Source organism: Balaenoptera musculus, chromosome 21, assembly GCF_009873245.2.
Source record: "Balaenoptera musculus isolate JJ_BM4_2016_0621 chromosome 21, mBalMus1.pri.v3, whole genome shotgun sequence".
Taxonomy (NCBI): Eukaryota; Metazoa; Chordata; class Mammalia; order Artiodactyla; family Balaenopteridae; genus Balaenoptera; species Balaenoptera musculus.
The window spans coordinates 1,411,669-1,555,847 of record NC_045805.1 but is presented as its reverse complement, the minus strand read 5'-3'; positions in this window follow the sequence as shown (position 1 = coordinate 1,555,847).

Below are 144,179 nucleotides of genomic sequence, written 5' to 3'. Positions count from 1 at the left end.
AGCTCTAGTAGTTTTCTGGTGGCATCTTTAGGATTCTCTATGTATAGTATTATGTCATCTGCAAACATGACAATTTTACTTCTTCTTTTCCAATTTGTATTCCTTTTATTTCTTTATCTTCTCTGATTGCCATGGCTAGGACTTCCAAAACTATGTTGAATAACTGTGGCTAGATTGGACATCCTTGTCTTGTTCCTCATCTTAGAGGAAATGCTTTCAGTTTTTCACCATTGGGAATGATGTTGGCTGTGGATTTGTCATATATGGCCTTTATTATGTTGAGGTAGGTTCCCTCTGTGCCCACTTTCTGGAGAGGTTTTATCATAAACGGCTGTTGAATTTTGTCAAAAACTTTTTCTGCATCTATCGAGATGATCATAGGGTTTTCATTCTTCAATTTGTTAATATGGTGTATCACATTGATTGATTTGTGTATACTGAAGAATCCTTGCATCCTTGGGATAAATCCCACTTGATCATGGTGTATGATCCTTTTACTGTGTTGTTGGATTTTGTTTGCTAGTATTTTGTTGAGGATTTTTGCATCTTTATTCATCAGTGATATTGGTCTGTAATTTTCTTTGTTTGTGATATCTTTGTCTGGTTTTGGTATCAGGGTGATGGTAGCCTCATAGAATGAGTTTGGCAGTGTTCCTTCCTCTGCAATTTTTTGGAACAGTTTGAGAAGGATGGTTGTTAGCTCTTCTCTAAATGTTTGATAGAATTCACCTGTGAAGCCATCTGGTCCTTGACTTTTGTTTGTTGGAAGATTTTTAATTACAGTTTCATTTTCATTACTTGTGATTGGTCTGTTCATATTTTCTATTTCTTCCTGGGTCAGTCTTAGAAGGTTATACCTTTCTAAGAATTTGTCCATTTCTTCCCAGTTGTCTATTTTATCAGCATAGAGTTGCTTGTAGTAGCCTCTTATGATGCTTTGTATTTCTGTGGTGTCCATAATCACGTCTCCTTTTTCATTTTTAATTCTATTGATTTGCGTCCTCTTCCTCTTTTTCTTGATGAGTCTGGCTAAAAGTTTATCATTTTTTTTTATCTTCTAAAATAACCAGCTTTTAGTTTTATTGATCTTTGCTATTGTTTTCTTTGTTTCTATTTCATTTATTTCTGCTCTGATCTTTATGATTTCTTTCCTTCTACCTACTTTGGGTTTTGTTTGTTCTTCTTTCTCTAGTTCCTTTAGGTATAAGGTTAGATTGTTTATTTGAGATTTTTCTTGTTTCTTGAGGTAGGATTGTATTGCTATAAACTTCCCTCTTAGAACTGCTTTTGCAGCATCCCATGGGTTTTGGATTGTCGTGTTTTTGTTGTCATTTTCCTCTAGGTATTTTTTGATTTCGTCTTTGATTTCTTCAGTGATCTCTTGGTTATTTAGTAACATATTGTTTAGCCTCCATGTGTTTGTGTTTTTTACGGTTTTTTCCCTGTAATTTATTGCTAATCTCATAGTGTTGTAGTTGGAAAAGATGCTTGATATGATTTCAGTTTTCTTAAATTTACTGAGCTTGATTTGTGACCCAAGATGTGATCTATCCTGGAGAATGTTCCATGTGCACTTGAGAAGAAAGTGTAATCTGCTGTTTTCGGATGGAATGTCCTGTAAATATCAATGAAATCTATCTGGTCTATTGTGTCATTTAAAGCTTGTGTTTCCTAATTAATTTTCTGTCTGGATGATCTGTCCATTGGTGTAAGTGAGATGTTACAGTCCCCCACTATTATTGTGTTACTGTCGATTTCCTCTTTTATAGCTGTTAGCATTTGCCTTATGTATTGAGGTGCTCCTATGTTGGGTGCATATATATTTATAATAGTTATATCTTCTACTTGGACTGATCCCTAGATCATTATGTAGTGTCCTTCCTTGTCTCTTGTAACATTCTTTATTTTAAAGTCTGTTTTATCTGATATGAGGATTGCTACTCCAGCTTTCTTTTGATTTCCATTTGCATGGAATATCTTTTTCCATCCCCTCACTTTCAGTCTGTATGTGTCCCTAGGTCTGAAGTGGGTCTCCTGTAGACAGCGTATATATGGGTCATGCTCCTCTATCCATTCAGTGAGCCTGTGTCTTTTGGTTGGAGCATTTAATCCATTTACATTTAAGGTAATTATTGATATGTATGTTCCTATTACCATTTTCATAATTGTTTTGAGTTTGCTATTATAGGTTATTTCCTTCTCTTGTGTTTCCCAGTTAGAGAAGTTCCTTTAGCATTTGTTGTAGAGCTGGTTTGGTGTGCTGAATTCTCTTAGCTTTTGCTTGTCTATAAAGCTTTTGATTTCTCCTTCAAATCTGAATGAGATCCTTGCAGGGTAGAGTAATGTTGGCTGTAGGTTTTTCCCTTTCATCACTTTAAATATATCTTGCCACTCCCTTCTGGCTTGTAGAGTTTTCTGCTGAGAAATCAGCTATTAACCTTATGGGAGTTCCCTTGTATGTTGTGTGTCGTTTTTCCCTTGTTGCTTTTAATAATTTTTCTTTGTCTTTAATTTTTGTCAGTTTGATTACTGTGTGTCTAGGCGTGTTTCTCCTTGGGTTTATCTTTCCTGGGACTCTCTGCACTTCCTGGACTTGGGTGGCTATTTCCTTTCCCATGTTAGGGAAGTTTTCGACTATAATCTCTTCAGATATTTTCTCGGGTCCTTTCTCTCTCTCTTCTCCTTCTGGGACCCCTATAATGCAAATGTTGTTGCATTTAATGTTGTCCCAGAAGTCTCTTAGGCTGTCAGCGTTTCTTTTCATTCTCTTTTCTTTATTCTGTTCCACGGCAGTGAAATCCATCATTCTGTCTTCCAGGTCACTTATCCGTTCTTCTGCATCAGTTATGCTGCTATTGATTCCTTCTAGTGCAGTTTTCATTTCAGTTATTGTATTGTCATCTTTGTTTGTTTGTTCTTTAACTCTTCTAGGTCTTTGTTAAACATTTCTTGCATCTTCTCAATCTTTGCCTCCATTCTTTTTCCGAGGTCCTGGATCATCTTCACTATCATTATTCTGAATTGTTTTTCTGAAAGGTTGCCTGTCTCCACTTCATTTAGTTGCTTTTCTGAGGTTTTATCTTGTTCCTTCATCTGGTACATAGCCCTCTGCCTTTTCATTTTGTCTGTCTTTCTGTGAATGTGGTTTTCATTCCACAGGCTGCAGAATTGTAGTTCTTCTTGCTTCTGCTGTCTGCCCTCTGGTGGATGAAGCTATCTACGAGGCTTGTGCAGGTTTCCTGATGGGAGGGACTGGTAGTGGGTAGAGCTGGGTGTTGCTCTGGTGGGTAGAGCTCAGTAAAACTTCAATCCACTTGTCTGCTGGTGGATGGGGCTGAGTTCCCTCCCTGTTGGTTGTTTGACCTCAGGCGACCCAGCACTGCAGCCTACTCTTTGGGGCTTTTTGGTGGGGCTAATGGCAGACTCTGGGAGGGCTCTCGCCAAGGAGTACTTCCCAGAACTTCAGCTGCCAGTGTCCTTGTCCCTTGGTGAGCCACAGCCACCCCCGCCTCTGCAGGAGACCCTCCAACAGTAGCGGGTAGGTCTGGTTCAGTCCCCCCTGGGGTCACTGCTCCTTCCCCCGGGTCCCGATGCGCACACTATTCCGTGTGCCCTCCAAGAGTGTAGTCTCTGTTTCCCCAGTCCTGTCGAAGTCCTGCAATCAAATCACGCTAGCCTTCAAAGTCTGATTCTCTAGGAATTCCTCCTCCCATCGCCAGACCCCCAGGTTGGGAAGCCTGACGTGGGGCTCAGAACCTTCATCCAGTGGTTGGACTTCTGTGGTATAAATGTTCTCCAGTTTGTGAGTCAGCTACCCAGAGGTTATGGGATTTGATTTCATTGTGATTGCACCCCTCATACTGTCTCGTTGTGGCTTCTCCTTTATCTTTGGATGTGGGGTATTTTTTTTTCGTGAGTTCCAGTGTCTCCCTGTCAATGACTGTTCAGCAGTTAGTTGTGGTTCTGGTGCTCTCCCAAGAGGGAGTGAGCGCATGTCCTTCTACTCTGCCATCTTGAACCAATCTCCAACACTTTATATTTCTAACCCCAGTTTTTCCTTAAAATTCTGTCAATTTTGCACATGAGGAAGTTGACATATAATGAGGTTAAGGAATGCGTCATTTAGAACCAGGATTCACATTCCTGTGATTTGCTATGTTTAATATACAAGGACACTTTAAAATTAAATGTAAATAAAATTGATTCCAAGACACAATTCTCTAAATTCAATTTCAGGTGGATTTGGATTTCAAAACGAATTTTAGGGAAACAAGTATAAATAGATGTGAATATTTGTCATTCTCTGTAGGGTCATAAATTTATCTTCTCTGAAGAGTTACAAAGATAAATTAGTAATACATTATATACTAATGTACATTGTTATAAAAACAATAAATAGCTCAAATATAGACAAAGACAGATGAGAAGAGTTAACGTGGTGGCATGGATTATGTTTTACTGTATTTTGTATCCCATATGAAAAGTTCATGAAAACAGATGACAGAGTTCTGATTCAAATAAGTACATTGTCAAGTGATGGATAGTCAATTCACAAAAATATTAAATACGGTTAGTAAAATAAGCATTCCTAATAATAAATTAAATGTAAATTTAAAAATCTGCGTTGACATTTCTAATTTATACAATGAATAAATTCTAAAATTAAAAAATATATATAGTCAAGATTGAGGTCATATGATATACTCCTTTCCATTGACATTATTTTTATCAGTCATTTAGTTCATTTAATATTATTTTATCATTAGCTATTTAGTTCAGTTGTTTAGCAACCAATCCTTGAAGTAAAATGGGCTTAAGTGAGGTAGATGTTTCTTCTTTTTATGTAATGTAAGTTCTAGGACAGGGATTCAAGGGAGGGTGTGGCAACTCCATGGTTATTAGGGATCTAGGCTCCTTCTACTTTTTGTTTCGTTAGCCTAGTACTTGGAGTCTATCCTCAATGTTACCTCCTTTTCTAAAATGGCTGCTGGAGCTCTAGCTAACACCTCTACATTCCAGGCATCAGGAAAGATGATTATAGGAAAGACAAAAGGGCAATCTGCCAGCTAGGTCGTCATCCTTTAAGCAACTTCCCTGGAAAATCTTGTACAGTACTCACTGGCCAGGATTTAATTTCACATTAGCTACACATAGCTTGCTTGGTAAATTAAGAGAGGTTATCTTCAAGGTGGGTTCATGACACACCAGCTAACATCCAAATTATGATCCTTAAAATGAGGGAGAATACATAGTTGGTGGCAAATACCAATCAGACACAAATATTTTAACAAGTATTATTTGTTAAATAGTTTAACAAATAGTATTGAGCTTCTCTTTGGTGTGCCAAGCAATGTGCTATGTCCTGGAGTCCGTGAATAAAAAAGCATGGTCCCTCACCTCAAATAATTTGGACACTAGCTGGGAGAGAGATGCTTAAACATGCATGGTTTATAGAGACAATACAAAAATATTTATCAATAGCTACTAAAATATTTACATATTTTGACCTATTAATTCTCTTCCAAGAAGGACTCATAAGGAACTAATTCAAAAGGGAAAATGCATAAGCAGGTTTATTGCCACATTGTTTATGAGAACAAAATACTGCCTTTAACTTAAACAGGCAGACTCCAAGTAAATTTTGGCAAATCTACTTAAACAATGTACAACCTCTAAAAATATTTAAAACCTTTATAGCATATCCACAGATTAAAAAAATATTTTCAGGAATATATGGCAGACATAAGGCTAATATATGATCATTCTATCCTTAACTGAGAAAGAAGATATTGTTTGTATGTTTTTATATAATCATCCAAAAATTGTGTATATATGATTAAGAACTGGAAAACATTATGAAAAGGGAAGGCAGTTATATCTGTTTCAGTGGAAGTGCTTTGAGTGAGTGCTTTATTTTTTTATTTTTTTAACATCTTTATTGAAGTATAATTGCCTTACAATGATGTGTTAGCTTCTGCTTTATAACAAAGTGAATCAGTTATACATATACAATATGTTCCCATATCTCTTCCCTCTTGCATCTCCCTCCCTCCCACCCTCCCCATCCCACCCCTCCAGGTGGTCACAAAGCACCGAGCTGATCTCCCTGTGCTATGCGGCTGCTTCCCACTAGCTATCTATTTTACATTTGGTAGTGTATATATGTCCATGACACTCTCTCACCCTGTCACATCTCACCCCACCCCCTCCCCATATCCTCAAGTCCATTCTCTAGTAGGTCTGTGTCTTTATTCCCGTCTTGCCACTGAGTGCTTTATTTTATTTACACTTCTGTTACTTCTGGTCTAATACTGATTTGTGTTTTGTAACTCAACATGAAAATTTCTAAAGATTGAAGTTGAATGCAAAAATGGGAATGCCGTCTCCTAGACTCTCCTTCAGTTTCCCTGTCTCCCCCCCTTTTACCTTCTTCATTTTTATATAGTTTGTTACGCATGTGATGTGCATGATTTCATGTCTTTATAGCCAGAGAATCCTCCTGTTTGAGGCTTCTGCTTTTTCCTTTATGATATTGTCCAGGTACCTTACTAATAATCGTGTATGTATTAACTGATTCTGTATACCTAGGTTCTACTTTCCTGTTTGGGGCCCTAACTGCCCTGTCCACTTGGCAAAGCCCTTTTCATCCTTCAAGGCCAATGTGGCTTTGGCTTTCACATACCCACTCCTCTCCCTCCATGCCCAAGCAGAAGGCATTCCTCCACGTGGTTCTATACTTTCCTCTCTTGTAAAGCTCTTACGTAACACACTTCAGTCGTTTATTACCAGCTGGTGTATTACCACTGAGAGCAGAAACCGTGTCTTTTTCCTTCTGTACCCCAGCACCTAGCAGACCCTGACATTAGGAACTCAGTATGTGTTTATGAAGCTCTTTATGAACTTCCTTTGATCCAAAGTGATCTGAATTTTCCAGTCACTACAGACAGAAAACTGGTTATAATTTGGGATATTGTGAAAAGAGCCAAGTAGTGGGAGGGAAAAAAAATAATTATCATTTTCCTTATTTTTTCCTAAAAAACATCATCTCATATTTTCCCATATTAATAAATAACAACTTTGTGTTCAACATTAGCTGAAGACATGATTATTTTTAAAGGAATTTATTTAATAAAAGTCGGTACTACCAAGGTTGTTTATTACCTATAGCATTACTAAATATATTTAGACATTTATGTGTATAAATTAGGACTTCGGATGAGAGATTCAGAAGAATTTTAAACCTTTTTATAGGTAATTAATGCACATGTATTGCTTTTAAATAATGCTGTATTGAACAAATTTTATTCTTTTAAATATGTTTCTATCCACAAGCTATCTAACTCAATTATATTATAGCATAGGTTATGTTTTAAATAACAATTTAGACACTCTAACTATTGAGCCATATATTCTTAATATCTGGTAAACACCCTTCCAAGAAATGTTTGGTAAAAAAGGATGAAAAATAAAAACTTTAAGAGGTTAGTCAATAACTATCTGTCCCTAAACCTATGCCCCCCTTTCTTCACCTTACTTTATCAGCTTTTGGCAAAAAAACATAAGTTTATTGCTCACTGTACAACCTGTTTGTTCCTTAAACATTTGATATTTATATCAACTTAAAAGATTCGGGAGGTAATTTGCCAGCAATTAATTCTCTTCCTCTAAGTTGTTAGGTGCTTCTTCACTAATTGGCTCCTCAAAATACTCAGAATTGATGCAGTAAGAAAGTAAGAGAAAAGTGTTCTTCCCAGAGAAATTAGCTGTAGACCAGAGCAACGGAAAGTTAGTAGCAAGTTGGCCTGATTCTTGTCATCACTTTTATTCCATAATTTCAGATAAGAAATTGCCTTTTCAGAAAAGTTTCCCATCTGTGCTTAGAAGAACAATGAGGAATGATGATAAACTTTCAAGATGCCTCCGTATTGTTAAAGGTATTTGGCCTCTCCTATTTAACTGAGGCAGAAAGCAATTTTCTAAGATGCTTTAATTCGTTATTTACATTCACTTGGGCTGTTGGGATTGCTTTGCGTTTTTCTCAAAGTTCTAATCTTATTTAATATTCACGTCTTCAGAATTTTGGAGGAATAAATATATTCAGAGAAAACTTCGTTCCCATATTGACTGGTGTATGCTCTCCGTAATAGGTTAATACAACCCAATCTGAGTGTTAGGAAAACAGTTTGAAGTTTGTATTTTATATTGAAAATAGAAACATTTTAAAGGTAGACACCACTCAAATGTGAGTATGGCAAAGAAGTATTTGTGTGACAGCAGAAAGAGCATTATCTTTACCTTTTAAGGCTGGTTTGAAATCATTTCCAAGTTATTACAAGGTTTATTTCTGTTTTCAGAGGTTTTTTTTTTTGGAATAAGCATGTGTATTACTTTTTTTAAACTGTCACTATTCTGGGACTTGAATATAACCCAGGAAAACTTCCCTCCATTGTAAATATTCCTCAGAAGGAATATATTAAGAAATCTGTGTGCAGGACTGTTTATTGCCTCTCAAAAAAGAAGAGTTCCAAAGAGATGCAAACAGACCACCAGTGGTTAGGCACCGATCTGCTTATATTCTCCACGTGGTGCACAGCTCTCGATGGTTTTTAAATGCATCCTTTTCCATCACTTCCGTGTTTTACCCCTTTGAATTATTTCATACCGGTCTCTACTCTGAAGAATCCCGTTCCCTCGCGCATCTGCCTCACCATGAGTTGGCTTCCTGGAAATCCTCCCCTAGGTAGCCTATTACCAGGCAGGGGAGGCAGGTCTCAAATCAGAGCCTTCTTGAATCCCCTCTGCAATTCCTAACCTGATACTCTTAGTTTTACAGGATTATGAATATAATTTTAATTTCCAGAACTTCCTTCTTCTTCTTGCAAGAAAACTTCTCAGTTATTTCCTTCAATCATAACATTATATAATAAGCAGGAATCAATTAGAATTGTTTTCATTTCATGATTAAAAAGAAGAGGTATATGCATATGTGTGTGAGAGAACTTTTCAAGCTTCAAGTGACAAAGTAATGATAGGTTCCAGGAAAGAATTCAGGGATGTGTTCGGAGACATACCTCAAACTCTTGTCTCCTTTAATAAGCATTTTTTTGACATTACTTAAAATTCCGTAAGAATCTGGACCTCCCTTTCAGGTCCTCCTCTGTATCTTCAGAGTACTACACCTCTCACATGTGGCCAGCAGCCCGAGCTCCTACAATTAGAGTCATTTTCTGGTGGAAACAGAAGACCTGCCACCAAATCCACTAACTTCCCTGAACCTCGTCTGGTCTCCTTCCCCCAGACCTTTCAGCCAAGAGAAAACGAGTCACTGCATCTTGTACTCTGAATGTCATTCCTTGTAGCCTCATCAGGAACCGTAAGTGTGGTGCCCAGATCCTCTAGGTTTTGTGTCTTCACTGCTTCTTTGATTCCTTCCCATCAGCCTTCGGACATTCTGAAAGTTAATTTTTAATCTAGAGTTGTGCATAAATAGCTCACTTCATTGCGGCAGCGATTCTGTGAATTAAGCAATGCAGATTTTACATATAATGAAAATGATTCACAGTGATTTGCCAGACTGCATAATTACTGAATGACAATTAACAGTAGAACGCTGATCTTCCCAGCCCTTCTCCAATATTATTTACAAATCATTTTCTAGTGCTTTACTGTTGTTCATCAAATACTGTTATAAACCGTGTCTCATGTGAGGTGAAGTAGAAATAAAAAATTATTATGTTGGGACAAATTCACTGTTGAGACCAGTTCTATGATAGACCATTGTTCACTGGTGCCCGGATTCTCTACAGAAGGTGCTGGAGAATGGAAAGTGACATGTAAAATGGCATTTCACTCAACTTACAAATAGTAAGAACCTTCTCAGGAACACTTACGGAATGGAAGCACGAAATAATATTCTCACCTCTTGTTCTGCCTTTTTATCTTTGATATATTTTCAGGAGCAAATAAAAGTCAAACAGCCCTCTGTTTCCCTTACTTCTGGTGACTGCATTGCATTTGACTTTTTCAAATGTGAGGCTTCTTATATATAATTGAAAAATGTACTATCTGGAAGTATAATGTTCATTACTCATTGGGTTGTCTTTTAAAATTGTACCACCCCCTCTTTAAATTGTCTTCTTCTCATTCTTTGATCTCACCAGTTAAAATTCTTCCTCTTGTCTGTTCCATGAAGTGCGATTTTCCTATCCCTTTGCTCTTGGAGTCTACCTCATCTCTCCTATTGCAAGCTCGGTCGCCATCTTCTTGACTGGTCCTTTAAGCTTAGCTTGTTTTAAGTGGGGCTACAACTTCTTTTAAATGCAATCTTTAGCTGTTCTCTATTTCCCCTCTTCTGTTAATTCCTCATTCAGTCATATCTTTAACTCTTAAGGTAACCTTATGGGTGAAAATGGATTACGAAAACGTTGGGAAATTGCTGAATAAAATGGTTAGAGATGTTCTGTACAAACTCATAAAATACTGTACGTGGTACAGACATTTGAAGCCAGGTGGTCTGGATTTCTCATGTTTAGATGAACAAAGATCCAGAGAGCCTGAAGGATTTATCCAAGGCTACCCAGAGCAGGACTAGTACTAAGCATTCAGGTATTGCACCTCCTAGTTTGATACTGTTTCCCGCAGCCCAGGTATCCTAGGGGTACAGTCACTAAAATAATGACTGAATTAATGGTAGCACTGATGCCAAGGAAAGCCTAGGGCTTATAGGGAATAGAAAGTATTTGCTCACAAAAAGCAAGTCATGTGGATGATTGAATTCTGCCTCTTTATTGGAGTCCAAGTAGAGTGAGTCTGTATCTATAATTTTGAATGTTGGGATTCAAATGCTTTAACAACTTTGACTCGTTTCCCATGTGAAACACCAGGTCAGGACTGGAGGCATTTGGCCTCACAGTGGTTTAATAACCCTGATTGCCACAGAGGTGTGATTTCAGCTGTTCTAAGCAAGATTCTCCTAGTGGCCACTTACACCTCCAGTGGTCCCATGGCAGTGCTAATGGCAGGTGAACAGAGGGGCTGTTTTCTAAAGGCTGAGGGGGACATAACGTCGGACTCAGCGAGGAAGTCATTTCTGTGTTCATATGTGCTCTTGATCAGTGCATCAAAACAGAGAAAAGTTCATGTAGAACGAATTTCTGATCTTTGTGAAAACATGGCATTCACCTTCTGGCCGGCTAGGTTGAACTCTAACCTTAGAAGCTACAGTATGAATGCAGCTAGAAAAAAAAAAAATGGAGAGAAAAAACTTGCCTTTCTCAGTCATGGATTACAAAGGATTCTGGGCAGTTTATTCAGTTCTGTCAAAATGATCACTGAATCACTAGCTTGCTCAGGCCTTCCGTGGAGACCTGAGGTTTCATCACCCATTCATTCTCTTCCTCTCATCTGTGCTTTTAGAAAGTAGAGCTCATCTGTTGGTTTTTTTTTTTCTTTTTTTCAGCTTAGCACTTCAAAAGCCTAACGTGAATAAGGGACAAGGAGTTGTCCCTAATTATTTAACCCCACAGAGATAGTTAATATAGTTGTTTTGCCCAATAACACTTAGACTTGATTGTAGTGAAAAACTGTTTTTGGCAGATAATTGCAATTTTAAAGATAATACATTTTAACATTTATAATAATGGAACAGAAGTGTTGTTTTCCCTCTTCAGAATGGCTCAAATGTGAACAGAATTGATAATATGCAGGGTGTTTATAAAGTCCTCAAATCACGTTAAACCTAATAGCTTTGAATGAAGTGAAGACTTGATAAAAGAAGTCTGAAAGCATAACATAGAACCCTGTTTCATTGAGTTTTGAAATCTTTACAGTAATCCTATTCAGGGTTTGTGATTTCAGGATGGTATCGTTTCTGATCATTCTTTGGTAAACCTGTTGTAGAAATATGTGAGGATGTTTATTATAGTGCTAATTATAGTAAACTAATGTATATTATGTAATTTAAAGTAGGTATATGTCAATTTAAAAACCATGTAGATACAAAATTCAATACTATGGATTGCAGTTATGCAAAAACAATATGTTAATGACAGTAAACTGGAGCAACTAGCACTTCATGCTTATTTAACCCATTTAATCTTCACAGCAACTCTATAGATGCTGTTATTTCCCCCATTATACAGATAAGAAAAAAGAACCATATGGTGGTTACCCAGTTAGCTAGATGAGGACCTGGGCTTAAGACAAGGCAGCTTGGGACTTCCCTGGTGGTCCAGTGGTTGAGAATCCACCTTCCAGTGCAGGGGGTGTGGGTTCGATCCCTGGTCGGGGAACTAAGATCCTACATGCCATGGGGCAACTCAGCCTGCGTGCCACGACTGAAGAGCCTGTGGGCCACAACGAAAGATCCCGCGGGCTGCAACTAAGACCTGGCACAGCCATAAATAAATAAATACATACATCCCTACATACTAAAAAAAGACAGGCAGCTTGGCTCCAGAGGCCATGCCCTTTGTCACTATGTACGTGGAAAACAATGGAATAACACACAGAAGATTTAGTATATGTTAGCCTGGTGGGAATATAGTTTCACTTTGACTGTATTGTAAATTATTTATTGTAGTTATAGGCTATTTGAAAAATAAAGCATCCATTAGTTAGTATCTGCTATAGACCGAAGGTTTGTGTCTGCCCGACCCCAATTGCATATGCTGAAACCTAACCCTCATTGTGATGGTATAAGGAGGTGGGTCCTTTGAGAGGTGATTGGGTCATGAAGGTGGAGCCCTCATGAATGGGATTAGTGACCTTATAAAAGAGACCCCATACCTCGTCCCTTCCACCATATGAGGACACAGTGAGAAGACAGCTGTCTGCAAACCAAGAAACAGGCTCTTACCAGACACCAAATGTGCTGGTGCCTAGATCTTGGATTTCTCAACCTCCAGAGCTGTGAGAAATAAATGTGTGTTGTTTCAGAGTGTTTGTTAGAGAAGCTAGGGGAGAAAAGGCGGGATGTGGTGTTAGCTAGAGATAAGAAATTGCAGGAAGCAGCTCCCCTCATTCTCCAGGCTGGCGAAGTAGAAAGAGAAAGTGGCATTGCTCAGAGCCCATGAGCCCACACTCCGCACTGACATCGCTGGTGGGGCCATTGCCGCTACTGTTGCTTTTGCTGGAATTGTGACCGCTGCTGCTGATCACGAGCATGGATCCTACTCCCTGCATGAGTTCCTGAAGCTGGGATGGGTGGTGCTGCAACTGCTACTTCTAGAGCAGCTTTGAAAATAGAGAACCACTAGTGAAGAATATGTCCTTGTAACGCTGCAGAATTTCTTCGCCTCTGAATTATAATTTTCCAATAGTGTTGTTTTTAGTGAAATACTGAGTTATTATGATGAGTTGGAAAATCAAATTGCAGGCCATCCCTCTAAATATTGTATCAATAGTTATATTGAGCCTGATATTTGGATGACATTATGTTTAACTGGTAAATCATACATTTTCATATAATGCTTACTATTTTCTTTAACGGATTATCCATCCAATATTATTTAAACTGCATTTATGCCATATAGTTTGTATTATAAATTTTTATCATTTTTGTCAACCAGTGGATTTTTGTTCAAATCTAAGGACTGACAGTCAAAAAGAGGGATCAGCAAACTTTTCTGTAGAGAGCAAGATGGTAAATATTCTTGGCTTCGCCACCAGCCATACTCCATTTTGCATAACCACTCACCTCTACGGCTTAGTGCAAATGCAGCCGTAGAAAACGTGTTAACAAGTGAGTATAATGGTGTTCCAGCAAAGCTTTATTTCCAAAGTGTGAGGCAGGCTGGATGTGGCCCATGGGCCACAGTATGTTGACCCTGGTCTAGCAGAAATATCTTAATAGCAGTCCTTATGATTTCCACCATATCTGATGAATCCACATATACTATAGAAAGGCTAACAGGATTCTATAGTAAATATTCCTTAATTTGGGGATAAATTAATTGATTATGCACATTGTCATAAAACCAAGATTAAGAAGAAGAGTCACTAGACGACGGCACCGTGATGAGTAATTTGCGAACCTTATTTTAACTTGTCTTTCCAATGAGCCATGAAATAGATATTATCAGCTCTGTATCGCAGATGAAACTCTGGAGAAGTGATACAAGCTTCTCTAAGTTCACTCAGGGAGTAAATGATAGCATTCAAACCTATGTTTATCTGATTCCATATATATTATTGCTACAATGTGTCTTAAGATACATTCATCTCTATAACATTTCCTGCCTTATGTTCTATAATCACCAGAATTTTGAGATTGAAATCAAAACATGATACTATGCCCATACTCATATGCGTATGTATGTACACACACAGAATCAATTAGAAGATATTTGGGTCAGCTCCATAAGAAAAACTATCTGTCTCTTTTAACCAATACTTACTAGAGGAGGCTCTCTGTGAAACACTGAGAGTTCTAATTATCCTAAGAATTCATGGAGAGAGAAAAGCTTTAGGTATAAGGCAGGGCCCTGCCCTGCTTGCTTGGTATTCTGACAAACTGCAAGTCCTTGCCAGACCTCAGTCCCTAGAAGCCTGGACCCTTTCCCTGGTCACCACCCACTGACTAGTGTTTGATTCAAACCCCATCACCTTTCCCCACAATTCAGAATCGTTTGACTATATGAACCACTACTGCCCTGAAATGCCTGTAGGTTTCCCTTACCTTGCAAATTCGATTTGACCTTCATGTGTCCTTGGGGAATGAATTTTCCATGAATTACCCTAGCTCCACGAATCTCCTTCTGATTCACTCCCTCCCCTCTTCCCCTTCAACCACATGAAGGGCAGAGAAACCCTCACGGGGTCTCTTCCAGTCCGCCTTTGCTTATCTGCGTCCCTATTTTTGCCTCCCTCTATAATCTCCTCTCTTAGCTCAGGACCACGGACGCCTCTCTGCTTCCTTGGAATAGCCTTGAATGTCCCTGATATAAATTTGGCAAAAATCTGTCAAGAACACTGACGCTTAGTCCTGATCACAGGGTATACGTTGTTCTAGGTTCATGATTTATGTTAACTCATTTAGTTAATCCTCACATCAGCCGTATGAAACAGATACCAGGGGTCTGACAGTACTCAAGCAGCTCATGTGTGTCTTCTGAGGGTACAGCAGGTGTGTTAGTGGTGTCTTTCCATGGTGTAGATTCAAAAAGTCCACGCTCTATTCAATAACCTGGCCTGATGGTCCCCACAGCACCTAGCCAATGAGCCCACTACCCTGTGATCCAGACCTTGTCCACACAAGCTACCTTAGCAGGGGGTGGTCTTGTTTTGTGTTGTTTCCTGTATGGTTGGTAATCAAATGTGAGCGATTCCCAGACTCCTGATGGTGCGCTATATGAAGGCCATGGAGTCCCAAATCCCCAAAGATGCTTCCTGGCCTCATGGCTAACTGATTGACTTTTAGAGCACAGAAAAAGATGGAAAGGCAGCCCCATACCTACATTCCCACAGCTTTGCCCTGGATAACAAGAAAGCAATTGCCCAAGGCACACCTTTATGTTTTACTTCCTTTCCTAGATTGTGATATGGAATACAAACCCATGTGTACAAGTCTCAAGAGTCCAAATTATTTCCTTTTGGTCTGGGATTTGGGTTGGCCTGCTGGTAGATTCTCGAGATGTCAAAGATCACCAAGAAATCCTTTATCTAAATTTCTGAGTACGCCAATCTCTGAAGGGCATTTAGAAATGTGAATTAAGAGGCCTTTAAGCTAGAACTGGTAAGACAAAAATTGAAGTATTAGAGTAGTGATTTCATTAGACACTGAAATCTAGGTTATTAAGTTGGGGCAGCAGGTTTACAGTATTTCGGAAGCAGTACTGGGCAGTCCTGTATACCTAGTGTTACTGCTTCTGGCTAAATGTTACGTACCTGCCGTGATACCCTGAGTGGGAGAGCCACAAGCCACATGTCTTTAAAGTTCACAGAGGGGTCGATCTCATGTAGATGAACTGGTCAGTAGAGTCATGTTGGGACCTTAGTATCCAGGCCATTTAGCTGGAGCAGAGCACAGACCAAACCTACAATCCTGCAATCAGGAAGCTGGCCTCTTGAGTGCAGAACCCTCCACCATCCCATAGGACCGCTCTAGTCTTGTGGGGCTAACAGGCAAGAGAGTAATTGCAAAATGCGGGAGGAGGCCCAGGACTCTGACCCGTGTATCTGCACGTACAGTGTGCGTGGAGTCGAGTGGAGGAGCTGCCTGGTGCAGTGATCACGTCTCATCATGCTTTGGAACACTGATTCTAACCATTTCTTAACAGACGTTAAGAGAGTTCCTATTCAAGACCCTGTGACACAGGTTCCTCTGGCCCCTCCCGTACCCACAGGCTCACCTTGAAGGCTGTTACCTGTTCCATTGGTTCTTATATTGTCTGCTGCTTATATGGTGCCCACAAATGCATAAATGGATAGACAAACGGAAGACTGCCTTAAAAACTTGCTGTGGGAATTTTGAGTATAGATTAGTGCTGTTTAACCTTTCCAGCGCCCAGACAATACCTATGAGACTCGTGAACAACTGTTGCTCTATTAAACTAGTAGACTAGTGTGGTTATTATGTTCATGACCCTGTCTACAAAGATCAATATTTGATGCTCCCGAGTAAACACCAACATGTAGCCACAGTTTGAGAAATAAAAGGGTCTTTCAGCATTCCAGTTTCTATCTTCTCTTCACGTGGAATCCAGTAGATTTGAGCAAGTGAGTAACATGATAGAATAGTTCAACTACATGTAACATGAAAGACAAGCAAAAGTTCCATGAGCGGCGACTTGTTATTCCTTGATTTACAGTACTGGCATTTTTTACACTTTTCCTTCCTGCATTTCGGAAAAAAGAATGGCTATTTCAGTCAAGGAAACATTCCAGAGACTGCAATGGCATGTGATTTTGGCTCTGCATATTTTGCCTGGACTACAGCCAACTATTTGCATTTGAAACAGATGTATTGGTTTTGGCTCTTCATAATATCTTATCATAGGAAGTACGTGGGGCTACACCCTACTTCTGTTTGTAGACATCTTGGGGAGGTCCAGCCTGGTGAAATGCGCTGACCTTCTCTGAGGGAGAAGAATCCTATGTATCGAGCACGAGTTTGAGGATTGGCATTCTATCAGTTTGGGTCTTGCAGGAAACAGATGGCAGAATGGACTTACGTGTACTAAAGACTGATTGAGGAAAATGTCTGCGAAGAATAACGGAGAGGGAAGGCAGGAGCGAGCAGGGAGGGCCTTCAGACACCTACAAAGGGGAAGAAGAGTTGTGGGCAGGAGGAGTGGGTGAAAGGGGCCCCGGCCACAGTGTAGCTCTGAGTCGGTCCCAGCCGAGCTGATAGAGGGCCTTCAGATACCTACAAAGGGGAAGAAGCGTTGTGGGCAGGAGGAGTGGGTGAAAGGGGCCCCGGCCACGGTGTAGCTCTGAGTCAGTCCCAGCCGAGCTGATAGAGAGCTTCAGGGCGGAGGGCCCTTCTCTGAAGCATCCCCCGCTGGGTAGGAAGAACCAGGCTATCGTGTTCCGCTCGGGCTGGTGGTCAGGCTTCAGGTGTGAGCGGCCCCGGGAGAGCATGGCCTGAGTGTCGGCGCCGTGTGAATCCCCTGGCTGCAGCAGCTGGAAACTTTCAGCTACGCTGCATCCTGCGGTGGGATCTCTCTCGAATGGAGGTCTGAGCGGTGCTCCCTCGTGGCTGCCATGGGCGGGTGATATTTTTAAAAGCTCCTGTGGAGAGTGTCTTCCATCAAAACTTGTAAAATAGAAATTTTCTCAAACGTGGAAAGTAGTTCAAAGCCCAGGTGCCCGAGACTAATGATAAACCACCACGCAACTCCAGACATAAAAATTGAAATAGAGAGACAATTAGTCCGAGGCTAAATGGTAAGTTATTTAAGAAGAGAAACCGTCTTTGCATTTCCAGTGCTTCACAGAGCTTTTAGTAGGTTATAGTTGCTTCATACTTTTTTGTTGAAATGAAAGATAATAGTAATTTCTACTCCATTCTGGAGGGAGTCAAACTGTTAAGAAAAAGTAACTTATTGCTATAGTAATGAAACAGTTCATCTTTGCTTGACCAACTACCATCCCCACTCCCAGCATACGTACACACCTTGACAAAGACCACGCATGTAGATGACAAGCGGTTCTGTGTCAGCAGTATGACTGAAGCACATAATTTGAGAACTTTAACGCAAAATAAGCTGTAGACTATGTTGTAATTGTTTCTATGATAGCTACTTCCTCATCCTTGACTCATAGCAGAGCCTGTCATAATGGTTACTTGTTCTAATCAAACTTGTTCCAAACCCAGACATTAAAAAAAAAAAAGGGGGCCGAGGAGGGGGGTAAATAAAATCAAGTGAGATAATTGTTTATAATCCACTGGATGTTGGAACTATGACTCAGATATCCAAGTCAATTCTAATTCTGCTTGATTCTCCCTGAATCCTTTTTCAAAGAAACGATTTTCACATAATTTAACCTAGAGGGCTGCTCTTACATTTTACTGCAATATCAGAAAATGAGATCCCTCTTTGTTCTGATTGAAGAACACACGTGTCTAGAGGAAAGCTTCTGGGGAAGTCTTCTGAAACGGGTTGAGATGTGTGGTGTATCAGCAAGGACTTCTGAATAGATTACAGTCTTCCTTTAAATAGATATCTGGATATTATGTTTATTTGATTTTTTCCAAGCAGAAAAATAAGTTTGTTGTGGTTTGAACATGTTTGGATTCTGTAAAATGAAAGAGAAACTCACAACACTTTATTCTCTAAAAAAATTTTTTTAGTTAAAAACAATTTTTCGTAACACTTTAAATGTTTAGTTCCATGTCACAAAGACAAAGCTTAAATAAAATGACGGACAAGGAATAACCCAAACACTAAGAAAGAAAATTTTTAACTAATTTATGTTCTATTATTGGAATATTTCAACCGTTGCCAATAATTGACTTTGAATGATGTGACAATATTTATTTTTTTGGTGTGTTAAGAAAATCTCCTTGCCTATCTTGAATATTTACCTTGGTCCAATTCACCAAGTGATTTTATTTAAAACTCAATTAAAATAACAAAATTTCATTGTATAGTTAAAACCAATTTTATTTATGACACATTTATGGAACACTTTACTTGAGATAGTGCTGAAGTTGCTTAAGTCAGTGTTTCTTTTTTTACTGGGGTAGAGTTGCTCTGCAATGTTGTGTTAGTTTCTGCTGTACAACGAAGCGAGTCAGCTATGTGTATTCTTTCTGGTTTAATGTACTGTTTTCACATTAGGCTAACATGAAACCAACAGACACCTTCCCTCTTTACAAAGCTAGCTTTGGGTCCCTGGGTCTACCCACCTGGGTCCTTGAGTCGATTGGGCTCCCTCTCCAGGCCCTTCATCTTCCCATTTTTGAATACGTTTAAAAACAGAATCAGAAACAAAATCTTCCCACTAGATTCCATCATCCTCTGTATCAACCAGATGACTGTTCTTCCCTTTACTAAGAAATACCAAACCAATGAGTATAATTTCCTCACTGTCTGCATTTTGTAAAACATTTTTTCTTTAACCCCTTGCAGTGAAATGTTTTCCTCTTTAAGCGGTAAGCTGCTAATCCGTAGTTTCCGCCACCTTTTTCTTGGTCTCATTCTCATCGCCTGCTTTTCAGTGTCTCACACGCTCGATGCTCCTTCTCCGCAAACTGCCTGTGACTTCAGGGACCCCGTGCAGATGACCCACCGCTTTTTCGGCCTCCTCTTGTACCCTCGCTCCCAGGCCCCGTTCCTCTCTCTTTGAGTATGTTCTTCCCTTAACGTCACCTTGCGTTCAGAGTAACTAAAACTCGTGCTACCCAATGTGTCCATTGACCTGAATGTGTTATTTCTGTTCGTGGTAACAACGTACTGTGAAATACTCAGGCTTAAATCAAGGGTTGTCCCACTGCCCTGACCCGCAATCCTCACTTGGGAAGGGGGATGAGTCCTACAAACAAAGCAGGCTTTAAAAAAGTTACACACACACACACACGCACACACACACACACCACACACACATACACACACCACACATACACACACATACACACACACCACACACACATACACACACCACACATACACACACACCACATACACACACGCATACACACACACACATACACACACACACCACACACACATACACACACACCACACACACATACACACACGCGCATACACACACACCACACACACACATACACACACACACCACACACATACACACACGCATACACACACACACACACATACACACACTCACACCTCACACACATACACACATACACATACACACACACCACACACACACATACACACATACACATACACATACACACACATACACATACACACCACACACCACACACACACATACACACGCACACACACGCATGCACGTACACGCACACGCACGCACACACACACACACACACGCACACACACACAGACACACATCTTCAAGCCCGATTCATTGGGTAACGACAGATTGTTCAACATCACTCCCCTGCTCATACCTACCATCAAAGATTGTATTTCAGACCGTAGAGGGCAATTAATAAGGCCAGTGTAAGTACTCTGTTATAAAGACGTGGACCACGGAATGCATGATCCTCAGAGATTCTTCCCCAGAGATTTCATGTGACACTCTCAGCCTTTTTAAAAATAATACTTTTTATCTTTGACACTTGAAACTGGTTATTCACTCCCATTCTGCTTTTCTGAAAGCATTTAAAATGCTTTCCTCGTTTTTGCTTATCAATAAAAGACTTGGGAACTCTTTGCTACTGCATTTGTTTGTAATAGTAATGACCCATCAATTCAGTACCAGACACAGTACCAAATTCTTACAATGGTGTTGGTGCTATGAACACACCTTAGGGGGAAGAAAGAGAATGGGCAGTGTGGTGCCTAAAAAGGCAAACACAAATTAAACTTCTTTAATTTGTGTGGCAATAGATACATAATGATTTGCAGCAAACAGGGATCTCATTCGGCTTTGTTCACATTTTAATAGTGTACCCCGCTTTACGGTCTGAGTAATTAAGGCTTACAGCATTCCAGAAACCGTAAATCCTGCTGAGATGTTTTAAGTTTAGAACAAACTCTTGATGTACTATCAAAATATTAAAAATAGAAAAAGGACACTTCTCTGGTTCTTAACAAGCTGTTTTGCTTTTACCTTTGAAACACAATTGAATATGGCCCACTCCAACTGTTCACCCTCGTTGTTAATTGGAAGTTCCTTTTGAAATTCATTGCCTTCAATTACATTTTTTAAAAGAATTTTAATTGCATGGCTGTAAAGAATAAAGATGCCCTAGGCTCCGTTTGTTTATCATGGAGGGGCCGAAAAAAATGAGAACAGAGCTTCCCAGCTCATGCAGGGGTTGCAGAGACAGGGAGATGACTTTTAATTCGACAAGTTCAGAGAGATTTCTTAGTTTGACGCGCTCTGCAGGGGGTCTTTGAGCGCCTGGCAATGCTTCAGCGTTCTGAGCTTTGAAAGTCTTTCCCTGCAGCAGAAATTGTATCAAAAGCCAATGATAATATTCCCTGCAAGGTAAAGCACCCTATTGAAGATTTCGAGAGCTGTTTATTTATTCATCACAGTTTTTCTTTTAGGACATATCAGGCATCTAGGTAATAATTCACATAGATGATAGAAAATGCAAAAAAAAAAAAAATCCTCCTCATTAATCTTTCACCTTTTCCTTCTTCTTCTTCTCTGTAGACCACATGTAGATATAAAATGTTCTTTCTGCTTGTCCCAAACATATATATCTTTATCCCGAATCTCAGTCTCTTCCCCTCTCTTTCCATTTTTTTAAACAAAATTGTCATTTCAGCCTCCTTCTACCACCAGCTGAGCATATAAAATGTTTATGGCCATTTCCTCCTGCTAAATCCTCAAAGTGATTAATTAATTTTATAGAAGTAGATTCAGTTTCTAAGGCTTTTTTTGACTCTTGGTATTTTACATATGTTTCAGAAAGCTGTTTTCAAAGCAAATGTTAACAATCGTGTTGCTCTCTTGAAGGATATACATATTTTAATATTTTGTATTATATTTTGTATACATGGTAGGAAAAAAATGTTTCTCTCCCTTTCGCTGTTTCTAGGACAGAGCTGGGAATAAGGGGCTGTGACAGCCTTTCTCTCTTGTAACGTCAGTGTCTGCTCTCGGTTTGGCAGAATCAGTGAAGACAAAAAAAAGCCCCCTTGTTTTTTTGGGGGTTTTTTTTGTTTTTTTTCTTCCATCTTCTATGGCATTAAAAGTGACCTTGCTTTGCAAATATCGGTGTTACCACAGGGAAAGCAGTTGCCATGTAAGAAAAAGTTTAAAAAATAATTTTTAAACTATGGGGACTTAAGAACAGTGCTATGCTTACAATTGCAGGGTTTTTTTGTTTGTTTTGTTTGTTTTTAATGGAATCAATGAAGGAAAACTATGCATGCAAAGGAAACGGAAAAAATTCAGTATCTCATCATATTTGGGCTTATTTAAGTACATTTCACTTTACACACATAAACCAGGTTAAAGAGTGTATTTAAATATCCAAAGTGTGAGAGGAAATCACCAGGCCAAGTAACCACTTCACTAACAAAATATCCATAGAGTAGCATCAGCAAATACTCAGTTCATCCATTAATATTAAATGAACTTCCACAGAGTGTGAAGCAAGGCACACGGCGCTTTACAAACACAAACTTAACCTTAGGATTTCAAACTGTAGGGTTGGTCCTTGATTATTTCTACACACGGAGAAGAGGATAATCATTCATTATCAGTTTGCGAGCCCGGGGGGGCGCTGGTGGTGGGATGGTTTGTATTTTATAGAAAGGTTCATGTACGTTAAACCAAATAATGCGATCTTAACTATTTACGCCTGGCACAGGAAGTTCTGGGGAACTTGCTTTGGCCACCACTGTCACCATAAAACTATCATTGCCACCACAGCCCAGGGCACCACGGGGACACCGTCCAATTCTTTTCTTTTGGCTGATAGTAGGTTTCAGTCTCTCAACCCATCCTAGGGTTGGAGAGCTAGTCACTTGAGTGTCTCCATGCACAAAATGAGCATGGTCACACTTTCAAACTGACTAGTTATAATGTGAATAAACTCTATTGGTAAACTTAAAAGTAAAATAAATTTGATACATAGTTTATGGTTTACCATACCTTTATTTCATAGTTATTTCTCAGGGAAATAACTGCAAAGATTTATTATGAATTGTGCATTTTTAAGCAATCTCTATTTAAAATTCAGTCACCTACAGAGGTGGGCAAGAAGACATTCAGGTGCATTATGGAAGGAGGAGTAATCTCAAACATGAGTCTGTGAAAAGCACATGTTTACCTCTGATGTTTAAGAAAAGCTTACTGCCTTTTCTTCCGTAATAAGAATTTCCTGGATTGCCATGGGTTTTCCACTCACAACAGTGGTCCCATAAAATGATACATAGGGAAATTCATGTTTGATTCTGTCAAATTATTCATCCTCCCGCACTGCTGATAGAAAATACTGTCTGTAGTTATGTGTATAGTGCACTCAGATCCCAGTTTATGTGATTCGTTCATTTATATTTGAATTTCTTTAAAGCTATATGATGGCAAGCAGATCATTCACGTGACCAGCAGATGACTGGATTAAAATAGTTAAATTGAAAAATATTTCAAATCATTAAGAAATCGTACATCAAAGTTCTGAGCTCAGTGGATATTTATATTAATTTTTTAATTTTGTTTTTATCATATGCATGTAAAACATGTTTGGTCCTTGTTAGATATGGAAAAAAAATTCCTAAGTGATTATATTGAAAGCATACTTTTTCTCTTCATAATAATGTCAAGTGGTGACTTGAGCACTGAAATCAGTACATTTTTTGTTGGTGAGGAACAGATTTTATTTAAAATTTGATTGATCTGATTTGATATTTTGTATTTGAAGTTTCTCGTAATTTAATAGGCTAATATACTTAATGCGTGATCAATCTAGACCTTCCCAAGGCATCTACACTAGTGGTATTATTTTGAATCAGATAACCTGTTTGGGAACATGCAAGTAGTCTATATGCCAATATAGTAAAATAGCATAATATATGTGAACAACCCTAGCATTGCAAATAAAGTAAATCTGCTTAATTTCCATAGCTGAGGGAAGAATCAACTTGCAATTACCTAGGTTGTTTGAAAGTCAACATTTTGGGGAGAACTATTTTGTTTCATGTAACAAAATGGAAAACTCAATGTATAATGGGATAAAACACAGCCACTGGACATCTTGGATGTATCTGGTCTGTATTTGTATCTGCATTATAGACTACAAGTACGAGTTAGCAGTGATTTGTATGATGGGACCAGAATGCCAAGGAAGGCTTTTCCTAGGTTGGCTGTTCTCTGTTCGCACAAGAAGACCTATCCTTGTTTCGTCAGTGTTTTCTACCTCCTTACCCTAGGGAGGTACTTGCTACGTCACTTGGGGGACCATTCTGATTGCAGAATCTAGAGGAAAAGGGGAACTACTCAGGGAGTTGAATTTCTTAAGGTATTGAGGAGGATATTGCAGGAGCAAATGGGATGGGAGAGAAAGAGGGGTTTTCAGAAGTATTCCTGCGACTTAGCCGTCTTCATTACTTTGTTGAGAAAGGGCAGGTGAAGCGCTTCGGAATCACATTTGATTATTGTATTGTGTTTCTTTGCAAATGGACCATATGGTGACCATTTGTAAAGGTCACATTTTGCATTTGCATTATGAGTCATCATGTAGAGGCATTGCTTGAGCAGTTGTTTCAGATCAAGTGAATCCGAGGACCAGAACTGCATTCCTGGCCAGACAGTAGCGTAATTCAACCTCAACCTGGCTTTTTAATCTTGGCAGAAGCCAAAAACACCATCTACTGCTCTTTAACTGTTGAGGCAATTTGCGTCTCTCCAGGCGCTGAGATGGCGCTGCTCACCAAAATAATTGAGCCCCATGTGGTAGGTAGAAATTTAAGATGAAAGGTAAAGATACACCTCTTTTTTTTTTTTTAATTGACAATAGGAGAAGAGGGTTACAAATGATGTCTCTGGCAAAGCCAGAAGAGAAACCAACAGAGGGCCACCCTAGGAAAGCAGGAAGGAATATGATGGGAGAGGGGATCAGGGTAGTCTTCGAGTTACAGAAAAAGAAGTAGGAGGGTTGATTTGGATAGAATCACAGATTTGTGCAGAATGCAAGCAAGTGCAGTCTGGTAATCATAAAAAAATGAAGCTCCCAGTTAAAATGCTGTAGAATCCTCTAGAAGAGAGGGTGGAGTTTAAGTAGTATGGCATTTGAGAATTTAATTCTTACCAATAAGTAACTTATACTTTACCAGCCTCCACTACCCACATGTCCCCACAGATGACGCTACAGTCACCTTCCATTTTAATGAGGGGCCTCAAACTTCAGGGGCTGAGGAGGGCAGTGTGTGCGGTGCCGCGTCTGAGATTCCAAAGACAGCACGTTTCGTAGATAAATACTGTCAGACTCATTAGTTATTGCTAAGCCTGTAGAAGAAAACGATGGGAGTGCAAACACTTAAAACTTCCCTCAGGACTAATGGAAGTCTAAGAACCTTCTTGAGGTTTTCTGCTGTATGTATAAAGCTCTTTAGAAAAAGGACTATTTACCTTTGTCTTTAAATACGTATCATCGGTAAGAAAAGTGGTTATAGAGAGGAAAACCAGGAAATATTTCTGGGATGAATGAAAGCAGAAAATAAGTCATTGACTATAGTCATTTCTTCCCCACACTTGATCAATCCATTTTTCTCATTTCTTAAGTATTTTCCTCTTTTACCTTTTCTCATCGTTCCTTTGTCTGTCTTCACAAACTTGGTCCTTTTACTTTCTCTGCATTTTGATTTCTCTTTCTCTACCCTCCCACTCTTTTTTTTTTTTTTTTTTTTTTCCAAAAAAATGTAGAGTAGGAAATAGAAGGTTCCCAAGAGAGAAAGAAAGGTAGGCAGTGCCAGGTCAAGAGTGGTGCTTCATGTAACAGGGAGATAATTCTTTAACTAGATTGAATGAACCATGAATCTGACCAATATGGAAATCCTTGGGTTCTTAAAATTCAGCATCTCATGTGGGGATATTGATGTATAATTGAAAGCCCAGAAAATGGAAGCTTCATTTTCCTGGCCAGAAATATAGTAGAAAAAAAATGTGAAATGAATATATATATATACAGACAGGAAAAAGAGACCATGGCATTTACCTGCAACTCACATTCCAGAAATTAACTTGGAAATAAAACTTTTTGTGTATTACACATCCATGCATTGGGCAATGGCTTTTAAATTCTAAAAATGATTATGAAAATAAATTTCAACTTGTTTTGGAGGCTGCATTTTTTTTTCCATGAACAGTTTGTTAGAAATGGTGTTCAAGTCCATAGGCTAGTCTATGAGTTTATACCAAGTATAGTGGAACCAGAATACTAACCCTTATATATAACATTATTTCTCATTGAAGTCAATAAACTGATGTTTAAATGGTAACTTTACCATTTCCCAGAGGCTTGGCCTCAATTTCCTCCACTGCAAGACTGAGATAATGATTCAAACTTCATAGATTTGTTGTGAGGGAAAGCACTGAGTACAGTGCCTAGATACTGTATACTATGGGAGCTAGTATATTCTACCCCAAGTGAGCTCAAGGTGGCATTTCCAATGGGCCCTTAAGCCTTTAGATGCGGCTACAAACCAAAATGGATCACCATTTGGGGTTAGAATCACGTTCAGTATTTTCACCATAAGCTTCTGTGGCTGTAAACATCTTTGCCGCAAACATTTTTGCCACGTAACTAATTGGCTGTAAGGCAATTTTGCTGTAAATGATAAAATAATAAAAAGTAAAAGAGGGACATTTAAAAGGACATAGCAAAACATGAAAAGTAAATAGCGAAATTAAAAAGTCTTTTATTGTGAAATACAAAATGTTTGAATACATTTAAAATGTATATAGATTCATGGCAATACTTTGCAGACCTCAGATTTTATTTTGTGAGTTGTTTCTAAGAACTTGTCTTCCAAGTCTTTTCTTCATAGTATCATACATTGTTTTTGCTTGTTGATTTGTCTCCTCGTTTAGCATTGCACTTTTTCTTTTTCACTAAAATGTGTTCCTTCTTTAAGAGAGGTATCAGTTTCCAAATACTAGGATGCATGTTTGTAACTGAGCTTTGCCTTGTGTTGTGAAAGCTTCTGCACTGTTGTTTCTTGGCGCGTTGTCACACGTCTATTGATGGACGTTCAGACGTTTTATGGGAAGTGTGGGTTCAACTCTGTACCTTCGAGGCCTTCGGTATCTTTTTCCTCCAATGTAGTGTGCTTCAAAATAAGAAACCAACTCGTGGGGCAAATCATTATCATTTGTCAGCTTGAGAAAGCCAAGCTGTCAACCAGTTATTTTATCTTTTACGGCAAAATCGCCTTACAGCCAATTAGTTAGGCAGCAAAAATATTTGCGGTGAAAGCGCTCATGGCAAAGATATTTATGGCAAAGAAGCTTTTGGTTAAAATATCTAGAACCAGTTAGAATAACTGCATACTTGCTGTGTGTTAACTGGCAAGATTACTCATCAGGATAACGGTGGAAAAGGATTACGGACCAACATGATGCTTACTTTCTGTGTCCAGGGAAATTATACTTGGGCTGCTGGCTCTGTGGAGGGATGGCCAGGACCTCCTGCTGCCACTCATCTATATAGATATCTCTGGCCTGATGGCAGTCTTTTGGTATAAATTTTGAAAATATGTATATATCTTATGCATATTTCCATGGGTTAGGAGCTGATGTAAAGACATAAGGGAGCAGTTACCAGACTGGCCTTTGTTAAATGTAGTTATTGAAGAATTAGAGGTTAAAATCAGTTGCCCAACTCATAAGGAAGGCAGTTTTCTGTTTATAAACAAAAATTCTGAAGGGGCAATTCTATTGTCCCTTCCCTTTTCCCCAAATAGTTGTTAATACAGATATTTCCTTTGTAAAATTAACGACTATTACTATTTAGTAAGTTACAACATAATTTACATTTTACTGTATTCCATCTCATGTTCCTTTAATTTTCAAATTTATGTTATTTCAATTTCATGTTTGACTTTGACTTTACTTCAATTTTTATATTCCATATTGATCTGAATTCAGGAAAGCATCTGAGTACAGTTAGTCTGTACTGAATTCCACTGTGCCGATTCCTGAATTGCTGCGTCGACTTTCTAGTCAGTTTTTCCCCCAGTACGTATGAAAATGGTTGTTTTGTTTCTGTTTTCATTGTTACAATAAAAGCGACATGCTTGTACTTTCAAAACTCTCTCTTTATCTAACATTTCATTGTCTGATGTCCCAAGAAGAGCAGCTTGCATTCTGAACGCCCATGATTACCTACAATTTCTCATGGCATTCAGAGCAGAAATTTTTACTCTATCTCATTTTTGATAAATAATTATAAAAATGCTTTTTCAAGAGAAAGGTAGCTTTTAGAATACCTGAACATGTGGGGAAAAAATGTCATTATAAAGCTTCATAACTATGTGGTCATCTCAGAAGCAAAATAGAGGAAAAAACATCAAGTCAAGTTCAACCTTTCAAATCATGAGAAGTAGTTCCTCTGTCATCCAGACAGTACGTGATGGGTTCTTGTGCCTGATTACCAAAGGGAATCTAAAATGAGTTTTATGCAAATTTTTCTACAGTGAAACATTTTGTAAGTCATTATACTAAAAGGAACTTTTTCAAAACACTTGCAAAATAAAATCAGCTGATAATTCAGCAATATCTAAAGAATGTATGATACAGTTAAACTTTCTCATGAATTACCAAGAACTCTACTTAGACACTCTTATATCATTTCTGATGTGGAGGTAGATATTTCCCCTTGATTTTCCTTCCTCAATTGCCATTTCCCTGCTTAAAAGTGATTTTTAAGGCTATTTTTGGTCTGTTTCCTACTGCTACTGAGGCATTTAAGTTACAGAGCTTGATTTTTATTTTAGTATCATGAGAAATGGTTTCAACTCGGGGAAGCCCAAACTTCAAATACCTATGGAAGTAAGATTAATGTAGTTTGAATTTTGCAGGAAAATAACTTCAAAGATGACATTTTTTGTTGGAGGTACTGAAATATCTACAGTAATACTTTTAGCAAGGGTTAGTCTAGAGCACTGCTCAGAGCAAAGAAATCTAACATATCCTATAACTGTCTAAAGGCAAGCCAGAGATGGATTTATGGGCCATGCTTAGCACTGTCACCTTGAAGTGAAGCACTTTGAAAGGCTGAATGAAGATGAACAGTCAATCTCTTTGGGAGAAAGTCATTCTATTTATTTTTTTATTAGTTTCAAGAGTGATACCATATTGTGTCATGGGTTGAACACTGTCCAGTGAGAATATCTACTATGCTTTGCAAAGCATCCTTCATTCACTTCCATCCTCCGCTGGGAAAGTGCTCGAGAAGAGAAGAGGCAAGGGGAATGTGGCATCTCTGGTCTCTTTTGGAAGCTTCAGAAGGTTCCAACCAACTGAGAGTGTTCTTCCTGCTCCCCCCTTCCCGCCCCCCCCCCCCCCCCCACTGGTTCCTCTTGTCTTCCCTTGGTGTTTCCTGTCACTCTCTAAAAGTTAAAGTGACTGGTGGATAAGTAGGTTGTAGTTTAAGTAACTGAAGTGAGACACCTAGTATCATTAGCCTTTAAAGGCACATCATATTGTGTTGGAACCTAGTAAAAGTTAGACCATCAAAAAATAACATGAAGCCTAGAAGATTTTGACATGTCCTTAAAATTAAAGTGGCATAATCTCTTAGAACTAGTCCTAGAGATCTGATGCACTGTAGAGTGAACATGGGCAACAATATTCTATTATCGTCATCTGACTTGCTAAGAGAGTAGACCTTAATTATTCCAACCACAAAAAAAGAAATGATGATGATGTGGTACGATAGAGGTGCTGACTATCCCTGCAATGAAAATCATATTACAATATATAAATGCATCAACTCAACACGTTTCATGCCTTAAATTTACACACTGGTGTATTTCAAATATATTTAGATTTTAAAAAGTGTAAAATGGCATAATCACTGCTTAATTACAATGCGTTATGTGTACATCTTGCATAATTGTCATTCTTGTGAGGGACAGGGTAGGAAATTCCTATTGAAGTAAATTTTATTCAACAAGCTGTGTTTCAAAGCTTGATTTACTATAATACCTATGATAATAATGTTTATTAGCAAGGCATGATCTAAATACACAATAAACGAGTTATTGTATAGTTATAATGTTGATATAATGATTGGTGCTATGGAAAATAACAAAGTACCCGACTCTTTCCGGAAACAATTTATGATCCAGATAGGGAAGCTAATGCATATTATATAATCTCAAATGTCTAATGACAATATAACATGGCACACAGGGCCACCTTCATGGGTACACCACCTATGCAGTCTCACGGGGCCATGCACCTAGAAGGGTCCCATGCTTGGTTTATTGTTCTGTTGTTGCTGTCTTGAAACTTTTTGAGAAATTTGAGTTAGAGTTCCCCCATTTTCTTTTTGTACTAAGTCCTGCAATTATGTAGTCAGTCCTAATGGTAAAGCACAATGAATGACTGATGAAGTGTTGATTGAATAATACGTAGACTTGCTATTGCATTTTGAGGATAAGAAGATGGCCAAGGCTGGAGTTATGGGAAATGATTTCTCAGTGAATTTGGAGCTTAAGATGTGGAGAGTTTGGCTAGGTAGAGGGAAGGGAGGAGGGTATTTCAGGTGGGGAGAATTGTGTAAGCAAGTTCCAGGGACAGGAAGGAGAAAAGGTTGTTTGGAATTGGATTGCCTGGATTAAAGGTTTTCGTACAGCGATTTTGAGAGACGAGGTTCAATCAGGTTTGTAGAGACCTTTAACTACTAAGGTGAAAACTATATGTTTTCTACTCCACAATTATGGCAGAGCATGGATATTGCTTCAAAAGATGAACTCCGTAGCAGAATTAAAGCTTAAGTTTTAATAATCATCAAAGAAGTGGAAAGGAAGTGGCAGATGCAAAAGGTGCGTTCAAGAAAGATGTATCAAATGTGGCCCCACCCTGGTTACAGGGGCAGTAATGAAACTCCCGACCTAAGTAAGGAAATCATAGCGGAGGGGAGAAAGTGGCAGATTTAAGGACTGATAATCATTGTATATAATTTGAGGCTGAAATATTATATATGATAGCCCACACCTGAGCGGTCATGTGGCTTCTAGAAATGTCTAAACTAATACCATTTATTTACTTTGATGCTCTACATTTATTGAACACATTCTGCTGGACAAGTGCTTTAAATACAAAAACATTTCTGCTCTGTGAAACTGAACCACAGAAAGTTTTTAATAGGCTAGGTCCCTGATCTCTTCACAAAATATCGTAATATTTAAATATCTTTTAAAACAGTTTCGGAGGAAAATCATTTGAATATGTGTCTGACATGCACACTGACAACAACCAAAGACATTCTGAATTCCTGTTTTTGTGTGAAGGTGATTACATTCCATGCCCCACACAGTTGCGAGGGGTTTTGATTTCAGTCACCTTTTTCTCACTGTTTTCCTATGCATACATATGCTAAAATGAAATATTTATTGTACAACAAAAGTAAACCACCAGTGCAATGCAAATGTAAGGCAAAGCTCAACTTTTCTTTTTCTTTCTTTCTTTCTTTCTTTCTTTGTTTTTTCCTGAAAAGAAAGGATTTCAGGCTAGGTAAATTTATGCATCAGTGCCTTTTTTCCGTTTCCTCTTGATAACGTCTGATTGACACCCCTACAGCATTACTTTTAAAGAAACCAAAATGAATCCCACAGCCTCATATGGTTGGGCCTTAAACTGTCTGTGCGTTGTGTCCACTGAGGCCTGACTGATGCCACCAGCCACGGCATGAAATGTTTTCTATCACCTAGAAGACCCATACTGCTGTGTTTTTAACTTGCATAATTAGATATTGTGAAGGAAAAGCAGAAGTCAAGCTAGCTCTAAATGCATTTTCTAGCTCTCTCTTTTGGCATTTTTGTACAGAGATTATCCTATTGAAAATGGGTTATGCCTGACTGTTTTCTTCTTTACTTGAGGCCACATATTGTGATTCTGTATCGATTAGTAAGCAACCCTCAATTATTCAAGTTGTGATTTATCTAAAACATTTCATTCTTCTTCATTGTTCTATTCACTTATGCCCACTTGACTGCCTTTCAAAGGATGGATAGAAATGGAGAGACAAGTAACACTCAAGTCAACTTTACCATGTTAAAGAAAAAATCACTATTTCTGTTCAAAGGCATGTATAGGTGAAACAGATAGGAGCTACTAGTTATCATGAGGCCCTAAATCTATGTAGATTCAAGTGATTGATGCTTTCTCTTCCTTCTTGGAGCACTGAAGAGTGATTTATATAAATACACATATTATATACTTTTTTTTAATGTTATTATATTATAAATTAATAAGTTACCACATGAATTTTAAGTATTTGGTAACACATAAATGGATGCCCATACCTTCAAGATGGCAGAGGAGTAAGACGTGGAGATCACCTTCCTCCCCAAAAATACATCAGAAATACATCTACATGTGGAACAACTCCTACCGAACACCTACTGAACGCTGGCAGAAGACCTAAGACTTCCGAAAAGGCAAGAAAATCCCCACATACCTGGCCATGTGGCTGACAGGGTCTTGGTGCTCCGGCCTGGTGTCAGACCTGAGCCTCTGAGGTGGGAGAGCCGAGTTCAGGACATTGGACCACCAGAGACATCCCAGCCCAACGTAATATCAATCAGCGAGACATCTCCTAGAGATCTCCATCTCAACACTAAGACCCAGCTCCACCCAACGACCAGCAAGCTACAGTGCTGGACACCCCAGGCCAAACAACTAGCAAGACAGGAACACAACCCCACCCATTAGCAGAGAGGCTGCCTAAAATCATACTAAGTTCACAGACACCCCAAAACACACCACCGGACGCAGCCCTGCCCACCAGAAAGATGAGATCCAGCTCCACCCACCAGAACACAGGCACCAGCCCCCTCCACCAGGAAGCCTACACAACCCACTGAACCAACCTTACCCACTGGGGGCAGACACCAAATACAACAGGAACTACAAACCTGCAGCCTGCGTAAAGGAGACCCCAAACACAGTAAGTTAAGCAAAATGAGAAGACAGAGAAATGTGCAGCACATGAAGGAGCAAGGTAAGAACCCACCAGACCAAACAAATTAAGAGGAAATAGGCAGTCTACCTGAAAAAGAATTCAGAGTAATGATAGTAAAGATGATCCAAAATCTTGGAAATAGAATGGAGAAAATACAAGAAACGTTTAACAAGGACCTAGCAGAACTAAAGAGCAAACAAACAATGATGAACAGCACAATAAATGAAATTTAAAATTCTGTAGAAGGAATCAATAGCAGAATAACTGAGGCCGAAGAACAGATAAATGACCTGGAATATAAAATAGTGGAAATAACTACCGCAGAGCAGAATAAAGAAGAAAGAACGAAAAGAATTGAGGACAGTCTCAGAGACCTCTGGGACAACATTAAACGCACCAACATTCGAATTATAGGGGTCCCAGAAGAAGAAGAGAAAAGGAAAGGGACTGAGAAAATATTTGAAAGATTAGAATTGAAAACTTCCCTAACATAGGAAAGGAAATAGTCAATCAAGTCCAGGAAGCGCAGAGAGTGCCAAACAGGATAAATCAAAGGAGAAACACACCAAGACACATATTAATCAAACTATCAAAAATTAAAAGAAAGAAAAAAATATTAAAAGCAGCAAGGGAAAAGCAACAAATAACATACAAGGGAACCCCCATAAGGTTAACAGCTGATCTTTCAGCAGAAACTCTGCAAGCCATAAGGGAGTGGCAGGACATATTTAAAGTGATGAAAGGGAAAAACCTACAACCAAAATTACTCTACCCAGCAAGGATCTCATTCAGATTTGATGGAGAAGTTAAAATCTTTACAGACAAGCAAAAGTTGAGAGAATTCAGCACCACCAAACCAGGTTTACAACAAATGCTAAAGGAACTTCTCTAGGCAGGAAACACAAGAGAAGGGAAAGACTGACAAAAACAAACCCAAATCAATTAAGAAAATGGTAATAGGAGCACACATATTGATAATTACCTTAAATGTAAATGGATTAAATGCTCCCACCAAAAGACATAGACTGGCTGAATGGATACAAAAACAAGACCCATATATATGCTGTCTACAAGAGACCCACTTCAGACCTAGGGACACATACAGACTGAAAGTGAGGGGATGGAAAAAGATATTCCGTGCAAATGGAAATCAAAAGAAAGCTGGAGTAGCAATTCTCATATCAGACAAAATAGATTTAAAATAAAGACTATTACAGGAGAGAAAGAAGGACACTACATAATGATCAAGGGATCAATCCAAGAAGAAGATATAACAATTGTAAATATTTGTGCACCCAACATAGGGACACCTCAATACATAAGGCAAATGCTAGCAACCATGAAAGGGGAAATCGACAGTAACACAATCATAGTAGGGGACTTTAACACCCCACTTTCACCAATGGACAGATCATCCAAAATGAAAATAAATAAGGAAACCAAGCTTTAAATGACACATTAAACAAGATGGACTTAACTGATTTTCATAGGACATTCCATCCAAAAAAAACAGAATACACTTTCTTCTCAAGTGCTCATGGAACATTCTCCAGGATAGATCATATCTTGGGTCACAAATCAAGCCTTGGTAAATTTAAGAAACTTGAAATCGTATCAAGTATCTTTTCCAACCACAACGCTATGAGACTAGATAGCAATTACAGGAAAAAAAAAACTGTAAAAAGTACAAACACATGGAGGCTAAACAATACAGTACTAAATAACCAAGAGATCACTGAAGAAATCAAAGAGGAAATCAAAACATACCTAGAAACAAATGACAATGAAAACATGAAGACCCAAAGCCTATGGGATGCAGCAAAAGCAGTTCTAAGAGGGAAGTATATGGCAGTACAATCCTACCTCAAGAAACAAGAAAAATCTCAAATAAATAACCTAACCTTACACCTAAAGCACTTAGAGAAAGAAGAACAAAACCCCCAAAGTTAGCAGAAGGAAAGAAATCATAACGATCAGATCAGAAATAAATGAAAAAGAAATGAAGGAAACAAGAGCAAAGATCTATAAAGCTAAAAGCTGGTTCTTTGAGAAGATAAACAAAATTGATAAACCGTTAGCCAGACTCATTAAGAAAAAAATGGAGAGTCAATAGATCAATAGAATTAGAAATGAAAACGAAGTAACAACTGACACTGCAGAAGTACAGAGGATCATGAGAGTTTACTACAAGCAACTATAGGCCAATAAAATGGACAACCTGGAAGAATTGGACAAATTCTTAGAAGAGCATAACCTTCCAGTACTGAAGCAGGAAGAAAGAGAAAATATAAACAGATCAATCACAAGCACTGAAATTGAAACTGTGATTTAAAATCTTCCAACAAACCAAAGCCCAGGACCAGATGACTTCACAGGTGATTTTTATCAAACATTTAGAGAAGAGCTAACACCCATCCTTCTCAAACTCTTCCAAAATACAGCAGAGGGAGGAACACTCCCAAACTCATTCTACGAGACCACCATCACCCTGATACCCAAACCAGACAAAGATGTCACAAAGAAAGAGAACTACAGGCCAATATCACTGATGAACATAGATGCAAAAATACTCAACAAAATACTAGCAAACAGAATCCAACAGCACATTAAAAGGATCATACACCATGATCAAGTGGGGTTTACCCCAGGAATGCAAGGATTCTTCAATATACGCAAATCAATCAATGTGATACACCATATTAACAAACTGAAGGATAAAAACCATATGATCATCTCAATACATGTAGAAAAAGCTTTTGACAAAATTCAGCACCCATTTATGATAAAAACCCTCTAGAAAGTAGGCATAGAGGGAACTTACCTCAACGTAATAAGGCCATATATGACAAACCCACAGCCAACATCATTCTCAATGGTGAAAAACTAAAACCATTCCCTCTAAGATCAGGAACAAGACAAGGTTGCCCACTCTCACCACTATTATTCAACATAGTTCTGGTAGTTTTAGCCACAGCAATCAGAGAAGTAAAAGAAATACAAGGAATCCAAACTGGAAAAGAAGAAGTAAAGCTGTCACTCTTTGCAGTTGACATGATACTCTACATAGAGAATCCTAAAGATGCTACCAGAAAACTACTAGGGCTAATCAATGAATTTGGTAAAGTAGTAGGATACAATATTAATGCACGAAATCTCTTGCATTCCTATACACTAATGACGAAAAATCTAAAAGAGAAATTAAGGAAACACTCCCATTTACCATTGCAACAAAAAGAATAAAATACCTAGGAATAAACCTACCTAAGGAGACAAAAGACCTGTAAGCAGAAAACTATAAGACACTGATGAAATAAATTAAAGATGATATAAACAGGTGGAGAGACATACCATGTTCTTGGATTGGAAGAATCAACATTGTGAAAATGATTGTACTACCCAAAAGAATCTACAGATTCAGTGCAATCCCTCTCAAACTACCAGTGTCATTTTTCACAGAACTAGAACAAAAAATGTCACAATTTGTGTGGAAACACAAAAGACCCTGAATAGCCAAAGCAGTCTTGAGAAAGAAAAACGGAGCCGGAGGAATCAGGCTCCCTGACTTCAGAATATACTACAAAGCTACAGTAACCAAGACACTATGGTACTGGCACCAAAACAGAAATATAGATCAATGGAACAGGATAGAAAGCCCAGAGATAAACCCATGCAAATATGGTCACCTTATCTTTGATAAAGGAGGCAAGGATATACAGTGGAGAAAAGACAGTCTCTTCAATAAGTGGTTCTGGGAAAACTGGACAGCTACATGTAAAAGAATGAAATTAGAACACTCCCTAACACCACACAAAAATAAACTTAAAATGGATTAAAGACCTAAATGTAAGGCCAGACACTATAAAACTCTTAAAGGAAAACATAGGCAGAACACTCTATGACATAAATCACAACAAGATCCTTTTTGACCGACCTGCTAGAGAAATGGAAATGAAAACAAAAATAAACAAATGGGACCTAATGAAACTTCAAAGCTCTTGCACCGCAAAGGAAACCATAAACAAGACGAAAAGACAGCCCTTAGAATGGGAGAAAATATTTGCAAATGAAGCAACTGACAAAGGATTAATCTCCAAAATTTACAAGCAGCTCATGCAGCTCAATATCAAAAACACAAACAACCCAATCCAAAAATGGGCAGAAGACCTAAATAGACATTTCTCCAAAGAAGATATACAGATTGCCAACAAACACATGAAAGAATGCTCAACATCATTAATCATTAGAGAAATGCAAATCAAAACTACAATGAGATATCATCTCACACCGGTCAGAATGGCCATCATCAGAAAATCTGCAAACAATAAATGCTGGAGAGGGTGTGGAGAAAAGGGAACCCTCTTACACTGTTGGTGGGAATGTAAATTGATACAGCCACTATGGAGAACAGTATGGAGGTTCCTTAAAAAACTAAAAATAGAATTACCTTACGACCCAGCAGTCCCACTACTGGGCATATACCCTGAGAAAACCATAATTCCAAAAGACACATGCACCCCAATGTTCATTGCAGCTCTATTTACAATAGCCAGATCATGGAAGCAATCTAAATGTCCATCGACAGATGAATGGATAAAGAAGATATGAGACATATAGACAATGGAATATTACTCAGCCGTAAAAAGAAATGAAATTGAGTTATTTGTAGTGAGGTGGATGGATGTAGATCCACCTTACTTACAGAGTGAAGTAAGTCAGAAAGAAAAAAACAAATACCATAGGCTAACACATATATATAGAATCTAAAAAAAAAAAAAAAAAAATTGTTCTGAAGAACCTAGGGGCAGGACAGGCATTAAGATGCTGACGTAGAGAATGGACTTGAGGACACGGGGAGGGGGAAGGGTAAACTGGGATGAAGTGAGAGAGTGGCATGGACATATATACACTACCAAATGTAAAATAGATAGCTGGTGGGAAGCAGCCGCATAGCACAGGGAGATCAGCTTGGTGCTTTGTGACCACCTAGAGGGGTGGGATAGGGAGGGTGGGAGGGAGATGCAAGAGGGAGGGGATATGGGGATATATGTATGCGTATAGCTGATTCACTTTGTTATACAGCAGAAACTAACACAACATTGTAAAGCAATTATACTGCAATAAAGATGTTAAAAAAAAAATGCATTCCCAAATCCCAAAACTCTACAAAGAAAAGATGATACTTAAGGATGGGTCTTCTTTGCAATGCATGTGAATATAATTTTGAGCTGTTGTATTTTTAGATGGCATGGATTAAAGTTTATTGAGACTCATTGAGACTAAGCATTCTGGTTTTCCTTGAGCCAACTTTGATTGAAGAAAAATGTCATATTGTAGGTGTTAGAGGGATGCATAACCATAGAAAAATGAGAAATACTTGTCCTAGCAAGGAGAGTGTATCAAGCTAAAAATGGGAGAAATGTGTGTATAGACAACCTACTAAGTTTGTCTAAAATTAAAGGACTTTGTAACTTGTTGGAAATAAATGATTTTAGGGCGATGTCCTTGAAATCCTGCCAAAGTGGTACATCTCTGGGGTGGCATGTGAAATGACAAGGACCAAAGGCAGTGATGATGGATTGTCTACTGAGATATGGCAAATCTTAGCCTAACACGGTGAAGATGATGCAAATGATGAACACCTTTCAGGTTCAAGTTTAAGTACCTAGACTCAGGTGAGAAATGCAGAGAGTTGTAGACTTTGCTACTTTTACTTTGCATTACAAAGAAGAATGACTAAAGTAAATATATTGCAGACGATGAAGAAAACGAGACAGCTAAGTGGAAATCAGGAGCTGAGGTCGGAAAGTATTTTGAGAAACAGGAGATGGTTGAATGTGACAAATTCTGCAAAGAGGGTGAGGAAAGGTGAGGGTGGAAATTGGACTGGCCCTTGGGCTTAGTTGTAATGAGGTCATCAGAGACCTCGCTGAAGGTCAGTTTCTCCCCAGTGACAAGGGCACAAGCTGGACTTGATGAACTTGAAAAGGGAGTTTCGTGAGAAGAATCGGGGGCAGCATAAGAAAACATAGTTTAGGAACCACTGTGTGAGAAGGAATTAAGATCACGAATCGACTGGTCACATAATTTTACAGTGCTTGTGAAAAGTTAACAAGGCTTTTAGATTATGCTAAAAAAAATCACTGGACTTGAAATTACTTCATTTGTACTAGAGTTATACCTGATACAGAATTTCCATTGCTTTTTAAAAAAAATTCCTTACTTGTCTGCTGGCTAAGAGCACACAACTGCCTCTAGGTACATCAAAGCAGAGAGAAATTAGAGAGAGAGTGAGAGAACAAAGAAGAGAGAAAGAAAAAGAGGGAGACTGATAAGTAAACGGATGTGCACGTGTGCACCCACAGATGCACCTGACCACACACGTGCGCGCGCACACACACACATACACACACTCACTCATACCAGTAGGAAGAAAGGCAGAGCATAACAGAACCACTGAGTTGGCTTTTCTGTAAACTGTTTATATTCCTGACTATTTTCTAATTAAAAGTCCTAAGTTTGGGATATGGGGATTTGCTAGCTAGTCAGCAGAAACATGTTTAATCTTGCTCACATTCTAATGTATACCGTACGATACCATATTCGATCAAAGCAAGCATTTATCGTCGCATTAAAAATTAATGATGAATAGAGAGTAATAATTCAGCATTGAGAGAGTTAATGATTAATAAAAGACTACATGCTTTTAAAATGTGTCAGCGAGTGTTAAATCTAAAAATCCAACTTTTAAATCATTCATCTGTGCAGACACTAGTATAGGTAAACTTGTTTTCCGACTGGGGTAAGAGACGAGTGTGGAACATTCCATACTGTGTGAGGGCAGAGTTACATCAGGAGGCGATTACGGTCATGCCGGCACCAGGCATTGGTAAGTGTGAAATTATCAGCCACTGAACATTGGAGGAATACATTTTTGCATCAAAGGTGCCCTTTACTCCTCAACCAGAGAACCAAACTGCTGATTCAAATGAGCAGACCACTTAAAATTAAGTGATTCTTCATCTGAAAACTCCATATACTGTATTTAACTACCTATTTCTAGGGATTTGCCCTTTTTTTAGTAGAACTCGATTTTAATATCCTAGAGAAATTTTAGTGCTAAAGGTTTACATTAAACGAAAAACAACTCCAGGATGTCTATGTTATTTGGAAACTATGTTTAATGCAAATTTACAAAAAGGATATATGTCACTGTGGGTCACTCCTGAATTTTCTTTTTGGGCTTCCTCTGTTGGGTATGCAGTCTCAGCTAAATGTTTTGAAGAAGGAGGAATCAAATAAATTGCCCTATTTTGGGTCTTTCTCATCTGTATACAGTTGTACAGCTCTAGTAGACCTGAAAATTGCCCAGAGACAAACTTTAAAAAAATAGAGTGCTTTTGAGGCAGAAAATTGCTTTTCTGCAGTATGGTCTAAAGGACAGGCAGTGACAAGAGGACAAGGAGTTGTCACCATGCAGTGATGTCGTAAAGCACATCCTCCATAACAAAGAGGATAGTTTGTTTTTATGTTGTTCCTTATTAGACCACAGAAGGATTTGGTGCAATAACATTTATGGTTTTGATTTAAACCCTGGAAAGCACATGCACAATTAGATTTTTGAAAGTCCATCCTTAACTCACATGTGGTGCTTAGTTTCTATGGAAAACAAATAGCTTAATATACTAGATCATTCACTATTTCCCAATTTCTTCCATAGCCTTAAATATTTGGGCTTTGGGATAAAATATAAACTAATTGCCCATCGCCTTGGTTTTTGTGTAATAAGTCAGTTCCTTAGAAGCATTTCAACAAGGCTTTTGTAGTTTAATATAAAAAAAAAAAACAAAACAGTATTTTATGTATTTGGATTGGCCCCTTGATGTTTTTGGAAGATTTTTTATGTGGTTTAATTTCCATTTTTATGGTGGTGTGAACGAAAAATGGGAGAAAATATGTCTTTTGTGTGTTAAGGGATTTGAAACTCCTTTGGGCCTGTTATCATGTTAATGAGACAGTTGAGAGATATCAGGATCTTGTGTATTAATCTTAGCAGGCATTTGCTCACTAGAACTGCTTATTTAGAGCTTTAATGGCATTAGCTGTGAATTTGCACAAAATTAACAAAAAACAACTCCACATTATGGATCCATGATGCCAAATGTTTATGAAAACCCATTTAAAGTATAAGGATAAAATATTTCCATTTTTAAACAATGTGTTTTACAGTTTTGAAAGATTTTCCTTTAATTGCTCACACAAAGGATTTTCTAAATAGTTGTATACCTGATCAAGAGATCCATTCCAACGTTGGTATTCTTTGATCTCAGTAATTTTTTTTTTTAATTAATTTATTTATTTATGGCTGTGTTGGGTCTTCGTTTCTGTGCGAGGGCTTTCTCTAGTTGCGGCGAGCGGGGGCCACTCTTCATCGCGGTGCGCGGGCCTCTCACTATCGCAGCCTCTCTTGTTGCGGAGCACAGGCTCCAGACGCGCAGGCTCAGCAATTGTGGCTCACGGGCCTAGTTGCTCCGCAGCATGTGGGATCCTCCCAGACCAGGGCTCGAACCCGTGTCCCCTGCATTGGCAGGCAGACTCTCAACCACTACGCCACCAGGGAAGCCCAGTAATTTTCTTTTTTAAGTTGAACAGAAAGTTTTTATTCCTTTAAGACCCGTTTCTCTTGCCCCACATGGAGGCGCAGATGTGCTCACGGCAGTCGCACTGGGAGAGGCGACCAAGTGGGACTGAAGATCAGCTGGACACTCTTCACTTTGCAACTTCTGCAAAATGACTGAACTGTAAATTCATAGAGTGGAAGGGGCCTGAGAACTCATCCACGCCTGCACTCACATTCCCTGTGAAGAATCACTCCCATATTAGTAAAGAGGCGTTTCCCAAGGTTACTTTTATTTTCTCATTATAATTATACTAGAGGTGCTAAGTACCAGTGATCTCAATTTTTTTTCATTTTCTTTCATCTAAAATATCTATCATATTTGCAGTACACATCTTTTTTGATAAGTCATTGTTTTTTCATTCAACAGATATTTCTTGAATATCTACAAGAAATAGTAGTAGGTACGTACTACAGATGCTTCAGAAACCCGGTCCACACGCTCATAAGGTTTACAGTTGAGAAGCGCATGAAAGCAGAGCTCCTAAAGAACAGGCTGGTCTCCATACTCCTCACATAGCGAGACTGCAGCCGAGGGGATCCACAGCACTTACGCTGGCCATTCACTCCCCTTGGGAACAGTGACGGCAAACTAATAGACCTGTGGTTTTTGACTCTTTTTTTTTTTCCTCCCGGATTTTATTCCTACCCATGTTGTTTTTTTGTTAGAACAAAACAGTTACCTAAGACATATATCCTCCTTAAATGGGTATAGCTTTCTTTACATCATTTTTTTTTTCTGTTCAACTTTCCTTGGACTCTGCTAGCCACTTCATTAGGAACCTGGGAGCCTCTGAGTCTCACCAGTGTCTGCTCCACAGCCCACATCAGCAGACACTGAATACCTGTTTGATGAGTGACTGATGGGCATGTGTCTATCCTGACTCCTGACTGAAGGCACGGAAGAGATAACTGCTTCTCTGTGGGATGTCTCCTGTGAAACGAAATGACTTACCTGTTGTTTATAATGAGTCCACATTTTGGATGATAATTACAATGTTTTTCTGTACAGTTGGGTCCATTTACATCATTTCCACTGAAATGCTAACAAGTGTAACCCAAATAGATTTTGCTTACGAGTTTCCCAGGGAATCCATATTTAGGCTACCCTGTAAAAGCTCCTGTAGACTATCCTGCAAAAAAACACTGTAAAGCGACATACTGCAGGTGGGCCCTGTCTTCATTAGGGGCGGATGTGCTGAGCCCTGTCTGTCCCCAGCTGCCGCGGCCTCTCGCTGACACGTGCCACCGCCTCCGGCCTGCTCCCCCTCCTCTGGCCTGCCCGTTGCGGTTCTTATCCTCTGACTCCTTTGGTGCAAAATGCTCCATTATTTTCAGTTTGTGCTGTGCCCGTCTCCTGCCTCTGCCTGTTAATCCCTGCCAGCCACAGGGGCAAATGGAAACAGACGATTGCACCATTAGTATCAGCACGTTGAATTTCTAGCACAGTTTCTGAGGACTTTGCCAGAAGTGTACTCGCAAGACTCAAACGGTCTAAGCAGCCCTCGGTTCACAGATAGGCCATCTAACCACAGTATCTCCGATACACAATGCAATAATGGCAGAAAAATCACACACTCGATCTCAGTGATAAATAAACCAGCAACTTCGATAGGATCTTTTAAAACATTAGTTCAAGTTATTTTTTTTAAAGGCCTTACTATCTAGAATGAACTTATAAAAATCTTCACTTTTTCTGAATCTACATTTACTCATAATTGTACATCTACCAGTAGAAACTTAGATTTTTAGATTGATTGGGAAGGTTTACTTTTGAATTTTAATCACAGGAAAGGAAAGTAAAAGCCATGGCTGTTTAAAATCCCACCATCTTACCCTCTTAATATCCCATCTTGTAAAGATAAACTAGTCACTAAGATAATGGTGTCGATTTGATGAAAACCAACTTGGAGAAGAATTTGTGCCGGCTCGTCTAGATGGTAGTTTCAGGGTGTTGTCCAGAAATTCCCGGGGACTCCGAAGAGAGGCAGGGCCTGGGGCACCCAGATTCCTCACCCTGCCTCGCTCTGAACTCTGCTGGGGTTCTGTGTGTGGGTGTGTGTTACATGATTGGCTTCCTTAGAACATTTCGTTTGCGGAAAGAGTTCTGTTGCTAAAATAAAAGTTTGGAATTCAGGGTGGAGTTACAGTATAGAAGATGACTGTCACAAGATAGGATCTCCAAATACCTTCAAAATCATCAATGAAATTAAAGCATATTTAAATAGGAAAAAAATACCAAGCTAATCTTTGCAATTATGAGTATGATACAAATGTTGAGTATTTAGCATTTTAAAGTTCATATTTTAGTATACAGGCATGTGTTCTATATCTGTATCAACATATCAATTCCCTTTACGCAAACTGCTCAGTTGAACAGATTGATTATCTAATAATTCTAAATGAATAAATTTAATTAGTTATACATTTAAAAATCCTGTGAAATTTACTTAGAAATAGATCAAAAAGCAGTGAAATAGGCCCGTAATTGTCTCCTATATTAATGTACTTTTCACATCAATATACATACTTCTTTAAAGTTGTGCCTCAAACCACATTTTGAAAAATCAATATTTTTTAGAAAATTTTTCTTTATGTATCTGAGACTTTATAGCATTCTGATAATTTATTTAAAGTGTTGTCTCTACATCTGTTTCTTTATCAGATTACTATAGTGCTATCTAATAGATTCATTAATTTGATTTATATTAATTTATATTAAATTTGTGGAATATTTTAACACTCTGAACACCTTTGCATTACACTTTATACCTTTACTGCCTGAACCAAGAGCTAAATATGCATATCAGATGTTTCAAAATGTTTACAAATATTGTGATCTTTGTGTTAATTATCTGAGGTATATTTGAGACATATATTTGAGTGAATCTAGAAATGTGAGCAAATGCTTAATTAGGTTGGACACAAATATTACTCCAATAGTATACACGAATTTATAAGTATTATACAAATTTTCCTACCTCAGCTTGGTATCCAAAATGATTTCAGTGGAGAAAGTGAAAACAGTATTTCTAGTCATCATTGACTGAGCTCAAGTTGACAAACAAAGATTAGGGATAGGTTGCCTGCATTCCCACTTGGTCTTTGCACAAAGTGCCAGATAGAATTTTAGACCTACTCCCTTTGAATGCAGATCATTTTTCTTGGGCTCAACTATTTCTGTCTGGTTTGGAGGAGTTCCCACAACATGTATAAATACCAGATAGTATGTAGTAGATATACTATTTCATTTTTTGCATTTTAAAATGTACTAAAATTGGTCCTTTAAATATTTTTAATCCATTGGACTTTTTTGAGAAGTATTCTATAAAATATATTCTCTAATTAATATGTTAGCCTTACCATTATTGATCTCAGGCCCCCAGCTCTTCCCTTGGCCTCTTCATGTATGACAGATAACTTGGTTTCCTACTTGAAAGCTTTAGACTGGTCAAAATGAGACCCTTTAATTTTCTTCTCCAGTAAGATATGTGCCTTTTCAAAATTATCTGTATTTTCAGCCCCCTTCTTCCTATTTCTTCTCCCTTCCCCTCCCCTCCTCTCCTCTCCTCTCTCCCACCCTGTAAAATTGGCCCTCTGTCTGGCCCCTTCTTTTTATGACCTTGTATGCTCTCTTTCTGGCTTACTTTGGGATCTTATTCTACCAACTAGTTCCCTCTATTAGCCATCATTTCCCTCCTAGGACATTAAACCCCTACAATTAAAAACAATTCCAGATCAATAGGTTCAATGGTCAATCAATCAAAGTTAACTATATTATTACAGGAAATGCCTCCTACATGTTTGGAGCTTGGGGAATATTGACACTACCTATTTCCTTGTAGTTTTTGGAGATGAGATCTCTTCCAATCAAAAGGAAAATAATAGTATTCCAAATTTGCACACTTCTTGATTATTTTGATTTAGATGAGATAATGTGTTTTACCCTAAAATAAACACATTGTTTAAAATCCTGAAACTAAGTAAATGAAGCTAAATTTTTAAAAAAATCAGTTGAATAAAAGAATACAAACAAAAAGGGCCAATTTCTTATAATGGCAAAGTAATCAGCATTTTCATTGAAAATTTTCTATCAGAACTTTACTCCACGCAAGATCTATAATTTTAAGAAGATTATGTTTCATCAGATCTAACAGAGTACCTACATACATACTCATACTTAAATTTTGAATTCCTGAAAAGGAAACTTTCTGGTATTCACTGATTAAAGACAGGAAACACTCTTGCACTGTGTAAGGATCCCAGTATGTGCTACATTGTCTAAACTGTCTCCTGGCCCAGGATTTTCGACCAGTGCATAAACAGGGGATCAACCTCCTACATCCCTTATCCAGGAGCTTCTGAAACACACTGAAGGTCTCAGAATCACAGGCCTAGCCTCTTCCTACCAACGAGGCTGGTTACTGGTTACCAGTGATTACCAGTTGAGTACGACACTCCACCCCTCAAAGTCTAATTAAAATAAAACAAAAGCAACATGCTACCTCTTTGAGAATCTATTCACTGCTTGCAATATTCTGTAGCTATCCGACCTTTTACACCTGCATTGTCCAATATGGTAGCCAGTAGCCAATATGTTACTACTTAAATTTAAATTAAAATTAATTAATATTTGGAATTCATTTCCTCGGATGTAATAGCCATATTGCAGGTGTTCAATAGCCACATGAGGCCAGTGGCCACCGTATTGGAAAGTACAGGTTTATAGAAATTTACATCATTGCAGAAAGTTTTATTAGACAGTTTTGCTTTAAACCTTTCAGAACCCCTACTTCGTCTTCTATATCAAGTGATGACAAAGACTGGCTCAGAGAGATATAAAGAGGTTATATGAAAAAATGCATGAAAACATATTGTCAACTAATGTATATTCAGTAAAGATTATATTCTTTCCTCTGCCCTTTCTTAGTCCAGAGCCTTTTCCATGACTATGGCTATTCCATAAACTGAGAAGCAAACAATCTATGGAAAGATGCATGGAGATCACATAACAAAATTATTCTTCTTCGGACTTTTAAAATATTTTTATAGATGCTTTTTTTTGACAATCTCAACTATATTTACCATTTTACTCACTTGCTCTCTTCTGTCTCAAGATGGTACTGGTTACCTTTTCTTTTTTTTATCTTTTCATGAAAAGCTCACTGCAAAACCACAAGGACTATGGTTCAAGACTTTTCTGAAATATTTAAGGTGATATTTTGATCTTGCTTTTCCTGAAAGCAAAGACTTAGACTCTACAGCCATCAAGGTGGTCATCTGCAAGTGTCCTGTCAGTGGTCGCTGAACACTTACTCTGTGAAGCCAACTGAGCTCGTCAGTCCTTCCTTCCATTCTCACTTTTGCCAAGAATGAAGAGAGGGAGTCCGTGTTTAGAATTCTTCCTCAACGGCACAGAGAAGCCTAATCCAAAGAATCAAAGCCCAACCCAAAGCACCACAGCAAAATACAAAAATAACAACCATTTAAATTTTTATTGTCAGTAACTTGAAACTAGTTGGAAATTTTTACAACTAAATAGGTGGATTCTCATCTACTAAGGCTTGACTTGGAGATGCAATTTTTTTCACCAGCAGTAATGGACATTCTCACAATTGTACATAAGAAAGGAAGGAAGGGAGGGAGGGAGGAAAACAGAGGGAGGAAGATGAGATTGAAAGTAGCTGGAGTCATTTCCAGGAGCCTCAAGGCTTTGAAGCTGGTGCAGCCAATCGCTGTGGTGCAGGGATCCGCATTACATTGTCAGGAGCATGAACCCGGCATCCTTTTATTCTCTTCATCTCTCATTTCCACTGCTCTCTGGGTTAAGCTCTCAGGGTCAAGTATTCCCAGGGAGAGCTAGAAAATTAGTACAGCTCTTGCCATAAAAGACCCCAGGAACCCTAAGAGTCAAACACAGCCTAAAATTAGCCTTACAGGTGCTAAGTATCCTATCGGGGCAGCCGCTCCTGCAAGTAGAAAACAAACATTGATTGAAGAACCTAATAGCGTGTTTTGCTTTGATAATTGCAGAAGCTGTGGGAAAGAATATGCGTTCTCCAGATCGAACTTTGCTAAATGAGGGTCAGTAGCTTTAAGCTTTTTATAGTAGAAGCTCAACCCTGCAGTAAGTGAATATTTTAACCACAGGAACACTGAAAATTCAATGATATTTTCATAATTGCATTTCGGATAGTCAGTAAACACTGTACCCTGAAGTAGCTCACTTTGAAGCAAACTTGATTGCCTAGCTAAAAACATTGTACCACCTAATATTAATGAACCTAACTGCTGAACTCTGAATATAATAGGACAGTTACCTCCAGGAAGCGTTAGTATTCATTATAGCCAAAACATTGGTTTGTACAGACAGCTGTAGGCACAATGCATGTAGAACAGTTAAAGCGCATCAGAGACATTCCGTAGAATGTTGTTTGAAATTTTTTGCTCATCTTTGTTATCTGTCTCAAATACTTTCTTCTAATAATACCCTGGCTAAAAAAAAAAAAAAATATATATATATATATATATATATTACTTATTTATATGTATAGGTAAAATATAGATGAGGAAACAGTTATTAAACTCAGTGAAATGTACTAGAAGACAGGATATGAGTTTATGCATATTTTTTTTCTTTGTAGCCCAAATAAATACTTCAGAGAAATAATAATGCATTGTAAAATAGATGTTAGACACTGGGAGGGCTTTATACTTACCACTGAAACTTAAGTATCTTCTTCAATTCTTTGACTTCCATTTGGGCTCTCAGTTGCTTCTCTTTACTTAGGTATGTGTATTAATTTCAAAATATCCTAAGAAAAAGGGAATCATTTTAAGCAATCTTCTAGAACAGCATGTGGCTTTAAAACTAAAAATTTTGGATGAAGTTTAAAAAGTAATAAATGCCACCCCAAATTCCTCAAATATTGTGTCTTAGAAACCAAATATATCCTAGGTTAGAAGATAACATGCAGAACTGACATCTCTCAAAAATTCTAAATAACTGATGAAACCACAAAGTAACCCTAGATAAGTAAAGGACTATTTAAAAGGGAAAGAAAATAGCAGAGATTGTGGAATGAAGATAGTAACCAACAACAATTAATTTAGCAAAAAGATCAAAGTGACGGAGATCCCCTCCCTGACCCCCTAAATGCTTAGAGCTAACCTGTTGTGTCAGTGACTGGAATCTAATTGAAGTATCTTGCGTGTAACCACCTGAAGGATTCCAGGATCTAGAAGTTTTGAAATTCAGAGTATGGGCCTTCAGTAATCATGCCAACAGAAGTAATGCAGAAAATAAGTGGCATTGAGGGATCAGACAAAATCAAGTTAGTGCCAAGGTTATTGGAAGGATGATTATTGACTATTTTTGTTCTTTGCATGAAGGAAAAGAGATGAGAAAGAGCATGTTTCTGTCAGACATATTTAATTATGATTAATTTAAATCAATTCTGCAGTTATTTTTATTGACTTTTAGTTTGCATTTCTCATTGTCCTTTCATCTGCTTTTCATGCTTAGGAAGGAAAACCTCAAGAGCATCATTAATTGGGTTTAAAAAATAGAATGCAAAATATACATTATCCATCATCTCTGTATCTTTAGACAGCCAAAACAAATTGACTGACATTTGTTTTATATTCTGATCATAAAACCAATGACATTGGTTATAAATGATTTAGAAAATACAGAAAAGTAAAATTAAAAATTTCAAATCACTTCAATTTTACCACCAGAGATAATAATTGTGAACATTAGGTGAATTTTTAAGAATCCTTCTCTAGGTGTATATGTATAGTAGGTATATTTAATATGTTTTGAGCATTTTCCAAGGGTATCAAACTTTCTTGAATGTTTGCTATTAACTCTTATTGACTGCAGAATTTATTTAACCAATGTTGGATGATTAGATTATTTCTAATTTTTTCACTCTAGCTAATTCTGCAAAGAGCATCTTATAAATACCAACTAAATTTTAATGTATTTTTAATTGAAGTATAATTGACATATAACATGATTTAGTTTCAAGTGTATAACATAATGATTTGATATTTATATATACTTGGAAATGATTGCTATAATAGCCTAGCTAACATCCATCGCCATATAGAGTTACAACAAATTTTGTTTCTTGTGATGAGAACTTCAGGGGTCTACTCTCTTAGCAACTGTTAAATATGCAATACAGTATTATTAACTGTAGTCACCATGCTGTACATGACATCCCATGACTTACTCACTTCTTAACTGGAAGTTTGTACCTTTTGACCCCCTTCATCCATTTTGTTCACCTGCCCCTCTCCCCTGCCTCTGGTAACACCAGCCTGTTCTCTGTATCTGTGAGCTTGTTTGTTTGTTTGTTTGTTTTGTGATTCCACATGAAGTGAGAGCACACGGTATTTGTCTTTCTCTGTTTGACTTATTTAACTTAACCTAATGCCTTCAAGGGTCATCCATGTTATCATAAATGGCAACATTTCATTCTTTTTTATGGCTGAATAATAATCCATAGTGTGTGTGTCTGTGTGTGTGTGTGTGTGTGTGTGTGTGCATGCCATATTTGCTTTATTCATTCATCTATTGATGGACACTTAGGTTGTTTCCATATTTCAGCTACTGTAAATAAGGCTTCAGTGGGCATGGGGTGCAGATATCTTTTTAGTTAGTATTTTCAGTTTCTTTGGATAAATACCTAGAAGTGGAATTGCTGGGTCATATGGTAGTTCTATTTTTTATTTTTTGAGAAACCTCCATACTGTTCTCCATAGTGGCTGCACCAATTTACATTCCCACCAACAGTGCACAAGCGTTCTCTTTTCTTCACATCCTCACCAACACTTTTTATTCTTGATATTTGATAATATCCATTCTAACAGGTGTGAGGTGATATCTCACACATTTTGTTTTGAAAAAAAAATAATTCTAGCAGGACTAAATAGACCTCACCATTGCTTAAGAATGCAATTAAAATAAGTAAATACATCTTACTGAATTTTATACAAGTTATTAGAACAAGGGAAAAAACAATTCATCATATTCTAATTTACCTTTTAACAGGATGAAAGTATTTATTGAGTCCAACGTTTATCCTTGTTGCTACATATAGTTCCTTCCTTTTTATTGCTGGGTGATGTTCTATTGTAGAGTACAATTTGTTTATTCATTTATCTGCTGCTGGACATTTTAGTTGTTTCCAGTTTTGGGCTATTACGAATATCCTGTAACAAGTCTGTTTGTGGACGTATGTTTTTATTCCCCTGGAATGAATACCTAGATGTGGAATTGCTTGGTCATATAATAAGTACACATTTAACTTTATAAGAAACTGCCAAACAATTTTCCAAAGTGGTTATCTCATTTTACATACCCAACTGAAGCTCTTATATATCAATATGTGGACCAAGGTATACGCATAGGTACTGGATAACAAGTTATCACTGTCAACATTTTCAGACAGTTATTTTCCAACTGAGGGAGTGTTTTTTACACTTTGAAACTTAGTCCAACCATACCTGAAACCTGTTACAGCCCTTTAAAAGAGAAGAGAAGGGAATTTGTGTAACTCCAAACTTCACATTGGTTTGGCTTAAATGGAAATATCTTCCTAATACTCTTTCCAGTGAAGGATTAAATTAGTTTAGGCAGAGCATTTTTCATCCAATCAGAATTTCACATCTCTTTCCAACATAAGGTGAGCACCAGAAACAAAGAGCTTGGATTCTAATCATTTTTCTTTGACTGTGTGGCTTTTGATTAAGTGATGTAACTTATCAGGAGTCTATTTCTCCATCACTGGACAAAGATGATGGCCAATCATTTAACCTCTCTTACCTTCTGCACTGTTTGCAGGATAAGAGCATCCTTTTACCTGTATGATACAATTTAAATTTTTTTTAGATTTTATTTTATTTTTTAATTTAAATCAAGTTCATTATTTTTAGTGGACTCTATATTATCTCATTATGAAAAAAAAGGAGATTTAAATATATATAGCTTTGTGGTAAACACATGCCCCAAGTAAAAAGATGCACAAGTGAATAACTGAGTTGAACCATGCATAATTTTATATTTTCGGTTTTTGAGTTAACAAAGTGAACCAGAAATTACAGCATAAACTTCTCAGCATTATTTCTATAGACTGAATATTGTTTTCCGGCAAACTTAAAGGTATTTTACCTTCTTTTAGTTACTTGGAACTGGTAAGGAGAACAATATATGTTATAATCTGTTCATCAAAACATACAGAGTAATCCATCTTCTCTGATATTTGATTTATGCTATTGTGCACTCCTGATTCTGAGGATGAAGATACGAGTAACCTTCTGTATAAATTTGCCGATGGATTTTACGGTAGCTCCCATGTCTTCATTTACATTTCTTGGAAATGTCTGCCTTTCACTTTAGAGTCCGAGGACATTATAAACATAATTAACATGCAGATACAAAATGCATGCAAGATAATAGCCCCACTCACCACCATTAAATTAGGAAGTGAATACTGAATAACAGATTAGGAAAGTAAGATAATGACAAATTTGCTTCAAAATACTTAAGGATAAAAAATGGGTCTCTTACAAACAAGAAAAACCAGAAGATAAACATTCTGTTTTATGCATTTCCTATATGTATTTTCTACATGTATTCAGGAAATCGCCTGAGTTTCAGGTTTTCCAATTATAAATAGGTTTATTATATTTAACACATGGAAGCAGACTAAAATGAAACTATATAGTTTACAGTATCTAAGAAAGTACTTGGAGTAATTGTAGGAACTACATAAAATTTAAATCTCATATTTTGTAGCACAAGTGTGCACCTGGTGCAAGGTTCCCCTCTCGGATGGCACCTTGACGTGGCTGTATTATCTAAGGCCAAGATACTTCCAGGGAGAAAAGACTCACACCCTCCTCAGGAATATCTATTTAATTTTAAGGTAGCATCTCCTGTGTATTTAATAGCATCCTCCAAGGGATACAAAAGAATTTTAAAGTCTTACCTGTATTTTCAAGTTTCTTACCATCTGTGTGAGGAGACAAGGTTAACACACATGAAAGAAATAGAAGACATCAGTACACAGATGTAACCAGAGGCTACACCTTCTGTAAAACACTAAGCATAGTGAGAATTTAAAAGAGAAAGGTAGACCCACATGGGCCAGAGTCAGAAGGCTTCTTGAAGGAGGTAGACTTGTGGCAAGCCTTAAAGGAAGGCTTTTTCTATGGGAAGAGAACTCAGGGAGTCAGAATTAATCCAGTAAATACAGTAGGAAGTATCAAGCATATTGACTCAAAACAGGTTTCTATGTCAGCAAAAATGTGAAACTCAAGTTGCATAGTTAGAATGGGACCAAGCTGAGATTCTGGAATATGTATATGAATGTACTTTCAGCTGTTAAGAATTCTTAAACCAGTGGGAATTCCCAGGCAAATGGAATTTCTTTGGGTATAGAAACTCCAAGAAAACTTGTTTAAATGGTGTATTACAAACTATGGCACCTATTTTCTATGGGCAACATTGTTCAAAATGTTCAAATGGGTGATTACCACCTATTTTTCATAGTACATATGAACATTTGTTTTTAAACAGCCCCTCCATAATAGCAATATTAATATCATGTTATAATTTATTTCTATATGGAGTGAATATTGTTATTAAATGAAAATATGCTGAATTAGCTATTCCAACAAGATTTATATCCAAAATGATATTTAGTGGGTAGAGTAGTGATAAACCATAATAAACAAGAACTTTTTTCTGTATTGTGTTAAAGTTCTCAAGCTTTAGAGTGGTCAGTTTATTAAACATCTGAGAGGAACTCAAGGTGGCTGGATATGTGATATAAAGGATCAACAATATCAAGGTGATTTTTCCTTCTTTTACATATATATATATATATTCCAGAATCTCAATTACACACACACACACACACACACACACACACACACACACACACAACTACTGGAGGCAGAGCCAAACAGCCCCAATTAATTCAGCACCATGTGGCACAATTGGCACTCGCTGCTGAGAAGAGACCCGGATCTGAGCTAAGCAAAAGGTCTGACTTGGCTCTTCATAGTTAGAAAGATGCGCTTCCCCAGATGAGTGTTATGGTCACTCCCTGGGTTGCCTTCTGGGGCCACTAGCACGGCAAGTTGCTGGTGTCGTCCTCAGCTAGCCAGTAGAAGAAGAGTGATGTGCAGCCTCTCCCCTAAATTTAAAAAGAGACTTGAGATTTGTCTGTGTGTTTGTGCACATGTGTGTCTGTGTATGGGGTTTATTTGCTGAGTTGCTGAGTCTGTTCACAAATTCCATGAACCTTCAGTTCTGCTTTTGTGTGGGAATGTACGCACTCTTCAAGTTTGTAGCCAAGAGGGAGGGGACTGGGGTTGGCAGTGTGAGCACAGCCTGAAGGGGCTAGTGCGCCACAGCTGGCACGAGAGGGAGTCCAGGAAAAAGTCTGGAACTACCTAAGAGACAAGAGACCATTGTTTCCTGGTGCGCGAGGAGAGGGGATTCAGAGCGCCGCCTAAACGAGCTCCAGAGACGGGCGCGAGCCGCGGCGATCAGCACGGACCCCAGAGACGGGCAGGAGACGCTAAGGCTGCTGCTGCCGCCACCAAGAAGCCTGTGTGCGAGCACAGGTCACTCTCCACACCGCCCCTCCCGGGAGACTGTGCAGCCCGCCACGGCCAGGCTCCCGTGATCCGGGGACAGCTTCCCCGGGAGGACGCACGGCGCGCCTCAGGCTGCTGCAACGTCACGACGCCTCTGACGCCGCAGGCTCGCCCCGCCTCCTCCGTACCGCTCCCTCCCCGCGGCCTGGGTGAGCCAGAGCCCCCGAAGCAGCGGCTCCTTTAACCCCGTTCTGTGTGAGCAAAGAACAGATGCCCTCAGGCGACCTACACGCAGAGGCGGGGCCACATCCAAAGCTGAGCCCCGGGAGCTGTGCGAACAAAGAAGAGAAAGGAAAATCTCTCCCAGCAGCCTCAGGAGCAGCTGATTAAAGCTCCACCATCAACTTGATGTACCTGCATCTGTGGAATACCTGAATAGACAACGAATCATCCCAAAGTGAGGAGGTGGACTTTGGGAGCAACTGTGGACTTGGGGTTTGCTTTCTGCATCTAATTTGTTTCTGGGTTTATGTTGATTTTAGTTTAGTATTTAGAGCTTATGATCATTGGTACATTTGTTTATTGATTTGGTTGCTCTCTTCCTTTTTTTTTTAATATATATTTTTTCCTTTTACTCTTTTTGTGAGTGTGTGTGTATGTTTGTTTCTTTGTGTGATTTTGTCTATAGCTTTCCTTTTACCATTTGTCCTAGGGTTCTATCTGTTCTTTTTTGGGGTTTTTTTTGGTATAGTTTAGGTGCTTGTTATAATTGGCGGATTTGTTTTTTGGTTTGGTTGTTCTCTTCTTTCTTTTTTTTTATTACTTTATAATTTTTTTTAATTTTTAATAATTTTTTTATTTTAATAACTTTATTTTATTTTATTTTATTTCTTTCTTTCTTTCTTTCCTTTTTTTTTTCACCATTTTCTTCTGAGCCTTCTGGCTGACAGGGTCTTGGTGCTCCAGCCGGTTGTCAGGCCTGAGCCTCTGAGGTGGGAGAGCCGAGTTCAGGACATTGGTACACCAGAGACCTCCTAGCCCCATGTAACAACAAACAGCAAAAGCTCTCCCAGAGATCTCCATCTCAATGCTAAGACCCAGCTCCACTCAACGAGCAGCAAGCTACAGTGCTGGACACCCCATGCCAAACAACTAGCAAGACAGGAACACAGCCCCACCCATTAGCAGAGAGGCTGCCTAAAATCATACTAAGGTCACAGACACCCCAAAACACACCACTGGACACTGTCCTGCCCACCAGAAAGACAAGATCCAGCCTCATCCGCCAAAACACAGGCACCAGTCCCCTCCACCAGGAAGCCTACACAACCCACTGAACTAGCCTTAGCCACTGGGGACAGACACCAAAAACAATGGGAACTACGAGCCTGCAGCCTGAGAAAAGGAGACCCCAAACACAGTTAAGCAAAATGAGAAGACAGAAAAAACACACAGCAGATGAAGGAGCAAGGTAAACACCCAACAGACCAAACAAATGAAGAGGAAGTAGGCAGTCTACCTGTAAAAGAATTCAGAATAATGATAGTAAAGATGATCCAAAATCTTGGAAATAGAATGGAGAAAATATAAGAAACATTTAACAAGGACGTAGAAGAACTAAAGAGCAAACAAACAATGATGAACAACACAATAAATGAAATTAAAAATTCTCTAGAAGGAATCAATAGCAGAATAACTGAGGCAGAAGAACGGATAAGTGACCTGGTAGATAAAACAGTGGAAATAACTACCACAGAGCAGAATAAATAAAAAAGAATGAAAAGAATTGAGGACTGTCTCAGAGACCTCTGGAACAATATTAAATGCACTGACATTCGAATTATAGGGGTCCCAGAAGAAGAAGAGAAAAAAAAAAAAAGGGTGAGAAAATATTTGAAGAGATTATAGTTGAAAACTTCCCTAATATGGGAAAGGAAATAGTCAGTCAAGTCCAGGAAGCTCAGAGAGTCCCATACAGGATAAATCCAAGGAGAACCACGCCAAGACACATAGTAATCAAACTATCAAAAATAAAATACAAAGTAAAAATATTAAAAGCAGCAAGGGAAAAGCAACAAATAACATACAAGGGAATCCCCATAAGGTTAACAGCTGATCTTTCAGCAGAAACTCTGCAAGCCAGAAAGGAGTGGCAGGACATATTTAAAGTGATGAAAGGGAAAAACCTACAACCAAGATTACTCTACCCAGCAAGGATCTCATTCAGCTTCAACGGAAATATTAAAACCTTTACAGACAAGCAAAATCTAAGAGAATTCAGCACTGCTGAACCAGCTTTACAAGAAATGCTAAAGGAACTTCTCTAGGCAGGAAACAAAAGAGAAGGAAAAGACCTACAATAACAAACCCAAAACAATTAAGAAAATGGGAATAGGAACATACATATCAATAACTACCGTAAATGTAAATGGATTAAATGCTCCAACCAAAAGAAACAGACTGGTTGAATGGATACAAAAACAAGACCCATATATATGCTGTCTACAAGAGACCCACTTCAGACCTAGGGACACATACAGACTGAAAGTGAGGGAATGGAAAAAGACATTCCATGCAAACAGAAATCAAAAGAAAGCTGGAGTAGCAATTCTCATATCAGAAAAAATAGACCTTAAAATAAAGACTATTACAAGAGACAAAGAAGGACACTACATAATGATCAAGAGAGCAATCCAAGAAAAAGATATAACAATTGTAAATATTTATGCACCCAACATAGGAGCACCTCAATACATAAGGCAAATGCTAACATGCATAAAAGGGGAAATCGACAGTAACACAATCATAGTAGGGGACTTTAACACCCCACTTTCACCAATGGACAGATCATCCAAAATGAAAATAAATAAGGAAACACAAGCTTTAAATGACACATTAAACAAGATGGACTTAACTGATTTTCATAGGACATTCCATCCAAAAAAAACAGAATACACTTTCTTCTCAAGTGCTCATGGAACATTCTCCAGGACAGATCATATCTTGGGTCACAAATCAAGCCTTGGTAAATTTAAGAAAATTGAAATCATATCAAATATTTTTTCCAACCACAATGCTATGAGACTAGATATCAATTACAGGAAAAAAGATCTGTAAAAAATACAAACACATGGAGGCTAAACAATACAGTACTAAATAACCAAGAGATCACAGAAGAAATCAAAGGGGAAATCAAAAAATACCTAAAAACAAATGGCAATGAAAACACGACGACCCAAAACCCATGGGATGCTGCAAAAGCAGTTCTAAGAGGGAAGTTTATAGCAATACAATCCTACCTCAGGAAACAAGAAAGATCTCAAATAAACCACCTAACCTTACACCTAAAGCAATTAGAGAAAGAAGAGCAAAAAAAACCCCCAAAGTTAGCAGAAGGAAAGAAATCATAAAGATCAGATCAGAAATAAATGAAAAAGAAATGAAGGAAATGATAGCAAAGGTCAATAAAACTAAAAGCTGATTCTTTGAGAAGATAAACAAAATTGATAAACCATTAGCCAGACTCATCAAGAATAAAATGGAGAAGACTCAAATCAATAGAATTAGAAATGAAAAAGGAGAAGTAACAATTGACACTGCAGAGATACAAAGCATCATGAGAGATTACTACAAGAAACTGTATGCCAATAAAATGGACAACCTGGAAGAACCAGAGAAATTCTTAGGAAAGCACAACCTTCTGAGAGTAACCAGGAAGAAATAGAAAATATAAACAGACCAATCACAAGCACTGAAATTGAAACTGTGATTAAAAATCCTCCAGCAAACAAAATCTCAGGACCAGATGGCTTCACAGTCGAATTCTATCAAACATTTAGAGAAGAGCTAACACCTATCCTTCTCAAACTCTTCCAAAATATAGCAGAGGTAGGAACACTCCCAAACTCATTGTACGAGGCCACCCTCACCCTGATACCAAAACCAGACAAAGACGTCACAAAAAAAGAAAACTACAGGCCAATATCACTGATGTACATAGATGCAAAAATCCGCAACAAAATACTAGCAAACAGAATCCAATGGCACATTAAACAGATCATACACCATGATAAAGTGGGGTTTACCCCAGTAACGCAAGGATTCTTCAATATATGCAAATCAATAAATGTGATACACCATATTAACAAACAGAAGGATAAAAACCATATGATCATCTCAGTAGATGCAGAAAAAGCTTTCGACAAAATTCAACACCCGTCAAGAGGGTTATGATAAAAACCCTCTAGAAAGTAGGCACAGAGGGAACTTACCTCAACATAATAAAGGCCATATATGACAAACCCACGACGAGCATCATTGTCAATGGTGAAAAACCGAAACCATTTCCATTAAGATCAGGAACAAGACAAGGTTGCCCACTCTCACCACTATTATTCAACATAGTTTTGGAAGTTTTTGCCACAGCAGTAAGAGGAGAAAAAAAAATAAAAGGAATACAAATCGGAAAAGAAGTAAAACTCTCACTGTTTGCAGATGACATGATACTATACATAGAGAATCCTAATGATGCTACCAGAAAACTACTAGAGCTAATCACTGAATCTGGTAAAGTAGCAGGATACAAAATTAATGCACAGAAATCTCTTGCATTCCTATACACTAATGATGAAAAATCTGAAAGAGAAATTAAGGAAACACTCCCATTTACCATTGCAAGAAAAAGAATAAAATACCTAGGAATAAACCTACCTAAGGAGACAAAAGACCTGTATGCAGAAAACTATAAAACACTGATGAAAGAAATTAAAGATGATACAAACAGATGGAGAGATATACCATGTCCTTGGATTGGAAGAATCAACGTTGTAAAAATGACTGTACTACCCAAAGCAATCTACAGATTCAATGCAATCCCTATCAAACTACCTATGACATTTTTCACAGAACTAGATCAAAAAATTTCACAATTTGTATGGAAACACAAAAGACCCCGAATAGCCAAAGCAATCTTGAGAAAGAAAAACGGAGCTGGAGGAATCAGGCTCTCTGACTTCAGAGTATATTATAAAGCTACAGTAATCAAGACAGTATGGTACTGGCACAAAAAACAGAAATATAGATCAATGGAACAGGATAGAAAACCCAGAGACAAACCCACGCATCTGTGTTCACTTAATCTATGAAAAGGAGGCAAGAATATACAATGGAGAAAAGACAGCCTCTTCAATAAGTGGTGCTGGGAAAACTGGACACCTACATGTAAAAGAATGAAATTAGAACACTCCCTAACACCATACACAAAAATAAACTCAAAATGGATTAAAGACCTAAATGTAATGCCAGACACTGTAAAACTCTTAGAGGAAAACATACGCAGAACACTCTATGACATAAATCACAGCAAGATCCTTTTTGACCCACCTCCTAGAGAAATGGAAAAAAACACAAAAATAAACAAATGGGACCTGATGAAACTTAAAAGCTTTTGCACCACAAAGGAAACCATAAACAAGACGAAAAGACAACCCTCAGAATGGGAGAAAATATTTGCCAACGTAGCAAGTGACAACGGACTAATCTCCAAAATATACAGGCAGCTCATGCAGCCCAATATCAAAAAAACAAACAACCCAATCTAAAAATGGGCAGAAGATCTAAATAAACATTTCTCCAAAGAAGATATACAAATTGCCAACAAACACATGAAAGGATGATCGACATCACTAATCATTAGAGAAACGCAAATCAAAACTACAATGAGTTATCACCTCACACCGGTCAGAATGGCCATCATCAAAAAATCTACAAACAATAAATGCTGGAGAGGGTGTGGAGAAAAGGGAACCCTCTTGCACTGTTGGTGGGAATGTAAATTGATACAGCCACTGTGGGGAACGGTATGGAGGTTCCTTAAAAACTAAAAATAGAACTACCATACGACCCAGCAATCCCACTACTGGGCATATACCCTGAGAAAACCATAATTCAAAAAGACACGTGCACCCCAGTGTTCATTGCAGCACTATTTACAATAGCCAGGACACGGAAGCAACCTAAGTGTCCATCGACAGATGAATGGATAAAGAAGATGTGGCACATATATACAATGGAATATTACTCAGCCATAAAAAGAAACAAAATTGAGTTATTTGCAGTGAGGTGGATGGACCTAGAGACTGTCATACAGAGTGAAGTTAGTCAGAAAGAGAAAAACAAATACCATATGCTAACTCATACCTATGGAATCTAAAAAAAAAAAAAAAATGTTTCTGAAGAACCTAGGGGCAGGACAGGAGTAAAGACACAGACGTAGAGAATGGACTTGTGGACACGGGGAGGGGGAAGGGTAAGCTGGGACGAAGTGAGAGAGTAGCATGGACATATATACACTACCAAATGTAAAATAGATAGCTAGTGGGAAGCAGAGGTGTAGCACAGGGAGATCAGCTCAGTGCTTTGTGACCTCCAAGAGGGGTGGGATAGGGGGGGTGGGAGGGAGAAGCAATAGGGAGGGGATATGGGGATATATGTATACATAGAGCTGTTTCACTTTGTTATACAGCAGAAACTAACACACCATTGTAAAGCAATTATACTCCAATGAAGATGTTAAAAGAAAAAAAAAAGTTTGTAGCCAAGGGCATGCTTTCCCACTATCCATTTGTATTAAAATCTGTTAACCTCCCTTCACATCTGTTAAGGCCTTCCTTTTTATCCCTAACCCTTGGCAATTCATTGTCAACAATTTTGGAACCAAACCTGTATGGAATTTTTTAAAAATCATCTTGAGTTTTATACAGAGAAAAGCCAATTTCTTCATGAGATGCTCAGAAATCAGTAGGTTGGGGTCCTTTTTTTGAAGACAAGGCTAATAGCTCATTTTATCCTTACTATTACGTTACAATAGTCACTTGCTGGAATTTATTATAAAATTGGATTTTCATTAGTAATCAGGAAACAAATAGATTGCTCTTTGGTGAGGAAGTCAAAACATTTTGCAAGCCCTTCATCTTTTTGAGAGAAATAGCTATTTTTTAGCATGAATATTTGTAAGTTATTTAAGAAGTTTTTAGGGTAAAGAAGTTTTAGGGTAAAGAAGTTTTTTTTTTTAATAAGGAAAATTTTTCTTCAGATAAATTCTGCTAACACTCCACGTTTTAATAATCTTAAGAACTACTGTGTATCTGAGAAGTGTTAGAATTTTACCTGAAATTACTTTCAGTACCATAAGCTGGAGTATTTCCTTTCTCAGTTCCTACAGTTGAACATCGAATTGGATGGTACTGCTCTTCCATAGCCCTCAAGGCAACACATGTTATTAAACCACAGACAGTCACCAGGGAGAGCTGTGAACATGTGGGAAATTAGGGTTCCTAAGTGGAGAGAAGTTGGTAAATCTATAAAACTGTGGAAAATCTCTCTCTTGGGCCATCTCTCTGCTTTAAATTATCCCTGTTAACCAAAATAAACTTCTGGGATCATTCCATGGTTAATGTGCTTTGATATATTTTGTTCAGTTGTGGTCAGGAGGTCTGTCTTACATGTCTATTACAAATGTTTTCTCTGGGTACTCAATGATATTGATTTTGTGGGCAAAGGGACATGATCAATGAAGTGACAGTTGCAGCCTAAAAATGATTGGGGCAGGAAATATGGTAATGATGCGCTAACCTCAAAAGGCTTAGCTTTGAGATGCTTATCCAGACCTCTTGCCTTCTCAAAATTGGAAGGTAATCCTGGGAGAGCTACTTTTTGCAACGATTCTGTTGACATATACGTCATGTCAGGCCAAAAATACCATAAGAGCATCTTTTCCACTGTTTTTTAGCCAAGGGACTATAAACTCTTAAAGGACACTGTTAAAAAAAATAAAATAAACTCTTGTTTGTTATATAATGGAGAGAGGTGGCATGGAAAGTTCTTAACTTCAAAAACTTAACTTGTTCTGTGAAAGAATCAAATTTCTTATTAATTTTTAGGCATAAATGTGGCCATCCAAAAGTAAAACTTCCTCTACTGTAGAAATACACTGTTGACAAATATATTACATCTATATCTATATTTATAGTAAATTTTTACAGTGCTCATTTTATGCTCATATAATTCTTTACTGTGTTTTATACTCAGAATTCTTAGAACGATTTCATTCAGCAAGCAGATACTGACATGTTACTGTGTTACGTAGGTATCTTGCTAGGTGCTGAGGATTGAACTATAATGACTTACATACAATTCTTTCCTTTAAGATATCCCTTCATCTATTTATGCACACATACCACACTGTGATGTGTCAGTCCAAACAAGGGCAATCCATTTAAGAAGAGGGAGAACAATTTTATATACGTGAAGAAGGCCATTAAGAAAGCTTCTTAAAGAAGTACTGTCTGAGATGAGTATGAAAATGTGAATAGAAATTTGTCAGATCAAAGGTAAAGGCAATACCTATGCAAAGGACCAACAAAAAGAAATCTCTTAACAATTTTACGGTAGGGAGCTTAGTAATCCTAGTTCACATAGGATGGCTTGAGAAAGTGAGAAAGTAGAGAGAAATTAGAGTAAACTGGGCCGAAGTAAGCTCATGAATGGTGTAAAACGTGCTAAGGAACTTGATCTACCTGCAGGCAATGGCCCAACACTAAAGGATTTTAGCCAAAGGAGAAAGGCAGAGCTAGACTGATAGGCAAGCTGATCTGAGTGTATTTTCAGCCAAAGAAACCGTTATCACTTATAGTATATTTCTATCTGTGCCAGTTTGCCCAAAAGTGTACTTGGAATAGCTCTGAGAACTGGTGTCCTCCTAAGGAAACTAAAATATTAATAATAATCTTCCTTGTAGTGATACTTTTGTGTGTTTTTAGAAAATGTGAGCAATTTGACAAATTATGTAAATGCCCCCTATACATGCCCACTGTATTAAAAATACAATCATGGAAGAGTGTACATATGTCTTACACTACTGTTATTTACTTATTTTAAAAATAGTGGATATTTACAGTTTATTAGATGATACCTTTATGACATGAAAAGATACTAAGTAGTGTATTATCAGAGTACATTAAGCACCCTAGAAAGTTAGACTTATAGACAAAAGTGTGTACACATGGTATCTATCTTGTAGCATTCAAAGACACAGCAGGAAAGAAGAAATTTTTAGTCTAATATATTTATTCAAAACTATGAAACATGTGCCTTTGGATATGTCTCTTATAAATTGGCTTTTCTCATAAATAAGATTTAGTAGTATTTTTAAAAAGACTATTGATTAGTTTAACAACAACAACAAAAATCTCATGAGCTACCTGTCTGATATCACCTCATTTCAAAATTGAGGATTTTTTGAGTATTATTTAGAAATTTCATTGATACGAAAACTAAACACTTGAGTCTGCAGGCAGCAGAATGCCTTAGGCAACCAAGCAGATCAAAATATAGTGCACAGAGAGACTTTTACTACTCCCGCTATTTAAAGACCTATTTTCATGAGCTTATTAGCTACTAGTGATCCCGAAGGAGAAATACAATTAAAACTTAATCATACCAAAAGCTGGGATTCTTCGGATTCAGCGAACTTGTAATCTATTATTTTTAGTAGTTTACTTGTAAATGTCTGAACGCTGAGAATGAGAATCATATAAATGGACTTCATTCTGTAGGGGTATAACTCCTTTGAACTAACATCACAGGATTTGCCTTTTCTGTGTGCATTTCACTCTATCATGCTCCCCCCACTTTTTTTTTTTTCTTACACTTTCCAGGGTTTCTAAATTGTGGCATCTCTCTTTTCTTTTGTGAAAGCAGAATAGCTTCCATTCCCTTTAACTATCATATTATACCATTCCCTAGATCTAAGATAGGAAACCAAATCCTTATAAAATAGATGATGCTGAAGAATTTGAGCCCACATCAGCAAGTCAAGTAAAGAGTTTAGAGACATAAAAACCGCACTCAGGTGATCTTATATTTGCCCAGGAGCTTGAGGTGAACAGGGAGATTTTATTACTCAGAGAACCAAGATGACCACACTGTTTCATTTACAAATATTGATTCTCCTGCATGTCCCTACCCTACCTTCCTGCCATCGCCACTGCCTTTTGTCACGGGATTATGTGAGCTTCCATAAAGCCAAGTAAAACAAAGAAGCAATGAGAGAAAGGGGGACTGGCATTGCCTCCCACAGTGAAGAAGTATGTTCTACTGTTTTCATTCAGGGTGTCCTCTGCTTGTTAGTACAGTTGACCCTTGAACAACACAGGGGTTAGAGGCACTGACCCTCTGCACAAAACAAAAATATCCATATAACTTCTATAGTTGATCTTCCATATACACATTTCCTCAGTATCTGTGGTTCCACATCCGGGGATTCAATCAACTGCAAACTGTGTAGTTCTGTAGTATTTACTATGGAAAACAATCCACGAATAAGTGGACCTGTGCAGTTCAAACCCATGTTGTTTAAGGGTCCACTGTACTTGTTTTTCTAGGTTGGGTCGACCAGTACTTCTCATGATAAATGATTTTATTAGCCAGACTCTAGCACCAGTGTCTTTGCTAGGATCCTCTCGCTTCACTCTCCCTCCTTGTAATTTCTCCTTCTCCCTTTTGGTTTCAGTTTCATTCTTGTTATTATATTATGCCTATTCCATCTTGAGATTGAATGTGTGGAGAGTTTTGCCATTTGGCATTGGAAACTCTTTGATCTACCTTGAGGTATTTGGGACAAATTGCTGCAAATTATCCAACAGTACTAAAGAGCTCCACCACACTCTCCTTCCTGGGCAAGAGGGCTGGTAGTTTCCCACTGAGGCACAGATCACTTCTCTTGTATATCCCCAGAATACATCGTCTACTTTAGGCAAATTTGTTCTCAAAGTGACACAACGCTGCTTCAGTATAACCTAAGTGTTTACAGATCAAACTTGTACAAGAAGAAAAATAATCTCCATTCATTCATTCCACACACGTTGATTACTTATCTACTGTATGCTAGACACTCTTCTTGGAAATTAGGATTTTTCTATGAACAAAAGAAACAATGGTGTATGCCTTTATGAGGCTTACATTTCTAGCAATGTGTAATAATTATATAATATATTTATAATAATTTATATGTATTTTTATATATGTGTGTATATATAGAGAGAGAGGGAGGGAGGGAGGAAGGGAGGGAAGGAGGGGGAGTATTTTATATGGTGAAACATAGTTCTATGGAAAAGGGAAAAATAAGGTAAAGGGGACTCGGTGTATTGAGGACAGAGTGGAGGGCAGCTCTGTCTCCTTCCTTAACCTGAAAGCAGCCCTCTCTACTCCGAAGGTACAGTTGCCTTCTTACGCTCCTGGCTGAAACTCCTCTCCTCTCACGTACACAAGTATGCTACCCAAGGGATCAATTTCACTGCTCTGTAGGGATATATGACTGAGATGCTAGCTCTCTCTCGCGCTTGGGGTCATGTAAGAATGGCATACGTTCTTTTTGACAGTTCAGTCCTTTGGTGCATAGCAAAGGACACGGCTGAGAGCTGGGAGTGCACGACATCATGAGCAAATAAGCCCCAAATTTGAACAACTTGCTTTCTTGCTATGAACCCACAAAGAGCAACCAAGTAGGAAATGGCTTGGGTAGAAAGATTTAATTGTTGTTCTAAACAAAAACAGGGAAGACCATGTATAGACAGATAGCTAAAACTGCTGTTTGTCTATTCAGTGACATTTACAGGGTGTTTATCCACGACCGGGCAGCGTTCTAAGCACCATTTCCTAGGTAAACTCATTTCTCAGTGAAAATAACTTTTAAGATAGTTACTCTATCATCCGCATTTTGTGGGTGAAGGATTTGCAGTGAAGCGTTGACATTAAACTACATGTTTTTGAGCATTGATTACAGAAATCACTTACCATTTTGCCTTTTGTATGTTTAAAATAAGACTAACAGTACTTTCCTTACGTATATTTTATGTGGATCAAATAATGTCCTTATTCAAGTGGCCTAGCTTATTTTCTGAACCATGGCTCTTTTCTCCAAAACTTTACTTCCTTTACTCCTTTCCAGAATATTCAGTTTACATGGTAGAATTAGAGCTTTTGGTTGTTTCCGGTGCTGTAGTTATACCAACTTCCAATTTATCATGCATGTAATTTATTCCTGCTTTCCTTATTAATTAATGATTTGGGAAGCAAAATCTCAATTATATGAAATAAAATAATAATAGCAAATATTCCCACAGCATTTCCTATATTCCAGGTACTGTTGTAAAATCTGTACATGTATTAACTTGTTTTAATCTTTTCATAGGCAGTACTGTTAGAAACCTCATTACGCAGACAAAGAAACTGAGGCACAGAGAATCAGAGCGCCCGCCCAAGGTCTTGTGAGGTTAGGGTAGAGCCCAAATTCAAATGCAGACCTTTGGGTTCAGAGTCTCTGCTTCTAAGTATTACATGGACCTGCTTGTTTACATTTATACCATTAAAAAGAAGAGCAGTTGGGCTTCCCTGGTGGCGCAGTGGTTGAGAATCTGCCTGCCAATGCAGGGGACACAGGTTCAAGCCCTGGTCTGGGAAGATCCCACATGCCGCGGAGCAACTGGGCCCGTGAGCCACAACTGCTGAGCCTGTGCGTCTGGAGCCTGTGCTCCGCAACAAGAGAGGCCGTGATAGTGAGAGGCCCACGCACCACGATGAAGACTGGCCCCCACTTGCCCCAACTGGAGAAAGCCCTCGCACAGAAACGAAGACCCAACACAGCCATAAATAAATAAATAAATAAATAAACCCCAAAAGTTTAGAAAAAACACAACCCCCCCCCCAATTTAAAAAAAAAAAAAAGAAGAGCAGTTTATAGAATCAGGTTTCATTACGGTGAAAATTTGAAGGTCTGATCCATGGTTTGGGATATTTGGAGTTATTGTTTTTGTTTGTTTTAAATACACAAACAATGCTGAGGCCAGGAACAGTGTCACACACTCAAGGACAGCTCTCTCTTCAGCACCGAACTCTCCTTTCCAGTCCACAGTGTTGATTGCTTGATTCCCCTCTCTGGTACCCCATTTTAGCCACATGTCCAGAATTGCCTGAGATTCCCACAAGTTTGCAAGGGTCACAGTTGTGACCCTTAGCTAATTAGCAAGGATTAAGTATTGAAGCCTGCTAGCCCAAGGACAAATTATAAACCTAGTTAGGTTTTTTTGTTTTTCATAAATCGAAACTCAGCTATCTAAATCATATTAAATTTTGTGAAAAACGTGATCTCAGGTTATTATTTGTGACATTCTGTGAATTTGAAAATTATAGCAAACTGCTCCTGGAAAGAAATATAATTAAAAGTCTTGGAGAACCTTTTAACTTTTAGAAATTGTAATCAGTGATACGTTTCTAGCAGCACATTTTTTTCCTACAAGCTGTTTACAAAGGAATTGTACTGAGACACACTTCATTATGATGTGTTTTTCTCTTTTAACGCCATTGAAACAGAATCTTTTCTCTTCTGGTGGAGGGTTATCTCACACAAGGCTTTTACAGATATAAAAGATTGCCTGTATCTCTTTCTTGCCTTTAGACATTTAAAAGTACATAAATATTGAAAATATTCAAGTGCCCAGTTAGGCATTATTACTGAAAACTAAGCATTGGCAGGTATTTCACGAACTGTGTCCTCCATTTAACAAAATTCTTAAATTTCAGTTTTGCAGGTGATCTTAGAGGGCAGGTGGTGAGCTTGGTATTTTTCTCCATTTGCCTCATATTAACTGAGGAGCACAGGAGAGAGGAGATGCCAGGCACTTTATTTGTCACTGTAAACATTAGAACCTGGAGACTTACTCGAAAGATTATATGAAAGTATCAACATTAGCTAAAAAGAAATTATTAAGAAAAACAGTCCATATGTTCAGTTTCTGAGTGTCTTGAAATTTGGAATCTTGCCCAGAGCTGTGGGTTGTGACCCTCACCCCCGATCCCAGGCAGTAACAGGCAGAGATGACTTGTAATCTCCATGGATTTGGGAGCCTTCCGTAGTCACCAGAGCCTCTCGCTGACACTGACATCAGATCGAACCGCGGACACGACCCTTAGTGGCCATGGTCATAGCGCTCCTATTCATTGAAAGCCTGATATGTGTCAAGCTCTGCGCTGCGTACTTCAGTTAATCCTCTCAACAACCGCAGGAAAGAAATATTATTAATATTCCTGTTTTGTCAGTGAGGAAACTGAGGTCTAGAGAGGTAAATAGCTTGTTCAAAGTCACATGGGAACTGTTACCCCAGAATACAGTCCTGGTCAATTCAAATTCAGAAGCCATGTGTTAACCTCTAAGCTATTTTGATTAGAATATCCTTAGAGCCACCAATGAGGCTTTGCATGCAGAGGCTAATTTTTATGTTGCCACTTACTATAATAAGACCTAAGAAATCTCCCAATTTTTTCCCCCATAATACACGAAATAAAAGTAGAGACATATTTTTATTCAGTCAGGAAAAATGATGTTCACTAGATGATTGGTATTTGCATCAAGTAATTTGATAAATTAGCTAGTGAGCTATTTTTATTATTAGACAGGAGCCTGTCTGAAAATAAAACCCTGAACTAGGGAATGAATAAATATAATCTCATTGTAAACCAGATTTATTTACTGATTGGCTGTAAGAAGTGGGAGGGTGTGTTCATTTCCTAGGGCTGCCGTAACAAATTATCACACACTAGGTGGCTTAAAACAACAGAAATGTATGCTCTCACAGTTCTAGAGGCCAGAAGTATAAAATCAAGGTATTGGCAAGGCCACACTCTCTCCTAAGACTCTAGGGGAGAATCCTTCTTTGCCTCGTGCAGTTTATAGTGGCTCCAGGAATTCCTTGGCTTGTAGCTACGTAACTTTCATTTCTACCTCTGTTTTCACATATTCTTCTTTTATAAGGACATTTATCATTGGATTTAGGATATACTCTGATAATCCAGAATGATCTCATCTTGATATCCTTAATTTATATCTGCAAAGACACTTTTTCCAAATAAAATCTCATTCATGGGTTCTGGGAATTAGAACATAGACATGACTTTTTTTGGAGGGGTACTATTTACCCAACTCTAAGGGTAAATGAAATATGAAATGTTCCTTCAGTTTCTAGACTGTGGATTAGAAGTTGGGCTATTGACTGAAGTAAGGGATAGAGAAAGAGAGAAGAGTGGAGAGAAAAATAAAGGAAGTGATGTATTTCATTGTGGACCTACTGGTTATACCTGGGAGTAGATTCAAACCTTTAGTTGGGAACTCAAGAAAAGAGGTCAGTACTGGAAATACTGATTTTTGGAACTCCTCAGCATACAAACTGTGGTCATGGGAGTGTTTTGGTTTGGCTAAAACAACCACAGTGGGATTAGAAGGAGGTCAGAGAGAGAATGCCTCTGGGCTCTCTTTGCTTTCATTTGATAAACGGGTAGACGAGGAGCTGTCGACTGAAAAGGAGAGCTGGGTTTGCAGCAGTCAGAAATAAGGTATCATCAGCCGAAACTAAGACAACACTGTAAAGCAATTATACTCCAAAAAAGATGTTAAAAAAAAAAAAAATGACCACATTTCAAATTACACCAGCAGTGCTGAGAAAAAAATATCAAAACATAGTTTACAACTGTGTTGGTACAAAGACAAATAGATTAATCATACATATTAAAAAAAAAGAAAAGAAATAAGGCATCGTGTTAGGTGCCTGGAGGACACAGGAGGCGAATCCAGGAAGTACAACAGAGGAAAAGTGAATGCAGGACGATACCAAATATCAATGGCCTATTTCTTAGCATTACCAGAAAGCAGGTCTGTGTCTTGCTAATGGGGAGGATCACAGCAACGTTTCACTCTGTCTTCTTTACCCGGTGGTTTCTCATCGCCTGTGAACTGAGACTGGTATATGGGTTCCATACCTTTTCATGTGTCCTGAGCCCTTTGTGTGGCTCCAAGTATGTGAATGCTGAGAATCTAGGATGACTTGACAGTATAGCAAACTGACCCGTGTGGTACGTATCTGTGGTTGTCACTTCTAGACCTGACTCAGGGTCTCTGTGGACCAGAAGGTTCCAAGTGACTGATTTCCCTGTCCCTCTGTGCACATGAGGATAGTTAGTGATTCTGTCTATTAGACTAAGCAAGTAAACAAGCTTGGCCCTTTGGGCCACAAGGATGACAGTGGTGGTAGGCCCAAGTTGTTTCCTGTCATTGTGTCAGCTGTTTTTTCTTTCTCCAACTATTGTTTAGTTTGATTTTGATGAAAACACAAACTTTGAATTTATAGCTTAAGAAAAGTCCTCCTCTCTGTAAACCTTGCAACTAAACCTAGTATCGTCAGTATTTCTCAAACTTTTTTTTCATTATTATTCCCCTAAGGAGCCTTTTAAGCTTTTTCTTTTCCTAATCACCACCCATCCAATTATATCCAATTACAATGGCTAGGTGTTAATACCAGTGTATATCTATTTGTGTACTGTGCCCTTTGGAGGAACAAAAACCATTGTAATATAAGATGTTTTTGTAACAACTTACCCAACCAGTTTTTGCCCCCTGCGGGACAGGCACTGTGGTCCTGTGGAGAATGCATGGATTAGGGTCTTTCATTAAGGTTCATTTTAGCACCTTCAATAGTAAATGACCATCTTGTACATGGAAGTAGGTACTTTACTTCAAATTGAGGATCATTTTATGTCCAAGAGAGCATATTTTACTTTCTTTCCTCTGCTGGAAATTTGGGGACATTATTAATAACTCTGATGAAAATTTAACTTCATAGATGCATATTGCTGAAGTTATATTTGTTTCACACTTAACGATTTAATTGTAATCAAGTGCCACACCGTAGTGAGTGCCTCCGTACCTCCATGCCCTGACTCAATGAATTGCTCCTGGATGACCCTTACAAAAGTCATCTGCTGAAAGTAGTCACACAGAAAGGAAATTCAAAAGCATTCCCACCTATTAGGATCAATCTTTATTTTTTAAGTTGCAGTAGTGGCAACCCACGTTAGACTGTATCCTCAGTATATTAATTAAATATATAAATTGATTTTCCACCTCACAAACTTGCTGCTTCAGAAGGATTCAGTAGATGAAAGCTACTTTGTGTGTGTGTGTGTGGGGGGAGGAGGGTTGCTCAAGCTAAAATCTTTGGAATTATCTTTGTCACCCCCAACTCAGTCCACATAGCCTATTAACCAGCAAACTCTGCCAACTGTGCCTTCAACATAAAACCAGAATCCAGCCACTTCCCGCCACCCTCAGCATGGCCTGAGCCACAAGTGTCTCCCACCTCGATGATTACAGAGTCCTCCACTTGTATCCCTAATTCCATCCTTGCCCCCTACAAACTGATCTGAACAACAGCCAGAGACGCTGTTAAAAGAGAATTCATATCACATCACTCATTGCCCACTAATAACTCCCATCTCCTTCATGATGAAAGTCAAACCACCATGGCCTCTGAGACCCACACTGCTGCGGCCTCTGTTGCATCTTCAGCTTCCTTTCTTTTACACCCTCTGCTCTGGCCACACTGACCTCTTTGCTGTTTCTTGAAGAGTCTAAAGCATCCCCCCCCTCAGGGCCTTTGCATGAACATTCCCTTAACCCAGAAGTCTCTTTCCTCATATGTTCTCATATTTTGCTTCTTCACTTTTATCTCAATTCAAATGTCGACACATTACTGAGGTTTTCTCTGGCCACCACACTTTAAATAGCCAAACGAAAACAAATTCATGTTGGAGACTCCTTATCCCTTTTACTCTGCTTTATTTTTTTCTCAGCATTTGCACCAACACCATCCTAAGTGTTTATAAAAGATTTGCCTATTTCTGTTCATCATTGACGTCCTCTGGGGCAGAAACTGTACCTTTGTGTTCACAGCTGTATGTCTAATGTCTGGCAAATAATTGGCACTCAAAAATATTTCTTTCTTTTTATAAATGTATTTATTTTATTTTTGGCTGTATTGGGTCTTCGTTGCTGCGCGTGGGTTTTCTCTAGTTGCAGCAAGCGGGGGCTACTCTTCGTTGCGGCGCGTGGGCTTCTCATTGCGGTGGCTTCTCTTGTTGCGGAGCACGGGCTCTAGGTGCGCGGGCTTCAGTAGTTGTGTCACGTGGGCTCAGTAGTTGTGGCTCGCGGGCTGTAGAGCGCAGGCTCAGTAGTCGTGGCGCACGGACTTAGTTGCTCCGCAGCACGTGGGATCTTCCTGGACCAGGGCTCGAACCCGTGTCTCCTGCATTGGCAGGCGGATTCTTAACCACTGCATCACCAGGGATGTCCTAAAAGTATTTCTTTAGTGTAATCCTTCAATTAAATTTCTCGTGTATTATGTATTTAAGTATTTTAATATTGTGTTATCTGTTTAATTGATATCAATTAAATATTGTTTTTCAGTAACCCTCAAAATCCCTCTGTCACATTGTCCCCAGTGCTTGTCACTCCTGTAGCCACTTTTTTATTATTTGTTGATTGATTGATTTTTGGCTGTGCTGGGTCTTAGTTGCAGTCACTTTTATTCAAACCTGAGGAGCTATTTGCCAGAACCTGTTCTAGGGTCAGAGGATATGAGTGAGTAAAACAGACTGGGTCCCTGCCCTATACTTTACAGTCTTTTGTTTTGTTTGCTTCTGTCTCATATTTTCTTAAGATTTTTAGTTAGTCGGGCAAGCTTCAAAGTATGTATTGAGTTATCACATATAGACTATTGGCACTGGACAAATACAAATAATAATTCTTTTATTAAATAAAAATCTAAAATAATAGAGGTTTTTGGATAAAAATGTGTTTTTAAAAAATACTCCATTTGAGGGACTTCCCAGGTGGTGCAGTGGTTAAGAATCCGTCTGCCAATGCAGGGGACACGGGTTCGAGCCCCGGTTGGGGAAGATCCCATGTGCCGCGGAGCATCTAAGCCCGTGCACCGCAACTACTGAGCCTGCGCTCTAGAGCCCGTGAGCCACAACTACTGAGCCCATGTGCCTAGAGCCCATGCTCTGCAACAAGAGAAGCCACCGCAATGAGAAGCCCATGCACCGCAACAAAGAGTAGCCCCCGCTCGCCGCAACTAGAGAAAGCCCGCGCGCAGCAACGAAGACCCAATGCAGCCAAAAAAAAAAAATTCCATTTGAGAGAAATATCCTACCAGGAATTCACCAAATATATTCACTCTCTGTAAACTGAAACGTGCTAAAAGTACAACCATGAGATGATATAAACATTTACATAGAAATTACTGCACTGATTTAGAAAATCTCGAGCAAGAAAATATAAAAATTAATTAGACCTACACTAAATTTTTTCTATGCTCTTACATGCACATCTTATTTTGCCCAAACCAGGTAATTTAATACAATAAATGAAGTGTTTTAATGTTAGAGCCTGGGGGTTGAGAAACCTGAGCTACCCCTCTAAAGATTCTTCTCATGACAACACAGTGCAATCCCACACAAAAGAAATGAACAGCCTATTGCTGTAATTAATGTAATGAATTTTTGAAGCATTAAAGATTTAAAATGACTCATAAAAAAGACACAAGATGGGCATTTCCTTTTCCCACAGTTCAGGCCTGTATTTCTGATGGTATCTTTATGTTGAATTTAGAAATGTTAGACTGACTTTTTAGTTTACCTCTTCAGTGACCACTGATGTGACTGACCTTCAAGGCAATATTAATTACGTGATCTAATATCTTGTAGGTGCATATTATTAAAGAAGATATCACTGTGCTCGACCATAGCTATGCAGTGACAAATATCTTACTTGAGTGTGATTTTATACTAAAATGGAAATTTTGCAATTTTGAAAGTTGTGGATGAGAAAGTATTAATAATAAATATGTTGTACACTGTCATGAAATACCCACAAATTGTGTGACTATTAATTCTTTTGAGATATCCTACCAAAAAAAGCAAGGAAGATAGTTGTCTGTCGACCAGTTTGTTTTTGGTTGATGTACATGGATTTTTATTGAGAACTGTCTTTGTGTTGGCTTTATATCAAGAGAGAATGTGTCCTCATCTCTAGGTTATTAGGAAAGATTCCTAGAGAGAGTCTGATGTGAATTAGGGAGAAATGTTTGCCAGGAATACATAGACTTATTTCAAATGTAAAAAGCTAATAATTTAGAAAATGTAGAACTTTTGAGACCAGAATTTTTAAAAATATAGTGAAGAAAAATTTACCAGTATGACATATATATATACATATATATATATATATATATATATATATATATATATGTGTGAAATTATGAGAAAGCTTAAGCAAAAAAATGAATGTTTACAAAATAGTTCAAATGTCTGTGCAGTTGATATTATGTAACTTCCTTGGTAAATTATAAAATACACTGACATTAATTTGGGGAAAATGTCAAATCATACACAGACTTCACTGAAAGCAATCATAGAGGCTAACTTGTTCAATGCATAAGTATAACCAGATATACTATGAGTCAGATCCAAAGAGGTGGTATAACAAATTTTTTTTTAAAATACACAGTCAGGATGTGGAGTCCTAGTAGAAACCACCTGGTCAGTGTGGGATGAAGGTTAAAGGACTTATTTCACTCTTCTTGTAGTCTTATCTAAACTTTACACAAAAGGACACATCCGAGGCCAATCTCTTTTATCGCCTTGAACTGCTTCAACAGTGACTCTAACTTCTAGAATCATTCTTTTTTTTTTTTTTTAAATTTATTTATTTATTTATTTATTTATTTATTTTACTTATTTATGGCTGTGTTGGATCTTCGTTTCTGTGCGAGGGCTTTCTCTAGTTGCGGCAAGCGGGGACCACTCTTCATCGCGGTGCGCGGGCCTCTCACTATCGCGGCCTCTCTTGTTGCGGAGCACAGGCTCCAGACGCGCAGGCTCAGTAGTTGTGGCTCACGGGCCTAGTTGCTCCGCGGCATGTGGGATCTTCCCAGACCAGGGCTCGAACCCGTGTCCCCTGCATTGGCAGGCAGATTCTCAACCACTGCACCACCAGGGAAGCCCTAGAATCATTCTTAATATAGTGAAGATTCCAGAGATTATGGGCCCCCTGCATCGTGGCCACAAGCCTGGCAGTAGCACTTTTTATCAGTCAGGGGGTCCAGCTGAGTATCAGAGACAGCTTTCCCGAAACTGATACCCCTGGGGGCCTCAGGACACACGACTCCACAACTCTCTACAGCTTCCAGCTGAAGTCTTCCTCGGGCCCCCAGCCCCCCTGAGGTGCCCTCAGTGTCTCATCGTTCCACATGCTTTCTATTAATAGCCTCTCATGTAGCTCTAAAGAGTCATTTGTTGGCTAGGCCATCTTTAAAGGCTTATTGCATGCGAAAGTAATAGGAAATAGATGTTCAAGAAAGGTGTTCAAGATTGACAAAAACATTCTGAATTCTATCCCCTTATGTTAAGTATCAGAAATAGTAGCTCACCTAAGACTACAAAGTAGGAGGGGGTATCTGGAAAAACAATGCATAGGGTTTCTTTTTAAATAAATTTATTTATGTATTTTTACTTATTTATTTTTGGCTGCATTGGGTCTTCGTTGCTGTGCGCGGGCTTCTCATTACAGTGGCTTCTCTGGTTGCGGAACACAGGCTCTAGGCATGTGGGCCTCAGTAGTTGCGGCACGCAGGATCAGTAGTTGTGGCTCGCGGGCTCTAGAGCACAGGCTCAGTAGCTGTGGCGCACGGGCCTAGTTGCTCTGCGGCATGTGGGATCTTCCCGGACCAGGGCTCGAACCCGTGTCCCCTGCATTGTCAGGCGGATTCTTAACCACTGCAGCACCAGGGAAGCCCAGTACATAGGGTTTTAAATCAAAGATATCTTTAATTGGAGAATCAGTACAGGTCTATACTGATCAATCAGTGGCATGAAGGAACATACTTTAAAAGAGAAGCCGTGCGTGGCATCTTTACCACTTACTAGGGATCCGATTTAATCTGTGATTTACTCACTTTCCGTAGCTTCATGAATATTCTTTTTTTTTTTTTTTTTTTTAGGAGTCTGAAGCAGGTCATATATTTAGTTCAACCTGTTAATGGTCCTATAATCTTGTTTCCTGGTTTATGAGTCTATAATCTTGTAAGGGCCACCAAGGAGTTATTGCTTCCAAAGAATTACAGTGTACTTAGGGAACAAAATTAATACGGCAATCAAGGACTAAACTGGATGGCAAATATATGTAGAACAATGAAAATATCAATGTTAATTGACATAAAATTAGAGGAGATGTCAGAAAAATGGGAATTTCGAGCTGAGAAGGGAGGCAAGTGCCTTAGGCAGAGAAATGGGTGTCAGGTTGTGGAAGCACCTGTGAGAACTCTGAGGAAATAAACCAGATTATACATGACGTGAAACAAAGGAGTCGAGATGTGATGACCTAACTAAAGAGAGACGTTTCTTAAAAAGGTATCAAAATGAAAGCAATAGTTAATAAGTAGTAGGCTGACTGGTGCAGGATTTATTAATTCAACAAATAGTTACTGAGTACAAATTATATGCCAAGAACTCTGTGAAGCACTGAAAATTCACGTGTGAACAAGAAGACACCCATTTTCCACCATCGTGAAGGACCAGAGCCTAGCAGTAGTAACAGTGAGAGGTAATAAGCACTATATTGTGGCTGGGACCTACCTAGCCTTGGAGATTGGGTCAGAGAGGACTTTGAGGAGATAGTGACCTTTGTTTTGCAACTGGAAAGTTGGAATTAGTCAGGAACGGTACATGCTAAGAGTAGGATGGTTGGTGGGGAAATGTTCCAGATAGAGGGACCAGCATCTTCTAAATTTCCAAAGAGTAAGGAAGATAAACTAGGATGTTGTTATAATTATCCAAGTGTGGGCTAATAATAGTCTAGGATAAATTGGTAGCAATAAGAAGGGAAAGTAAAATACAAATACGAAAGATGTTTTATTATAATTATAGGTCACAAATATGCATTGAGAGCTCCAGTATTAAAATTTAAGTACTTAAGAGGGAAATTGTTCTCCATGATTTTATTATCCAGATATGCCAGTGAAATACACGCAAAATGCCTTTCCTTCTGCCTTTGTTTCAATATACACATCAGGATGAATTGGAGATTATAAAATACTTACTTGCCCTTTTAGAGATACAGGAAAACTTTTATAAATTAGATGACTTAAAGAGCAGAATCTCAGGAATATTCGATTATGTTATCACCTTACATCTTAGATCAGCAGAGTTGAAAGTTCAATTTAGTTTTCTGTGTGCCTTATCTCTTAGATAATTATTTAAAATCAATGATTTCTCTTTGTCATACTTTGCCCCTCTTTCTGAGAAGAGAGGAATTTTCTCATTTCCATATAATAGATATAATGTAGGTAAACGGACCCTTTAAAATCCTAGGCTACATATTCTGAGCAAAATCTCCCAGATTTCCTATATGCCTTTGTTATCTACATACCAGATGACTACTGACTAAATCTGGAACGAGTTTAACTCGTGACTTTTTTTCCCCAAAGTTCATTTATGGACTTTTATTGCAGTGAGTTCAAAAACAAAGAAGTTAATTTTAAAAGCTCATTTTATTGAGTTAACAGTGAATTAAAAAACCAATGAAATTAATTTTAGAGCCATTTACTTTAGTTCAGAAAAGAGTGAGACTCTTTTATTAACTTAATTATTTTGGAATTCACTGTTTTAAAGTCCAATAAATGTTATTTCCCATAAACTTCATTGTGCTCTGAGTCGTGTTTGCTTTCTCCATGTGGCAAAATCTCACCTCTCATTTTGCACATGGGCTGACGCATTCACAAATGGGCTGGTCTCAGTATAAGGACATGAGATACAAGTAGATTGCATCTTGAAAAATTTACTGTTTGTTTGTTGACTATTATTTTAATTCCCTGAACTGACCTACTCCTGTGTAACATAAGGGTAGCAAGTCAGCAATATTTTTAACTGTGCCTTTTGCCAACAGTATAAACTGTTGTGTGGTCATTATCTGTAACATCCTACATGCCCTATTCATCAATGTATAGGCATTAGTTTAAAATAAAAATTTAATGAGTTGGGTTGTTCAAAGGAGGTAATATGTCAGTAATTCAAATTTTTCATCAGATTTTAAGAAATAAAAATCTGAAAAAGGTAAATGTTATCTGTTTAAAAAAAAAAATGTGTTTTATTTACAGTTCTATATAGTCCAAAGGGGAATTTCTACCTTACTTTTGGAGAAATTCTGGAGTGGGTTATATGAAACTGCTAAGTACATCAGAATCTGCAGATCTTTAATTTTACATTTCCCTATCTCCGTTTCTTAATTCATTATAGGAAAGTAGAAAAATAAAATTCTCTATGCTATGTCCAGTGGGAAAATTAATCTGTTAGCTGGCATTTATTCAGTAAGTGAACCTCAAAACCCTCATTCGTTGATTCATTCATTTTGGAGGAGGGGGTCATGGATTGTGCTGTGTTTCTTGGGTGAGCAGCCTTTGGAAAAAACTCAGCATCTTTTATCTGCTGATTTTACTTCTGGATAAAATGAAAAAAACGGAATAACAGTAAGTCTTACCTCCCTGGTTGAGTTTGAAAATGGAGCTGTCAGAGAGGAAAACTGGTGAGGGCAGTAGGCATGTAGAACTTCTCCACTAATTGGCTGACATTCAGAGCTGGGAGAGCAGCAGCTGTTGACGCACATTTAGTCTGGGTATAAGGCAGAGTTTTCATTTATTTCAATTAATTACCACACACATCAAAAACCTCTTCTAAAAAAATTCTCAGATGAATACCTGTAAGGAAGAAAGAGTGCTTAGGTGTGCATAGACTCCGACCGCCTCTTTCACAGCTTTCAGTACACAATCAACTGATTGTTATTCATATAGGAACTTGCTTGACCTTTTGTAGAATTATGGAAATAACATATCTGTACATTGAAAACAATTTCAAGTTGATTCCAAGGAGAAGTTGCTAATGGTAGAATGTACATGTTGTAAAGCATATGGGGTATGTAGGTAATTGTATGTATTTAGTATATATGTCTCCACATGTAGAAATAATGCTACTATAAAACAACTGAAAATTGTCATTGATGCATGCTTATAATAGCTATAAAGTGTATAACATGCATATTGCAATATCTGTGCACTTTACCAAAAGTCCTTTATCTGGAAATAGTGTAATTCTGTATGATGCAGTACTCTAATTAGAAAAGTACTTTATTGGATAGAAAAGTAAATAGGCCACTCCAACCTACATACTGTAATTCGTTACTATAGAACGTGTAATGTGTATACCATATGCCTAAAATGTATATGCTTATTAATTTTACTGTAATATTTTTCTTTGTATGTATGAATTGAAGGTAGTCATCTATTATTTGCCTAACAACTGCTTTAAAAGAATAGGAGAGGGACTCGTTCATGCAATAAAAGATCACTTGTATATATTTTAGCTTTAAGAAGAAAACATGAGTACATCGTTATTGCAATTAGGTCATTATTTATTGTTGCAATTCTGAAATCAGAATACTTGTCCAGACCACCCTTGTCAATTAAATATTTATGAGATGGATTTTTATTATGAAGATAAAAAGAAAATAGACTCCTTAATATATGTAAATAAAACACCCATATGTTTTATGTAATAAATATGTAAATGTAAATATGTAAATAAAATACGTGTTCCCACGTATTTTAGCAAAGAGAAATAGAACACTTAAGCATTTACCCTGTAACCCAGCAAATCTTTGTTCTTTGTATGAATTTCAGAAAAAGCAAAATAACTGCAGTGAGAGAACAAATTAGAAAATTGAGGATTAACTCCCCCCAATACTCTTCCTCTATAAAACTTTGGACTATAAGCTCATTAAAATATTTTTAAAATTTTAATATATTCATGCAGCAAAAAATAATAAGGTGCAATGATACCCACATACCCACCACTCCACTTAAGAAATAAAGCTTTGCCAATAATTCAGTCTTCTTTTGATCCTTTTTGAGTCACTTCTTCTACCTTTCACCACTGGATTGAATTAGGCGTTATAAAAGTACATGTTTTAAGTGACTAACTGTAATTTTCTTTGAAAACAATCAACTAATTACATAAATTAAATGGCTAAACACAACCTAAGTATTTTCAATTACACTAAAGTCAAACCATCTTCATTTCAGAATGTTTTGCTTATGTATCTACGGCTGGATAGAAATCTAACAAAACCGAGCCTCCGGCAATTCTTTCTTTCTTCTTTATTTTGAGGAGGGAGAGGAGCCTTATATATCCCAGGGGCTGTCTGAATTACCTGAAAATGTGCTTCCAGATCCCTCCCCTTTAGTCTTCACAGGGGTATCCTTGCGAGTGTAGCTCTTTGCAACAATGTTTAGCTAATGACTCAAGAGGACTGCTCAGAGCCTTGAAGAGCACCTCAAAAACAGATGCTAAGTGGACTTTTGTCAGGTTCTGCTAGTGGAGACGTCAGCACACCAGGTCGGAATACGTTGACTTGAACTCAGCAAAGGCGCATGCTGTTCATGGATAGCATTGCATCAACTTTCCCTTCCCTTTGGAATTCAGGGACAGTTTATCACAGGATAGTGAGGACTTCTGGGAGTCCGGTGCATTTTCCAAGCCCAGAAGAGTATGTAAGAATTATGTGATTCGGATTTTAGTCCTTTAAAAATGTTATTACATGACTACAGTACAGATATTGTTTTAGTTGATTAATCGTCGTTATGATCTCATAATTTGCATTGCCTGTATCAATAATTCGTATTATAGTAAACAAATCTATAAAGAGAAATGTTTTTATTGTGGGAGGTGGTGAGGAAACGTGAGCATCTGGCAACCACTCCTTGATTCATCTTAGCCCCTAGAGTCATGGTATGATGCATTAATTTCTCAGTTTGTAATTTGCCAGCTGCATTTAATGGAACCAGTTTTCATTACATCTGTTCTATGGTTCAAAGAGCTCTTTTAGTTGCCAAAGAGGGCCAGCTTCACACAGATTCTGAGAGGGGCTAATACACTGTTTCTTGAAATATTAGATAACCAAGGATGATTCCTAGTTTTACAGCAATCAAATTATTTTTACAGAGGCAAGTTTTATATTCATGACTTACCACTGGTAGATTTCAAATTAAAAGAAGAGCACGCCCTTTTCCCAGGAATTACATATTGATTTTCATGTCATTTTCTTCATAATACCCGCTGATCTCCTGTCTTTGCAATCAGCAGTAGATTTATTGTTTACTAGTTAAAGGAAACATAATTATGCTTAAGCAGATCCTCTCTGTAAATTGCAGGTGGTTAGAAGATGAATATTTCTTAGGCAAATATGGAATTTATAAACGGTTTTTAAATTTTTTGTAGTACGCGTTATTTATGGACAAGAGTAGGTCATAGCTCTTCATAGTGTATAGAGGGAGCATTTTTAATAGTAGAAATGGTTCTGCTTGGGCAACTTTACATTCTTGGTGTGTAATTTTAATCTCCATAAAAATATGTCGCTGTTGTGTAATACCAAACGTAGGATTCCAGTTGAAAGCAACTTTCAATGCAAAGGGTTTTCTCATGGGCAGAAGAGAAATTTGAAATGTTCTGCAGTGCTTTGAAGTTTTAAAGCTTCAGCTGGGAGAATTATAAAGCATTAAACCTGAAAAGTTTCCACCTGATGGTCATGAAATAGCATGGCCATATGAAAACTGACTCTGTCTTAACTTCCTCAGGCAATTTTTTTCCTTTGCAAGAGTTTTAAAAATATCATGCATTATGTTATATTGAGAAGATCATCTGAGACTTTATCCTTCTGAAATCATTAAAGTACATAGGATAATTGTATTTATATATGAAGGTTCAGTGACATAATAATCTGTACTCAGAGCTTCACCATGGCTGAAGAAGTCACATTTGAACCCAAATTAGAGGTAACTTTGTGTTTTGTATCCAGGTTCAAATGATAGTTTTGTACTTGCCTACAAGTAGAAAAATGAGTGGTTTACTTCTAATTATGTTTCAAATTTATAGTTTTATTTTTACATTCACCTTCCCTGACAGTTTTATCTGCATCTCACTTGAGTCCCGTCATGTCCAGTGACTTGGTCCAGGTCACAGAGTGAGAAGGCAACAGAAATTAAACTCAAGAAGTGTAACTGCAACTAACCAAACATCTTATCTCTGAATTATCCTGTTATCACTGTCATATTATTAGGCCTTAATTTCGGGTTTTTATTTCTAGCATTGGGAAATATAGGTAAGGAGGTAAGGATAACCTTGAAACACAACGAATAGCTTGGCGTATTACAAGACTGTTTTCCTTCCATCAAGCTGAAAATGTAATTGCAACAACTAGTATCATTAAAAACTATTTATTGACCCCCTAAAAAAATTCAGCAGGCATTGATAGGAGGACGATAAAAACATAATAAAGACAAAGCCTCTGCTCCCTAGGAAGCCAGATAATAAAGAAAACCTCTGGAATTACTCTATGCCATTATTCTAAGATGCCTGCTTCTCAAATTTTAACATTTTTGAAATTTGGACTCATCTTACAAATGATGGCATCTTAGTACTGTGTCTGATTTAGTTAACACTTATTTTTCTCTTTCCCAGTGATGAAAGAATGAATATTATAATCAACAATAACTTAGATGTGATGAAATATGTAATATAATTTCAAAAATGCCCCAAGTTACTTACATGGTATATAAGTTTACAATTTTAATTAACTTTTAAAAATTCCACATACAATATTAAAATGCTTGTCACTGATTCAGAATCAATGCTCTTGCCACTCAGCTAGCCGCTTTAGAGGTGCCATTTTACTTAATCTTTGAACAATTCCTGCAAAGCAAATGTTATTGGTGTTGCTTTGTAGATGGGTGAATTGGGGGCAGGGAGCTTAAATAGCTCGTCCAAGGTTATAGTGGAGTCGGAATTCAAACTTGGATGTATCCAACTCGTGTTTTTTTTTTTCTATTTAAAATAAATTGTGTTAATCATAATGAAGTAGTTAATTTAATAATTACATTGTTTACTTTCTTAACATTTGGAGTTCTTTGGAAATGACTTAGATGATGTGGGTCTCTTACACAAGGTTTTTTAAGTGAAAGGGTTTTGTCAGTGTGAAATACTTTCTCTTCCTTTTTCTCGGTGAATGTCCTCTAGTAGGCAGGAGCAATCAAAGTCAGTTCCCTGACTTCTGAATTCATAAACTTGGGTTATTTTAGAGCCGAACGGCCCTTACACAGCATCCACTCAACCATCGTTAACAGCTGTTGCTCAGAGAGCTTCCGTCAAGGTCGACGGTCAGTTCCAGGCGAGGCTGATCCTGGGTGCTACTCCGTTTCCCTCCTGCCTTGATCTCCGTCTGCACAGACTGTCTGAACTGTCCTTCACGACAGAAGTGCTCAGCCGGGACTTGTCATCTGTGATGAAAACGTGCTGTTTCGCTTGGTCATAGAAAATTACATTTACAGCTCTGTGCTGCTCCAGCGTTTCTTTCATCTTTTCCTTTCTCCTTAGTTCCTTCAAACCCACAGAATTGTCCAAGTCTTCATGCTAAAAAATCACAGTAGGGAACAATAAATGTCCTTTGATTCTACTTCTTCATCCTTTATGGCCACAACTATGGCGTTATCAGTCGCTGTGCTCAGTCTGGCTTCCTGTCCCAGAGGTTTGAGCAGATCCCCGTGGAATTTCTACATGTAAGATGCTAAGTCCTATGACCCTTCTGGAAACCTAATTCTAAAACTTCTCCCCTACATTCCTCATTTTATCGAAAACCTTCATTTAAAAAGGGAAACAATTTAGAACAGCTTTTCTCTACATCAAAATTGTGTCCCCTCATCTATCCTTCTGTACAGTAGGCATGATTCTTGCTCTGCAAAACCCAAAGATGCAGGGCACCCAGACCACAGTATCTCAAGTTGCACTTGACACTTTGTTGATATGCAGTGAGTACTTCACTCTTCATTGAAAAGTCAGAGGGATCATAAAGTCATTAGCACTAACATTTGGACAGAAATTGACAGAAATGCCCATCAGTGCGAAGACTGCTCTGAGGACGCACGCTATTTGCCTTTTTGACGTAGACGGAAACTGCCTGAGGAGTCAGGAAAACGAAACACATCACAGAGAATGGGAAAGTACGGGTCTTCCCTTGAATGGATAGACAGAGGGAACAGTGAAGGAGCAAGAGAGGAATCTGGGAACCCCGTGCACGCCTTACACTGGCCAACATTTCAGTGCGACTTTTTCTTTTTTTTTTTTCCTAGTTTCCTCTAGGTTTTGTCTGGTTTCTTTGAGCATCAGACCTGTGATCCTTTACTAATTTGCTTTGCTAAAGTAAAGCTACCTATATGATTGGAGGCAGAGCAGGAGGCCAGATGCTACCGCACTGTTTGCACCTGTCTCCAGCCAGCCCCGTACATTTATCTGTAAAGATGACATGGAAATGTACGTGCACACATGGACTCCAGCCATATGTTTAAGTGTGCACAAAGCACTGCCAAACATTTATCCTCCTTTGTAAGAAACCTCCTTAAGATTTGCTGAAGGACAAAAGAACACACATGTTGAGCCCTCTACCTCTACCTTCAAAATATATATTTATTGCCCGTAGTATTTAACGTAAATATGTGAGGACATTTTTTTAGTTGCTGGAAAACGATGCTGCAGTGCACATTTCTTTGCCACCTAAAAAATAACAACAAAAATAACGTTTCCAGCCTAGTCTCCAGACGTTTGGATTTGCCTCCTAACCAAAAAACAAGCACAGTGATTCATCTCATTCCTCTTCAAGTTTGAAGGCAACATAGAACGTTGCTATAAAGTAATTGTGCAAATACTAACATGGGTGAGCTCTACTTATGCATTTCCAGCCCTATGCTTAGAGCAACCTGAGACTCTTCCCCAGTATGAGCCAAGATCAATCACAAGGTGGCAGGGGAGACTCCCTCTGGCTTTCGATTGGTCAGTTTATTCGGAATGAATTGGTGTCCATATTGTCCGCTTTCGAACTTGTCAGCTTTGGGTCCTTCTCCTAAATAAGAGAGAAAAAAAAAAAAAAATCCAGTCCTCTGAGGCTTCTGATCTCTTGCCTTTTTTCATTAAACGGAATCAGAAGAAGAAAGGAAGCCCTAGCAGTTTCTAAACATTCTGGCAAAAACAGCAGGACAGTTGTGGGAGTGGATTGTGTGCAAACTTCTTATTTTTGTGTAGTATTTTATATGGTTAAGTTAATGATCACACTTACATTTTTTAGAGTAAAAATACATCTTGTTTACGGGGGTGACACATTTGTGGTCGGGCCTGGAGGAGTCAAAATGCAGCATTTGTGATCATGAGGTAATGTCAACAATAATTTCTATGTCAATTAAAAGGAGAAAGATCCTCCTAAGCTACACTTCTGTTGTAATTTTCAACAAGATAAAATAACACAGAGAGAAGCAAAGCCTCCAGACTGGTATTCGGACTTGACAATTCCCTTTGTTTCAGTCTCAGGAACACAAACCAAAACAATGGGATTTTTCAGTTGATTTTGAAATGTAAAAGCATCGTAAAAGGAGCAAATGGAAATGCATAATAAACAACCGATTGTAGGAGTCTGAAACAGAAAGGAAAAGCATCAGTTCCATGGTTAGTTGGGGGAAAAGATGTAATTGTTCCAGGAAACAATGGAATCCTAGAACCACCCTTTTGAGAGTTAACTGCATTTTCTTGCTTAAAGAACTCTTAATATTTTGTACTCCTCAATGTGATATTTATTTCCAGGACAGTATCTAAATTCTGATTCCCAATATCTGACAATAGTTATATTTACTTATATTTATAGTTACTAATGTCCAATCTTGAGTTATGTTGAATAAATGTTTGTATAAGAATTGGAGAATTTTTGCCACTACTCTAGAATAATGGAGAAAAAATTAGAAACTTCAGGGTATGACTCATGAGAGAATATTTCCCCTGATATGGATATAATACAGTATATTTACCTTGCAATATGGAGATGTTTTAGTTCATTCAGCTTACTTCAATTAAACCTGTCATAGTCACTGTATATGATTCGAAGGAATTACAAAACATGGCTCCTGCTCTCAAGTAACTGGTGGTCTGGTCAGAAGAGAAAAATGATAGATGTAGGAAACGTTTAATAGCAGCATAGTAAATCTTAGACTGCCTGTGAAGTAGTATAAAATTTTAAAACAATAGGAGTCAGAAGATAGAGGTTGCTAGTTCTAGCTCTACTGTTGATTCTGTAAGAAATGTAAATTCTCTTGGTCTCAGTAAAATCTTCATTGGACTTGGACGATGTTGGATTGAAGTTGAACTTGGACAATGTGTAAGTGTCCTATCAGCAATGATATTAAAACAAAAGAAAGGCCAGGTGTCTAAGTATTTGAATAAAGAGAAGAAAAGGGAAATTCAGTAAAAGAAGAAACCAAGTTGGGCTGTGATGCTATAGGGAAGACTTCAGGGAAGAGGTGAGATAGTCCAGCCTCTTTGAAGAATAAAGTTTGTACTGATGCTTCCTTTTTCACTGAACGTATGTCCTCGTAGCAAGCGAAGTGGCTATTGCATATCTGGATAGATGAAAGTGTTCCTAAGAGCCTTAGTAGGAGGTAATTCAAAATGAAAGGGCTTCATCTAAAAAGCAAGTGTGTCCATCTTAGTTTCTTTGCTTGATTTCCATGACATCATCAAAGGGCATGTGTAAAAATTGAAAATGTCTCATAAAGATAGCCTGATGGACAACATGTAGACATATAGACATCAAGACTTCTTAGGAAATATGTTGCCTCTGAAAGAACATTATTAGATTAAACAAACATGTTTGGAAAATCCACTGTATAGACATAAATATAAACCTTTACACATGTGTTTTTAAATATGATAAAAACATTTCTACCTTATCAAGAATGTTCTATCTAAAATCTAAAGACTATCAATAGATCTGATATGTCAATCGGTACCTTAGTTCCTTCCAGGCATATTGCACTAAGCTTTGCAAAGATGAGGCCAGTTCAAGTGTGGGGATGGTCTTTAATAGAGTGTTCTCTGATTCAGCCTGAGGATTTTCATATTTTCTTCTTATTATTATATTAATTCTTATTTTCTATCAGTTATCAATAACTGAAAAAACTACAAGACCATGATCAATTTGAACATTTTTTTTCCATCAGTTAAAAAAACTAAATTGTAGATAAAAAAATATTGTTCTTGGTTTTACCATTTATAGAGAATACTTAAAATGTTTTGAGTGCTTTTATGTCCTATAGTAACCATCTTTTTGAACTTTTGTTCTCAGTACTATTATTTTGTTTTGTGAAAATTTTGCTTTATGTTTTTATCAAGTATTCAGATTTACACATTAAATGCATCTATTCATTCCTCCCCTTCATCTGGTGAGCTTAAAATTCTTTGTTTTGGAGTATTATATTTTAATTTAATTTTTATGTTGTGACATAGATCTCTATAAAATTATTCTACTATGTGATGTCAGAATTTTCAAAAACTTGCCTCCAACTTTATCACCTCTATTTTCTAAAAAATAAGCCATTTTAATAACATACTTATTGAAAAGATGTCTAAATATTAAGTATAGATGTCTGAAGAGCTAAATTTAAAGTATCTAAATATTTAACAAAGGACTCTGATTGCATTTTATAGAACAGAGGAAATTTTTCAAAAGGAGAAATTACAATGATAAATGTGATAAAATTATATTCCCATTTTTAATAAAAGAGAGTCTAATGTTGCATTTCTTTCCTTTTCCTTTTAGGGTATGGAATTTCCTAGAAAACTAAAAACTAATTTTCTAACATCCCATTAAGGACACTATACATGGTACATAAATAGCCAATTGTTATCTTGCAGTGATTCCTTTTGACAGTGCGGCATACTGAAAAGGAATCCATAGGCAGAAAGTATCTTGTTTACAGACACCTCATATTTGCTTTGTAAAATGAAAACTATAATCCCTGGAACAATTGTTTTTTCTTTATCACTAAGACTTTAGGAAGATACATCTTGAAGATAAATAGTCCCCCCCTTTTTTTTTCATTATAAATATCAAATGCTATATGTTTAGGGCAATAACCAGCATAAAGAAAACAGTAGTCAAGGAGGGATGGTACAAATGCCTAACGTGTTTTCTTGGTTGAAAATAACAATACAGTGGGAAATACACTGAACCATATGTAGCTTGTATATTTCAACATCTTGCAAAATCAGCTACTCTTTCCATGCACAAATGTGCTAAAGCTGATTTTACAAAATAGGCAGCAATGTTTGTCCAAGTACCTGATTCAGCAGCTGGCCCACATTTTTTTACTATGAAAAATGAGGATTAATTGATGAGAATGTTGACCTTCCCTCTAAAGAATCACACTTGAAATTTAGCATCTTTGTTTGGGTGGGCAACTTTGTATTGTTAGACTTACATGTTGGTATTTTTAAGCTAAAGAGTAGATAGAAAAGGTAATATGTACATGAATTTAAACAAACAAAAAAACCCAATAAATCATGTAGTCAATTTTTTACTAGTTTTTGGAGCCACTGTTCACTGCTCTATTTTCAGCTATGAACTGCTAAATAACTTTGGCCAACTACAATGTTTGCTTTGAAAGTTATGTGATCTTATTTCTCTACACTGATGGAAACCGAATATTTTCTATGTAAAATGATTTGGAAGGTAGGTAAAATTATTCTATAAGCAAACTACTGATGTATTGTAAATCCAGTGGATGTATGCTGGGCACTGAAAAGATGACAGAAATTAATTAGGTATGAATCTTGTTTTCAAGGAAATATTATTGGTCATCAGGCGAAAAGGACTTATATTCAAATTGCTATTGTTTCTGCAAATAACTTGCTTTGTCACTTTAAGCAAATCATTTCAATTTTGTGGGCCTCAATTTCTCTACATATGAAATATTCTAAGTATCCTTCTAGTTTGCAAATTCTATGACTCCTATTTTTTTTAATCTCAGAAATGCAAATATATATAAGAAATATATTTAGACTTAAAAAACAGTTCCACCAAGTTTTTCTGGGCCCATGTGATTTTTTTTTTTTTAACTTTAAAAGATACAGAAAATTAGTTGGGTTAGGATGATGAACACCATATACCTCATAAAGTAGATTTAATCCCTATTGTTTGTTTTCCTGGAACATTTTAGTGTAGATGACAGGCATCATGACATTTTACTCTGCAATACTTCGTTATGTAATAGCATCACAAGTCCATTATCGTAGCTTATGAAATTAACAAGGATTCCTTAGTATCACCTGGTAGCCCACGTTCATGACTTCCTAGTCGTACCTAAATATCTCCTATGGACGATGCAGTCAGTGTCCCTGCGCTGCATTTTGCTGTTATGTCTCTTCCGGTCTAGACTGGTCCTCTGCCTCTCCCACCTTGTTTTCTTGTCCTTTTGTTCATGACATTGACATGTTTCAGACATTGGATCCATTGTTGTCCTGTAGACTGTCCCACTTTCCGGATTTGCCTTTTGGTTTCTTCTCAATGTGTTTTACTTCTCTAGTCCCTTCTATTCTGTAAACCTGAAGTTAGGCTCACAGATTTGATTAGATACAACTTAAACATTTTGAATACTTCCTAGGTAGGGCTATATATTTCTTATTGCCTCACAGAGTTTGTTTCACTGTCAGTGATGATAGGATTGATCACTGTGTTACGAGAGTGATAACTTGTATTTTCGATTGTAAAATCTCCCTTTGCACGTGTTCTTGTGATGATTAGATACTTTTCTTTTTTAAGTTGGAATCTATGCTGATTGGTAGCTGTCTGAAAAGTCTAATAAATATGTCATCTCAGCAATCCTATAGTAACATTGAAGTAATATGGGTAAAACAGCACATTAGCTCTCTGATAACATCTTCTCTTTAAGGGGCAAGATGATAAAGAGACTAGGATAGTCTTGTCATATGAAACAACTCTTCTCCTGAGAGTCAAGGTCTTCATTTTACTTTATTTCCTAGAGGATGTCATCCTGAGGTCATGGTCATCATTCTTTTACAGAAGCAACTTCTTGGAATGCTTGCTGGGAAGTAGTATTCAACCAAATTTTTTAAATATATAAGGAAATATAATTATAGTTTATAATTAGCCATGGAGTATAGTTTTAATGTTGATGCTCATAGGCTTTGACAAATAAATATTGGCTATTGTTTACATTCAAGATATATTTGAATCCCCCAGTGGGCATGCACTAAAATACTTAAAATGTAACTATTATGGCTCCAGTGAGAAGTGATTGAAAATTGTACAGCCACCTGTTTTAAAAAACAGTGTATGATTCGACTGGTATCTTCAAGTGTGTAGAGTCACAGAAATACGGAGCCGGCCTTCTCGTGTGGAATCGTCAGCCGTCGTGACTCCCCTTCATGCCCCAGCCACACACCCACACAGGTTGCAGCAGACCTTGTCAGCGCCTGCCCCATCCCTTTGATCTGTCAGCACATCTTGCAAAGTCTTGAGGCATTTCCCAGAATTCCCACCCCCGACACATAATTAAGCTGTCACCATCCACTGCATCTGATTTAATAGAGCCTGTTTGTTGTCGAGTTTCATTCACACGTGTGTATCGTAACCCCACATCTTTACCAGTGTTCCCACCGTTCCCCGAGTAAACCATTTAGACTCAAAGCCTTGTCTCAGGGTTTGCCTCCGGAAAAACCCAAACTGAGACGGGCATCCTTCTTCCCCGAACTATGTGCACCAATTTCAAAGAACAGACCTATTTTATCTCCATATTTGTTCATGTGCAACTCAGCCTGCAAGGAATACCATCCTTTCCTCCCTCCTCTCTCTTTGGATAACAGGTATCCATCTTCATTTTTAACATTTAGGTTTATGTCTAATGCGTATTCTACATGCATATACAGAAGAAAATGGTCCTATAAGGTCTGTTAATGTCTAAAAATATGTTTAAAAACATGTTCTTTGCCTTTTGTTTTTGCTGTCTTCTTATTGTGTTTAATTCAATTCTCTAGTCCTCCACTTTCCCTATACCCCATTCCCTAAGGGCAAGCAACCATTTGCAACTTTTGCAGTGGATTCTTGTGGATTTTGCCTCCTAATCATATAATATTGTTGTTTCTTGATTAATGGATTTTTGGCATTGTCTCTACATTTCCAATAATGGAAGAAGGATGATTTCACTTTCTTTATTGGCACAGTACCGTACAGATTCACAAACATTTCTGTCTCCCAGTTCTCCTAATATACATGATAATCTTGATTAAATAAATATTCATTGTTTGCATTAGTTAGACTGCATACACACCATTGACAGAGCTGTACTATGATGATTTTTTTCTTTTCCTTACAAATTTGGTTTTCCTTGCAAATTAATAATTATCCTAAATTTTAGAAATTCTTAATTAGAATCTTCTACTCTGTGAAAAAACTAAGAGAATAAAAAGACAAGCCACAGACTGGGTAAAATATTTGCAAAACACATATCTGATAAGAGACTGGCATCTAAAACATACCAAAAAATAATAATAAAAGCTCTTAAAACTTAACAGCAGTGAAAGAAACAACTCAATTTAAAAATGGGTAAAGGATGCTCAACATCATACGTGCTGATGACAAGTGATGAGTCTCGTTTTTCTCTTTTCCTTGCGGGATTTCTGCTTCTTCCAATATGCTGGCTTTTTTTGTTTTGGTCTTTGTCTTTCATGTCATATGTTTTCTTCAAAATCTGGAGACCCTTTGCTAGGAACTTATATCTAAAAATATTGACAGAGAGAACTGTATGAAAGTCCTGTGCACTTTGCTGGGTTGGCTATAGTTCCTACCATAGACTGACCTGTCTGGACAGTTCCATTGCAGAGTCCCCAGAGTCAGTATTTTTTCTCTAGGGCTGGCCAGATTTCTTAGAGAAGGATTTTTCAGTGACGCTTGATGTCTGGCTGAGAGCAGTCTATGAGTCAAGTGATTTAAAAAGACTGGAATCTCAACATTCAGCATGTAAACATCTACTTCCAAAGTGTGATCTTCAATCGTCCTGGTGTCCCTAGTCTAGACTCCTTCTGTTTCACCATCTCCAAAGATTAAACGTCTAATCTTATGAGGAGGAATGAGGCATAGTTGCCTAGTTATGGGAGAGACACTGCAGGTCTAATTGCTCCTTAAGCAGCTTTCAACCAGTTCTCCCCGTAGCAGCTCCAAGGGTCGTTGGTGCAGCCACTACCTGTGTCTTTCAGTGATTCTCTGGTACAAATTAGGTGACACCACAGCTTCCTCTACTGCTGGCATAAGGTCAAGCCTTCCAGGTCTGCTAAGTCAGTTACCAATTATCCCTATTTACGTGAGTTTATGAATAAAACAAGCAAACAAAAAGTCAACTTTTGACTTAACTTCAGTTGTAAGTGCCTTTGGTTAGTTCTCCATCTTAAGCCAGAGTTGATTCCACTTAACCTGTAAGAAGACTTAACTCCCAAAATTCTCATTCAGGAGGTGTCTCCTGCCATCACCTACCTTCACCCCATCCTCCTCCGGGTTGCAGAGAATCCTGAGTATTCCTGAGTCTCAGGCAACGCTTTCAAATCGTATTTCTCAGCTATTGCTCTATCTGTCTTTATCCTCGATCTATACAAAAACCTTGCGATGAAAGCCTCTGTTTTTCATCCCTGTGTCTTTTTGCTTAGTCAGTGCCCAGCTCATGGTAGGCCTTCTTTATGTTTATTGAACACCTGGATGATTGAATGAAGTGTTAAGGAATTGAGCGAAAGGCTGAAATAAAAGGGGGTGGTATTCAGCCATATTCTAGCTCTTACAAGTCACTAATAAAATCTGCTTTGCTGCCACATTTATGGACAGTTTCACTGAAGGTGGATGAAAACACTGTGAATGGAGGAATAAAGAATCTAAGTGCTTTGTTACCTGTTTAAGGTAATAAAAGTAAACATGGGTTCAGAGCACTTTCTGGATTGTTTTGTGAGACTCTTAATTTCTGCATCAACATATCCTTTTGTTAAATTCTATTTTTTTTCTGTCCCCCTCCCACCATCCAAACAGAAAAAAATCCTGAAAGAGTAGTTGCAAAATTACTGTGGATATCTGATAGTTGACTATGCCTCGCCAAAGGTCCTATTTATTTGTTTTCACTAATGTTCCAAGGAAAATGTGCAGACCCTCTAACATATTGCTTGGAGGTTAAAGAGTTTGTTCATTTCATAACCTTGACTTAATGTGCTGTTTCTGTGTTCATTCTAACAGAGCCGTATCTATCTCCTGAACATCTATGAAAGGAAACTCCCCTAGGAAAAATAATTTGTAGATATCTGACCAGTCACAACTTGATCTTTGATGTTAAAACTTCACAGGGAGCTGCTTTTAGTTATGGAGGTTTCAGAAAATTTGTCGTCCAGGTTCTTAGATCATTCATTTCAGGTATGTTAGTTCACCACTTTCAGGTCTTTATGTAACTGAAACATTCCACCCTGGATATTGTCAACTGAAAAAAAAAAAAAAAAAAAGCACAACCTAAAAGTTGAGAATTATGTTCTCTTTGGTGGCTTTGCTGAGGACCATAGCCCAGGAAGGCAGCCTCTCTGGCAGCTCTGAGGAACTGTTGCAAAGAGATAAGTGAGGGACCAGGATATATAGGAATTTTTTGCTGGGGAAAAAAAATGTAGTCTAACATCAAAAGATTACTGCTAATCACAAAAAACCAGACATCTTAAGTTAATGATTTTAGTGTTTTTCTCTGTATGGGAAGTTGCAAGAGTCTGGGCTTGTTGAAATCATTCCTTTGATATCCACCTGAACTCTCTAGGGCCAGTATCCTGTTTTTCTCCATCCTGAATTCTCCTGAGGGTGCACCATTGGGGGCAGCTGCAATGGCTGATGACTTTATGGTCACAACATCCTTTGTTTACTGAAATGGCAGGTGACATTCTTTGTCCACAGTATAGATTCTGGGAGGCAACCCTACCTGCTAAGCAGAGATGAGAAAAAATAGTCTAGAATCTTCCTCACGAGGGCAACACTTTTTTAGTCCATCCTGTTCTAGAGTAGTGGAGTCAGGGAGCCACTGGTAAAGCGCCTCTGCCTGGGCTGTGAATTTTGCATTACCTGTAGTGTCGCAGGGTGGTGACAGGGATTCAGGACTGTGCGTTCCGTACTGTACCTGAAAGGGCCTCTTGGTCTGAGGACTCTGGGAACAAATGAATTATCATGGGATAACCAACTGGATTGGGACAAATTGAGATAAGTTATGTAAAGATTTGTTACACCATAAAGTGATATGTTAACTAGTGGCGATTGCTCATCAAGAAGGCCTTTGTGTCTTCTTTCTGCCCCAGGAGTAGCTCAGGTCTTGGCTTTATATCTAAACGTCTTGGTCTTCCCCCCCTTTTCTATTTCGTCTTTCCTTGCTCCCTGACACTTGACATCCACTCACAACCTGATCAAATGTTAAGGGTAAAAATTGCCGTGAAGTTGTTTGCTTCTGTCACCTCTGTTCTCTGGCCAGTGGTCACTGTAACTTCCCCTTTCCTTCTCCAAAATCTGCCTGGTCAAACGCTCCAGATACGGCACTGGGTCCCTTCCCACACTGCATTCTTATTCCGTTGTTCACGCTATCATTTGCTTAATTTTTAACAGACTTTTAAAAATTTCTAATTACAATTCAGATTTTCTGTAAGATGAATGATAATACCAATTAGCATTGAACAATCTGCCACACTCTGTGCAAGCACTTTACAAACATGATCTTAAATCACTTTCAAATAATCCTTTTGTCTGCAAAGGTTGTTTTTCCTCATTTTATACATGGGAAAAAGATGAGATTCAGTAAGCTTTGGTGTTTTTCCCAAAGTCGCACAGCTAGAAAGTTCTGAAGATGGAATTTGAACCTATGTCTACCTAATTTCCCTGCCCTTGCACTTAGCTATTTATCAGAGAAAAAAGTGAAAGGCACCCGTAATTCTATTAGCTAAAAGAAAATATTTTTGATAGTCTCTTTTTCTTGTTATTTTGCTTACAATAGTACATGCATAAATTTGTGCATGCGTATACAAATGTATACATGTCCACATACATATTTTTGTGACTTTTTAAGTTATATATCTATTTAATAGGATAATTCTGTGTATATTTTTTACTTATAACTATTGTGAAGCTTTTTGTGCATTGTTTTGTATACTTTATGAAAACACAATAATTTAGTTTTGTGAAAATAAAATCATATCTACCACTCAGAGATAACATATTTTCACCACTCCTTTACTGGTATTTACGTGTTTGGGTTTTTTTGCCCTAATCTTTCACTGTGAGAGATGTGGTGGTGGGCACATTTCACTGTCGACCTCAGCCTGCCCTCTAGGGGGCCTCCTTTGTTGTATTCGTTCTCTCCAAGCTACTTTCATTGTTGGAGCCAAAATGGCCAGACTTCCCACCTCTTACTTTTACTGGCCACCTCCCAATATAGTATATTCCGCCTGCTCTGACTCTAATCAGTCCTCATAAATGTGTACAGAGAAAAAGACTAGCTTCCCAGGAGAGTGACGTTAGAAAGACTGTTTCCCCAGAAATCAGATACACCCCTCTCTCTCTGGCTTCTCCTACTTCCTCCTCCTTGTTTCAGCTAAGCACCTGCAGGTGGGGAGGTCGGGTGTCCTCTGTGTGAGCATATCCAGGTCGTCACTAACTGATGTGTAAAGTGGACCCTAGCAGTCCAGTCGTCAACTGCGTGGCCCCTGAGATTACTGGTTTCCAGCTGCTCCCTGAAATACCACGTCTTAGGAGCAGATGCTACGTGTATACTTTTATGTAAATTTGAATGATGACATTAAATCCAGAAATTATTCTGAAGTGTTGAAAGATGTGTCACGTCCAAGGTACCTGTAAACACTTTGCTACCTTTAAGGTGTAGTCTTAGCCCAAAGAGTAGATTTTGTCACTTCTCAAAATTACCTTTAAAAATTACAACAGACCTTTGTTTTACTAGCTAAGACTTATGGGAGGGAAAGAACATTCTTAAGACTTGTACTTAACTCCTTATTCTCATTTTTATGACATTTAGGTCACTTATAAAGCTTCCGAAATTTGAACATGCCTACACTTTTGTAAACCTCCTGATTGCAGTTTTTCAAACAGAATCGTGTAATGTTTTCTGCCTCCTGAGGAATCTTCTAGGTTAGGTACCTTTCTAAGTTCTCTGCATATCACATATGACTGCCTTATTCCTTATTTAGAATGTTTGCGTCAATATTATGAGCAGTGAGGGGGAGATCATATTTGTACTCCAACATACGAAAATCTTTCATTCCTTCACACACACACACACACACACACACACACACACACACACGAGAGAGAGAGAGAGAGACACAGAGAGACACAGAGAGAGAGAGAGAGACACACACACAGAGAGAAATACGTGAGGTGATGTATGTTAATTAGCTAGGTTGGGGGGAATTTCTTCACAATGCATAGGTATTATCAAGTCATCACGATGTACACTTTAAATATCTTACAATTTTACTTGTAAATTATAACTAAATAAAGCTGAAAAATATTCTTTTATTCATTTTTCTGTTCAAATACATTTAAATAATGACAGTATCCATACTAGGAGGCTCCCCTTGCTCTACTTTATAACTTTTTAAATTTATTGTTAGCATCTGATCCTTGTCAACCTCTTGCCTGATACAGATGAAGCCACCACGTCCAGCTCTGTTGGACGAAATGCGATTTGTTGTAATACTACTCGTTACGGTTTGCCGAGCACCACGTGCTGCTCTAAACGCTGTACGTACTCATCTTGAAGCCTCCTAACAGCTCTGCCAAAGTGATGCTATGATTTGATTTTACAAATCAGAAAACAGAGTCAGAGAGGTTGAATTAAGTTGTTCAGCGTCACCTGGTTAGTAAGAGACAAAAGTGTGATAGGAATCCTGAACTCTGAGAGTTTGTGCTCTTTCCACAACTCTCTCCACATTGTCTGAAGTTACTACCCGCGGGCTTAAATGCAGTATTAACCCAGTGCATTTATCAACAATGCATAGCAGATTTCAGTTAAAATTAGTCAACCTGAAGTTCAAGTGCCATTGCGTGGTTGGAATCAATTGAGCATCTACCAAGAACCAGACAATATGCTGGTTACTAAAAATACAATGGAGAGAACAAAAAGGCATGGTCTCTACCGTCATGGTGATAAATGTCTGGTGTATAGGTAATAATGCTCTTCCTACATGGTTTCTGTAACCTGGGGCTTTCTAATCTGAGATCATGTTAATACAGGGAGTGTATTTACCAGAAACTGCTGTTGCTTCCCCATTTCCCGCAGTCTTTGCTTCAGCTAAGTGCTCCCATTGACCTTCTCTCCCAGCCGGTCTCATTCCGGAATAAAAAATTTGAGCTAACTAGAAATATTTTTTAAAATATTCATACCAAGCCCTGCCCCATTCCTCTTCCCTACCCCATCCGGCTCATGACTTACTTTTCCTGGAGGGAGACCCAGCCTTCAGTATTGTGAAAATATACCCAAAATGATTCCCATGGGCATCAGGGGTTGAGGCAGCTTAGGAAGCTACTGTGTCGCTTACAGCTTCCCATCGTGAGTCCGTAAAGATTCTGTGGCTGCAGCAGAAATCTGGCTCAGGGTCAAAGCTCTGTCCACTGCAATGGCCCATTTCTATTGCCCAGATGTTTTTCTAAGTGCCTGAACTATTGTTAACATTTCCTTATCTGACTTTGGTGAATTGAGTTCTACTATCAGGCCCCACCTAGGGTGCTGGTCAGTTCAGTTCAGAGACCGGCTACCTTCTGGGCATTCGCATAGTCTAGGGAGGGGGTGTCTCATGAAATAAAGCAAGGAGAATTAAGTGTAAGGAAGTCCTTGGCAGAAGCCTGTGACAATGACAGTAGCTGGTGGCGTCTTGCCTGGCACCACGCAGTACAGTATGTGCAGAACCAGTCGTGTGCGAACACTATCATGAGTGTTCCCGGCACCACCCAGTACAGTATGTGCAGAACCAGTCGTGTGCGAACACTATCATGAGTGTTCAATATTCTGGAAAACCTACTGGGGATACAGTTATAAGACAATCCAGTGGTAAATAAATGTATGACGAGGGAGACAATTTAAATGATGATAAATGACAATGAAAAAGAAGACTGTTATAGCATAGTTGTTAAATAAATATTTAGCAAGTGTTAGAATTTTAAAGAAGGGAAAAAGTTCTGTAGACTAGAAATGTCTTGCTTAATGAAGGAGGGAGATGAAGGATGAGTAGGATTATTAAGGCAATGAGATCAAGAGAGAGAATTCCAGTAGAGAGACACTCTGTGAGCAAGAGAACAGAAGCGGAATGGATGAGTCCAGCTCATGCAGCACTAAATAGGGGTGTTAAACTGGGAAGCACAAGGAAGATAAAGGGAGGATGAAAGATAAAGGCCATTTGTTTATATAATCCACTCAAGAGGTTGGACTCATATAGAGGAGAAGAGTTTTTGAAGCCCTTAGGGCAAGGAAATAATGAGCAAGCATTGTTTCAAGCAATTCAGTCTCTCTTTGTTGTTGTTCGAATTAATTGGGGATAGATGAGAACTCAGAGAGATGAATTTTTTAAAATAAAATGGACCAAAAAAAAAAATGTGAAAGACATTGCATACTAGTGTCTAAGGGAAGCCAAGAAGACAAAGGTGGTCATAAAATACTAGACATCTCAGAAGAATGATGCCGTCATCAACAGAAAGAGGTAGATTCAGAGGAGGGGCATTTGGCAAGATGAGATGAAGGAGTATGTATTAAAGAAGTCTTACTTATGACCTTAGGATCTCTGAAGGGCAAATCTGTGATGAAGTACCTGTTAGCACATGAAACTAAACCCGGTGACGTATGAAACTGACATGAAAACAACTGAAGGAAGTTTTCACAAAATTGTGTCGGGTGCAGAACACAGCAGATGAACGATGCTGTGGTTACAGAGGGTGATGCATTCACGTGAAAAAGAGAAAAACGATAAGTTTAGCATGACGAGCCCTCTTATAGAGCTGTCACTTCTGCTATATAAATTTGTAGTTTCAATATTCAGGGGGTTAATTGTAGTGAGCCGTTGTCACCGCCTAAGCAAAGGATGTGGGAATTATTGCAGACTGCTTCCTAAAGACCTTAACCCAACATGACATTGAGTAAAATAACCAAATGTTTAAGGTTATAAGAAAAAGTTTAAAAAGCTACTTAATACAACATACACTTAGGCAACTATGATAGCTGTAGAAGATTTAGGTTACTTTACTTCTAGAAATACATGTAAGTGATTTGATAAAGGTCTTTGAAAAGGAATAATCCCCCTGTTGGAATAAAAATGAATAAATCAGAGTCCCAGTCATTGAGGAAATTACTGTTTCATGAGCAGAGGAAAAGTTTGGGCAATTAAATTACTGTAAACCGTGATACAAAATATTTCAGAGGGATGAAAAGATTGTTCTGATAGCACAGAGGATGGAGCATTGATTTTGCCCCAGGGACTCAGGAGAAGGTAACCAGAAGAATGAATATTTGAGTTGAAAATCAAAAAATGAAACCATCTGGGTAAAAATGTGTGTCAAGAGTTCCAAGTGCAGAGAATAGCATCTGCAAGGCTGTGATGTCATGAAAAAGCTCAGCAAGTTTACTGAACAGTGAATTTATTATTATTATTTGTATGAAGAGTAAGGAAAAAGGAGAAGAAGAATTACTGAACAGCAGCCAAGATGGAGAAGGTAAAGTGAATTATTCAGAATAGGCAAGGTTATGCTGCCGTAACAAACACCCCCAAATCTCAGTAATTTAAAACTATGAGGATTTGTTGATTTCTTCCACTACATGGTGACCCCAGTCAGCTTGGATCTCTGCTCTTCATTTTCCTCTTTCTCCACCATGTGAACACTAGACACTATGATAGGGAAAAAAAGAAACATGTTGAACTGTGCACTGGAAACTCACCAAACGTGAAATACATCTCTTACGTTTTATTAGCCAGAGCAAGTACATGGGCACACCTAACTTCCAAAGAGCAGGGAGGTGAAACTTTACCATGTCCCTGAAGAAAAACTGAAAATATTTGTAAACTGTATCGACTACCGCATAAACTTTGCTGCAGATTCTGGCCTAATCTTACAGGTAACCAGTGGATCTATGCGTGGGAGGAAAGACACCAGTGGATTTCTTACATAGGAAACCTTTTGGCCAGCAGAACAGAGATCAACTCAGTGATTCTCAAATTCAGCATTCATCAGAATCATGTAGAGGGCTTGTGAAAAACACAGACTCCTGGTCCTCACACCCAGAGTTTCTTCATCAGTAGGTCTGAGGTGGAGTCTGGGATTTTCTGTTTCTACCAAGGGTGGTGCTGATACCCCTTGTCTTGGGACCACGTTTTGAGAACCACTGAACTGGTGGAATCAGATACTGGAGTTACTGCGAACGTTTGATGGGAAGATGATGGGTAAAACTGAAGCACCAGCAAAATGACAAGAGAAGCAATGGCGTACCCAGGAGACATTTTCGAGGTTGCATTACCAGGATTTTATAATATTGGATGTTAAGGGTGAGGATTAGCGAAGGTTTGAAAATGATAGCAACTTACTTTCTTTGGATAGATAATCGCTCCATTAATCAAGACGGGGGCTACAGAGGATGGAGCAGGGTTAGGCATGGATGGAGGAAGACTGAAAGGAAGAGAAGGCATTTAGTTTATGACACGTCGTCTCTCAAGTCCCTGAAAACATGCACATTTGTTATGTCCAGCCAGTGAAATGCAGCTCTGAATCTTGGAAGAATGCTAATACCTGAAAACAGAGATTCAGAATCATCAGGGCATGAATGAAGTGGAAGCCAGTGGATAAAATGAGAACATCCAGGAAGAATATTTCGCATGAAAAAGGCAAAGAACCAAGAGCAGAATCCTGACGTGCCAGAATGATTAGATAAACGAAGAGGATGTCGAGAAGCCAAAACAGGACAATAAAAATGAACAAACGGTAGAAGAACTAGCAGACATCTGTGTCAGGAAATAAAAAAGGAGAGAGATTTAAAAATCAGGGAGTAATCAATGGTGTCAAATATCTTAGAGAGATCAAACATGACCGGGACTTAGCACAGGCCTATAATAGTTAAATGCATCCATCACTTTATTTAGCCAGGCCCTAATCCACCTGTTGGGTGTGGTGTCAGCACAAGTCTTTTGTCCTCATCCTTGAATTAATCATGGGAATCTTCTTAGCCACTAGGTTCAGCCTTTTAAAACTGAAGTGACCCCTGAGGTATTAGTCCTCCTGCAATCATAGGCACAAGAAGAAGGTTATCTTACTCTCCTGGCAAAGGGAGGGATAGTGAAAAACGGGATGAGTGTAAGCCTTTCCTTGACAACACCTCAAAGACAGCTAGAAACTGGACCTGAACGCGTGCTGCCCTGAGATCCGTAGTTGCTTGTGTGCAAGGGGTCATTGCACAGGCCACCCTTTTGCTCAAGTTTTGGAAATTCTTCCCAATCGCTTTATGAAATATCTATCTCCCTACTTCTATCGTTAGGCCCAATATGAACCCTAAACTCTAAATTGAATCTCTGACTTTTCTTCTTTCTTGACTCAGACCTCTCTCTATATATATATGAGTCTGTATTCCCAGATGTATCTCCACCGGGCCTGCCACCTGGCCCGGCCAGTCAACGTGGTTCTTCAGTTCAGACTCAGAGAATTGCTCAGGTCATCTCAGGTCTCTGCAGGTCTCAGCAAACTACATCCAACCTGTACCTTCTGTACCTTTCTTTACTCTCTAAGCCTAAGCCCTGTCTGGTCCTCGCTGTCATCAAATTATGTCCTTTGTCCTGCCCAGGCAGTTGAGGCTACCAAGTATGGATGCTATGACCATAACACAGAGTCTCATTAGTGAAAGAAGCCAAACAGATCAAGATCCAAACAGATCAAGCTAAGCCTTCATGACCACGAATGAGAGATGATGTGTCTTTCTTTCTCTGTTTTTTTTTTTTTTTTTTTTTTAAAGCACCCATGTGGGAAACTTCTTTCACTTCATTATAACTGAAAGAGAAAAATATTCTGTCTTGGACCTTTATCGACATATTGTGGTTTGAGTTATATGCATGCTTTCTTGGTTAAAAAAAAAGAAAAGAGAAAAACCCAGAAATGATAAATAAGTGAAAAGGTATAGACTGGTTTTGAGAAATTACCCTGGTCCTTTATCCTTTTCAGTCAAAACTATGTAAATGTAACAGAAATAGCTCCCCAAATAGTCACTGATTACAAAAGAGCAAAGAAAAAATACATGATGTTAGGTTTAAGACCCTTGATCCAGTTATTCTAGAGAACCTCAGCTGTCTATATCTTTATTTTCTCATATCCACAATGGAGAGAAACACATGTAGGATTATTTCATGTCATTCTTCAATCATATTTTAATTAATAAATGTTCAGTAGTCATTCTATGGAAGTGTATGTAAAAATAAATCCTGAACTTAACCTCTATTTTATCCTTGTCTTTGATATTAGAGACTGAATATTAGCAACACCTGCTCTATAAATAACTCCCTGATTCATCTGAACAAAAAAAAGTTCAGCAAAATAGTTGACTCCTTTAGGATACAGATGGCATCTGTCATTTCAATAACTTAGTTATTTAAATTGAGTAGCAAAAATGTCTGACAAATCTTTTTCAGACAAATACAGCAAAGAAATCTGGAATAACATCTAAGATATCAGAAGTTGTCTTTAGGCCTTCAAGATTTTCTTTTATTCAGGGGAAAACTATTGTGTCTGTCCCTCTCTTTTTTCTCTCTATGTTATGAATTCCATCTGCTTGTAAGTGTCATTGCTGGAGTTGAATGGAAGCACTTTTGATTAGCACTAAAAAAGTTCTAATGTTTGAGACCTTGAATGCAAAACTTCTGATAAAAATAAACTTCAAGGTCTGGGAATACTCTTATCAGATCAACTGTATGGTCCCAGAGTAGGTTGCTTAAATCTTCTTGGTTAAGCTTGAGAGTGCAAAGCTTAATGCCCACAGGCTTGCAACCTTTTTGAATGTGATTATAATTCAGCACCAGCTTTGCATCCTGGATAAAGGTTCCCCTTGAACACAAAGCATGTTACATGCTTGTGCGCTAGTGATCAAAATACTCAGAGGATTACGGCACTTGCTGTTCTTAAACCTCCAAGATTGTGTTAACGTGCTCCGTCCAATCAGCTAAGCTGTAAATTAAATTTTTGTAGATTGAAGACATGATTTTATTTCATATGCCAGAAACTCATGCAACCCTAGCATTTCTGTTGGCATGTTGCATCCAGCAGCATAACTCAGGAGGTTTAATGAAAGTTTAAAAACAATATGTTGCAGATTTTGTGCCTAATTTATTTTTAATTGCAAATTGTACAACATATTATATTGCCTATGAAAATAGAAATTTAATTTTCTTCCTGTTTATTTTTTTTTCTTTCTTTTTTTTTTATAACTCTAATGCAACCTCAGATAAGAAACAGGGTTTAACATGCTGTTTTACTGGATTCTATTTCTTTATTTTTAGATCCTTGACGTGACATCTTTGGAAACTATAGCTCATGTCACTAACATTATCCTTCAAACACACTTTCATGCTTTCAGAATGTGCTATTTGGAATTTCTATTTGTGCTGTTTGCACTGACACAATGATCGCAAGTATACAACATGCACCGTGGTTACAGCGTCCCTCTTTTCCACGTGAAAATCTGATAGTTTATTACTGCTAATAGTATTCATTTCATATTTAGAATTAATTTAGATTGTGAAGCTTTATTGGTGAAGGAGTAAAAGCACACACAAGGTAACTTTAATCGTAAGAATAGCTGGAGAGTTTGTGAAAATTAGATGTGCTATCATATTTTCATAATAGTAGAAGAAATACTTTCTTACTGTGCAATTTGCTTTTTCGTGTGACCTTTAATTTTTGAAATTGGTCTTCTCGGGAATACAGTGAGTGAAAAATCAACATGAGCATTCATTCCGATCTTTTCTTTTGGAAAGTTTTGTCACACTCTGCTGCGTCTGGTAGTTTGACTTTGGACGGAATCTGAAATGAAGCTTAATGTGAGTGCTATCAAGTGATTCTAGGAAAATGTCAAAATACAAGAGAAGCAAACAAAGGTCTTCTGTGCTGGATTTGCATTCCCTTCTGAAATCTCTGGCACTTTACATCAGAGAGTGAGTTATATTGTTTATTTTAAATGTCCTGCCTTTCTCTTCCTCCCTGTCCTTAGAGAGGGGCCATCAACCTGCTTCCCGCAGCCCTTCCCTCTCTGTGCTGGGCCTTGTGTCAGCGCGGCCAGCTGCCTTCAGAGCTGGTGACAAAGAAGGGCTGCCTCTTGCCGGAGAGGGGTGTTCAGGATGTCATGACCGGGTCTCCTTTCCTGCCACACACTTCTCGTGGCCTCTCCAAGGCCCAGCTTCCAGGGGTGACCAGATCAATGTGGTACCCTGTTTCAGGTTTGCTGTTCTGAACAGGCGCATTAGACAACATCACAGTCTCCACGGAACACTTGTTGTGAGTGAGTACCTTGACCTTGACCTCCTATAAAACATCATAATTCAAGTTCAGGTAGGACTTGTGCCTGGGGTGATGGAGATGGACTTACGCTGTAATATTTTGAGCACTTGAACTGCATTGCAGCTAAAAATTAACTAAAAATGAAGGAGGAAGAAGGTCAGGACAATTATTTTTCAATAAACCTCACATATGAAATGTAATAATCTTCCTAAACTCGAGAGTTTTCATCGTTTTAAAAGAGTATACTCCCATAGAAAACATCTGATTCGTTTAAAATGGTACCTTATAAGCTGCTTCTCTGAGACTTCCGTATGTTTCTATTTTAATTTTTCAGAGTATCTAAGCCTGTGATATGATGACTTTTCTCCCTTCATGCACCACATGTCCTTAAAGGGACATGGTATTGTTTAAATTATTATTTCCTAAGATATTTGCCTATTTCCAGCTTTGCCACATTAGTTTGGATCAGAGTAAGACATTAATGTAAATTATTCTTAATGAAGTAAATAAGTATGGAAATTCCAAATAGATAAATTAGATCTCTGTGATATACAAGAAAAACTGACTATCTATTGTATTTGTGTAGCACAAGTACAAGTATATTTAAAAGAGATTCGATGAAAGGACCTCTTAGAAACCTGATCACAGAATGGGCCAGCCATCCCAAAGAGAGTTTGGATGGATGCTATTGACCAAATCGATGGGGGATGCATGAACTGATAGAATCAGTTGCAGGAAGTTTTTGGAATGTAGCGATATACAGGTTAGGCTGATAAAATTGGTACCTACGCATATAGAGATTATTGTAGAGAAACGCAGTTGCAATTACTAGGACATGAACATGTACCTGTTTTTGTAAACTCCTGTCAGAGACTGAAGGACAGGTTTCCAGAAGGAAAGTGCCTCTCCTGTTTTCTCTCCTCCTCACCATTTCCATAGATCAGAGAGCTATGGATAGACAATAACGCCCACAGATCCTTTGGTGGAAGTTTTGCTGATGGGTGTGAAGGCAGCTTGAATTTCCATCAGTCTCAGATCTTTCCAGATAGATCTATGTTAATTCTTAATTATTTGCTTATTAAAGGGATGCTTGTCTCTTTCCTCCGTATGTATACATAAGCTCAGTGTAGCCTTGAAATACCTTCAACGCATGATACTACGCACATTTGCACACACACACACACACTCACACACACTGACCCTTGCTGGGGTGGAGATTCCACAAGTGCATCCATAAGCTTTGAAGTTTCGGCAGTCTGCTGAAGAGGAATATCTTCCTTTTAAACGGAATCTTCAAAATGTGATAAATCTTCACTCAGGTCAGAAGATGGAAGTGAATATACCTATCCTTTTATTTATGACTTTACAACTTTGACTCATTCCTGAAAACCAACCACTGAGTTGAAAAAAAAAAAAAAAAACCTGTTAGGTGAAAATTAATATTTTTTCCTTAATTTGTATGGGTAAACTTTGGTACATTTCATCTCCATCCAAGACACTCCAAAATTGTTCAGTTTAAAAAATATATCCATTAAAATTGAAAGCAAGTTTTTACAGGTAAAAAATTTGAACAAAATATAATTTATATATGAAAGCTAATATTATATTATTGTATTTCTTTTGTTTACCAAATACTAAACTATTTTAGAGCTTATGGATTTCTTGCATTCAAACTAAACTTAAAAAAATAAGGTTACAGTCACAGAGTGGTTAGTTGGGATTTTTTTTTTTTTTGAAATACAGTTGACTTACCATATTGTGTTAGTTTCAGATGTGCTGCATAATGATTTGACGTTTGCACACATTATGAAATGATCACCACCGTAAGTCTAGTGACCGTTTTTCCCCACAGAGAGTTATTGCGGTGTTATTGACCGTATTCCTTGTGCTGTATATTACATCCCCGTGACTTATTATTATATAACCAGAGGTTTGTACCTCTTAATCCCCTTCTCCGCCCCCCACCCTTCTCCATTTTGGCAACCACTCATTTATTTTCTATTATCTGTGAGTCTGCTTTTGTTTTTGTTTGTTTTGTTTGTGTTGACCTAAAGCTAGTGAAATTTAAACCAAATGATTCTCATTTGAAAAAATTTTAGTTGAGGTTTATGTGGTTTCATATTGAACATATTACAAATATGCAATTCTAAGCTGCATCATAATATATACACAAAAATAAACAAAGCTATAGTTCAGAGAAACACCATGAGGATAAAATAAAGTCAAACTATGAGAACCCTTTGAAGCACTTGGGAATAGAATATGCATATGAGACTGAAGAATTGTAAAAACGTTACTTGTCATCTCTCTTGCTAAAATGACCTGTGCAAATCAAAGCATTGTGGGCTCGTTCGAACATGGCATATGCGTGCCACATAGATGAGTGAGTTAGGGAAAAAAACAAAAGTTTCCGCCCAAATATTTGCAATAGGCTGGCCATCCTTTTAAAATACTGAGGCCAGAAATGAGAAAGAGGGTGAAAAATATTCTACACTTATCTGCACTCCTGGATTATAAACTACTTGTGAGCAGGGAGTGTTTGTCGATGAAACACATATACACTGAATACCTAACATGAGTCCAGCACTCTACCCGATGCTGGGTGTGCAGAGATGAAAAATTCAGACGCATTCTGTGATCTCATAGGATATAGACTGTTATAGCTAAAGATAGATAGATAGATAGATAGATAGATAGATAGATAGATAGATAGATAGATAGAGATTCAACATAATTCCTTTCACTGTGTTATTTTACATTAAGCAGTGATCATTTCAACCAGTGTAATCAAACTACCTGACCTATCCTTATTCATTCATTCAACATTTATTATTTGCCCATTATATGCTATATGCTGTAATGCAGTGGGATTTCTTAATTTTTTTCCTCAAGACTATGTTTCATACAAAACGACAGGATAGGGGAGGCAGAGGGAAATGAAATAAAATCCATGAACAGAAAGCTGATTTGTATTAACACTTTCACAGTATGATCAGTCTTTTATAAATCCATGCATGTACACAGACGAAACCAATAAGAAAAGCATCGTGTGTTTCTGAATCCAGCTCCTTGATTTTAAGTTACATCAACCTATAAATGTTTCTTTTTGTTCTAACTAATCAACATTCTGATAACTTATTATTTGTGTAAGATTATTTAAAAAATTTCATCATCATAATATTCTAAATAAGAAGTGTCTTGCAAATTTTATGATCTATACTTCCGGATATATGATAAAGGTAACAACTACAAATACTACTTTATACAGAGGTGCTGGGCAAAGAGATGTTCAGAGATGTGGCTTTAGGCTTGATTTTGCTACTTAACTCACTGAAACTTTGGACAAGTCATTTTAGACTCGCTGAGGCTCAGAGGTCTTAGGATAATATGAGTTCAAATTGTGACCCTCAACATAGCTCACCTAAGGAGGAATGACCAGGAATGAATAGGGGTTTCTAAGACCACAGTACCTGTCCAGAAGTGCTTGAGAGGTACAGTTGCTGGGTGAATGAATAAAAGTACAAGCAGGGAAAGCTTTCTTTTACTTCCAGACCACATTCAAATCACAAGTATTTGAATTAACTTGGCCTTTTAAGCATAGCTTGAAAGGTATGTGCTGTGAGTGATTCAAAGAAAATAAAATGTGGTTCTTTCCATTAACAAAATGAAACCTATGTAGAGAAACAAGACCCCAACCTGAGATAAGGAAGAAGACCAAAGGCATGTGTAAGCACTGAACATGTGCTGTCGACTGAACTTGAGTTATAATGAAAAGAGGATGGTCTTGGAGAGGGACATGACTTCTAATCCTGGTTCTAACCCCTTTTACAAGCTGTTAACTATATGCTGTGACCTCCAGTTAAGTCACCTGTAATGTGTTTAAGAACATGTACACCAGAAGGAAGGTATGAGAATTTGAAGGGAGAATTTAGGCGAAGTACTTAGGATAATGTCCCCAAATAGTTTATGCTAAGCAAACATTACTTTCTCTTCCATCCTTTCTCTGTAATCATTTAACAAAATGGCATGATTATATATTGGCTGTGCCTGACTTAGACTGCTACTTTGAAAATACAGTGTAGTCATGGTTGTGAAAACTTTGAATGTTGTAAAAATGTAAGTATTTGTGAGGTATTATTTCTGGTAATGGATTTTCTGAACTCATGATGTCCAAAGGCCTTACTTACCAAGTAACAGAATTGTATTCCCAAAGACTTTATTATCATATAAATGACAGGAGCATTAAGAACTACCACTTAACTATGGGTTCCAGCTCTCATTCATCTTTATGTCAAAGGGAACCAGTGTCACCTCAGATAGAGTCTGGGGATTGGGGTGCTGTTAGCAAAGACACACCAGGCTGGATTCATGAGAGCATCAGAGCCCTAACCCCCCTGGTATTAGACACCTAACACAGATGACAGCGTGTGTTAGAGACTAGAATGTGTGTAGGAAGTATGTGCCTAGCAGAGACTCTTTGTTGATCACATATGGAGCACTGATTCTGAACTTGTACTTGCACTCATGTTCTGTTTCCACCACATACTATTGAATACACATGATCTCGGTCACAGTACCTAGCTCCTCCACAGGTTAGTGTACTCATTTGTACGGTGGGGCAAATGATTATGCTTCCCACGTGGATTGCTTGGAGGATAAAGTGAATATGTGGCACATGGTAAGTGTTTGGTGAATTTGAACCATTATTCTTAACTCGAAGTGATGATATGAATAGTCTTTTGTGCATTTATTAGATAAAGAAGAAACTATAACCAAAAAGATAGAGGCCGTGGTGTGTGTTTCCTCCCTCCTGGGAAGGAGGTTCCTCTTTCAAGAAGACCCTGGCTAGACAGGGAGAGAGGATCCAAGGTCATCCTCGAGAAATAACTCAGCTGAAATTGGAAGGAATACCCAGCAGATGAAGTAAGAGAAGAAAAGCTGTGCAAGATTTAGGGATGCCGATAGTAGAATTTTAGTAGTGAGCTAAAAAAGGTGGCATGGCGGTATGTAGATCATACATATACATGTTGGGACTCATATTTCTCTCTCACATTATCTGTCCTGTCTATGTGAAGTAACTCTCTTCCATCAAAACACATGACATAACACGGCGACCGACCACCTGAGTTGCTCGGTTATTTTAACCCGCGGAGACTAGGTCTGAACAGCCTCCAGATCTGCTGTTACCTCCTTCGCTTATCTTTGCTGAAAGATGTGAGAACATCTTTTATTGACCTCTAAAACTTTGGTAGGCAACAAAGACCAATTTAAATAAGATACTTGTGTGAAGAAATTTAAGTCTCACAATCCCTTTTTCTTAACGGATAAAATTAATGAAGCAGTAAAATCTATAAGAAAATGTGATATATGCATACCTGTGATTTAGTTAGGTCGCTTGGGGTAAACACAAAAGGCTTCATGTTGCAAGGATCCATTACAAAGGCTGCTGTAGCAAAATATTAAAGCAAACAAATGAAGGAGCAGGCAAATATTAAGTAGATATTTTAGAAAGAGTTGATTTTTTGGGGGGGGGAGGGGATATTGGTTTTTGCTGACAATTGAAAGCTAACCAAATGTGGTTTTATAATCGTTGGCTTTATGTGTTTATCTTTAATTAGGCCCAACACAGAAACAAACTAGATGATCACAGTGGGTTGATGGATTTCCCTGTTAGCTTTCTAAGCTGGTTAAATGTAGGTAGTTACTGTAATTTCATATTTACTATTCCACTTTTGCAGCTTTCCGAGTGACAAGAATTCAGCCCCCTGTCATGAGTCTGAGACGTTAAACTGTCCTAAACATTGGCAGTGCTGTGATAGATGAACACAAGCAGCAAGTACTTCGTACATTGTCACATGAGGCTAATTTAGGCTGCTGTAAATGAGTGGTTCGTAGGAGGGAAACCGACGTGGTGAGAGTAAGAGGTGTGAGACCGCCTGGTGACAAGTCTCAGTCTGTGTTGTGACGCTGTTGTGTTAGTGTCTCGTAAGATCTAAAGCGGCGTCTGCCTCGCTTTGGTGTGTGCGTTCATCACTTAACTGTGAGCTGGCCCAAGAGCAGCGCCACGAGCAACACGCTGCTCTTGCATCGTATTTGTCCTGAAAACACGGGTTAGTCAAGAGCGCTACAAATAGGACTTGTCGGAGCAGAACCAGAGACTTTTTTGCCAAATCAAAGATCCATTGCTTCACAGAAGATAGACTTGTATTTGTAGTTAATGATTTGTCTCAAGATCTGATAAGTATCCTTCAAATGTACGATTGATTTTAAACGAGAGCCGTTGAATGATACCTCTCCACACTGTGTCCTTTGCAAAATCTGTACCTGTGGTCTGTACAGCTTATCTAAAAACTATACTTCAGTATTCAAGTTGCTCTATTTTTTTCAAGCAGAATTAGTTTTCAGAAGTATTTTTGTTCATTTCTTACTGGGAAAGACCTTACTAGCCTCTTCAAGCAAGAAAATTACCCCAAAAGCTTGCAAGATTTATAATGCTTAGGGGAAAAAAAAAAAAAAAAAAGGCAATTCAAAACCTAATGGGACATTTTAGGCCTCATTTACATCTCTAACCTGACCCATTTTCTGTAAAACGTTTTCATTGGTAATTTACATACTAAAAGCTAGTTATTTATCCATCCTAACCAAAAAGTTGATGAGACTACTAATACCACAGTGAAGTTAACATTACCCTGAGAGCTAAATATGGCCATTTCTAGAAGGTTGACTACTGAGTCATTTATTTAACTATAATCTCCATTACAGGCTGGCCTCCAGATTCTGAGAGGATGATATGAAAGGTCAAATACAGCACTGCCACACTCACGTTATTAGCAGGAGTCTTTCCAGGAGCACATGCTTTGGAAATAAAGCGTATGAAGGTGCTCTGGGTGTGTACACACACGTATCTACCCAGGAAAATAAATAATGCAGTGAAGTACATTCTCTAAAACAAGTTCCAATATCATGTATTTTTTTGAATCCCATAATGCTTTGCATGTGTTCAGAGCTTAAAATTACATTGATGTAGTTTTTATTTTTTTTCATAATTTTACGTTCCTGAGATTTGGGGGAAAAGGACTGCAGGGAGGAGGTGAAGGGCACAGTTGCAGAGAGAGATGCTTGTCACTGTCTTCAGGGGTATCTGTATATTTTCATGAGGACACATATACATCCATAAATACATACATTTAGTGTCTAAATATATATTAGATCTACATATATTATGTTTATATTACATACACACTTGTCTTTTTATTAAAACATCTTTCTATTTTATATATTTGTATTTTAGTATATATTATAGATATTATATATTTTATTATGTTTGTTATATATATTTTATGTATATGTAATATCACCACCTGTTGCTAATTGTTACCTTGATAACTTACTATCACAAAGCACTGAGTTTAATAGTAACTTGGCTCATGTTCATAATATAAGCATCTATGAAACATGAACTGCCGGTAGATCTTTAATTTAGTTGGACACCAGTTGCGCACATGTTCATGGTCACACGTCAGGACCTTCAAGACTGTCCTGAGGTGTGACATGCCTGCATGCTAGTTTGAATCCCTCTCTAAGTGGCATACGCCAAATCCTACCAGAATCCAGAGGTTGAGAGTACATAATACATCTACGTGGCTCCTTGCTCAAGGAATTTTGTTTTGTTTTGTTTCGGGTTTTTTTGTTTTTCTTTTTGGCTGCACCGGGGGCTTGTGGGATCTTAGTTCTCCGACCAGGGATTGAACCCAAGCCCTCAGCAGTGAAAGCACGGGGTCCTAACCACTGGACCGCCAGGGAATTTCCAGGAATTTTTAAACAGATTTCATTGTGAGTCCCTTGATAAGTTCTGGTCCTATGGGGCGGTGTTCAACCCAATTTCAGTTTGTTCAGCGTCTCTTGCAAACCTTCCTGCCTAGCTTAGTATAGCATTTCATTGCCATCAGGGCAAGTCTGGTACCAAAGAAGGTCACAAACTCTACCCCTGCCGGTGACCTTGGAGCCTAGAGTCTGAGGCTGGGCCACCTGAGACAGCTGCAGGGCCTTGCCCTCCCTGGACAAAGGTGGCTCTGTTTCGCTCCTATGTAGTTTTCGTTTACTCAGAAATGAGTTACAGATTGTGTGTGTTTTCAGAAATTCTGTTTGCTGTTGTATTCTTCCTGTTAGTAAAGGCTTTACTAGAGGCTGCACAATCGATTATAAGCAGAGAAAGCAGTCCTTGGCAAATGTAATTACTAAAAACTCATCTGCAAAGTAAACTGCCATCCATCAAACCTTATTATCTTATGACACATAAGAATCGTGACTTTGTTCCCTGTTTTGAGGATGTCACGTCTGGTTGGCATTGCCACCACTGTCTCCATGGCCGTTGCCACCATCACAGTTATGGCTGCTGCTAAAGCCCCCTCTTGAGGAAGGCCACTTGAAGGGTTTGACTTCCCCGCTCTATTGAGTGGCCTGAAAACTTAGGTCGTGTTGGCCCTACACTCTGCCTGTCAGTCTTCCAAAGAGCATGTGGCCACGGGCTGTTCAGTTTTCTACTCAGCTCCTTGGAATATCATTGGATAATGTCTCTAGTGCTGGAATTGAATGGTAATACTCAATGAATACTGTATTTTCTATGAAAACACTTTCCGTTGTCAAAGTTCCCCAAGTACATGCTGGTAAATGATAGACACCATCTCCAGATGTATTATTAGATGCTAGCATCAGGCCACACAGCAAAGCATTTCTTTTTTATCATCTGGGCATTCTTGTGTTTGATCTGTGAAGATAGTATCATTTAAGCACCACAATTCCTATACACTCATTTCAAAGATATCTCATGATGATCGTAAACTATTATGTCCCTCTTAATATTTCCCAGAAATTAAATATATTTTAAGAGTCCATGTCTACCAGTGTCTTTTCAGTCATTTATTCTAGAAACGTTGAGTGAATATTTACTGTGTAGTAGTTACAAATGAAACAACTATGATCCCTCACCTCATGAACCTTGGAGTCCCGGGGAGGAAGTCAAACCAACAAAAAGACCACAAGATAATGCCGGGTTATGTTAATTTAGAAGAAAATGAACAGAGGACTGTACTATTCAGTAATGGAGAGAAGGCTGGTATTTAGATAGGGTGGTCAGGAAGGCTGGCTAGCAGAGGACGTTCAGATCAGGACTGAACGGTGATCCGGAGCCAGCTACGTGAAAATCAGTGGGAAGACCATGCCAGGCAGAAGATGCCCGTACAAAGCCCTAATGCAGTAAAGAGAACAATGTAACCACAGATTGGAAGAAGGCTGTTCCGCTTGGAGTGTGATGGTGTTGGTGTGTGTTAGGGAGATACACACAAACGAGATGGGAGAGGTGGACGAGGAGAGAGACCATGACCATGGTATCAAACATTGGGCACCGTTACCGCTCTGTGAGCTGAACCTACACTCCCAGCCATGGCCTTCACCCCTGCCCCCATCATTGATAGCACCTGCCCCGGAGTAAGCTTGTGGCTTATGGGAAAACAGAAGAGAACTTGCATTTTCAGAGGAGAGGCCGGCTCCCAAGAGAAGGGGATGAGAAGCATCTGCCCTAAATTTGTCCGGGTTTTTTTGTAAACTCACTAATCAAATAAGTTACTTCACCTTCCGTGTGGCAGAGAGATGAGGGGCAGAAGTTGCCTGATTCTTATCCTAATGTAGCGCCCACGGCAGTTCTGTTGTCTCTCTTACTCTTCTGGAAGTGATACAATCTATTATTGTACAAAGGAAAGTTCTTTTTTTTCCCCATAAAGTTGAACTTTTTTCCATTTGCTCTCAGACTCCATGATGTGTGTTATTGTAAAGTGAACATGCTAGATATACCCCAATACACGGCCATACTAGGCTTGAATGTTGTAATGTTTGAATATCCTAAGAAAATTAAATCCAGTGCTGAGAAGATCAGGGCCAGAGTTTTGATGGATCTGCTAACTACTATAGTCAACCTTGCCAAATATGCCTTCAGTGTTTTATTTGTATCTTTAGTGAATGTTGTATACCTACACATGCACAATTATATCAAATTTATCTATTTATTCCTCTTTTCCAGAAAAAAAAGCTCATGTAATTATAAATGTTTATACGTAATAATTACCAACAGAAATTGAGTTTATATATGTGAACTATTCATGTACAGTCATAGTGGCTTGTGGGTCCCTGTGTAAGGAATGCCTTCTCTCTGCAGGCCAAGAGCTGTTTCCAAAGAGGAGGTGCTTCCTAGGAAGGCGAGGTGGCCACCATTCTCCGCGGGGCAGAGCCAGGGGGCCCAGGCCCAGTGCGCTGACTTTGCTGGCAGCTGGCCTACGTGGAGGTCCAGAACGACCCCCTGGGAAGACACAGATGTGGTGAGTACCCATGCGAGGCCAGGCGCTTTGATAGCCCTGTCTTCTGGAGAAACTTGTTTTCTGATTTTCTTGTCAATCCCGTCATTCTTTCATACATAAACTTTCTAACAAACTGTCAAACATCTGCCTTTTCTTTGTACACTTTTTTCTGCACCCTGCCTATAGCCATAGTACTTCAGTAGATAAATGACATCTCACCTCCTCTTTGTGCATAAGTGTGCAATGTTGCAAATGCCAACTTATAATAAGAAAGAAAGGAGGGAAGGAAGGAAGGGAGGGAGGGAGGAAGGAAGGAAGGAAGGAAGGGAGGAAGGGAGGAGGGAAGAAAGAAAGGAGGAAAGAAAGGGAGGGAGGAAGGAAGGAAAGAAGGGAGGGAGGGAGGGAGGGAGAAGGAGACAAGGATGGAAGGAGAGGAGAAATAAATCAGACTATTGTGTAAGTCTGTAACTCCACCGTTGTAGTTCTTTTAGCGTCGGTTAGAAATAGCTATTATCAAGTGTCCGGCTGCCAGGAGCCTTTGAAATCCAGTAATTATTTATGAGAATTTTATATAGAAGAGGTAGAAAACATAAAATAACTTTGGTTCATAAAACAGGAAAGATAAATGTTACCAGAAAAAAGAAAATCTATAACAAACGTGTAATGAACTCTGTGAATGGAAATCTGTCCTATGCTGGTGCGATGGTTAAATGGAAATCAAGGGTATCTGCTTTGTTAATGGGCAGGTCCTGCCCTTCCACATAAAAGCAGGTCTGTTCCCGAAGATACGACACAGAAATACAATTTTTATTGTTAGAATTTTGGGGGGCATGCTGATTGTAAATATATTGTAAAGTAAACCTAAGGCTGCAGTTGTCTTTCTTTTTTTTTTTTTTAACCATGGGCATTTAAAGTTTTTTGGCATGGAATTTCTGAGTTCCTCTAAATGTAATTATAATCTTTAAACCACTTTATAAACAAGAATTATAAAAAGTAGAAAAGCATAAAGAATTACTATTTGCTGCACCATATACCCTCTGAGTACTTGACTATTTAAAGGTCTCTGACTATATTTAGAGAGAAATAATACTAGCATGTGATGCAGGCAAAGACTGAAAGCAGGAATTGTATAGAACGTCTAAATGTCACAGGTGTTATTGGAATGCAAATGTACTTTTCTATGCGTTTTATAGGTGTTATATATAGCTAGCATTTGACACCATACTTTTACACTTTATTTTCTGACTTTTTCACCTATTACCTTTTTCCAAATTACTAGAAACTAAAAATACCCTCCTGAAATTAAGAGAATGGGTGCTTTGACAAATAAAAGAAGTGCGAGTTTTCTGCTATCATTAAGATATATGCTTATATCTTAATGAAATATATCATTTCTAAATGAGCTGAACTAACTACTCACTGTCAGAAATCTTCCTGAGATGGGATTTCTGCCTATCAACATAGGATAGATGTGACTTTGGAGATAAGTAATTTGGGCAATCTAATTATTTGAAAAAAGGAGGAGAAAATGAGTAATAAAATTATTATAGGAAAATTAGACTTCAATAAAATCAGAGTTGAAGATTAGAAAACACGTATAATTAATGAGAGGATTCCTTTTATTTGGCATTTGAACCACAAAATCGAAGTCTTCACATTTTTTCTTTGACAAAACTCAAGTTTTTCAGAAATTAAATAAAATTAAGGAACAGTTTCCTTTCAGAGCAAAGAGAGATGGTGCATTTTTAGTTAAACACATTATATAAAAATGTAATGAAAAGAAAACCTGTCACTTATGTCATTCTGCACATTTTTAAGGCAAATTGTTCATCAATGAGCTACTAATTAATATGTAGGAGAAATGCTGTATTTAAATAACATCCTCATTTGCTAACTGGATATTACATTAATGGGTATAAAAATATGACATAGCAAGGATACCACTTAAAGCCTTCAAAACTGTGAATATCCAAACTATTTTCTGTCTGATACCATCACAGTCACATTTATCACCAAATGTGTGTTTTATAAGTACTGTAAGTCATAAATCCAATGGCTTCTATTCTTCAGGATCGCATTTTTGGAGCTAGTTTCTTGAGTAATATTCACTGCAAACACTTTCAGAGTAACTTTTCAGAAATAAAACAACTCTTGAAGGAACACAACTGCTTTCTTACTAGGAACAGAAGTATTTTAAAAAGAAAAGAGCATCTGTTCCTTTTCCCCTCCGATGATTTTATTGTCCTCTGGATCGTGGGAATTTGCTGTGGGTAAAAAGAGAGGTGTGGTGCAATTCAGGATCACTTGGCCCATCTGGGAACTTGAGCATCCAGTTCAGAATGTGACCTGACTTATTCAGATGACACCAGTTTCTCCCATTCTTCTATTGTCATTTAAATTTCTGTTCATGTTTTGACAACCCTTCTTTAGTAGAAAGCACAGGAAACACCAAGCTGCACCTCTTGAATCTCCATTCTTAAGCTGGGATGCTTTATTCTAGAGCTAATGTTTCCATAATACGTGGTGTCACAAAGGAGAATGAAAGTCTCACTTTGGATATGCCTCTGTAATAATTCTCAGTTATAGACTATAATTAATCTGAATAATGGCAACAAAAGAAACACGTGAGAAAAGTAATTTTAGTCTTTAGTTAAAGAAGCTTAATGAAAGCAGCATTCTTCCACTTAACAAATATTTATGTGCCAGGAACTTGGTTGCTAGGTGCTGAGGATCATGAAACTTACATCTACACTGTGCTCTCATTGCAAGTTGTTCTGATTGATGTAAAAAATAAAGCACGCAATTTTACCTGGATTTTGCAATAGGCTAATCTGCCCTTGTCATAGGGGAAGGAGGGGCACATAGGGGATCCAGTATTTGAGCAGACTTGAAGCTTGGGGTAAGGAGTGGGCAGGATTTTAGGCCGTGGAAAGAACACAAAGTTCTTAAGGTGGGGAACTGCTTGGCACACTTGTTGACCTGAAAGGGGCCCAGTGTGTCTGGAGCAAGGAGAGCGGAGAGCCGATAGAGATCACACTGGAGCAGTGAGTGAAGGAAAGGTCGTCCAGGGCCTTGCAGGCCCCATTAAAGAAATGTGATCATTATTCTAAGTGCAATGAGAAACCATTGGGGATTTTTAGGCAAAGGAGTGATGAGGTCAGATTTCTATGAAAAATCATCACTCTGATAAATGTGCGAAGAACAAAACAGACATGGAGAGGAGAGGCTATGGGAAGACCAATTTGGAAAATTTTACACCAGTTCAGGAAGGGGAAGAGGGTGACGTCGTAGGGGTCCCCTGGGAAGATGGAGACCAGTCCGTGGTTGTCATGGCTGGTTAAGAAAGAGAATGGACCGGATGGGTTAGGGGTCAGAAGGGCCAAAATGACTCTCATGTTTCTGGCTGGAGAGATGAGGTAGTGTTTTTGATTCTTATGTTCAGTTTGAAGTGGCTACGATATATCTAAAAGGGGTGTATCCCAAAGAAAGCTCTGTATATAGTTCTGAAGCTCAGAAATCGGGACCAAAGGTCTGAATTTGGAGTCATTGGCTTTCAAATGGTAATTGAAGTCATGATAGAGGATGAGATTGGTTGGAGAGAGCACATAGGGAGATAAAGAAGAAAAGCCCTAGGCAGAAAGAATCTGAAGGACTCTGAACTTTAGCCATTAGGTGGAGGAGGAGTAGTTGGGAACGGAGACTGATAGGAATAGACAGAGAAGTAGGAGAAAAACACGGAGAGCGAAGCGTCATAGAAGCCAAGGGAAGGAGAGAGTATTTCCACACAGCGCTGGAAGGTCCGTAAAATGAACAGTACGAAGTATCCCCTTGAGTTAAACACCAAGAATATCACTGGTAGCCTTTGCAACAGAGTTTTGATAGAGGAGTGGGGCGAACTCCAGATTAAAGAAGGTTGTTCCATGAATGACAGAGGAAGAAAAAGGAGCAACAAATGCAGACAACTCTTTCCAAATTTGGCTGTGAAATTGAGATGAATAGGAATGCATGAAGGGAAAGATGGGAAATAAACAGAGGTTTGTTTTGTTTGGTTTTTTTGGTTTAGTGATAGTACAGAATTCCTGAAAAAATAGGCACGGATGGGATCCAGCAATCCGGTGTAGAAAAAGGTATTTTTTTCTTGAATAAAAACATTTTCATTAATATCTCAATAATAAAATTCATGTTTTGATTTAACTCACATCTTCATCTTTTCTGCTGAGAAAATTTCCGAGTTAGCTTGAAGCCTCGTCGTGTATTAGGATCTTCCTCAGCGGTTTCCATCCTTGTCTACATAGGACAGTCACCTGGGAAGCTGTATAAAATACAAATGCCTGGGTTCCATTCCTAGAGGTACTGATTTAATTGGACCGGGTTTTATACAGAGTATTGGGGGCTTTAAAAGCTCCCGAGTGATACTGAAGGGCAGCCGAGGGAGAGAAGTACTGACGTAAGGGACTGTTTTGTGCAACTACTGAGCATATTCAAGACGTTTTAAACATCCAAACTTATTATATTAGGAAATGGTTTTAAACAGGAAAAGGAATATCTCTTCTAGTGTATCAGGAGAAAAAGAGGAAAGGATGGATACATGTAGTAAGGGGCTCTGTTGGTTCAGAGGCAGGAGTGTGAAGTGTTTGCTGTACCGGGGAGGACAGTGTTGGGAGTCACGAACGAAAGCAGTCATGGGGTCGAAGCAGGGAAACAGTGTTTGAAATAGTCACCGCATTGAGTGGAAAAGAACAACAACTAGAGAAGTGCAGTGAGATTGCCCAGCGTTGCTGAGAGCTTATTAAGGTTGACGACTATGAACGTTCAGAGGACTGCATGATTTTCTCCAGAAGCTTCCCAGCAGGAAAACTCACATATGGTATTAATCCAGGATGAAATTTTCCTAATAGGATGTAAAGAACAAAAGAGCCTGCGAATGCAAGAGGGTGGTAAGAGAATGATGCATGCGTGGGGCTGTGGGTAGTAACCCGGATGGGAAACGGAGCAAAGACAGGAGCGCCGGACGTAACAGTCCTGATGGGGTCAAATAATAGGTTTAGTGAGAGGAACTGAGCAAACAGGGTAGGTAGAGAGAGGCTGGGGCTGAGGCAGAAGGATGTCTGATTTAACGTTTCGAAGTAGAGTTTCAGGAAGGGATATTCTGTTTTGTGACTCTGAGAGTGGGTGGATGAGGTGGAGTGAAGGGTCACTGAAAATGTGAATATCAGGAAACAGAGGCCAGGTCGTGCCGTCCTCTGCTGGCAGTGGTGGGCTGGGAAGAGCCGGTAGACAAAATCTTAAAATAACGCAGAGCCACATGCAGAGGCTTAGCAGTTGACAGCAAAGAGTAGAGGTTACGAGAGGCATAACTAGGTAGCATGGACTCAAAGAGTAGTTTTGCCCACACGAGGAGAGGAAGGATGAAGTCCTGTAAATGGTGTGGAAGAGAGTACTGCTCTTCCCTAAATCGCACCGTCCTCTCCTCGCTTCATGTATGTTTGTCTGTGCTGCATGGTTTGAGTGGAAACAGTCAAGTCTTGTGTCCAACTAGCTAGCCCATCAGTCCCATGGTGATGCCTCAATATTTTGTGAGAGTCGAGTCCTTCATTAACTCCCTGGGCCAGGAATATTCAAAGTCTTAGAAGATTTGCACAAGAAAGTCTTCTGGCACAGCGATCTGAGGATAATGGCTTTGAAATGGGGCTTGTGGCTCTACCACTAGCTGGTGACTGTGGGTGTGTGAATTAACTTCAAGCTCCTCATCTGTGAAATGGGAATAAAAATAATAAGTTCCAGTGTGGGATTGTGAAGATTCATGGAAGTAATGTACATAGAACCAGCTGGCATTACCTGTCACATATGAAGTATTTAATAAGTAGAAGCCAATCACATTATTACTGTTGTTGTTGTTGTTGTTATCTTAATGTATAATCCATCTCATGTGCTACTATTCAAGCTCAAATAAGTGTGAAAGGCTTCTTGAGGCTCCCTCCTGCCTCTATGACGTCACACATTCTGAAACGCCCTTCCAAGTGCCCATGCTCTACGTCTAACTGGCACATTCATCTCAAACTGGCTCCAGCCCCAAATTTCTGTATCTTCCAGCCCAAAGTTTATTCTCATTCCAACCTCTAGATGGTGAACAGATAACCTTATCTAATAAATCCTGTATCCCCAGCCCCTGAAACAGAACTTGGACCAAAGTAGGCGTTAAGCAATATCTTAATGTAAAATGGTACAAAAGGGAACTTGCCATAGGTTGCTAAGAGACATGTTGTTGGTTTATCTTCTAGAAGCAGTGTTAGGTGTGGAAAGCAGGTGCAGGAGAGAGACAGCCTGTTAATCCAAACTGAGGGAGGAGACAGAGCATCCTTTGCTTCATCCATTGCAAGTGATGTTTTCTGGTGCGCTTGGCTGGGGGAATGGATAATTGTGAATTACAATCATCAGTCTTAGAAATGATGGAAGTTCTTAACATCCCCACATCATGCCTGCTGAGCAGAGGCCTTCATCTGGCAACATTTCAGATATGATAAGAAGATGCTTGAGTAACATTCGGCAAAGGTTTATAAAACATTAAATCCCATAGAAACATATTTGAAAGACGTAGTTTTTCAAAGTTTAATAATTGGATTATTATTTAAATGAATCACTTTTTAAGATGTCATGCCCAGCAGGAAGCCAATCATGTGAGCAAAACTTCAGTCTTTTAAAATTATAATTAAATTAAATAGTATCTGGTAGCTTGCGTGTAATACGGGTGATAGTGGTGCTGATCTTATGGAACAAAACATTATCAGCTGCAAAGAGGTACAGTTAGCTTATTCTTGCAATATATAGTCATTTCAATTTAAAAAAAGGAAAAGTTAACAGAAAAGAAAAAAGCTCAAAATTCTGAAGTAGTGGATTTAGTAATTTCTTTTATATTAATGACCAGGTTGTCCTAACAAAAGAATTAAGTAGAAGAGATTGTAGAATGGGCTTTCCCAACAACAGAAATAAGATACAGCATTAGCAAACTACTATTCTTATATTATGATGGCAAGGAGAAAGGCAGGTAGCACTGACTGAGCACTTCTCTACTGAAAAATCCTGTAGACACTGTATGTGGCGTATCTCATTGAATTGTCATTCACTAACTATTGTCCCTAATTTTCATATTGTTTTAAAAAATGATACCAAGAAAGATTGACCTGGTGAAAAAGAGCTATTAAGTGACAGATCTGAGGTCTGAATTCTGTCAGATGCCAAAGCCAGTATTTTGATCACTGACGTATGAAGCCTCAATTCATCCTTGGATTGTCTAGACAGCCCTGGACCATTAACTTATTCATTGCAAGTTAAGAGTTTAAAACCAAGGAGTGAACAAATGATTTATGAGGTCTTAGAAAATGCGGTAGAACTGCTAGAACATATTTTGTCAAAATTCGTCATTTTTCTTGGATAGTTTTTAGACTGACAAAGCAGGAGTCAGGATTCTAAGCTGACATAACAAAGCTTCTGTCATAACAAACTCGTGGGCAAGACGGAGAAATGGGAGCAAGATGATGAAATAGATAGGAAATACTGGTGCTGAGATTATGTATTGTCAAATAATTATAGTGACAAATGAAGGTTACAGATATGATTGTGTGAATGATAGATTTTAAAGTGGGACTTGAAATGTATTGTTCAAACTTTTGTTTAAGATATTTTAGAAAATATTTTGAATAAAAAATATACTAGGAATTTTGAAGTCTAGAAAATAGATTAACAGGTTTTAATCAGAAGACCCTACATTCTCTGAATAATTAAGAAATTTAATTCCGAACTACCCACAGAATGGTAGAGACGTTTTGAAAAGAATACAACTCTGTATAGCTCACTTCTTGAATTGGGGAAATTTATTTGTGGTTTGAACATTCAGTAGGGAAATGGTTTCCCATCTAATAGAGAGCATTGTACAGGGAGGGATGCCCTTCTTTGGAGCAAGGCTTTAAAAGTGTCGGGGTCTCTCAGTCACTGAATTGGCAATGAAACAAAGCAGAACAGGAGACAGCGAACTAAACCTAATAGGGAGAGTTTATTCAAGGGTTATATTATATGATAGAAAAATGATTTAAAATAGTAAAAGTGGCATTTCAAAATAACTTCTAGTTGTTTTAAATTTCTTAATATTGAATAGCATGTAGAAAGGTAGTAAATGTCCGTAGGCTCTATAGGAGCTTAAACCTGGTGAAGTAATAATCCCTGTGGTAAGCAGCTTATTATGAAAGATACAAGTCAAAAAAAGGCAGAGCAAACAGAGATATCAATATGTCTTCCTCAAGTTTAGAATCAGTATTTATTTTAGAGCTTTGAGTCAATTTCATTATTCTGTCTCCTTCTTGGTAGTCAATTTATTGTTTAGGGCTCTCTTGATTAAACCCTGTCACTTCAGGGGAAGTTCAAGAGAATAGTGCATTATTGACATCACAGAAACAGTTGTTAGTAATCAATACATTTTGAACCACATACTGGGTATATCTTTAAGGACATAATTCATCAAAAACAGGCTTACTGGGGCTCTTCATGCTATTTTCATTGATTTTCCCTTTGTGGGAAGACATGGTAGATATTCTATATGTGAAATAAGAGTTATATTCAAAATAAAGAAGTCAGCTGCTCAAAAAATGCTCAGTTACAAAGAAAAAAAATCAAGTATAAGGATTCTAAAGAAGAAATACAATTGAATTTAAGTTGTTATTCTCACATTTTAATATCTCATGCAGAAGAATGTAATTAAATGACTTACAGTTTTTTAAAAGATTACACGTAAGGAATACCAAATTCTAGGTGTGAATTCCATTCTTGACTTACTGTGTGAAATAGAGGTAGAAAATTACTTTTATTTAGTTATCTTATAGCCACTGCATAGCTTTCTTTTAAATTTAAAATTAAGTGTAAATATACATTGCTTTATGCTGTATGTCTTCTACATATTTGTCTGTTAATGTAAAATTTTAAATAACTATTGGAGTTCACATTATAAAGTATCCTAAATGAACCCTAGTGTACAGCAAATGATTTATAAAGGGAATAATAACCTTCTAATCTTGCAAATCTGTGTTTTCCTATATACTGTTAGCTTAAAAAATCAAGACAATTCTTTTTTTTTTTTAACATCTTTATTGGAGTATAATTGCTTTTCAATGGTGTGTTAGTTTCTGCTGTATAACAAAGTGAATCAGCTATACATATACATATATCCCCATATCCCCTCCCTCTTGCGTCTCCCTCCCACCCTCCCTATCCCACCCCTCTAGGTGGTCACAAAGCACTGAGCTGATCTCCCTGTGCTATGCGGCTGCTTCCCACTAGCTACCTATTTTACATTTGGTAGTGTATATATGTCCATGCCACTCTCTCACTTCGTCCCAGCTTACCCTTCCCCCTCCCCGTGTCCTCAAGTCCATTCTCTACGTCTGCGTCTTTATTCCTGTCCTGCCCCTAGGTTCTTCAGAACCTTTTTTTTTTTTTTTTTAGATTCCATATATATGCATTAACATACGGTATTTGTTTTTCTCTTTCTGACTTACTTTACTCTGTATGACAGACTCTAGGTCCATCCGCCTCACTACAAATAACTCAATTTCATTTCTTGTTATGGCTGAATAATAGTCCATTGTATATATGTGCCACATCTTCTTTATCCATTCATCTGTCAATGGACACTTAGGTTGCTTCCATGTCCTGGCTATTGTAAACAGAGCTGCAATGAACATTGTGGTACATGACTCTTTTTGAATTATGGTTTTCTCAGGGTATATGCCCAGTAGTGGGATTGCTGGGTCGTATGGTAGTTCTATTTTTAGTTTTTTAAGGAACCTCCATACTGTTCTCCATAGTGGCTGTATCAATTTACATTCCCACCAACAGTGCAAGAGGGTTCCCTTTTCTCCACACCCTCTCCAGCATTTATTGTTTGTAGATTTTTTGATGATGGCCATTCTGACCGGTGTGAGGTGATACCTCATTGTAGTTTTGATTTGCATTTCTCTAATGATTAGTGATGTTGAGCATCCTTTCATGTGTTTGTTGGCAGTCTGTATATCTTCTTTGGAGAAATGTCTATTTAGGTCTTCTGCCCATTTTTGGATTGGGAAGACAATACGTTCTTTTCAGTACTGACAAAGAATCTGAAATGAGGGCTAGAGGAAAGTAGCATATCTTAAATTGTGTTATAAGATGGAATATTACTGCCCTTCAGAGTCAGGAAGAAAGACTTGATCTAAAAGTGAGGGTTTTCACTTTTAAAACAGTGGCCTATTTTGTTTTCTGAAATCCACATATTTTAGGTCACAATCTAACCCCAAAATCTGCCCAAATAGCCCATTATTCTAATTTTTGCATTGAAGGTGCATTGTTATAAGCTCTTTGAGTGAATTTGCTGTGAAGAAATCTGATTTGTGAAAAAACAAGAAATCTCTTCACAGCTACATATCAGCTGCATACAGCTGCATACAGCTACAAGTGACTCAAACGGCCATTGAATGCACAGACACTTTGTATGTTACCTCACTCCTGGTCCAACCTTAAGTTGGGGCCTTACTTACCACTTGACCTCCCCACTCTTTCCACGTAATGCCTCACCAGTCCAATCCATCTGATGCTTTGCTCTAGCTAATATTATCTGCCAGAAATATTCTCCTTCCTTGTATGTATCGATGGTTCAATACTTTTTATTGCTGAGCGGTGTTTCATTGACTGGGTATACTTGATTTGTTTATCCATTCATCAGTGGAGGGGTATTTAAGTTGTAATCCACTTGGGGGGGCATATTTTGAATAATCTGCCACGAGAATTGGAGAACAAGTGTTTGTGTGGATCTATATTTTTATTTCCCATGGGTAAATAGATAGACAATGGCACTTATGTATCTTATTGTAAGTGTATATTTACTTTTAAGTAGTTGCCAAATAGTTTTCCAAATATAGCACTTTGCATTTGCATGAGCAATATATGAGACTTTCATCTGCACCACATTTGCACCAAATGACTGACTTGGTATGTCAGTCCTCTTAACTTTAGCCACTCTTAAATATGTGTACTCACAGTGATCTTAATTTGGTCCTAATGACTAATGACATTGAATATTTTTGTGTGTTTATTGGATGTTGGGATATCTCATTTTATAAAATATCTGTTCAAATCTTTTGTCCAGTTAAAAATAGTTATTTGTCTTATTATTATTTGGTACTTCGTGCATTCTGAATAAATCTATCAGATATCAGTTCTGCGAATATTTTTCTCAGTACATGACTTGCCTTTTCATTTTCTTAATGGTTGTGCTTTTGAAGAGCACAAGTTTTAAATGTTGATTAAGTAGAGTTTATCATTTAAAAAATTACTTTTGTGTGTCCTATTTAAGAAATCTTTGTCTAATCTAAGTTCACAAATGTTTTCACCTGTGCTTTCTTTTAGAAGTTACATAATTTGGGGGGTTTTATTCAGATTTCTGATTCCTTTCAAGTTGCTTGATATATATGGTACAAGGTAAGAGTCAGTGTTTTTACATATGGATATCCAGTTGTTCCTGTACCATACGTTGAAAAGTATTTCCTTTCCTCACTGAATTTCCTGGGACTCTGCTAAAAATCAATTGGTCGTATAAGAATGGGTCTATTTGTAGGCTATCGATCTGTTCCATTGATCTTTATTTTTATGCCAATACCACATATTGTCTTAATTACTGTAGCTTTATAGTACATCTTGAAATCAGGTAATATAGATCCTCCAGCTTTGTTTTTCTTTTTGAAAACTACTTTGGTCACTGTAGTACCCTTGCATTGCCCTATAAATTTTAGAATCAGCCTTTTAAGCTTGAAAACCTGTTGGAATTTTGATTGGAATCACATTGAAAACAGAAATCAATCTGGGGAGAATTGACACCTTAATGATATTGTGTCTCCTCATCCCTGTTCATTTATTTGGGTCTTCTATTTAGCAATGTTTTATAGTTTTCAGTATCTTGGACGTATTTTTTAAAAACTTATCTCTACATATTACATGATATTGATGCTATTTTAAATGACACAGTTATAAACTTCATTTCTATTTGTTGCTAATACGTAGAAATACAATTGATATTTGTATATTGATACTGTATTCTTGACATTAAAAAAACTCATCTATTAGTTGTGGGAACTATTTTGTGTATTCCGTAAGACAATTGAATAGGTAATCATTCCATCTGTGAATAGAAAGAGTTTTACTTCTTGTTTCAAATCTTGGACTTCCAGTACAAATTTGAATAGAGATGGAGAAGTAGACAACGATGCCTTATTACTGAGCTTAGGGAGAAAACACTCTGTCTTTCACCATTAATATGATTGATCTGTAGGTTTGTTATAAACAGCATATATTTGCGTGTTGCTTTTTTATACAATCTGACAACCTCTGGCTTTTAATCAGCATCTACTTTTATTTATACATTTTATTTATATTTTTATAGGTTATAAAATATATATTTATATTTAATGTCATTGTTGAAATAATTAGGTGAAACATTCCCAATTTACTGTATTTTTCCAGTTGACCAGATGTTTTTGTTTCCTTTTATCTTTTTTTCCTGCCTTAATGTGGTTTTAATGAGTATTTTTTGTATTACATTTTATCTCTACTATTGGCTTACTAGCTATGGTTCTTTCTTCTTTTTTTTTTTAGTGGTTGATCTAGGGCTTACATTTATCACAGACAGCTTTCAAGCACATTCTACCACTTCACATATTGTGTGAGAAACTCGCAACACTGTTCCTTCATTTCCTCCCTCCTGACCTTTGTGCTAATGCTAGCATATATTTTACTTTTACGTGCGTTATAGACTCCACAATACATCATTACTCTGTTTTATTTTGAAGAGGCAGCTATCTTCTAAAAAGATTAAAATTAAAAAAAGTTTTTTCTATGTGCCTTCATTTCTCCGTACATCCAAATTTCTGTCATTTACCCTTTTCCTTTTGTTTGATAAGCATCCTTTACTATAATTTGTAGTGCATGTCTGCTTTTGATGAATCTTCTCAGATTTTATATGAAAAAAATGGCTTTATTTTATCAATGCTTGAAAAATATTTTCACTAGATACAGAAGTTTATTTTGACTTTTTTCCCCCTGCAATTTAAAAATGTTGCTTTTTTTTTTTTTTTTTTTTTCTTTCTTTCTTCCTCTACACCTAATGTGTCTCTTTTTATTCTGGCTACTTTTAAGCTTTTTCTCTTTATCATTGATAGTCAGCAATTTGGCTGTGTTGTTCTTTGGTGTGATTTTATTTGCATTTATTTTATTTGAAATTTATTGAACTTCTTTGATTTGAAGGATTATGATTTTCTTCAAATTTGGAAAAATGTTAGCCATAATTTCTTCATTTTTTTGTGTGTGTCCCCTCCTTTTCTAGAACTTCATTACACATATGTTAAACAGCTTGATGTTCCACAGGTCACTGGTACTCTTTTGATTTTTTTTCCTCTCAGTTTTTTTTTCTCCACTTCATTTTGGATTTTTTCTATGACTGTGTTTTCAGGGTCAATGATCTTTTTCTATTCAGTGTACTATATTCTGTTGATCTTATCAAATTTATTTTTCACTTCAGTATCTTACCTTTCATCTTTAGAAATTCCATTTCAGTTTCTTTTTTATCTTTCAGAGTTCTCATCGTAACTGTGTGCTTCTCGACAATCTTAAGTCTATGAAGCATATTTATAATAGCTGCTTTAATGCTTCTTCTGTCTAGTCCTATCTTCCCACTTGTCTGTATCTGTTAATTCAGTTGCTTGAATTTTCTTCTAATTATGCCTCGTATTTTCCTGCTTCTTTGCACGCCTACTAATTTTGGATTGGATGCTAGCCATTGTGAAGATTACATTTTTGGATTCTGGATTTTGTTGTATTCCTTTACAACAAAAGTATTGGATCTTGTTCTGGTACGCAGTTAGGTTACTTGGAGTCAGTTTGATCCTTTCTATATTTGCTTTTAAGCTTTGTTAGGGAGGATCCAAAGCAACTTTAATCTAGGACTGATAGGCTCAGTATAAAAATGATGTCCCACTTGAGAAGTCTACAATATTCTCCATCTATCATGAAGTCTTTCCACTCTAGCTGATGGTAACACCAGCTCTTTCTAACCCTGAGTGATCTCTGGGAATTTCCATTGCTGGTACTGCTGCTTTCCTGTAGTCCTTTCCCCAGCTTTGGAGAGTTTCCTCTCACGAACAGATTAAAGATTCAAGGGGACAGGACCCATCTGCAGATTTCCAGAGTCCTCCTTGGTACTCTGCCCTGCATGTTACAGCTGCCTGGGACTCTCTGTACCCATTTCTATGTCTCCTACTCTCAGTGAGTTAGCTAGGCTTTTTAAAAATTTCTCCTTCTGTGTAATGGCTTGGAAACTGCCTCCAGACAGTAACTTTGGGCAATTGTAGGACTCACCTCATTATTTCATTTATGTCAGGGATCAGAATCCTATGCTTCCTCTCAACCAATGTCTGAAAACCTTTTTTTCAGGTATTGTGTCTGGTTTTATAGCTGTTTAAGGCCCATGGTATATCTGGTCCATATTACTCAGATATTCCCAGAAGCAGTTTTTCTCTTTTCTTTAGTTTCCTTTTTTAAGACATATTTCATGTGTCATTCTCACTGGGAAACCACCACTGACCCCACTTTTCAAGATGAGTTAAGTTTCATTCAGCACATCTCCATTCATAGTGATTCTGTCAGTTACTTGTTGGGACAAGTACTTGGGGGACACTTGTTTCCCATTGCCTACTGAGTGTTGGTTTCCTTTTCTGTCTGAGGAAATGGTGTCCCCCTTGAGGGTAGGGACGGGATCTTATTCATATCCATGCCCCCCTGTACTGGACTAAATCAGTCGAACTTACTACTCCATAACAAACAGCTTGAATTTTTCTGCTTTGTTCACATATTAAACATACATTTCTCAACTTGCTTTTCAGGACCATCCATTCTGTGACCTAAACTATTACCATGGTCTGACCCTTCTCTACGAGAGCGTCATGGTTTAGCAAAGCTGAAGGGACCACCACTTACAAAAATGGCACAGCCCTCCTGCCCCTGGCCCTTTCCTTATGCTATTTCCTCTGGCTGGAATTTCCTTTTCCACCACCCTACCTATCAAAATCTTGTCCTTCTTTTAACATACGCATCATGCCACATCTTCCCTAATGTTTATTCTGGTTGACCACTATTTGTAACACCTTGACAATTTATTGGTATTTGTCATGTTTCCTATTTTATCTTTCCTGTTCTGTTCTATCCATTTCTATCTATTCTATAATGTTCTATGTATTTCCTATTTTAGGACTATTTCGTATTCAGTCATCAAATTCCATGTCTACATTAGTCTTACCAAACCCCAACCCAATTTTCCCATCCGCTTTTAACTAGATTATCTTTTCTCTTTAGGATAATGACTATGTATTTCTTTTCTTTTGGAGCTGCATTTAAAAAGTATTTTTGTAATCAAAATGGAAATAACAAAAGATTTCTTTGTTGTAATTGTAGCAAATATTTTAATCTCACAGCTTTATGATATATAATTCATAATCATAAGATTCAGCTTTTTAAGCATACTATTTAGTAGTTTTTAGTACATTCACAGAGTGAATGTACTATCACCATCCTCCCTAATTTTAAAGTATTTTCATCATCCCCCCTCCTCCCAAAAAACTGTACTTATTAGCAGTCACGCTTTTTTCCCTCCACCCTGTAGCCCCTGGCAACTATGAGTCTACCTTTTGTCTCTATAGATTTGCTTATTCTGTACAGTTCATATAAATGGAATCATACAATATGTGGTCTTTTGTGACTGGCTTCTTTCACTTAGTGTAATGTTTTCAAGGCTCTTCCATGTTGTAGCATGCCTCAGTACTTCATTCCTTTTTATGGCCAAATAATATTCCACTGTATAAATGTAACACATTTTGTTTTCCAATTCAGAAAGTGATGGACATTTAGATTCTTTATACTTTTTGGCTACTATGCATAATGCTACTCTGAACATTTGTGTACAAGTTTTTATGTGAACATGTTTTCATTTCTTTTAGGTATATGCCTAGGAACAGAATTGCTGGATCATATGGCAACTCATTATTTAACACTTAAACAAACTGCCGAACCTTTTTCCAAAATGCTGTGTCATTTTATAATCCATCAGCAATGTACAAGGGTTCCAGTTTCTCCACATCCTCATCAACACTTGTTATTGTTGACCCTTTTTATTGTAGCCATTCTAGTGGGTTTGAAGTTGTATCTAATCTAAAGTGGTATCTAGTAGGTATCTAGTGGAATTGTTTTGATTTGCATTTTCCTAATGACCATATTGAGTATCTTCTCATGTGCTTATTGGACAGCTATATATATCTTCTTATTCAAATTACTTGCCCAGTTTTTATCTGGGTTTTTGTTGGTGTTGTCTGTTGTTGAGTTGTAAGAGTTCTTTATGTATGCTAGGTAAAATTCCCTTATCAGATATATAATTTGCGAATATTTAATCTCATTCTGTGGGTTGTCCTTTCATCCTCTTGGTGGTTTTCTTTGAAACATAAATGTTCTTAATTTTGACAAAGTCAGTCTGGTTTTAGTCGCTTGTCCTTTTGGTGTCATATCTAAGAAATCATTGCCTAATACAAGGCAAAGCAAATTTTCTCCTAAGTTTTCTTTTGAAAGTTTTATAGTTTTACTTTACATTTGTGTCTGTGATCCATTTTGTGTGAATTTCTGTATATGGTCTAAAGTAGGGGCCCAACTTCACTCTTTAAAGATACTTTTAAAAAACTGAAAAACTTGCACCCAACCCTTTTTTAAAAGTTGTTTTCCATTATCATATTCTTTAATCAGGTAAATATGTAGATGTCTTGAGAGAAAAAGAAAACTGAACAAAAACTGGTTGAATTCACATATTTATTACAAGGTCTTTATTTTTTCATTTCGATACATTAGACTGACAAAGGCATTCCTCAGACGGTGATCAACTCAGCATTTTGTTGCCTAGGATTGTTAAATACCAAAGAGTACCTCTACTTACACATTATCTTTTATCAATTCTTCTTAAACTTCTCTTCTCTAAAAATGTCATAACAAAGAGATGAAACAAAAGAATCCACACACACACCCCCAAATAAATAATTTTAAAAATGTATGAATACATATAGATATTTATATGTGTTCTATTTCTTTTCCGGCAGAATTCTAGATTCTGTAAAAATTATGCTTTAAAAAGTAAGATTTTATAGGCATACATTTAACAAGGTCAACAGGATTGATATATCCAAGGCCTCAGAATGGTCCTGAAGCTCCACTTTCCTCCACCACTGCAATGTGGCATTTTCAGTGAGCAGCAAAGAGAGGAAGGTTTGGATGAGGAAATTACTAGATGTACACATCACATCACAGAGCAGAAAACTGGGCCACAGAAGATGGACTTAAGTCCTACTGTGACACTGTGCCTCTTGCTTTGTGTGGGGAATGACATTTTTCCCTTCTAAAATGCCTTGTTTGAAACTCCTCAATTGATTCCACACTTGACTTTCAAATGGTGAATCAGATACGGCCTGCATGCCATGACCTATGCCAAACAGTCACATTCTTGACGTCCACGTAGCCACGTGGGGGGACCACGCTCATGTAAGAAGGCTGAGTGAGTCTCATAGAATTTAAGGGCGATGTTGTTATAAGCAGACTCTATGCTGCAGTGGGATTGCATCGTGCTGTGTGGGCCACCTACACTTTTCAGGAACTGATTGTGTGTACACAGTTTTGTCCTTGAGAATCCGTTATTATAATACAAGAAATTCTTGGGAAGGTAGAAGGAAGAACACATCACAGTCAGATTGTAATAATTATTTAAACTATTTAAAATCACTAGGCCTTTTTTATATTAGAAAAACAAACCCTCTACAATTATGTAGTTTATGCATTTGATATGGCTTTCTGATTTCATGCTTGAGAACAGAACATGTTATTACACATTTTAATATTGATGTTTAGGGAAACAACTGCTTGAAATGTGAAATACAGCCCCCAAACCTTTACAGCTTGAAGTAAAATATTCCTCTCAAATTTCTATCTAGTTTTTACTTAGGAAAATGTTGAACATGTTAGCACAGTACCTTCATTCTTTGCAGTTCATTCGTGATATTCTGACTCATGTGGTAGGTCCTCTTTACTACGTCTCTCAAAATATTTCATTGGTGCTATTTTTAGGAAAAAAATAATTTCCTTTTATTTGAATAAGCTAGATATGTTCATAGTTTTCCTCCAATCTGTTTTACATAAAAATTTAGAACTTATTTTATTCTATTTAATTACTAGGAACTAGGTAACATTTTTAGTAGTATAGGTTTATATTACCATCTTATTCAAGGTATGTTTCTTAAATCACAAATGTAGTATGATAGATGTCTAATTTTTACACTGATTTTCTCCTTTCAGTGGACAAAAAAATTAATGGGGTAAGAAATATAATTAAATTGGGTTAAAAAAACACTCCAAGTTGCAAAGTACCTTCCTATTAAAAAAAATATATTTAAGAGTGGATGAGTGAAGAATAATGGAAATAAGCTTCAAGTGACACTTATGAAGAGACTGTAAATCCAAGACCTGAATCAAAAGGAACAGGGCAGTATAGCAAGAAATAAATAAGAAGCTGAAAGCTCATTGGCATTGATAAATATTTTTCAAATATTTGTGATACAAGTGAGATTTTTTTTAGAGCAGAAAAAAAGAAAAGTTAGTGATATCTGTGTCATTGCATGATAATACACTGATTTTTGGTACCTTTATCATGTTCAAGAAACAGGATTGATCCTACATTATATATTTTAAAGATTTGCCAGGGTAGATAACTTAGACTTTGCAAACAATAATGTTATTTGGTTCTATTTCATCACAATTAACCAAATTTAATGTGAAATTAAGAAGAAGAAAAAAAAAAAGACAAAGTACTTCCTTTGTAAGCCCACACGTTTTATTCCCTTCCGTGATTTCTCTTCTACATCTTGTCTGTATTTATTGCAAAGGTACTCACGTTTTCTGCATTTTGTTTTACACAATCAAGGACAAACGGAGCGAGTTCTGTTTCTGTATGAGGCATCCCCAGATGGGAATTCCGGTCAGTGTAAGCCACAGCTGATCTTGCATGTTTGGCCACCATCTGTGTAGGGCTCTCTTCAACCTCTCCATTTTCAGTTCTCTTGCCTCCTTTAGCAACTACACTTGTGTAGTTTGACACATTAGTGCTAGAAACTAGAATTTTTCCCCCACTAGAATGCCTGGGATCTATAGAAGACAAATGAAGTCTTAGATCTGTTCTCACTCTGTATCACTGCCAAGTCCCTGATGTGAATGCCTATCTCTTTATCATTCCAACCTAAATTTCAGCTTTTTATAAGCATTTTCTTTTTGCCAGCATTTTGCCTTTGCACTCTCTGATTTAACGTGCTTTTCACATGGTATCCTCAGCTTTCCTTACAAACACAGCTTTTGGAAATCTTGCTCCATTTTACTAACTTCTTTTGATTCCTTCCAGTGGACCTATTTGCCTCCTCGATGTAAATGTGCCTTTTGCTTCTTTTCAGTATATCAGTTTGTAAATCTCAGATGTCAAGTTGGATGTCAGAATTTTTTTCAGTCCATACATAAATTAGTCACTATTTTTGTAAAATTAATAAATGATTGATTCAAAGAGCTAAAAAGTTATTTTTTTAGTCAAATGGTTCTATTGTAACTCTTAACTGTCATGCAAAATTTTTTCATTGGTTTGCTCTGGGTGTATCATAAATTTTGGCTTGGAGTGATACTTTGTTTTGCTTACTTGTGTAATAGTACTATATATTCTTGCTTATACTTGAACTGAAATATAGTACGTTATAGCCTCATACTCGGAATCGCTCAATCCTCTTTTCTTTCTCTCCATATATAAAATATGACTTTCGATCACTTCTTTTATAAATTATTATGGCAATTAGGGAACAATATTCTAACTTTGGCTCAAATATCTTGTAACGTTGCTATTTGGGCAGAAATGTAGCTTATTTATAATCCATCAATTTTAAAGATATTTGTTCACTGAAACTTTGTTTTAAAAACTATGTGTATATTTTTGTTCTGAGAAACTGGATCCAGACACAGTTTTAAATAACATTAGAGTTAAGGGTAGTAAGTCACAGTTCGTGGCCAGAACAGTAAAGCTGACGGAAAAATTGTAAGCCATTTCCGAATGTCTGTTCTCTTGCGTTAATATACCTAAATAGCAATTCCAGAAAATTGTTATGAATAATTAAGTGAAAAGTTAATATGTCTGGTTCTTTTTCCTGTTATTTAAAATAACAGCATTTTACATATTTTCCATTAATTGTATTAGTCCTCCTCCAAAAATGAATGAGTTCATGAAATTCTACTTTGTTAAAATGTTATACCTGAGACTTGCTGTCTTTACACTTATACCCTTAAAATAACACTTAATGACAGCCCCAGAGTCACATATACAATAGAAAAAACCAGCAGAACCTCCATGATGTTTTGTCATTAAGTCCAATTACTGTGCACAGCACACTGTATTACTCAACTACATCTCACTCATCTCAGAACATAGCACACGGGGTATAATGAAATGTTTCCCTTCCCAACATGTGACCGTGTCTTCTTCCTGCCAATTCACAGTGCGAGATTTACTAACTGAGAAAAATGAAAAGTAACTTCAACTGTAAAAGACTACAAATTATTCAAGAGAAATTATCCTATTTACCAATGTTTTAAATAAATTATTTCAAGATCAAGTCAGAAAATTTCAAGCACAGAGTAAAGTGTATAGAGGGAAAATATTTTAAAGTATGATTGGTCCTTTTCAGTTTGCAGAATTTTTCCAGAGAATGAATTTTAAGGAAAAGGTATATTTAGGCTTTCTTTTTTTTTTTTTCCCCTAAAGCTCTCTTTTAAAAAATTTTCCAGCCTTTATAACACACTAAAATATATAACTGGTACATTTGTTTCGTATCAGAAACTTGATAATACGCTGTTTTAAATCGTAAAGCACAATTTTTTTTTGCCACTATGGGAAGGGAGCCTGGGTGTTGAAATTGACCTTGTAAGGTTGCTCAGTGACATGCTTCCAACCGCCCCCCCCCCCCAAAAGAAAATGTGTTCCTTACACCCTTTCACTCCTAGAGCAGTGGACACACGCATACGGGCCCACAGCGATGGCAACCTGCTGTCGCTCTTCTGCGTCCCAATTTCCATTTTAAGGTTAAATACCAAGTATTTTCTCTGTCAAAGATCTCGGATTTAAACTTCTTTAACCTTGCTCTCTTTAGAAATACATCAAAATTAATCAGCCCAGAGTAATACGATTTGCTAAGAGTATTTGCTATTACTTTTTATTCTTCTTTAATTCCTTACAGTAATTGGCTTAGAAAACCAGAGTGCAGCACCAGCATACGTACAAAGCATGATTACCAAGTAGCAACACTATAGGCTATAAGGTGAAAAGTTTTATTAAATACCAGTAATTTTTACCTCTTGACACGAAATAACTAATTTATTTCCCCAGTTATGATCATATCTTTTGACATAATTGATTTTTTTTCATTTGGTTGATAATTTGCTTAGTTTGGAAAAAAAAAAAAAAAAAGAAACTAGATATAATCTTACAATGGTCATTAGCCCTGACTACTGAGAACTGAAGCAGAGGCTTTGCATATTGATTTTTCAACGTGGCTACTCCTTGACTGGCATGAGAAATTGTCTTATTAGCTTCTGTTGTTTAATTTTAAGGTATGTGAAGCAATGTATCTTTTTTTTTAATAATTAATAAAAATAGTATCTCAAAAGGAAGAAAGAAAAGAAAAACTACGGTCTAGGTTTCTCAACCATAGTTTAAGTACATAAATTCAGGCAATACCGGATGCCAATATAGATTAATGGGTAATTCAGTTAAAATCTCAAATCCTATGTCTACTTTATCAGAGATTATCACATTTTTTTGCTTACTTACTTGTTTATATTATTGGCATTGTGATTCTTTTGGTATTTCCGTTAGAGCATTATTTTGCTGCAGTCTATAGGGAGATTGAGGAACTGAAGGAATCCACCCTTCCCCTCAGCTACAGAATTGATAGTCGCACAGGCTGCTGAGCTGATATTTAAATGCAGCTGGGGTGAAGTTAAGACAGACAAAGAAAGAAACAAGCAAACCCACAAAACTTTGAATTTGGGTTCAAAGTTTGTAAAACTGGGTTTGTGAAAACCTGGGTTCAAGTCTTAGATGCTAGGCTTGTTTTTTTAAACTCCTTAACCTCACCTCCCTTCAAGCGTTTATAGGGGGAGGTGCCCTCTAAGCCTAAAATGATTTTGAATGTGTGCGAGGCCCTTGGCCACCTGCCCGAGCATCTGTCCAAAAATGTGATATGCTCTAGGTTGGCTTATTTATCAATACTTACATAGTCATTGAACTATAAGAGGAAGTAGAAGACTGTTGTACAAGTACTTTAGAGAGTCGAAGGTGGAGATGGGAACCGGAGACCTGATAGGGTAATAGTATTATGGCAGAAGGTGGAAGGGCCCCATCTAACAAAGTCAAGTGACTGGAAAACTTGGGGACCTGGGGGCAAAATATGACACCCGTGGCAGAAGGGCTTTTCTCCTTTGTTCAACACAGAACACAGAGTCAGTTTAACAGAAAATAGAGAGCGGGAATAGAGAAGCACCAGAGGGTCCCCTTGTGCCACAAGACCTATTGCCAGGCCCCTCCATGGCTGAGGAGACCAGCGTAGCTACTGATGAGGGCGTAGCTCCTGAGCACAGCGGAGAGGTGGTCTCTGCAGGCTGTGTGGAGGGGCAGGGAGTTCTCCAGATACCGGATCAGAAGTGGTAGATGTAGGTATGTGCTGCTTCTGGGAGGTTTTTGGCTTGGGGTGATTTTTGGTTGGTTGGTTTCATTAAGTTTTGGGTAGCAATGCAGCAAAATGGCTAAGAGCATGGGCCCTGGAGCTAGCCTGCCGGGGCTGAATCTGGGCTCTCATGCCTGTTCATTGTATACATCCTGGGAAGGTACCTGTACTCTCTGTGCCTCAGTTTCCTTGCAGAAAATAGAGACAATAGTATCTATTTCGTAGACTTATTATGAGAATTAGATGAGTTTAACACATTTTAGAATAGTGCCCACACAGACCCTGGTCACTGGATTTTGATTTTGGATTTGGCTGAGCTAGACATCATTTTGCTTAGTCCTGCTTGTAACGGAAGCACTCAGATCAGGCGCGAAACATAAGAGGCAAGTACTAAAAATTCATGATTGAGAAAAACGGTGTTTTGATGAAGTCATTTTTAAAATCAAAATTGATGCGAAAGGACTTCCCTGGTGGTGCAGTGGTTAAGAATCCGCCTGCCAATGCAGGGGACACGGGTTCGAGCCCTGGTCGGGGAAGATCCCACATGCCGCTGAGCAACTAAGCCCACGTGCCACAACTACTGAGCCTGCGCTCTAGAGCCCGCGTGCCACAACCACTGAGCCCGTGTGCCACAACGACTGAGCCTGCGCTCTAAAGCCCACGAGCCACAACTACTGAAGGCCGCGCGCCTAGAGCCCGTGCTCCGCAACAAGAGAAGCCGCTGCAGTGAGAAGCCTGCGCACCGCAATGAAGAGTAGCCCCCGCTCGCCACAACTAGAGAAAGCCCGCGCGCAGCAACAAAGACCCAACACAGCCAAAAATAAATAAATAAATAAATAAATTTTGAAAAAGAAAAAAATTGATGCAAAAAAGCCTATAATGTGCAGAGTATCAAAACTTCACATAAAGGCAAGGATCCGTCAGCTTATTTACATACACGTTTGTCACACCTTAGATCAGGCTGGGGTAATTGTTGAGTAACAAAAGCATTGTCCTTGAGTACGTTTGGACCATCATGGCTGAGATTTACTAATGGGACAAGACATGCCTACTGGTTGTTCATTTTCAACTTAACTTTCTTACCATTTAGGCATTGTCGCAACTGTAATTACATAATTATGTGTACCTATAGAAACATATATATGCATACATACATATAACAGCAAGATATTGATAGGTACAATTTTTAAAATACAGCACACAAATATATTTTGCCACTTAATACTGATACACCATGAAAGACTAGAAAACGATTCTAAGACAGAGGTCATGTACACACACCACATAGTTTTATTCATCCATCCAGTGCACGTACATTGAGTGGCTACTGCCAGACCCTGAAATTTTCAGTCTTTCTGTCTGGTGTTCTTCAGCTTTTCTTCCTTAGATGGAAGTCTAGGGTGCAAAGCAGATAAATCTGGAGTTGCTCTGGTTGGATGGGAAACATGGTACCCCCTGCCTTACTACGTAATTCTCCACTTACAGCCTTGCCCATTGATGAGGCTCTAGACTCCAAGAGTTTGAAAAACACTGTTTTAAACAAATGATCGTGCAATAAATTTCCTAAAATGAATAACAACGTAGTCAACAAAAGACAGAAAAGAACATGCCCATCTCAGGTCTGTTTTCATATGGGAATGTAATGATTTGTTTGAATGTAGCTTGTCTGGTACCAAAACCTAATCTACTCTCTAGGGGTTTTGCAGTGAAACAGCCACTGCTCATGTCTGAATAACCTCCAGTACCAGGAAGTTGCTGTCTCTATTCTTGCCTTTGTTAGAGCATTTAGAAGTTTTGTTTGGCATCTTTATTTGGGCCCCCGTAGACCTCTAGAATCTAACAAGGTAACATAGGCGTGCGAATGAATTCTCTGTCTCTGTGTTTATCAGCTGATGCTCTTCCGCAGGAAAATGTGTGAAGAAAGGAACCAAGTTCTGGAGTTTTTATTGAGCAATTGCTTTTAATTGACTGAAAGCGTGAAAATCAGAAATTCCTAAACCTGTTCTTTTGCTCTCTGGAAACACTGGCGACGTCTGTAGAATATTTTTGCCTCTGTGGCATATTTGAGATGTGAGACACATTAACCATGAGAGGGTTTTAGGTCAGAATCACTCGCATCAGAGATGCCATTATCTGCTGATTTAGCTGGGCTGAAAACTGCTGAAAAATAATCCTTTTTGTGCCCTTGTCACTGGCTTCAGCCTAGAGTTATAGAAAATCAGCTCTACCTGAGTCAGATAATCATTACAAAATGAATTTTGTTCCTGACTCAATGGAAGTAATCTGGGGAAAATATTTGATGGGCATGAGGGCAATTATCTTAAGTTAAAGCTTCTAGTCCATAAAAAAGACTAAGTGCCCCTAATAACTGAGCCAGTGGAGACATCGGCAAATTATCCTTCACACTGGATGTAGGTGATCTCCCCCCCGAAGCTCTGGCAAGGGGCACAGGGTTCATCCCACTGAGGTCCCCCCTGCAGCCTGCGAAGCTGATTACCCAGCAGGCGCGCGGTTCCAGCGGGGAAGTCAGGATGGTGCTGCCTGTTCCCTGGGGAGGGACATCCTGTAAAAACACCAAGGTTGAGAACTGTCATATTCACAGCAGTAGGTGTGTTTTCCTCAGAAATTAATGGAGCAAGCTGGGCAAAAATGTTTTTAAGCTACATCTTCCCTAGAGTAAGATGCAAATTCAAAGTTCTTTTGAAGCCCTGGCATGAAAGTTAAAGATAAGACTTTTTAGTGTTTTGACATTGATAATACAGGCAGCCCTAGCACAACGAATATTAAATTGAAATGCTAGATAAGTGGGCCGGATATTATTCAGGCTGGCTCGGAGTGCTGTCACAACCCTCTCTTGAGCCTGTATTCCTAGGACAATTTCCATATAGGATTATTGGGAATTTCCTGTATATTTCTTCTTCCGGGGAGCTATAGACAAGAAATGTGATGAAATTATGACTGGTATATTTTAGGGTGCGATAAATATATTCAGTGAGTGGCTTTGACCCTGAAAGTAACATCTGGAAAGGAAGTAGCCACAGCCTTTGGAAGTTCTCTATTCAGTGTTCTGCAGCCCTGGGGGGGCCGTGTGTGTGTGTAGCAGGGGGAACTGTGTAACTTTTCCCCCGTACAGCATGTGATCTTAAATTATACATCCCACGCCACAGAGGTAAGAGAGAATCACGTGCTAAACTTAAAAGAACGCACAGCGCATTTTGGAGAACTGTTGGTTACACTTCTCAAAGAATGTGCCCGTAAATGTTTTGAATGTGCTGGCTGGTGACGGCCACAGTAAAGGTTTCTCCTGCTTCAAAACGACCTCTTCTCGTCACGTGGTTAAGTAGAGGAAAAAACGAATACAGAAGCCCTCTCTACCTTAGATGTGTGTGCTTAAGGACAGTGCTCTGGCTGGGACGTTGACACTCATCTCCAAACAGAAGTACAGTAATCCTCAGAGCTCGTGGGTACGGCACCTTCTGAAAAATGCAAATATTGGGCTGGCCAGAAAGTTCGTTCGGGCTTTCCCAGCAGACGTTTCGGAAAAACCCAAACGAACTTTTTTGGCCAACGCAATACATAGGATTCCTGCCTTATCACATTGATCTGAAGAGCTGCAGAGCTTTCGGTATAATCTGCCTCAGTTTACCAACCAGGAAACTGTGGTTTGCAGAGGTTGAGGTAATTTTCCCAAGAGAAAACAGGAAAACCTAACGCATTTGGTCATTCATTCATTCATTCATTCCTCCATTTAATTACTTAATCAAAGAATATTTCTTAAATTCCCTTTTATATGTCATTACATTTTTCCTTCCACCACTGGCTACTTCTGGGCCCTCAGCAAATCCCCAAATTCTTCAGTGATCTAGTTACCTTAAATAAGAACTTGAGAAAAAGGCCTGAAAATCGGGGATTTGAATAAGTGATTTTTTAAAAAATAAATTTTATTTATTTATTTATTTATTTTTGGCTTCGTTGGGTCTTCGTTGCTGCGCGCTGGCTTTTTCTCTAGTTGCGGCGAGCGGGGGCTACTCTTCGTTGCAGTGCGCGGGCTTCTCATTGCGGTGGCTTCTCGTTGCGGAGCACGGGCTCTAGGCGCGCGAGCTTCAGTAGTTGTGGCACGCGGGTTCAGTAGTTGTGGCTCGCGGGCTCTAGAGCGCAGGCTCAGTAGCTGTGGCACACGGGCTTAGTGGCTCCGCGGCATGTGGGATCTTCCCGGACCAGGGCTCGAACCTGTGTCCCCTGCACTGGCAGGTGGATTCTTAACCACTGCGCCACCAGGGAAACCCTGAATAAGTGATATTTTGAGATGCCTTCTTGCTGCAATATTTATACTTCCATTAATTTTTTTTTATATTTCCTTCTCGTTGACTTTCTAACAGACACTTACAAGATCTGTTTCACTCTTACTTGTTTATTTTACACCTGAAAGTTCAGGAAACATTCAAAATAAATTCGGTGGTTTTTGTGTGTGTGTGTGTGTTTTCTGAGAAAATATTTGGAATACACACACACACACAGACCCATATATATTATAGCCATCTATCTAAAAAATTTTCATTGCCAGATATCCAAGGCCACCCAAAATGTGACCAGACTGTTGCTCCCAGCTAGAGCTTTTGTTTTGTAAAGAATTGTCTTCTGTCTGTAAGATGTTTTTATTAGGACTTGAAACCTTCAGTCCGCAAATTGCCGCCAGCAGCAACAACAGCAAACTTGGAGCCCGCTCACTGGAAAGCACCGAGCACGGGCGTCTGGGTGTGGTTCGTTGTGGCGGTGCTGTCTCCAATTACTCTTACGTAGCTTTCCATTCTGAATCACGTGAGTGCTTAGAAGGAGGAAAGCAGGAGTCCACCAGTTCGGGTTTACATGTGGATTAAGAGATTTTGTTTTACCAGCCTAATCATCCCCTCCGCCCTTTGCAGAAAGACAGGGTAGTCTAAATCACTAATGACGGGAAAACATTTGCAGCTTGCTCTTGTACATGAGGAATGGACTGGATTATACTAAAAGTTGTCTTCAAACATTCCATAAAAATTACAAACATATCAATTAAATGTTAGTAGCAAATATTTCAATTATCCTGAATGGAACAGAGCTCATAAACGAGCCTATTGGGAGACTGCTGGGTCTTTATGTGTAGCCATTCTCTTCAAAAAACAACAATTATAGTTTGGCTCATGAAAATCGGTCCATAAGATGTAAATGTGCTAGCAAGCTTGGAGTTTATTTTAATGTAACATTATCATAAGGTATGATAATAACCTTACTAGTTCCTTCTGAAAAAGCTATAGAAACAAAAATTTAAAGACGTGTATTAGCATGGTCTTTCATTAAAATGTCATCTTTAAGTGGACTGAGAATTTCTTGTGTAATTGTGCTGCTTTTCTCTGCTGCCTGATACTTCTAGCAATGTGATTACGCCCCGACCCTCACATGCTGTTTGGGCAACAGCAAGGATCACAATGCCAGTCTCCAGACTTCCACACTGTCCATTCCCTATGCAAACTTCAGGTTATAATAGTTTTTTTTGTTTGTTTGTTTTAAAAATTTTAATCATTGCTTTTAAACATGCATTGGCCATTTCCAGAAGACAGATATGTGTATTCCTTCTCTCGGTAAAAGAGCATTCTTTCTCTTCAGCGTACTTTCTTTAAATATATCAAGAGATTTAAATTTAGACATTTGAAGCTCCCGCTTGACAACACGTTATTAAAACATCTGCCTTTCCATAAGCCATTCTGTTCCTTGCCATTCCACATGTCCTTTTCTACTTCACCAGACAAAATTGCCCCATCTAAATTTTAGCTCCAGTGTTTGATGGTTTTCACGCTGAGCTCAAACTGTTAATGCTTCCCTGAGAGAATAGAATTGAAATGGGATTTCATCTAAAATAACAAAACAGAATAAAGGTTTTACATATAAATAAGCA